Below are 144179 nucleotides of genomic sequence, written 5' to 3'. Positions count from 1 at the left end.
AAATCAACTGATGGAAGTTGAAAACTGAGACTATTTTTACTGACATCATAACTATTTCCTCTATGTTTGGGATTTAATGTTGCAGTCGAGCAAATTGAATTTGAAAGCGACTCCCAACATTCCATCTTAATTAATCCCTCTGACCCCCTCCCTTATGCCTGGAATATTGCCTGGCAGAGTGAGTTAGAACAAAACTCTGGCCTTTGTCAATCTAATTGAGTAAAGCACATGTTTTTTATATAATTAAAGAAATTGCCTGACATATTAATTACAATGTGCTAAGCTGTCTTTCTCAGATAGCTCATTGTTTATTATGATGTTAGATACTGCCCTTCCATTTCTATGTTATCAGAAAGTGCAATGAACAATAGTTATTGTTTTCAGATTCAACGATCCATATTTGACACAAATAGCATGGAACTGCTATGCTTCTCACCTTGTCATATAATTTAATAACTTTAATATCCTTATTGGTGTCAACAGTTGAAGGATATAGTATTAACTTCTCCTGATTCATCACATCTTATGGAGTATCATTAAACTTAAGAGCTGCAGTATATAATGCTGTGCCAGAGCAACTCAATAAGCCCATTCTTCCTGTATAGGACTGTTTTGCTTTTAATACTTAAGCAAGTAGCAAGGAAATGGATGCGAAGAGAGACTAAGTTGGAAAAGTGCAGCATATAAAAGGTATAAAAGTGGCAATTGATACAGGTAGAAATTGATTAACTGTTACTTAAGCAGTAGATATTAGAGGACCAATTTCTGAACTGGAGCATTCCAAGGCTTGCACACAATAGACTCTAATAAGTAATAGTTAGCCTAATTCGTATGAACTGGTCATAGAAGCCATTCAATTATATTTAAAAAAGATAATTAACATTGCAAAACCTGTTAAAAAGCTTCACCAGTTAAGGGAGTCAATAGAACCCAATGACTGGGTGATCTCCTAGAGCTATCCCCTTCAATGCAGAACATTTGAGCATTTTATCCGGGAACAGTTGTTTGGGAGAAAATGCAATCTGTATCGATGAACCTTACAGCTTTCTGTGTAGTCATGTGACCTCTACTGTGAGGCTCTAACTGGGAGCTGTCATTTTGAAGCAAATGTTCAATGAAATCACAGTACAGACCAGACTGTCAGATTTTCATAGAACATTTCATAGAATCCCTACAGTGTGGAAGCAGGCCATTTGGCCCATTTGGTCCATACTGACCATCTGAAGAGCATCTCACCCATTGGTTAATTTTTATGCCAAAATTATAAAATTGCAACAGATCCCCTTATCGAACCAAAGTAGTAATGTGTTACTATATATATTTTCTAATTAAACGGTTCAGAGATACTGTTACACATCTCTGGCGTAGATGGCACTTGAACTCTGACATCCTGGCTCAAAGGTAAGGACACGACCACTAATTTACATAGAACACTTCAGCACAGTACAGGCCGTCCCTCAATGTTCTGCCGGCCTTTTATCCTACTCTTCATTGTACTATCTTCCACGAGATGTCACTTAAATGTTCCTAATATATCTTTACTCCTATTGTTGCTAGGAAGAGTCAGTTTCAAACTGGACTAAATTCTAAATCTCTGAAGAACAGCAAACTAAAACAGACTGTAGAAATATTGCAGGGCTTAAAGACAGGCTTTGAACACTTTAAATGGTATGCATTCAATATCAGGGCCCAAGCTGAGAAAAGAGCCCATTGATCATTAACTCAGCTTGCAGAATCCTGTGAATTTGCATGAATAAATGATGAGATAATTAAGGAACAGATCATATTATCCTTCAGCAATCCTGCAGTAAGAGCATGTCTACTAAGGAGAAATTTACTATCAGGAAAGTGATTGATATGTGCAGAAGTGCTGAGGTCGTAAATCAGCAGCTAGACCATATTCATGGCAGAACTGACGAGGCCTTCCATTATGCTGATGGATACTCCATACCCAAAGATGAGACCAATCATGGAAAAAGGGCAGTATGCAAATACTGTGAAAGACATCATACAAAGCATGACAAGGCATGCCCAGTATTCTCACTGCAAGAAGTGGAATCATTTTGTCCACAAGTATATGGTTAGAAGGCAGCACAATAAGCATGTACTGATGTAATTTTTTTTAAAATGCCAGCAAAAGATTATGACAAATTACCACAAATTATACAACTGTTGAATTAATTCATGTCAAAACATGTTAAATACATGATTGTGACTGCTGAAAGAGAAAATCAAAGCTACTCAGAGAGTCAGGAAGACACTGGTGCATCATACAACATCATGACCTTCACAAATCAGTGTAAAGTGACTCAACATGGCAATCCAAAAATGAAACACTAGGAAGCAAGGTTGAGGCTCTTTGTTAGCCTCATTCTCTGAGTCTAAGAAGACAGATTATTCTGTAAGCTCAATACAATGACAAGAATTAAACTCTGGAGTTCTAATTCATAGATAGAAAATGAGCCAGTAATCTCAGCTGGGAAAAGTATAAAGCTTGGACTGGTAACACTGAACAAGCCAAAAGAGATTTGCAAACTCAACCATTGAGTGTGGAACAGATCAGGGAGGAGTGCAATGATATATTTATAGAGTTAGGAAAACTTCCTGGAAAATATCATCTTCAAAGCAGATGAGAGGTCAAGACCAGTTCAGCATCTGCCTAGGAAAATTCTAACTGCCCTCAAGGCCAAACTTAATGACAGAGAGAAAAGAGCTGATAAAGAAGGACACAGTGAAGAAGGTGACAACTTCTGCAGAATAGAAAAGTAGCCTGGCAGTTGTGAAACAATTTGGAAAGCTTGGAGAATGTATCGACTGGAAAGCTCTGAAGAGATTTCGCTATTCCATGGCAGCCATTGAAAGAACTTTTCACAATTTGTAAAGGCAACAATCTTCACAACCCTAGGTGTGAAAGATGGTTATGGGTCAGTGAAGTTGGATGAAAGCTACAGCTTTTTAGTTACGCCTGGATACCTTTTACACATCACATTGGGCATTTCTGTGGCACCATAGAACTATCAATGCAGACAACATGAAATGGTTAATGATCTCTCCAGAGTAGAAGCCATAGTGTGTGATCTGTTGGTTTAAGGACATAGACACAGTGGAAGAAACTATTGTTGACTATCATCAAATTCTAGTACAATTGCTCAATACAGATGAATCTGAAGCTGAATGAGAAAAAATACAAATAAAGATGCCTGAAGTCAACTACATATACTATATAATGACTGCAAATACCTGATCCCCAAAAAGGTAATAGCTGTAGCAATGAAGTGCTGATCACCAGAAGTAAAAGTAGTGCAATGATCTGTTAGATTCATCAACTATTTAGCAATAGTCTTGCCCATATGGGTCTTTGGAATGTGGACAATCTTGCCATCTCACAGCAAAAGCTGTGCAGTGGTAATGTGTCATGGAAAAACATTCACTAAAATCAAGCAAGTGGTGACTGCAATACCAGCGCGGAAGTACTAAGATGCAAATGTTCAACTTGCCGTACAGTGTGCTGCCAGGACAGTAGTTGGACTTGCAGCACCTGGAGTGCAGCAATGACAACAGTTGCATTTGCATCCATGTGTGAAAATAAATAAAGACTTCATGCTCAAAATGCTTTCTCCTCAAATAAAAAGGGGAACCAAATGATGGCAGGGGAGTTGAATAAATACTTTTTATCACTCTTCAAGGTAGCAACAGAGATAATGGATATGCAATTGGCAAACCTCCAAGAATCCTTAGATTGAGGAACAGTTGTAGAGGATTGGGAAAACTGCTGATGTAACACCTTTACTCAGAGAAGAAAGGAGAAATAAAAATGCAACTTTAGGTCAGTTTGTTTAATATCTGCTGTTAGAAAAATGTTCCAGTAAGCAAAATCTTGGCAGATGCAATATAATGTGGAGGCTTTGCACTTTGGCAGGAATAATAAAGGAACTGAATATTATTTAAATGGAGAAAAACTGCAGCATTTGAGGATTTGGGGGTCCTTGCGTATAACTCACCAAACTCTTCCATTAAAGTTGAAAGGTTAATAAGGAAGATAAATGGAAATTTTGCTCATTTTTAAAGGGAATGGACCAAAAAAAATAGGAAGGCTTGCTAAAATTATACAATGCACCAGACAGACCACACATAGAATTGAGTCCCTTATCTAAGGAAAGAAATATTGGCTTTGGAGACAGCGCAGAGAATGTTCATGATGTTGATCCTGAGTGTGGAAGGATTTTCTTACTATGGGAGACTGGGTCTGTATTTATTTGAGTTTAAAGGAATGAGAGGCGAGCTTATTGAAAGATACAAGAAGTTTAGGGTGTCCAACGGAATAGGTGAGAGGTTGTTTAACCTTGTGAGAATTTCAAGGACCAGAAGAAATAATCTCAAAATCAGAAGTGGCCCATTTATAACAGAGTTGAGAAGGAATTTCTACACCCAGAGGGTCATCAATCTGTGAAATTCTTTAACACTGAGGATTGTTGAGGCTGGACCATTAATTACAATGAAGGCTAGGATGAGCATTTTTAATCAGTAAGAGAATCAAGGGTGATGGGGCATAGGCAGGAAAGTGGAGTTGAGGATTAGCAGATTAACCATGATTTTATTGATTAGCAAATTAGAATCAATGGAGAGAACGTCCTAATTCTTTTCCTACATCATGAGATTTTATTGGTCCCTCTCTGTTTGTATCTCAGAGGAATTGTAGGAATTTGACAGAAGCATATAGAGATTAAAATAACTCATCAGGAGCCAGCATTTCATCACTAATCACCCTTTATTTATATAAAAAAAGCCTTTGACAATAGCACTGCTGATCACTGAGTCGGGCATTCAAGGCGCTCAATATCCCTGACATACATCCTTTTATAGGAGAAAGTGAGGACTGCAGATGCTGGAGATCAGAGTCACGAATGGGGTGCTGTAAAAGCACAACAGGTCAGGCAGCATCCAAAGAGCAGGAGAATCGATCTTTCAGGTAAGGACACCATCAGGAAAGGCTTTTGCCTGAAATGTCGATTCTCCTGATCCTCGGATGCTGCCTGACCTGCTGTGCTTTTCCAGCACCACACTCTCAATTCACCATTTAATGTCAGATTAACTGCCCCAGTCAGGGAACTCATATATAATGATGTCCAGCTGGCTGACCTCTTTACAATCACTTCAAAGTTGAAACTACAAAGCTGATTTTAACTAAATGCTAGGTCACCCAAAAGGAAAACCCAGTAAAACAGGTGAATGAGGTATGCTAGTCTGACTCCTCTGATATATCAAAATGGATGTACCACGACATTCATTTCTCAATAATGCTATTTTTTAAAAATCTGTTTTCCTCTCTGGGCAAGAAATCCTTGACCCACCCAGAAGTATTACTACATACAGTCAAATGGCAATTTTCCCTGCATCAAATGCCATTGATACTTTTAACCTATTATCTACCATCAGCAAATTGCCTGCATTTTCCAATTCATCAAATTATGTGTGGCAAGGACAATGTGAGAGGAAAGGTGAGAGAGAGGTAGGAAGAGAGGGAGGGGGCTACAAGAAAATGGAGTTGGAATAGACACTCTCTCGCTGTCTCTATCTCTATCTCTCTCTCCTTCACTCCCTCTCTGTCCATCTGTCCCTCTCTCTGTCTCTGTCTCTATCTCTCACTCTCTCTCCCTCTTCCATTGTCTGTCCCTCTTTCTCTGTCTCTTTCTGTCTGATGATCTGATTGTTGCGACTGAGATCAGTTGCCTCACAATTAAAATAAATACTTTGCATTTAACCTGCATTACTGGGTTGTTATTTAGCAATTTGATGACAACACTGATATGATCCATGACAGTGTGAATGCAGTAACCAGATGATATGACTGAGCCTTCTGCAGTTGTTCCCTTCTTTCCTCTAAGAAGTAGCAAACACCACGTTCATGAAAACAAGACTGTATCACTGCATGTGTATGAATGACCAGCTAATTTTGTAAATGTCATTTGTGAAATCAGCCAGGAGTACAAACGTACAATGTAATAATATTACAACAGACAGTCTCGGTAATGGATGTTGTTTGAGGTCATGCTATAGCATTCAGCTTATAGTGACTCGTATTTAATGAATCATTAAGAAAAATGTCATATCCTTTCCAAGTAACTCTCAATGCTGATTTGGTCATGACATTTATTTCTTGAAGGGAAGTGCAAGATGACTGCTGGGCTATCTGATTCTTCTGCCTCTGCAAAATTAATTTTCTTTTTTGAACTCCAGCAACAACAACTTGTACTTATATAATACCTTTCACACAGCAAAATGTCTCAATGCAGTGACTCATAGAATAATCAGTTAAAACATTTTTATTCCTGGAGTTACAGTAACAGGTATCAGAACCAATGACTAAAATCTTGGTTGAAGTCATAATTTTTTAAGAGGCAACTTAAACTAGGACAGTGAGGTAGGGAATCAGGGTGGAAAAGGAGGGGAATGCAGAGCTTAAATCCAAGTCAGCTAAAAGTATGGTTGTCAGTGGTGGATCCTCTTTCACATTCCCGAATCTCAAAATCAAAGATGTGCATGAGGCCAGGAGAAACACAGATATCTTGTTGGCTTGTAATGCTTTCAATAACAGGAATAGGGAAAAGTGATGTAGTGGAGAGGGTTTGAAAGAAAGAATAGGAATTTTAAAATTGAAGTTCAATCAAGGACCAGTGTAGGTCACCAAGCACAAGATGAAGTGTGATATGGCAATACTTTTGCAGGGACAGAGGTGAACATAAAGCATGTATCAAAGAAAGATCAAACAGAAAGAAATCAGCAAAGGGAATAAAAATTGTAACAACAAAAATTCAGTTGGTCAAGTTAGAATGTAATTTTCACTGATCAAAGCAACTTAACATCAGAGTCCTTCAATAGCTGATAGCTCTCCCAATTCCTGTTTTACATATGTTCTGAGCTAATCAAGGTCTGTGCTGCAAATCAGCATGAGCAATCTGGATTGGGTACAATTAACTTAATTTGTAAGGGGTAATGAGGTCTGCGCACACATGAAGCTGCATCAATATCTTAAAAATTGGGATTCCTGTGTCAAGGGAACTGAAGCCTGCCTTCCCGATTTATCTTCATGTATGCTGCTGGTAAGGGGTTCCTATCTAAGTAGACTGCTATGAAATCGATCCTGCTGTTACTTTCATAAAGTGTTTTGATATGCATTTTATCCAAAGGCTGACAGTTGTGTTACTAGAAAAATGTGTTAATTTACTCTTCTGTTTTAATGACATATTGATTTTAACAGTTCAGTTCTTGCTGTGTGCTCACAGCAGCTGCCATTACTGCAGACTGAGCAGAGATTCTGAGCTAAGCAATAAATGCCCCTTGTTGAGAGTAATGCAGAGACTTAAAAAAAACAGATATTGAAAGGTCATTTGAGGGCTGTATGCAGTAAATTGACAAATCTCTTTGGTTCAAAATCAGGTAAATAGTCAGCAAATTGGATTTATGCGCAAAAAATGACTTGAACACAATCTCTGTTAAAAGTCTTTTTCTGGAAAGAACTCAGTGACTGAAAAGGATTAAATAGCTTGTCATGGACTACCAGAATGGAAAGGTGAATTCACTCTGCTTATACTCAAACATACTGTCATCGAATCCCTACAGTGTGGAAACAGGTCCTTCAGCCCAACAAGTCCACACCAACCCTCCCAAGGGTAACCCAACCAGACTCATTCCCCCACCCTACATTTACCCCTAATGCACCTAACCTACACATCCCTGAACACCATGGGCAATTTAGCATGGTCAATTCACTGAACTTGCACATCTTTGGACTGTGGGAGGAAACCAGACTACCCAGGGGAAGCCCATGCAGACACAGGGAGAATGTGCAAATTCCACACAGACAGTCTCCCAAGGCTGGAATCAAATCCATGTACCCGGCACAGTGGAGGCAAAGGTGCTAACCACTGAGCCACCATGCTGCCCCTATGGTGGAATGAAAATGAGATTTTAATTTTTTTCTTGGCCCCAGTCAGTTTGGTATACAGGAAGTGAAAAGCATTCATACTTCCTTCATTTCATTCACATCCAAACAATTCTAATAGAAATTAAATCATTTTGAACTCAGGTTCACTGAATTTATTTGGTTAAATAATTTTATGATAACTAATGGACTTATTGATGAAATTGCTGTCTTGGAATTTGCACATTTTGCTTATGAATTCCATGGATGTATTGGACTTCCATTAACTTTGAGTAAACTTGTTGCATTAATTTTCTCAAATAAGAATTTTTGTGGCACCAGATTTTAGAAAGTTATTTTGTATTCCACATGTTGGAAAAATATAAGGATACATTTCAGCCTTTTGATAAGCCTGATAATAAAGTACAAAATGTTATGCCAAGAAAACCATGAGTGAAAAGAAGCCTTAGGTCAAGGACCAAAGCAGGGCTGTAGGCCGATGACAGAGTGACAAACAATCTACACTCCAATTTCATGGCTGGACAAATAGAGACAGCTGTGACAAAGTTGTCATGTGCTGATGCTATGGGTGACCATCTCCAGAAGTCAGCTACACTTGGTGTGACTGGAAATGTGGAGCCTCATCCTACGCATCTCACTTGCTCGACCAGAAGACAGATGCAGGCAACTGGAGATTTGTGAACAGTTTTCAAGAGGTCTGCAAAATTAGCATTTTTCAGGAAATAAAATATTTTTAAAAATCCAATTCTGTGAGCTGTAAAACAGAAATATAAAACTAGACTAGTTACTATCAATGTCAGTAGTGCCTCATTTATTTTTAAGAGGATTTGAACTCCTCATATCTCTCTTTACCCTCATACCAATATAGGGCAGCATGGTGGCTCAGTGGCTAGCACTGCTGCCTCACAGCGCCAGATACGTGGGTTTGATTCCCGCTGCAGACTACTGTCTGTGTGGAGTTTGCACATTCACCTCGTGTCTGCGTGAGTTTCCTCTGGGTACTCCAGTTTCCTCTCACAATCCAAAGATATGCAGGTCAGGTGAACTGGTCATACTAAATTGTCCCGTAATGTTAGGTGCATTAGTCAGGGATAAATATAGTTTAGGAGAATGGGTCTGGGTGGGTTACTCTTCAGAGGGTTGGTTGGACCTGCTGGGCTGAAGGGCCTGGTAATCTAACCTTTAAAAAAACCCAAAATATGTCATAATTCAGTACATCAAAGCAAGTTAGGGCTGCTGTACTTCACCAGCAGCACTGATGTGAAATGACACAACAATTTCTGTTTCCCACACGTCTGTTAGTGCCAACCAGCAGTGGGTCTTATTCCTGTTACGTCCTGTGACACTTGCTATACTGTATCTATGTACATTTTAGGAGTCTCACAAGGGAAAACAATCCAACAGGACAAACCATGCGTTAGATGGACCAAGATTACAATACACAAACTATTGCCTGTTAACCCGTTCCACATTCACTTCTTACCTCTGTCAAACCACACACATATTTCCAAACCTTCAGTTAATTTTATTGATACTTCAGCAGGGCTTAAGTGGTCACTCTTTAAGTAGCATGATATGTCTATTTATCCTAAATGTACAAGATAATTTCAAGTTGTTGTGTTGTAGAATTGAAAGCTACACCAAACTCACACATTGTATGGTGTGTGGATATTTGCAAACATCCAACTTTCAAACAGATGGGCCGTATCTCTCATGGTGCACAGACTCCTTCAAATTCCATCTGTTCAAGAGTACTTTTCAAATAAGAAGCATCCAAACTAAATTATAGAAAATCCTACCAAGGAACTGGAGATGAGATTTATGATTGAACATAAGTTGAGGAGCAGATAATAAGTAAGGTTTGTGCTACTTTACCTGCTTGTAGTTGCAGCGAACAGGATGCATACTGTTATGGTTAGTCACATTGTCTGTTGTTATGACCATGTCAACCTCCCATCTTTTTAATCTCCTCTCAGTTTTTGCTATGAATAACCAGTTCAAAAATGAAGGAAAAGTAATTCCAAGGTTTTCTTGATGAGTAGAGATTTATTATTTATTAATGCTGAGAAGCTAAATGCAACATCAAGCAAAAACAAAAACACAAGATAATAAAACATTAAAAGAAAGGGAATAATAGGGAGAAATTTAGTTTGGACAGGAAGGTGCAGCAATTGCAGTTTTGAGTTACTGTAGGCTTTGAGTTATGAGAGTGATACCGGAGACCCAACTGTTCAACTGTTGTCCTGTTTCCTCCAAGTGGGTAAGTCTGTGTCTAACTTACTGGAATGGCCAATAGCTGTCTAGAGTAACATCTGCTCCCTTCCCTCTTCTCTTTGTTTGGGAATGAGTTTTCCTCAACCTGGTCCACTTTTGCTGGAACACTTGCTTTCCAGTGGTCTTCCGTAAAGAGAGGCAATATCTTTCTTTCCTCAACCCCCCTCGCTTTTTGCTCCTTCCTTTATTGTTATTGACCTAGCTCTGGCACTTCTGGCTTGACTTCAGCTGTTTTTAAATCAAGTCGCTCTTCCTGGGTTATCCTATATTTTATGGGATCATTGCTTCCACTCGGGCTTCTGGACTTCTCTTAGTTCCTGCCTCTTGGTCCCTTCCTTAATTTGGGTGACCTTTCTTGAACTCCTCCAACCCTCATTATTTTTGCAGTTTTCTGGAGTGCTCCTGAATCCTTTTCCTTTCCTGGCTTTCTTACACTTGCTGCTGACTTTAAAATTAACTTCCCCGGGCTGTCCTTTTATGTTGAATGGGTATATTTTGCTACTAGCTGAATCATTTTCAAACAGAGTATTTAGTATCTGGTATCGACAACCTTGGGACTACATCCACTGTTACCAGACCCATAATAAGTTACTCTGAAAGTGAATTTTAACCAGTGGCATATTTCTTTTTCATTGACACATTTTATCAGCACCTTGGAATTTTTTCTGCTTTCTGGTGGATTTTCTTTTAATATGTTCTTCACTAGCAAGGTCTATGAGCACCTGGTACTTCTGAAAATGCTGATTTCTCTCTCTAGCAGTTTGAAGCAGTGGTCACTGTTCCTTTTGACACAAACTGGTGATGGCCAACATAGTCAACAGTGATGACTGAGCAAACACTGACCACCTCTAAAGCTCCAGACACTAGTCTTGCTGTTTGCATTTCTGGAGACATTGAAACCAATAGCAGATCTGTTCAGTACAGTTATTACACCATTGTTTACGTGACAATTTGGAAATTATGCCTCTGTACATCCTGCCCAGAAAAAGCAGGAAATATCCAGTTTGGCCAATTACCACCCCATCAGTTTACTACACAAAATGCTAGAAGCTTATTATTGACAGTGGTCTCCACAAGCACTTGGTCAGCAATGTCATGGCTCACAATTGCTCAGTTTAGCTTTTGCAAGGGTCAGTTCGTACCAGTCAACATTGGTTCAAACATGGACAAAAGAGCTGAACTCAAGGGATGAGGTGAGGCTGAATGCTTATAATGTTAAAGCTACATTTGAACAAGTATAGCAACAAGGAGCCTGAGCAAAACTGAAGGCAATGGTAATAAGGCAGTTTAAAGGCGAGCAGTGAGCCTTCCTCTGACAAGTGAGGGCCATTCAGAAGTGAGTACATGACAGAACCACTAATAATGATGTCACTGCTGCTGTTCATAATAACCAAGGAGATTCTGGGGGCAGGGGCTATTGAGAGATGGCAGCAGGGAGTTGTTGCAAGCAAGACCCAGGAAAGCACTTAAGTGGCCATTAATTCATCACTTAAAGGTCTCTGCACTATGTATGATATGATCTGCCTGCATTGCATGTAAAATAAAACTTTTATTTTCCTAGGTTCATGCGACAATACATCAGATCAAATCAAATCAAATCAGTTGGCTGCAGAGTAGGAAGGTGAACATTGGGCCTTGCCATCATGAGACTAATTTAATAGAGGCAAGAAAGCAGTCGAGTTCTGAGACACTTTCAACCTATAATTAAGTTGTCCTCTGATTTCCAAACCCATTCTCTCCTTGACCGGAAGATTCTAGTCATTGTGCTATTTCAAAGATTTTAAAAGCACTTGGAGCTGTCAATCAAATGTAATGAACCAACTGTCATAATGGAAGGTGGTCACACAATACTAATCCTATAATTATTACAGTCAGGGAGTCAGGGTTATTCAATAAACAGAGATGGAAATGTGTTGCTGGAAAAGCGCAGCATCTAGGGAACAGGAGAATCGACGTTTCGGGCATTAGCCCTTCTTCAGGAATGAGGACAGTTTGTCCAGCAGGCTAAGATAAAAGATAGGGAGGAGGGACTTGGGGGAGGGGCGTCGGAAATGTGATAGGTGGAAAGAGGTCAAGGTGAGGGTGATAGGTCAGACTGGGGTGGGGGCGGAGAGGTCGGGAAGAAGATTGCAGGTTAGGAAGGCGGTGCTGAATTTGATGGATTTGACTGAGACAGGCTGGGGGGAGGGGAAATGAGAAAACTGGTGAAATCCGAGTTCATCCCTTGTGGTTGGAGGGTTCCTAGCCGGAAGATGAGGCGTTCTTCCTCCAACCGTCGTTTTGCTGTGGTCTGACGATGGAGGAGTCCAAAGACCTGCATATCCTTGGGGGAGTGGGAGGGGGAATTGAAATGTTGAGCTACAGGGTGGTTGGGTTGGTTGGTCCGGGTGTCCCAGAGGTGTTCTCTGAAACGCTTCGCAAGTAGGCGGCCTGTCTCCCCAATATAGAGGAGGCCACATCGGGTGCAGAGGATGCAATAGATGATATGTGTGGAGGTACAGGTGAATCTGTGGCGGATATGGAAGTTTCCTTTGGGGCCTTGGAGGGAGGTGAGGGGGGAGGTATGGGCGCAAGTCTTGCACCTCCTGCGGTTGCAGGGGAAGGTGCCGGGAGTGGAGGTTGGGTTGGTGGGGGGTGTGGATCTGACGAGGGAGTCACAGAGGGAGTGGTCTTTACGGAATGCTGATAGGGGAGGGGAGGGAAATATATCCTTGGTGGTGGGGTCCGTTTGGAGGTGGCGGAAATGACGGCGGATGATGCGCTGTACATGGAGACTGGTGGGGTGGTAGGTGAGGACCAGTGGGGTTCTGTCCTGGTGGCGGTTGGAGGGGCGGGGTTCGAGAGCAGAGGAGCGGGAAGTGGAGGAGATGCGGTGGAGGGCATCGTCGACCACGTCGGGGGGGAAATTGCGGTCCTTGAAGAAGGAGGCCATCTGGGTTGTGCGTTTTTGGAACTGGTCCTCCTGGGAGCAGATGCGGCGGAGTCGAAGGAATTGGGGGAATGGGATGGCGTTTTTATAGGGGGCAGGATGGGAGGAGGTGTAGTCCAGGTAGCTGTGGGAGTCGGTCGGTTTGTAGTAGATGTCCGTGTTGATTCGGTCGCCTGAGATAGAAATAGAAAGGTCGAGGAAGGGGAGGGAGGAATCTGAGACTGTCCAGGTGAATTTGAGGTCGGGGTGGAAGGTGTTGGTGAAGTGGATGAACTGTTCAACCTCCTCGTGGGAGCACGAGGCGGCGCCGATACAGTCATCGATGTAGCGGAGGAAAAGGTGGGGGGTGGGGCCAGTGTAGTTGCGGAAGATGGATTGTTCCACATATCCTACGATTCAATAAACACCATGAAATAGCAAGCAATGACTTTTTTTAAGCACTTAAGTTTTTTTTCAAATATTTAAAGCGTAGATTTAAATTCCATGACAACTGCCTGGTCAGCTCCCTTGACATTTCCAATGCTCTGACAGCTTCAATGAATTTATCCACTTTCTTGCTTTTAACAATCCCAAAGGGCACTTTGCCTCTTCCAAAGGCAATTGATCATTCCCAAAGATGTCAGAGAACCAGATCCAAGAATATGCCCTAAAATTCCAAAAGCATACCTTGCCTTTCCAAAACCAAAACTCTGGAAAGTTTAAATCTTCTCCTAACAGGTCAAATGCAAGGTGTGACATGCCACAATGTTCCACAAGCAGAAATTATGGGGTCTACCTATATTCAGGATTTTTAGATGTAAGTGACCAGTATCATTTAAGCTAGGCCAGGGGCCTGCTTTACTTGAGGAAAAAAAATTCATCTTTCAGTGCTGAATTCCAACAGACCTGATTTTCACTGGACCTAGGGCCTTATCCCACATTGTGAGAGTTACGGATGTTTGGAGTGAATGTAAATACCCATAAGGGACCAGATAAAGTGTATGGAGCTGTCAATTTGTCATACTATTTAAATGTCCAGATCTTTAAAGTCAAAAAAAGAAACCTGTCTTTGCTTGTGAGTTGAAAGACACCTGCAATTGCTATTTCCAAAAGTGTTGACAAAAGGTTAAAAGCTGTTGTTATAGCATCTGTAATGCTTGACAGCTTCCACAGCGAATTATTATTAAAGTGGAGGGCGCCAAGTACACAGGTTGACAGTTATGAAGTGATAGCTGTCTTTAGTGTGGGCTTATAATACAAATGGCTTGTTTTTGTTTTAAGGAATTACGTTTTCGAGGTGATTTAAATGTATTGAATGGTCTTCCATGAATGCCCAAGTGTCTTTCTTTATATAATGAAAACTATAATAGATATTTAGAACATTTTTTATTTCATCTCAGCGTGGCTCCTAAGGTCTGGCCATGACAGAGGAGCAGGAGAATCGACGTTTCGAGCATATGCCCTTCATCAAGAATGATGATTCATTCCTGTGCTTATGCTTGAAACATCAATTCTCCTGCTCCTCAGATGCTGTCTGACAGGCTGTGTGTTTCCAGCACCACATTCTTCGACTCTGATCTCCAGCATCTGCAGTTCTCACTCTCTCCATGGTCAATACCAAATGAGTTGGAGTGAGTAAGGGGAATGAGGAAGCATGGAGGGACTATGTTGGAATGAATGTGCATGGGGACTGGGTGGGATTAAGAGAGATGAAGTCTAGAAAGGCTAATTTTTAACAAGATAACTGGATTGATGTCCCAGAGCAATGAGGTGGGGCTTTTAAACATTGCTCATAGGCACTTGGTAACTCTCTATGCTACCTCCAATCTGCATCCAGAGTGCTCAACTTCAATCCATTATGTACCCAGGCACCCTCCACACAATCTCCCCTAGTCCTCCAAAATAAAGATCAACCCATACAGAGCACTTATTCCCTGAAATTAACTGGTTCCGTAGACAGCCGTCAGAAGTAAAATTCCAGGTTTGGATGCTAGTTAATCTTCATACACAAATAATAGCACAACTTTGATCAATGGGTTGAACTAATTTCTAAATTTATATTTTCTTGTACTTCTAATATTTTCATATACCATTGCACTTTTGGTAAATCCATTAGTTCTGAACAGTTTTGTTTTCCTGTATCACTTCTTTTCCTTCAATAGTCACACAAAACATATACAGAAAGATGCTTGTTAAATGTGTGAGATTAGATCTTAACCCTCTGACTCACAATGGAAAGAAATCTAAGCAATTGTTCTCATTTTCAGTTCTGGTTGTCATGGTGATATGTGGTTAGACATAATAGCTCTCCAATCTTGCTTCGCTGGTGAGAATTATGATTTCTTTCAGGTTCACATCTATCACCTTAATTATGTCATCACACAGACTCATATTTGTGATTCTCCTTTCTTAATTCTTCTCATCAAGCAATCCCCTCAGTAACCCTTCTATAAAAATTCCAATCCCACTTTATTCTGTTGTGTCTAACACAGATCTTTTTTGCTTATGATAGGACCAAGATGACCATTACATTTAAGCAGACAACTATACCTGGGAATTATTGAGCTCTGTGTAATCATGTTTAAACCATTAGATATTTTCATAGAATGATACAGTACAGGAGACCATTCAATCCCTAAGGCCTGTACTAGCTCTTTGATAGAGAGATCCAATTTATCCCATTTCACTGCCTCCTCCCCATAGCCCTGTAATTCGTTTTCCTTTCAAGTATTTATCCAATTTTGAAATTACTGTTGAATTTGCTTCCACCACTCTCTCAGTACCAGTGATTTAATTGCCCTGGAATGCACTATCAGAGAGATTCACCTCCTTTAAAGCCTTCCTTAAATCTAATTCTATTCCTTCCGAATCATATCTTTGGCTTGGTATCCATTTTCATCAACCTCCACGGAAGCATTTAAGATGGTTCTTCTATACAAAAGGTGCAACATTAGTTGAATTGCCACGTCAAATAGCAATTTTTACCTCCCATGCTGCAGGCTGTGGGGGGAAGCATCTTGGTGGGTCATTGGAATAGACAGGGCAGGCACAAAGTCCTCTTACCAGAGTGATCATTAGTGTTAGAAATTATTATTAGTCATGGCAGCTGTAATCCTTTCTAAGTCCTTGTGTGTACAGAACATTCATGAAGCAGCTGTTGACCTGAAACTTTGTTTGACTTGAATATTAATGCTGGTATGTGTGTGTCTACCACTTATTGGAGATTGAAAGGATTGGGAGAATTGTCGGGCAAGATTGTTAGTGTGGGGAAGCAGGAGTTGCCCGGCTGAAAGGTTGTACAATGAGCCGCTGCCAAAATGATATGGTGCAGACAAGCAACAATTTCAGTCCTCCTACTTTCTCTACACTTGCTTGTACCAAATCAAAAAACATGTTCATTATCATTCAGAAGGTCTTTCTCCAATGGATATTGTCTTGTCACAGCGCCAGGGACCCGGGTTCAATTCCAGCCTCGGGCAACTGTCTATGTGGAGTTTGCAGATTCTCCCCATGTCTAAGTGCTCCAGGTGCTCCGGTTTCCTCCCACAGTCCAAAGACGTGCAGGTTAGGTGGAATGGCCATGCTAAATTGCCCATAGTGTCCAGGGATGTGCAGGCTAGGTGGATTAGCCATGGGAGAGGCAAGGGTTACAGAGATAGGGTAGACTTGGGTACGATGTTCTTTACTCAAAAAGTGTGGTGCTGGAAAAGATCAGCCAGTCAGACAGCATCCAAGGAGCAGGAGAGTTGACATTTTGAGCATAAGCTCGTCATCAGGAATGCAGAGAGGTGCAAGGGAGGTGAGAGATAAACGGGAGGGGATGGGGCTGGGGGAAAGGTAATTGGGAATGTAATTGGTAGAGGAAGGTGGAGGGGTATGGTGATACATCAGAGTGGAAGGTGGAGCAGATAGGTGGGAAGGAAGATGGACAGGTGGTGCCAAGTTGGAAGGTTGGGTCTAGGATAAGATCAGGGGAGGGGATATGAGGAAACTGCTGAAATCTACAATGATGCTGTGTGGTTGGAGGGTCCCAAGGCAGAAGATGAGTCATTCTTCCTCCAGAAGTCGGGTGGCTAGAATTTAGTGGTGGAGGAGGCCCAGGACCTGCATGTCCTTGGCAGAGTGGGAGGGGGAGTTGAAGTGTTTGGCCACAGAGCAGTGAGGTTGTTTAATGCATGTGTCCCAGAGATATTCTCTGAAAGGTTCCACAAGCTGGCTTTCTGTCTGCCCAGTGTAGAGCAACAGACACAGTAGATGACATATATGGAGGTGCAGGAAAATCTCTGCCGGATGTGAAAGGATCCTTTGGGGCCTTGGATGGAGGTGAGGGGAGAGGTGTGGGCACAGGTTTTACACCTCTTGGGGCACCAAGGGAAGGTGCCGGGAGTGGAGGGTGGGTTGGTGGGGGGTGTTTACCTTACAAGGGAATCGCAGAGGGAATGATCTCTGCAGAACACATTTGGGGTGGGGATGAAAATGTTTCTCTGGTAGTGAGGTTTGTTTGTAGGTGGCGGAAATGGAGGAGGATGATGTGTTGTATCCACAGGTTGGTGAGGTGGAAGGTGAGGCCCAGGTGGGTTCTATCTTTGTTGCGTATGGAGGGATTGGGTTCAAAGATGGAGGTGTAGGAAGTGGAGGAGATGTGCTGGGGGGTATCATTGACCACATGCGGCGGAAATTGTGGTCCTTGAAGAAGAAGGCCATTTGAGATGTTCTGGAGTGCAATTGATCCTTTTGGGAACAGATGTGGCAAAGGGGGAGGAATTAGCAATAAGGGATAGCGTTTTCATAGGAAGCAGAGTGGGAGCAGGTGTAGTCCAGGTAGTTGTGGGAGTCAGATGTCCGTGTTAAGTTGGTCACTGGAAATGGAGATGAAGCGGTCCAGGAAGTGGATGGAGGTGTCCGAGATGGTCCAGGTGAACTTGAAGTCAGGATGGAAGGTGTTCATGAAGTTGATGAACTGTTCAACCTCCTCGTGGGAGCACGAAGTGGGCCCGATACAGTCATCGATGTAGCGGAGGTAAAGATAGGGAATGGTGTTGTGGTTCTGTTCGCCGAGCTGGAAATTTTTGTTGCAAACGTTTCATCCCCTGTCTAGGTGACATCCTCAGTGCTTGGGAGCCTCCTGTGAAGCGCTTCTGTGGTGTTTCCTCCAGCATTTATAGTGGCCTGTCCCTGCCGCTTCCGGTTGTCAGTTTCAGCTGTCCGCTGTAGTGGCCGGTATATTGGGTCCAGGTCGATGTGTTTGTTGATGGAGTTTGTGGATGAGTGCCATGTATCTAGGAATTCCCTGGCTGTTCTTTGTTTGGCTTGCCCTATAATGGTAGTGTTGTCCCAGTCGAATTCATGTTGCAATTCATGGGGCCACTATAAATGCTGGAGGAAACACCACAGAAGCGCTTTACAGGAGGCTCCCAAGCACTGAGGATGTCACCTAGAGGGGATGAAACGTTTGCAACAAAAATTTCCAGCTCGGCGAACAGAACCACAACAACGAGCACCCGAGCTACAAATCTTCACCCAAACTTTGAATAGGGAATGGTGCTGGTGGAGCTGTGGAAGATGGACGGTTCCACGTACCTGAAAAAGAGGCAGGCATAGCTAGGGCCCATGCGGATGTCCCATGCGATGCTCTTTAGAAGGGTGGTATGGGCTCGATGGACAGAATGGCCTGCTTCTGCACTATTAGGATTCTATGATTCTAGAACAACAGTTCTAGATAAACGTCCACAAATGTAATGCACTGATACTACAGGATAATAATTCTTTTAAGCTACAACAGATGATCTGTCAATCAATTTGCTCAAGCAGTGTATTTTTTTTATTTTGACAGCTGCAGCTTTTTATCAAATTTTAATGGTATGGGAAAAGTAAATATCTTCAGTTCATGACACTGAAGCAGACCTTATCTACTCCAAGCACAACATTTAGAATTAGAATTAGGTAATATTGTTTATGCTTTCTCCATAAACTCTTTCCTCTTACATTCTAAGTTAATGGTGTTGGAACAGTGAAAATATTTAAACTCAGCATTAATTCCAAAAGGCTCTCCCGAGTTTGGATTTTGCATCTATGCCAAACGTGACCCACTTCTTTCCACCGTTGGCAAAAATGGAATCACTTGGAAATGGGGTCCAGTGCTTCTGCATTCCAACACCTTTAAAAGATTTATGGTGTTGGCCTAACTCTGCAAAAATCCATTGCAAGGAACTTCACAGGAATATTATAAAATTAGACACCTAGCTATCTTCGATAATGTTAGGGCAGATGATCAAAAGCCTTGCCAAAGAAGTAAGTTTTGAGGAATGTTTTCAAGGAGGAAAGAGGTGGGAGAGGCGGGGAGGATTAAGCCTCAGTTCAGGTAGCCCAATGCGCATTCAGTCATGGTGGAGTACTGAAAATCAGGAGGATGTCAGATCTGGAGAAGAGCCTTGAAATGCATTGAGAACTAAACAATAGGCCGGAGGATTGTTATTCTTGAGGATGTTGCAGAAGAAGGAAGGGATGAAGCTGGAAAGGGATTTGTAAGCAAGAATAAGAGTTCTAACATTGATGGAATATCTGTGGTCAGAGGGATGGTCATCAGAGAAACGCTTCTGTGGTGTTTCCTCCATTTCCTACATTTTAGTATTCAAAAACTTAAAATATAATTAATTCGCTATAACCTAGGCTCAACCATCTTCAACTACATCATCAATTATCTTCCTTCCATTATAAAGTCAGCATTGGGGTTGTTCAGCAACATTCTCAACTCCTCAAATACTGAAGCAGTCCATGTCGAAATGCAGCAAGACCTAGATAATACATAGGCTTGGGTTGACAAGTGGCAAATAACATTTGCACCACACTATAGCCATCTCCTATCAGTCTAAACACCACCCTTTGCCATTCAATGAGCTGCCATCACTGAATTCCCCATTATCAATACCTTGGGAATAACTAGGGACCAAAAACTGCAGTGTGTCCTATCTACAAGATGCACCACAGGAATTCATCAAAGATCCTTCCAAACCCATGACCACTTCCATCTGGAAGGATAAGGGTGGCAGACACATTGGAACACCACCACCGCCACTAGCTCCTTGTCACTCACCCTCCTGATTTGGAAATATCTCTGTTCCTTTAGTGTTGTTGGGTCAAAAACCTGGAGTTCCGTCAAGAACAGCAATGTAACATCTACTTACAGAGCAGGGTCGGCAGCAGTTCAAGAAGGCAGCTCACTACCATCTTCTCCAGGGCACTGGAGACAGGCAATAATGCTGGCTCAGTCAGCGAGACCCACTTGCAATGAGTGAATACATATATAAAACAAGCTATTGACATTTTTGATAAATCAATTTCAAACAATGTCCAAAAAATTTGAAAGTTAGCATTGAGAAATGACATTTAATCTGAAAAATACCTTTCTTTTAATATTTAACACCAGAAATTATATTGTTCTTTTAGGCTGATGTTAGATATAACAGAGATTAGCAAATTAATGTATACTTCTACATGCACACTAACTATAAGGCCAATTTCTTTAATGTGTTATGAATACGTATTGTCTTGCGAAAATGATCAGTTTTAATGAGGTTCAATAATTATCTCTGGAGATGTGTGGAGTTTTGACAATGAGGGGTAGATACAGTTTCATTCTGACAACTTTGTTTGTATTATGAAGCAGAATAAGACACCATAAACTGGCACTGCCAGCTGGCAGATGCTCCTTACCATGTCTGAGCTGGGAAGGCTTGCAAACGGTTGGCTATGTCAGCTTTGTTGCTTGATTTCTAGGATGGGTTCCTTGTTCAAAGGCATCAGAGGCTGGCATTTGCCTCCCTAAACCAATCTTACAACACCCTTCATGCTATCCCCTAATCTGCCTTCGCTCACCTGGAACATGGGTTCCTTTTTGATCCAAAACCAAATCAGAGGTTAGAGTTAAATATGTATAAATGCTAATATAAAACAACTGTACACCTCCAAGAGATTAGTTTGGTTTTTGCACAGCACTGCGACAAAGATGGCTGACACAAAACATTACATAGAGCAAAGCATACATAGATGTTTTATCAAGAGTATCCATGAAAAATGAAATGGAACAGCCAACAAATTCTACCATTTCAAATTCCCTGAAGCTAGGAATCATGCTATTAATTCATACGCTCTCAGAGGCCACTCGGGTAAGCAATCAACCTTTGCTGTTTCAGTTATTTGTTACTTCAACAAATTTATAGACTATCATTGTCAGAGGTGACATGATGGGTGAAATGTTAATCCTGCATGCTTTTGGGTTGGTTAAATGCCTTAGCAGAGAAACTCAATCCTAAATCAATTCAAATAAGTCTTTCTTTGGTCTGGGACTGGTGTTCTGCTGCAGTCTGGAAAGAAAGTGAATGGTGGAAGGGGAGGTAAGGCTGTTAAATTTCGCAGGTAAATCTTGTGTAAAATGTAGGACTGTTTAATTTAGCATTTATTTAAAGTCATTGTTTTATCTCTAAAGATCCCTAGAGGATTGGGGCCAGGGCTAAGCAAGCAAATCAAGGCTGAGTGGGCGAGATCAACCAATTAGGTAACTAGCTCAACTGGTTTTTGTCACTGCCTGCTAGGTGAATGATGGGAGTGGCAAGTCAATAAGAGCAAGGGCTCTTTTGATGCACTGGTAATGTCCTGAACTCTGAACCAGAAGTTTTGGGTTCAAGTCCACCTGCAACAGAAGTATGTAATAACAACTCTGAACAAACTGATTAGAAAATCTCTCCAAATAAGACCAGTTAAATATTCTGTCACAGAGGGGTCTGTTGGAGAGTGGTAACTCTGTGGCCAGAAGCTTCCCAGACCCTAACTGACATTGGCTTTGAGTGATTTGGAAGATTCACAGGAGAAGTCGAGTGAGGCTTTTCTAAACATCAGGGGTTGCATCTTCCAACTAAGTTCTGGACATTGAGGTAAGAAGCCTGTTAATGGAGATTATTGCTTATTATCACTGTGACCAAGTGATCATAGGCCTAGAATTGGACTTTCTAAATTAAACAGTAGCTATCAACTACAGAGAACAATAGAAACCAAAATCAAAGAGGTTCAAAAGATTCAGGGGGAGCCAGTTACAACCGGCCTGAGAGGTGTATATTTAAGAAGTACTGATCAGACTTCCTGGCACCTTGACATCAATCTAGTGCCTGAAGCTGTGCACTTTACACCTCCCTGGCATGACCCATTGAGATGCTTTGAAGCCAACTCACGATGCCATTGGCCAAAGGCCACAGAACATTCAGGAAGGTCCAGGTCGAGGAGGATAAGAACATGCACCTGACTGCCACCAACCCACCCCCCCAGAGAAGATTCACAGTAATCCAAGAAGACCCAGGAGGACATCTACCCTTATCTAGAAGTCCCACCTCCCTGGAAATGAGCCAGCCCTATGTTGGAGAGGAAGAAGATTCCAAGGGCCCAGCTCAAACATGTGTATTGTTGTGGATAACATCCTTTCTCAGAGGTTAAGAGCTAGTTAAAGAGTAAATCTGTGGGAATTTAGGAAATACTCACATGGTGTTTTTTTTAATAAGGAATAGTTTGTTAATAAAATTAAGTTGAACTACAAACCCAATTCTGTGTCCCTTTGTCCACTTCACCAACAAAAGCCTTCGGGTAAAGTGTTTTTAGTGCATTCACTGGTTAAAGGTCCAAAGCATCGACAGTATCACCCTCAGTACAGTCTAATCTTTGCTCATTGATATGGAGGATCACATTTTCCAACCTGCCGGATAGACACTTGACATTGAGCATTCTGAACATGGAACTCAGACTGGGTACCTGGCAACTCCAGCTCACTTCTTGCTCCTCTGCATCTCCTGGAAACTTGGCACCAATGTCCTTGGCAACTGCCACACAACCTCCACGTCCTTGCACACTGGCTCCTGACAATTGTCAGCCTCTCTGACATGGCATGTTTCCCTCTGATTGACTAACAATGTGCTTCTACACTTCTAGGCTGCATTTTCACACACACTTGCACTTTTCATTGAAACGCTGTTTTAAGAACACTTCTTATGTGCAGGAACAGATGTCCAGCTCATGGATTGGACCAGGCGACATCTCAGGGCTGCTCGCTTATTCTCCTAGCATTCACTCACTTTGTGCCCACCTAGATGCCCACAGTATGCCTGCCTTGTCTCACCCTGCCTTTCCTTTTGCCGTTCCACCCCTCAGCCCCACTTTAAAGGTTCACAATTCTTCTGTCTTGCCTTGACATTGAGCATAAATACAAAACCAGGCAGCTTGTTATGCGGGTCAGCAGTATTCCATCAAGAAGGTGGGCACGTTGCTATGTTGGGTATTGTGCTACGTTGACCTCACACCTGCACCAAGTGCCAGCCATCAATGTGCCAAAGGCATTACATGTGATTCAAACAAATGGCCTAGTCTCAGAGTCTAAGGGGAGTAGGTCAGGTCTCGGGCAAACACCCTTCAGTCAGGGTTCTTGGCACAGTATGTCAGGGCCATTTCCAATACCAGCCCAGCAGTTTGGGCATAGTCAGTCAGCTGGTGAAGGTGGTCATAGTTTAATGGTCCATACTTCTACAGCCTGGAAAATCGTCCAATGCAACCACTCTGGGACCTGTACTGATATCAGTCACGGATCTGGTTACGCATGTCCATGCCTATACAGCTAGGTTGCTCAAGGTGGAGTGGGCCACAGTCAGTCATAGTCATAGACATAGCATTATGCAGCATTTAAAAGAAACTTCGGTTCAACCAGTCCATGCTGAACATAATTGCAAATGAAACTAGTCCCACCTGCCTGCTCCTGGCCCATATCCCTCCAAATCTTTCCTATTCATGGATTTATCCAAATGTCTTTTAAATGTTGTAACTGTGCCTACATCTAACACTTCCTCAGGAAGTTCTTTCCACATGTGAACCATTATCTCCTAGGGATCTGTCCAGTAAAAATCAAACAGGGGGTTTATCAGGGGCCACTCTTCCAGGCAGGAGGCTAAAGTGTTAAAATTAAAGTTAGAAAGGTAGCACATAGGGGGATGTAAATACTGAAAGGGGAGTACCTCCATATAAAAGGAGGGGGAAAATGATACAGAATGGGAGGGAAGAGATCATACAGGAGCAATTGTCGTGGCTTGTCTGGCCTGCCTTCCAAGGAGGGTACATTGAACTACTAGATCCCACATGTTTACTTGAAAGGGAAAGTTGTTAGGAGATTCACTAAGATGAGGAGACTGAGCCTCAGAATTGCCTTTTGAGGAGGGACTGTTGTTGTCTTCCAAGTGCGTAATGGAGCGAAAAATAGCTGCAATCATACCTGGAGTATGTGGGGTCAATATTTCATTCTGTGAAACCTGGAATCAATCTGTGCCTGAAATCCAGATAAATTGGAAATACCTGTACATTATAAAATCTTTAGCTTTTGTGCCATCTCTGGGTTTCAACACACTACCCCAGTGAGTCATCACAAACTTTGGGGTGTGTCAGGTATTGGACTGGAAACAAAGGCAATGAGGATTTGGGTGTGGTATTGGTAAATAAAGCAGGTGAAGGAAAACATCAGGTTCTGTATTGTGTTTAAAATGGAAACTACAAAGGATTTTTTTCAGGTGGTGAAATGATCGCTGGCAATCTTAAAGGAAATTTTAAAACCAAGATTGGTTAACTTGTCAGTAACTGGAGGAGCATTGTGCAGCAAAGCTAAAAGGAGAGAAATAATTGAGGTACTGGCAGGGCTCTTGATTTAGAGGAAATTCAAGAGAGGCCGAATCCTCTGGTTAGTGTAGTGCTGGAATCGGGTGATACTCAGCGACAGTAAAAGCAGCTTGAATATGAGGAGAATGACAAAACACTAGAGAAGGAATACCAGAGGATAAGAGAAATGCTTGGCACATCTTCATCAATTGAAGTTCAGGAAGCAGATTCAGAGTTAAGTAATTTAGCACAGGTGGCTCTCACTGAAGCTGAGGCTGAGGTTATTCCTGAGAGTTATTATATTAAAGTCTGAGTTTTGATGAGGAAGTGGAGGCATCTGCACAGACCTGTGGACAAAGAATGGATGATTGTTCACCAATTAATAGTACTACCCAGATGTCATAAGGAGATATTGCAAGAAGCACATGAATTTCCTACCGCAGTCCATACAGGAATATGGAAAACCCAGGCATCAATAAAGAGGTATTTTACATGGCCAGGACTTCATAAACGTGTAGTGCAATTCTGTAGAAAATATCATACATATCAGGTGGCAGGAAAACCTCAGTAGCTAATTAGACCAGCACCTTTTGATGCCTATTCCTGTTTTCCAGTAACCATTCAGTCATGTATTCATGGATTGTGTAAGGAAGTAACCCAAAACAAAAGCAGAACATCTGTATATCCTCACAACTGTAGATATGACAAGCTATAGTCCATGCAGAATGTTGACAGTGGAGGGGAAGGGAGTGGAGGAGTGGAGGGGGAGGGAGTGGAGGAGAGAGAAGGGGAGTGGAGTTGAAGGGAGGGGGAAGGGATGATGTATTTGATTATAGCATCCAGCTGCACATGCAGTGCACCATTTTCACCTAATGGACAGGAATATTTGCAACAGATAGATTAGTGAACATTATGTTAAGTAGGTTTTTGATATGTACTTAAGAGCCAATAATACCTTTCGATGTGTAGTCATTATTGTTTTATAAGGAAACACAGAAATTAATTCACACAAAGAGTCATGAAGTGAATGACAAATTAATTTATTTTGGTGGTGTTTGTCAGAACATCAATAAAATTCATTCTCTTCAAAATGTGCCAAGAGTTTTTTTAAGATTTCACCCTGAAAAATAATCTAGCACTTTCTCAGAACTGCATTGAAATATCAACATAGACTATGTCTTCAATGTTGAATGGGGCCTGAAATCACAATGTACTGACACAGAAGGAAAGTGTCACCAACAAACCAGCTGACCAGGTTCTAAGATGGTCTTGCTCTGATGCGTGCTTCATTTCATCTATTTTCTGCAGCAGTATAAGGCTGCTTCACAGGAAAAGTGAGTCATTATTGGTTGAGTAACCTTTTCCCTTCAGTGAAAATGACAAAAATGAAGGACGATTCCTGATCAACACCGGAGACTCAGGACTGCTGCAAAATGAAGGGACCATATGAACAATATTGATTTGCATCACGATAGCTCACAGTCACAAATTTCTAGCAATTGTTGTAAACCCTGGATTGCTGGGTTTGGGGTTGAGGGGTGGGGAGGTGGATTTGAATTGCGATATACAGTTATGCGTGGCTGAAGGCTTTCCTGTATGTAAGTTGCTGAAGTGTATCTCTGAAGCTTGTCTAAGTACCACTGCTTCAACATCTTCAGGCAACTTTGATGTTGAGGAGAGTAATTTCAGAATGTTTTATTTTCCTAGTCTTCTTAACTGGTGACATTCAAAACCTCCTAATAATAATCAGTGAGGGTACATGACATTATAAATTGTACATGACTATTGGGACGAACAGGTTTGATGGGCTGGCTACATGTTTTTAATTCATAATTTCTTTTGTTCCTGTGTTGTTTCATTTTTAATAGTTTAGTCAAGATCCTAGGCTTGACAGATAGTTCCAATTAGATTGAATTGAATATTCAATCCAAGGTTAGCTTTTTAATTTCCACTTCAAATATTCCCAATATATCAGCAACATTATATTTTCAGAACATTGGTAGACAAGGTCTTTGAACATGGGAATACCTTTGCTTGTCTCAAAATATTAAGGAAGAGACAAATGTTAGAATTGTATTTGGAGTGTGTATTAGAACGCCTTATTCATTGAATCTATGTCAAGACTTTTGAACTGGCATAGATTGTCCACATTTTAGATAAAGTAGAAATCTCTGTTGAAAATAACATTTAGTGTCTAGTGGGAACAAATCACTTTAATTACTAAATGTTTTATGCAAGACAATCCATATACTTGTTAGCAATTATAAGGCAGTATTCCCAATAGTAATTAAGAAAGCTTAGTTTTTAACTAAGTGCATGAAAAAGATAAATGTTATTATGAAACAATTTTCAACCTTATGCTGTGAATTCAATGAGTAGAACATTCCCAGATCCTGAACAACGTGGGTATTGGTGAGAACATTCAGAGAATCATGAGATGGCCAATGAGGAGCTCCCCACCATTGAGAGCAAAACATCTCATTCTCTCACCAAATCTCTCACTTGTGAGTGGTCAGAGGTCTATTAACCCATTAGTCACCAAGGTCCCAGGGACCTCAGGCTGCTCTTTTGTTAGAGAGAGACGACTGGTGATAGTTTAAACTGAGGGTCACCATGCCTCAAGTGAAGGGAGAAGTTGAGGAGCTGAGACCTTACATGTATTAGCATCCTCATCACAATATAATTTCACCTCATTGAGATGTTGTTTCTTACTCTTGACCTACCAGATGGGTAGTAGAGGTAGAGAATTCCAGATAGGAAAGTCAGACTGGTGACCTGGGGAACTGCACTACTCCAGACCTCCATCAGTCATTAAGATTGCCGGGAGTACTCAAATAGACAGCAGCTACACACAGCCATCACCCAGCAACTCTTCCAGATTCCAGTGGGATACCCTCTGTCTGACATGTCTCGGACAAATAAGATGAACTGTGCAGAGCCACCGTGGACTGCCAGAGCTCAATCAAATGTACGGCTGGGGTTTAAAGATGATTTCACAAGAGGTGCCTGCAGTAGCCAATATTTCTACTTGGGTGAATGGGAAAATACAATAAATGGGGCACCAGGGCTGTATGGTTCATACATAATGCAGTGTGTTTGGAAGATATTTGCTACATTTGCCTTGGAAAACATGTGGTCTGACCAGCAGGAACTTCATTTCTGATGCAGATAAAGAATGGAGTCAAGCCAGGAGACTGGAGTAAAACCCACAGGAAATTTCAGTATAATTGACTTTGCGATATGCAACCTTGATTCATCCAAGTCAACATAACAGCCACCTTACGTTCTGATCAATGTAAGACAAACTGTGAGATATCATTGCTACATGACTGCAGTGAGAACTCTGAAAGACATTATAAGGGAGAGGGCTCTCAACAGGTGAAGGAAGAGGAACTGTTGTACTGAAGCAGTCTACTGAGGACCCTGATCGACAATGTCATTAAAGTGAAACAAATGAGCTTCAATCCCTCGCTGAGTTTGCTCGGCTTGGTCCATCATGGGAACAAACCATCAATGATTCATCTTTTGATGCCAATACCGCTGCTAAATCTGGTTTCAAGAATCCAATGCATTCATTTCCAAAAGAAAATCTTCATCTTATAAATGCTTATCCTTCCAATCTTTTAATATTTTTATTTATTTTACTATTAAATTTATCACTTTTAGTTGAATAGCAACAGAAGTTACTTTGCAACAATCTACCACTTTTAAGATTAAAGCTTGCTATTATTTTTCTTAATTGAAATACTCAAACTGAAAGGGAGTTATAAATAATTATACAATTTTGAAATTCACAGACCCCCACTGAGGATATGCATGGTGTAGTTATGACACTTGGGCACGTTGATTTCAGTTCTTTCATATGTAAATCCCAGAACTTTCTTGAAGTTACGTTCTCAAGTGAACTTTAACAATGAGTGCCATGTTGGCCCAGATAATGAATTGAAGGTGTGAGGTGCCCTGTGTGAGGCTGTCTGTGCCCCAATGTTAGGGATTGATTCTAATCTGAAAAGGGATTTACAGAATCTTACATGGATTCATGCAGTTTTTGAGCAAAATAAAATGCAATTCTGCAAGTACAAATTCACCCCACAAATTTACGTGTCTATGTGTGTTCATGTAGGTGCATGTGTGTGGGATGATGTGTGTCTGTGAGAGAGTGTGTATGTTAGGTGTATGAGTGTGAGTGTAAAGGGTTTTAAGTGAGAGGGTGCGCATGTGAGTGTGGGAGTGTTGTGTGAGTGTTTGAGAGAGAACCTGTCTATGAGAGAGGGTCTGGGTCTGTAGGAGTGTGTGTGTGTCTGTGAGTGTGTGTGTGTAAGTGTGTGTGTCTGTCTGTCTGTCTCTGTGGCGCCATTGGTCAGCACATTCGCCTTTTAATCAAAAAGTTGGTGGTTCAAGACTACTCGGGTTGGTTCAAGGGGTGGCACAGTGGCTCAGTGGTTAGTACTGCTGCCTCACAGCACCAGGGTCCTAGGTTCAAATCCAGCCTTGGGCAACTGTCTGTGTGGAGTTTGCACATTCTCCCTGTGTCTGTGTGGATTTCCTGCGGGTGCTCCAGTTTCCTCCCACAGTCCAAAGATGTGCAGGCCAGGTGAATTGGCCATGCTAAATTGCCCATAATGTAGGTGCAATAGTCAGAGGGAAATGGGTCCGGGTCCAGGGGTGTTACTCTTTGGAGGGTTGGTGTGGACTGGTTCGGCCAAAGGGCCTGTTTCTAGACTGTCAGGAATATAATCTAAATATAAAAACACAGGTCTGAAGTAGGTTCATTGGACATGAAACGTTAACTCTGCTTTCTCTCCAAAGATACTGCCAAACCTGCTGAGTTTTTGTTTTTGTTAACTTTAACTTTCATACGCTCTTTAAATTTCTGTTAACACAAAATAAGGTTTGTAATTTATCTCTTGTAATTTATTTTTGGCTATGAGCAGTATTTGTTGTGGGCCATATTTTCCCAAATGTCAGCTTACCATTAGGGAGATAATAATAAAGGAATTAGTGCAAGGCAGATTGCCTATTTAATGTTGGTGAGGCCCAAGTCCAGCCATAAGTATCCATCTGACCTAGGAACCCTTCAACTACAAGGGATGAACTCAGATTGCTCCAGTTTCCTCATTTCCCCTCCCCCCCACCGTGTCTCAGTCCCAACCCTCGAACTCAGCACCACCTTCCTAACCTTCTTCTTCCTGACCTCTCCGCCCCCACTCCCACTCCGGCCTATCACCCTCACCTTAACCTCCTTCCACCTATCGCATTTCCAACGACCCTCCCCCAAGTCCCTCCTCCCTACCTTTTATCTTAGCCTGCTGGACACACTTTCCTCATTCCTGAGGAAGGGCTCATGCCCGAAACGTCGATTCTCCTGTTCCTTGGATGCTGCCTGACCTGCTGTGCTTTTCCAGCAACACATTTTCAGCTCTGATCTCCAGCATCTGCAGTCCTCATTTTCTCCTCGTAGTTATGACACTGTCTAGATAGCGTTAGAGACAAAAAACTACAATGCTGGAATTCAAGGTAGATAAGCAGGAAGCTGGAAGAACGTAGCAAGCCAGGTAGCATCAGGAGGTAGAGAAGTTAATGTTTCAGGTATAACCCTTCTTCAGGACGGGGGATGGGTATAAAGGGACCAGCAGATGAAGAGGTGCGGAGAGGTATGAGGTAGTGAGGTAGGAATAGGTGAACACAGGTAGAGGGTACAACCTGGTTGGTTGATGGGAGGAATTAATTCGGTTGGTAGCTGAAAGGAAGGGTTGATCAGAAGAATGGAAGGGAGCGGAAGGAACAGCAAAGGGAGTCATGGGATTGGAAGAGAGGTTATTTGAAATTGGAGAACACAATATTGAGTCTTTCGGTCTGTAGGCTGTCCAGGAGGAAGCTGAGGTGTCGTTCCTCCAATTTGCAGTCCGACTCGCTGTGGCAATAGAGGAGACCAAGGATCTCATTTCGGATAAGAAGTGGGAAATGGAATTAAAATAGGTGGTGACTGGGAGGTCAGGTCAGCCCCTGTGGGCCCAGCTGAGATGCTTGGTGAAACATGGCCTGGATTTACGTTTGGTCTCCATGATGTAGAGAAGACCACATCGGGAGCACTGGATACTGTAAACTACATTGGAGGAGAGGCAGGCGAAACTCTGTCTCACCTGGAAGGCCTGATTGGGGCCCTGGATGCGGGTGAGGGGGGGGGTGGTGTGCCAACAGGTTTTGCATTCTTTATGGTTGCAGGGACTTCCCAATTAAAACTTTGTTCTCTTAGTATTCCACATTTAGTATTTCCTCTGTAGCATGAGACCTCACTTAGTGTGTAGAAAGTTAAAAATCACACAACACCAGATTATAGTCCAACAGGTTTATTTGGAAGCACTTGCTTTCAGAGTGCAGCTCCTTCATCAGGTAGTTGTAGAGAATGAGATTGTAGGACACAGAATTTTTAGCAAAGGTTTACAGTGTGGTGTAACTGAAAGTATATATTGAAAAAGAATTGGATTGTTTATTAAGTCTCTCATCTTTTAGAATGGGCACGTTGATTTCAGTTCTTTCATATGTAAATCCCAGAACTTTCTTAAAGTTACATTCTCAAGTGAACGTTAACAATGAGTGCCATGTTGGCCCAGATAATGCATTGAAGGTGTGTGAGGCTGTCTGTGCCCCAATGTTAGGGATTGATTCTAATCTGAAAAGGGATTTACAGAATCTTACATGGATTCATGCAGTTTTTGAGCAAAATAAAATGCAATTCTGCAAGTACAAATTCACCCCACAAATTTACACGTGTGTGTGTGTTCATGTAGGTGCATGTGTGTGGGATGATGTGTGTCTGTGAGAGAGTGTGTATGTTATGTGTGTGAGTGTGAGTGTAAAGGGCTTTAAGTCTGTGAGAGGGTGCGCATGTGAGTGTGGGAGTGTTGTGTGAGTGTTTGAGAGAGAACTTGTCTATGAGAGAGGGTCTGGGTCTGTGTGTGTGTGTGTCTGTGGCGCCATTGGTCAGCACATTCAACTATTAATCAAAAGGTTGGTGGTTCAAGACTACTCGGGTTGGTTCAAGGGGTGGCACAGTGGCTCAGTGGTTAGTACTACTGCCTCACAGCACCAGGGTCCCAGGTTCAATTCCAGCCTTGGACAACTGTCTGTGTGGAGTTTGCACATTCTCCCTGTGTCTGTGTGGGTTTCTTGCGGGTACTCCAGTTTCCTCATGCAGGCCAGGTGAATTGGCCATGCCAAATTGCCCATAGTGTAGGTGCATTAGTCAGAGGGAAATGGGTCCGGGGGGGTTACTCTTTGGAGGGTCGGTGTGGACTGGTTGGGCCGAAGGGCCTGTTTCTATACTGTAAGGAATATAATCTGAATATAAAAACACAGGTCTGAAGTAGGTTCACTGGACACGAAACGTTAACTCTGCTTTCTCTCCAAAGATACTGCCATACCTGCTGAGTTTTCCCAGAAATTTATGTTTTTGTTAACTTTAACTTTCCTACGCTCTTTAAATTTCTGTTAACACAAAATAAGGTTTGTAATTTATCTCTTGTAATTTATCTTTGGCTATGAGCAGTATTTGTTTTGGGCCATATTATCCCAAATGTCAGTTTACCATTAGGGAGATAATAATAAAGGAATTAATGCAAGACAGATTGCCTATTTAATGTTGGTGAGGCCCAAGTCCATCCATAAGTATCCATCTGACCTCTCATTGACTTTATTGTGTGAGTGGATTGATAAGTTCATCTACTGCACATATAATTTATGTTGGAGATAAAAAATTTGCCTCTTATTTCATAGGTCTAATTTAAATGCACTGAAGAATTGATCATTGACCAGACTCTAGCATTATTTAATCATTTTTGTGTTGACATTATGATGATAATACTAAACCAATTGCAGATTAAGCAGAAAACAAAGATCCACTTTTCACAATTTCGCAAAAACAAATTTACCTCCAAAGTATCATAGCTAAAACAAGAATTTAACATGATTTGAAATGAATGAGAATGTGATGTACTGTCAGATAACATTTATTTGTAGCTATGCATTGATCTGGATCAGCAGAACACTCAATCATTTAATTGCACAAAGGTATTCTGAGAGGTTTGCTGATTTGCATTTCCATTTTGATATATTATGTACAGATTCCTGTGAAGTATAAAAGTTAAATCACGTCTGAGAAATGAACTTCTGAGAATTGAGTATATATTTTAATGCAGATATAACACAAATGTTAGAAATTGCAAAATAGAATTAGAAAATGAATGCATTAATCTGAATAGAAAATTGCACAATAATATTTAACCAAATACATTACTTACATTTTAAGGCTCATAAATTTTCATATTTCAGTTCAGTTCCATATCCTTTAATCCTTGAAAAGTGATGGGACTGCAGTAAACAATTCATTTCAGATGGGGTGTCTTCATATGGCACACTATTGTTCATGGCCGAAGAGGTCAATCTTCAGAAGGCAGGTTCTGCCACAAGTGCTGCCTGTGATGCTACTAGGTCTCATTGAGGATTTGTTGGCATTGTTGGTGTTGTCATCTGTTGCCAAAGCTACTATGTGCACTGTTAATTATGCTGGTGCATGCCAGCCCACAGGCAGTGTGTCTTTTCCTCTGTCTTCAACTACTGGTTTCCAAATGTGGTCATCAGTTTGAATTGCCTATATGTCTCATTTGCAAACATCCTTGGTATCGTGTTTTGAATCTCCTACATTGTCATCTGGTTCCAACTACTTCACCATATAGAAAGCACTTGGTAATATGGCTGCCATCTGTCCTGCAGATGTGCCCAAGTCAATGCAATCACCATTATTTGTTGAGAATTAATATACTTGGACATTCAAATTTCAAACCTCAAACGGAAATGCAGTGTCCATGTATTGTATTTATTTTGAGATACTGTCAAGGGCAAAAGAGTGAACAAAAGGGAAAAAAGAGAATTATCATTGAAGTACAACATGATTTTGTACTGTACTTTTGAAACAGAACCATAGGTCAAGAAAGTAAACCTGGAAGTGGAATTCTAATGCTGTGACTGAATTAAAGGACAGCCCCAGTGACAATCATGTTTCCCATGCATTACAAGCCCAAGAGACCTGAAAATTCTGCCTCTGATTTTCATGCTACAAGAAAGGATGTTGAAGCTCTGGATGTAGAAAAGATTAATAAGGATGCTACTAGTACTGTATTGAGAAGATGCAATTTTCAAGAAAGTACAATCAGGTTGAATCAAAGAACAATTCTGAAGGAGTTTAATTGTGTCCATAACTGCTGGATACATGTAAGTGATTTCCCTGTGTTAATGTGTCCAGAACATGGGGATGTAAGTGTAAGAAAGATACTAACTAATCAATGAATAATTTAAAAGATATTTCAAACATCACAATCCTACCCCATCTTATCGTTGCTAATACACATTCAGCTATCTTTCACTCAGTCCTGATTCCCTGGCCACTGCTACCTCCAAACCCAAACTCCCTCTCCATCAGAGTAACACCATTACTGATCCCCAGTAATCATTTCTGTTAGTACCGTTGCTGGCTGGATCCTTGGTAATGAAACCCATTGCTCGGAATTTATTTCAAATAGGATGCACCTAAATTTATTGGCTACTATTTTCACAGAATATAGTGTGAGTTACTCACTTGTTGCAAATGGAGCATATTTTATTCATAATTTTGTGATATGCTAATTTGAATTGCTAATAGTAAACCTGTTTACAGAATATTGAATTGCATTTCTATTCATTTTTAATTTTGTTTTGTTGCACAAGGGGATAATTTAGCATGCTATATCTTTGAAGTGATGACATTCTCTACCAGAAAGATTTATGATGGACATCTGATGACATTATCCATTTACACAACAAGAGAGCATAGTATGGAGGCATAACCTAAACCACCCCAGGTGTAATTTCTTTTGATTAACAGATGGTTAGTTCTGCAGACAGAAGATTGTGGCTGAACCAATTTGACAACCACATAATGAAGTTGGGGAGAAGCATTAAAAAAAATGTTTTTCCCTGTTCTATTTTTACAAGATCTATTGGCCAGGAACAAGAATTTGGCCAATAGACAGACTAACAATAACAAGAGTTATTACTCTCTCCTTCTTTTGGAAATCCTACAACTGTTGACTTGTTTATTGCCTGTGATCGGATACTTTGCCTGCTGCAGAAATTCTTACATTTTACCCTGTAGTTCATAAACCTATGTATGGATAATATTGCATTGAAGAATTCAACACATATTTGACAGCTTACTATGATGTGCAACATTATATTTACAGACATATCAATCTAGGCCTGCATTAAGTTATTAGATTACAACTGGATTTTATGATTCTTGTGAAGTGTCATGCTTCAGGAGACCAAGACAGGAGTATGAGACCTCTATACTCTCATGTCACACATGGCGATGCAGTGATGATATCATGAGATATCTTAGTGGTATATTAACATACCGTGAGACATAATATAACAGTGCATAGATAAATTCAACCTTTATATTTCACTCACTTACTATCAGGCAGGTCAGTTGTCTGTTGCATCCAGAAGAAGTCTACTGCATTTTAAAAATTGGGCTTCATTGACGTATATTGAGTGAGCAGCATCACCTAAACTGACATCCTTCTGGTGTAGGACTGGCACAATATGGAGTGGCTCCGAAGATGACCAGCAAGCAGTAAGTAACTATGTCAGTAGTAAGGTGCTGCAAAAACAAAAAGAAAGTATTGTGAGAGCAAGACAGTGTGTCAACCATTTTGCCACTACCCTGTTTTGCTAAGTGGTGTAAGTTAAGGAAGTGCAAAAGACAGGTTCCAATTTCCCCATTGTTTCATTGGGTATTCAGGTGGAGGGGAGCATATAGTTGATATTACAGGCTTAGTGGTTCTCATGTATTTGGTATATGCCAATCTTTTCTGGTCTAGCCTACATGTGACTTCAGACCCACAACAAAATGGTTGAGTCTGAATTACCCTCTGAAATTGCATGGCAAACCACTCAGTCATACCAAACTGATACAAAGTCGAAAGGAAAGCATAAAAGCTGACAGACTACCTGGCATTAATCTAGGCACAGAAAACAACAACAGCAAACACAGCTCTGTTACCCCTGCAGAATCATCATTACTAACATCTGAGACAAGTACCAAAATTGGAAGAGCTGTCCCACAGACTAGACAAATTTTAACCAATTTTGCCAATTATTTTTGAAGAGTACTTTGTTTCATTATAAATGTATTATCTTCAGCTAATTAAAGACATCTAATTGAAACTTCTTTTTATCTGGACAGCAGCACAAAAGGAAAACAATTGGTCATTTTGGTGACTGAAACAAGACATTTATACTGAAGATGTGACTCAAAGAGTAGTAAGGCTTGATTATCAGTGTATTCTTCCTGTCTCAGTTGTGACACAAGGAGCAAGTCAGGAGTGTGATGGAATATGCTTCATTTACCTATTTGGATACAGATGAAGTTTGACACCATCTAGGATAAAACATCCCGTGGGCGACACGGTGGCACAGTGATTAGCACTGCTGCCTCACAGTGCTAGAGACCCGGGTTAAATTCCCGCCTCAGGCGACTGTCTGTGTGGAGTTTGCACATTCTCCCTGTGTCTGCGTGGGTTTCCTCTGGTTTCCTCCCACAATCCAAAAATTGGCCATGCTAAATTGCCCGTAGTGTTAGGTGAAGGGGTAAATGTAGGGAAATAGGTCTGGGTCGGTGTGGACTTGTTGGGCCGAAGGCCCTGTTTCCACACTGTAAGTAATCTAATCTAATCCCAACTGACTGGCATCTTATCCAACAACTTCAACATTCAATCCCACAGAATGGAGTAAGGTACACCTCAGGGCTCTACACTTGCTCTTTTTAATAGAATGCAATTCCTAGGGACTAAAAGAAATAAGAGGTAGACACTTATCTCAATCCCATATGACTCTAATTACTGAGGTGGGATGACAACAGGTGACACTCACCCTAAGCCAATAAGGAGATGTAACTTGGACTGTTTCCTAATAATTAGGGATAAATGGAAAAAGTTCCATTTTCTTTCCACAGTTTCACCAGTGCTTTTTTGCACTAATTCTTCTGTGACACAATTCAACATTTCTTCTGAGAGACAGAGTAAGAAATGCATTGCCAATGCTGGCAGCGTGCAAGGAAACCCTGGGTCTTAAAGGAAAAGAACTTTCCCTGCTGCCTTCTCACTTTTTGTTTAGTAAATATGTAAAATCTCGTTTGACATCTACTTGATTCATAAATACTTGTTCATGTTCATACATTTTAGGTCAGGTGAAACTGAGGACTATTGTTATAAATTAAGAATTCGAAAAATAGATGTTTGAATTAAAAGGGCGATACACGTCAAAATCCCACATATGTTTGATGGAAAGGCAAACATTTCATAAGTACTCCATGAAATGGCATCAAATATTCTGCCATTGAAAAGTGCTATTGGCGCTGGTATTATTTATGAGAGAAAAAAAAATTGCAGGTGCTGGAATCCAAATTAGACAAGCAGTAGGCTGGAAGAACATAGCAAGTCAGGCAGCATCAAGAGGTGGAGAAGTCAACATTTCGGGGTTATATCCAAAAAGTCAACTTCTCCAATGCCTGATGCTACCTGGCTTGCAGTGTTATTTATGAGGCTTATATATGTCATTACTTTCTTCCTGCCCTGGCAGACTTTGTGTAGAAAAGATGCAATGTACAATGTAGTTGTAGATACCCATTTAATAGCCACATTTTATTACAAGCCCAGCCATTGTGAGAACAGTGTACATTAACAGGGAGAAGATGAGAAAAATATAATAAGAAGTGAGAAAATAAATGCAAAAACGAAAAAGTTAAAATCAGGAAAAGGGGAGAAAAAAGACAAGGTGAATAATGAGGAGGAAATACATAATGTATAATGTACTCCCAGGAACATAGAAGGTTAATAGGTGCTTTGATTGAATACTTAGGATTTTGAAAGTGATTAGTAGGATAGAAAGAGAGAAGCTTTTTTTCTGCTCGTAATCAAATTTAGGATAAGGGAACGTAACCTTAAAAGCACAACCATGCCATTCAGAAGAGAAATTGGCAAACAGTTCTTCACACAAAAGGTTGTTAAAGTGAGGAATCCTCTCCAAGAAAAAAGCAATAAATGTTAGCCTGATTAATCATTTTAAATCTGCAATCAATAGATTTGCTAGCCGGGGGGGCATTACAAAGAAGGTACAAAATTGATCAGCAGGGAAAGACCAGCTGATATACCAAGTTGGCCTTGTACTACGATAGTTCAGCAATCAGTTTGGATAGGCATTTCTCCATCCTTTTACCTCTGTTTCGCACCCCTTACTATAGTGGTCACACTGATCCCCATGGTGAAGGACAGGCATAAAAGAGAGAAAAAGAAAAATCAGTGTACAATTCCTCTCCAACACCTTGGATAGTTGAAACCAGTCCAAGTGATCATGTAAGCCAAGTGAAACAATGAAAAGATGTTGCTGCTTCAGTCCAGCTCATTTTTCAAGTGTGCAGAGAATCTGTAAACTTCACACTAGCCAATAATATATTCCAGAGGCTCACTAGTCTCTGGGAAAAGAACCATCAAACATCTATTCCACAATCCTGTTTTCAGTCTAGGCTTGTTGCTTAGCCATCCCCAATTCATTAATGTTGGAACATCTATCACCATCTTTATCAATATTTTAGTTAATTTCACTGTCAAATAAATCAGTAGAGTTGGGATACAGATCAGCATGACCAACAAACTGGGTGATCTAAATTGCTAATGGAAAAGTATGTGATCAGGTGGGTCAATGGTGGGTCCTCTTTGTCCTCTTTCCACTACTTTCCATTAACATCAATGGAGCATAAAACCAGATACAGCATAAAATAGAGTTCTGGACAAAATCACTCCATTTTCACCAGTCAATAATATGGGAATCCCTTTCTATTTAGTCCTTTTACAATTTGTACTGCTGAAATTCCCTAAATGCTTCACTGTGGGTACTATTGTATTTCTAGTTATTTTGTAGACAAGAATAATTTTATATCGATAATGCTATGAATCCACAGTGCTGGCGCATAAATTCAGTCAGCTGGGAAACATTGAAAATTCACTCAGACACATTAAATTTTCTGTTCATTCATTTCACGACTGCCTGTGTAACCTCTATTTACACTTTCATTGGGTTAAGCTCCAAATTCTGGAAATAAAATATGTTAAAAAAAATCCCTTAAAAAAAATTTGATTCTACATAAGCTATTTCCACAATATCTTTTTATAACTACTTCAGAAAGAAATGAAATTGTTAGTAAAAGAACAGGGAACTCAAAAATTCCAATCAAAATAAACATTTTCTCTTTTAAAGCTTCCACAGCACTTGTGAAATTTCATTTAGCCTATTCAAAGTAGGTTTTTCAGGAAAACAACAGAGAACTGATGAAGAAGCCATGAAATATTAACACTTTGTCTCACAAACACAGATGCAGCATAATGCGTAGCATTGATACAAATTGAAGGAGACTGTGTTGGCACACAAAATAGAGATATGTAGAAATTGATTAGAAATCTTGATTTCCACCTCTACTCTCTATCTTACATTTGGAGTAAATGGAGCTTAAAATCAGATGCAGCAGAGAATAGGGTTTTGACAAGGACCATTCTCTACACACCTGTACAGAGTGTGTTTGACTTGACAAACTATTTCTTTCTATTTACTATTAAAACCAAACAGGAGTTTAAACATTGCTAATTTGTGGCTTTGAATCTGAATAATGTGGTCAGATTCACTTGTAGTACAATTACATACCATGCATATTTACATAAACAATGGCCAGAATTTGAGATTGACCTGTAGAACAGTTAATAATTTAGTACTTTATTTCATGTAATAACAACTCATATACCATTGTAAATAGTTTTCATCTATAGAAACAGTGTAATAGTTTGGAAGTGATTTTCTATGATTTATCCAATTGATAGTTACCAGCATTATTATCAGCATGGACAGACTAAAGGTTAGAAAAATGAAAAAGGATACTATCATTTTTTGTGAGTTTTAGTAGTCAAGATGTTTTCCTTTTCTTTTATTAAGCTCCTGATACAACCAGGTGAGGAAAGGTGAATTGGTTTCTTTCTTTTCATCCTCCCTGATTGATTACAATAAAGATTTAAGTTCTTAGTATATAGTACCTTTGCACCTTTCTCCAATTGAAATGCTGTTAATAAATTTTCACTTTTTGGATGTGAACATACGAGATATAGCTAGTAAGTTTGCAGATGAAACCAAAATTGGAGGTGTAGTGGACAGCGAAGAAGGTTACCTCAGTTTACAACAGGATCTTGATCAGATGGGCCAATGAGCTGAAGAGGGACAGATGGAGTTTAATTTAGATAAATGTGAGGCGCTGAATTATGGGAAAGCAAATCTTAGCAGGACTTCTACACTTACTGGTAAGGTCTGAGGGAGTGTTGCTGAACAACGAGACCTTGAGGTGCAGGTTCATAGCTCTTTGAAAGTAGAGTCGCAGGTAGATAGGATAGTGAAGAAGGCGTTTGGTATGCTTTCCTTTATTGATAAGGGTATTGAGCATAGGAGTTGGGAGGTCATGTTGAGGCTGTACAGAACATTGGTTAGGCCATTTCTGGAATATTGTGTGCAACTTTGGTCTTCTTCCTATCAGAAGTATGTTGTGAAACTTGAAAGGGTTCAGAAAAGATTTACAAGGATGTTGCCAGGGTTGGAGGATTTGAGCTGTAAGGAGAGGCTGAATAGGCTGAGGCTGTTTTCTCTGGAGCGTCCGACGCTGAGGGGTACTTTTATGGAGGTTTATAAAATTATGAGGGGCATGGATAGGATAAATAGACAAAGTCTTTTTTCTGGGATGGGCAAGTCCAGAACTAGAGGGCATAGGTTTAGGGTGACAGGGAAAAGATATAAAAGGGACCTAAGAGGCAATGTTTTCACACAGAGGGTGGTGCATGTATAGACTGAGCTGCCAGAAGAAGTGGTGGAGGCTGGTATAATTACAACATTTAAAGGCATCTAGATGGGTATATGAAGGGCGGCAAGGTAGTTCTGTGGTTAGCACTGCTGCTTCACAGCACCAGGAATCTGGGTTAGATCTCTGCCTCAGGTGACTGTTTGTGTGGAGTTTGCACATTCTCCCCACGTCTGCGTGTGTTTCCTCCGGGTGCTCCGGTTTCCTCCCACTGTTCAAAGATGTTCAGTTCAGGTGAATTGGCCATGCTAAACTGCCCATAGTGTTAGGTGCATTAGCCAGGGATAAAGAGAGAGTAGGGGAATGGGTCTGGTTGGGCTACTCTTCGGAGGACCTGTTGGGCCAAAGGGCCTGTTTCCATGCTGTAGGGATTCTAATCAAATCTAATCACAAATAGGAAGGGTTTTGAGGGATATGGGTCAAGTGCTGGCAAATGGGACTAGATCAGGTTGGGATATCTGGTCGGCACAGACAGGTTGGACCAAAGGGTCTGTTTCCGTGCTGTACAACTCTATACTTCAATCACAAAGTTTTCTTGAGTTAAAAGGCACATGGTTTGTTTTTTTACCTGCTAACTCCAAGAAAAAAAAGCTAAGTCAAACATGTTTGAGGCAGTTTTATACACACATTGTTCAGTACAAAAAGAAGATAGCAGAATATACATGTTATAGTTATTTTAGATGTCCTTGAAGCATAAAGGTTTAACCTGAGATTGGTTAGTTGATTAGTTGAGTTCTAAGACTGTCAAATGTTGGGAATATTGCAGCTGTGCTTTGAGTTCTCAGTATTCTGATGTTTGTTTCCAATCAATATTGGCCCCAGGTATTTTTTTCTTCTTGAGAGGCAAAAAGGGAGTAATTTCAGCCTGTTTTCACTATTACATCCTTAGTTTCAGTTCCCTATCTGCGAATAGCATCTTTTTGAAATACCAGCTGTTTTGTGTATTCTGTGTTTGTGGAAAATGGAGTTCCATCTCCAACATTTGATATTTCTGACAAAGGTGTAAATGAAAATAGGAGAGCTTGCTGACTAGTTTCATTGCCTTTGGATAACATGTTAATTTCAGCTCAGCTTTATGTTGTGTAATCTATGTTGGTTTCCTGACACTTGTCTACAAAGGTAGTCAATTGATGTCCATGTGAAGTCAATACTTTTGCCCCTTTTAAAAATAATTTCAATCCAGAGAAGTCCCAGGTATTAAATCGGATGATGGAGTCAATGAACTGTCCATAACATCCTAACAATATCTAATCATTTAGAATGATTTATTAATCAGACAACAGCACCAGTTCAATTGTCACCAAGCCAAAGAAAGTTCCATGTTATTACTACCAGGAATGTGCCAAATTTAGTTGCATCAACATTAGTGGATGTTTTTGTACAGTAAACATTTTTATTCAATATAAACTGAAAGAGTCAAACATCACAGTAATATCCATTGCAATAAAAATAGGGCCAGATTTTGCTTTCAAGCTTACAGAGAACCAAATGGCAATTTGCATTATGTATACAGGAACTTTAAACAATGAGCAAATATCTGGTTAAATATGGATGTTCAAAGATTGCTTGCAAATAGTGTTGTTCTAGCATGACCTTCCAGAATTGATATTTTGTCATCAACCTCACCAATACAAGCCATTATATGCCATTACATTTTTGTATTTGCATAATAATCCAAACTAAATTAACCACAGGTTAACAACTAAACTTGTTTCTATGTTGCATACACATTTAGCAATGTATAATCAAACTCTCTGGCACTTTACATGGAGCATGGCAAATATGAAGGCTCGTTGCTTCAGGTTTTAATTGTTAAATATTGTAAAAGCTTCAACTTTAAGATGCCTTTTTTGTAGCTTTTGATTCCTCTCTGTCTCTAAAATTCTCTCTGTCTCTAGAATTTAAATACTTTGTTATTCATTGTCCCATTTTTTTCCTAAAAACTGTTCCTTGGCTCAAGAATACTCTGTCCTTGATTTTTTTCAGGGGGACGATAAACCAGGCCAGTTTTTTACTCCAATCAGTCTGGTTTGGTACAGAGATGAAAAGGATTTTGAGAGCCCTTTTGTTTATATGTAAACAGATGAGGCTTCAGGCCAAAGTGGTCATGTTTTAGAAGTGACCTGTATTAAGAAAGGGGAGTGGTCAGCTCTCTAACTGAGCTGAGCTGACCAGTTTTAGTTCAGTCTTGAACGGGTTGTAAGTTCAGCAGGGAGCTGTGTGGAAACTCTCTCTCTCTTTTCTTCCCTTCAACTTCAACTTGTAAGCATGTGTTCCATTCATTTTGGGTTTTAAAGGGAGTTTGTTTATTGGGACTATTGTGTATATTCGGAACAGCATAATTAAGTCTAGTTGGATAGGTTCTGTAGGGGTTCTTTATTCTGTTCTTTGTGTTTCATTGTGTAATTTTGTGAATAAATGTTTGTCTGCTTTAAAATCTAGTAGTCAACCTAGCTATCTTACTCCAGGTAATTTTCATTGTACACTAACCAAAACAAATTGCAAAGTTATGGTCTGAGCTGCCTGCTTAAGAATGTTTTAAGTGGTCTGGCTTAGTCCATAATATCATTCAAACAAAACTTCCAAAAATGCATCATGTCACATTATAGATTAAAAGTATTCCCTTAAAATGTGGGTCTAATTTATTTTTTATAAGTGGAATAATTAATTTTATAATAGAAATCCTGGCTAAGAATGCATAATATAAGTTAAATATAAGGTATAAATTATACCTTGTTAATTTAAATATCACCAAATAAAAAGCATTAGATTGTAATATTTATGGGCTTTTTTGTTGAATTACTGGTTAGCAGTTACACTGTCATGTGTGGTTTAATAACCCCACAAATTGACTTTCTCATATGCAGACTGCCAATAGCTAAGGCACAGTGAGCATAAAAAACAGAGCAGTAATTTTGTTACAAGACAAACATTACTATCCTGAGTTACTAACAGCTGTCACTTTTACTGACAACAAGCATTTGTAACTATTTTTATAGATCCACACTTAAAACAAGAAAAATTCCATTACTCTTGCATTTGGAATAATATATCAGTAACTCTCAAAATGATCATTGCTCTTCGAAGTGTGACAGTATTTTCAGTGAAGCGGTAAAGTATTACTTTTGATTTCTGTCTATTGAGTGAAATTGCCCATGACATGCAATTGAAGCAGTCTGTTATGGTCCAATTATACCTGCAGTCCTTAAAAAAATACTACAGGGATCACTGACATTCTTCAACAACTTTACATATTAAAGCCACAAAACTAAAATGTGGAACATTTTTTGTAAATATGTTTCACTATGTTTTCACTTGAAAGTCAAAGGATGAGGGGGGGATCTGATAGAAGTTGACCAAATTAAGAGAGACCCTGGACAAGATGGATAATCAGAATCTTTTTCCCAGGGTAGAAATGTCAATTACTAGGAAACACAGGGTTAAGGTTAAAGGGGGCAAGTTTAAAAGAGATGTGAGAGGGAAGTTTTGTTTTACACAGAGGGTGCTAAGTGCCTGGAATGCACTGCCAGAGGAGGGGGTAGAGAGAATGCAAGAGCAACATTAAAGAGGCATCTTGACAGAAATACGAATAAACGGGGAATAGAGGGATACAGACCCCTTAGACACAATAGGCCTGTTCCTGTGCTATACTGTTCTTTGTTCTTCCAGAGACCTACTCTGAGCAGGTTTCTGATGGTATGGAGAAAGGGTAGAGGACACAGGCAAGTGGCCAGATATTCCAGAGAACAAAAGCATAGATAATGAATGAACATCACCGACAGTATAACAAGAAAAAGAAGAATAACAAGTATTGGGGGAGTAGAGGATGAATGTGGGGTGAAGACGTGGGGGTGGAGGAATCACTAAAGTAGTCTGAAATGACTCATGGACGATATGAAAATGAAAATAAGAATTTTGAACTAAATTCATGAGAAACAGAGTGTCAGCAGGTTTGGGGGAGAAAAGGAATAAGATAATTTAGATTTTGGGATATTTGTGGGAGAGGAAGCTAGGTTACTGAAAATGTTACATGTTTTTGTAGCAGAGATCATATGTTAGCATGGGCATTTTATACTATACATGTTTTGCTTGACCTACAGAAAGCAATGTTTATAATGTACACATTAACCTTACAGAAATTACTACAACCTCCGACTGTTCTATAACACACAGTTCATGAATACTAATGTTTTATCACATTCTATCAAAGCATTTACTGAGCCTAGTCACTGGAGCAAATTATACAAACTTCTGAACAAACGTCTGAATAATGCATTGAGCAGGAAGTTTCAATGTGTTTTGTGAAATCCACTGAAAAAGTGACGTTGCAACATGAATTATAAAATATTTTAAGATGTTCAATAGGCATTTCTCATTTTTGAAACCTTTGATTATATCCTTCATGGCTCACACTGAATACAGAAGCAAAACTCAAAATGGCAATCTATACCTATTTGGCTATTCCATCAATGGAGTTCCAAATAATTGTCACATGGGTTTTTACTAGTTCCTGAACAATGTCTGCAACAATTAGTTGGGAAAGTATGGTGAGATTGAAAAAGAGTATCTTGAAATTAAGAAAATTCCACCTAAAGTTTGAATTGCAAAATTAAAATTTCACTAGTAAGTGGTGAAGGGTTAACCTAGAGTCATAGAGTTATAGAGATGTACAGCACAGAAACAGACCCTTCGGTCCAACTCGTCCATGTTGACCAGATATCCCGACCTAATCTAGTCCCATTTGCCAGCACTTGGCCCGTATTCCACTAAAACCTTCCTATTCATATACCCATCCAGATGTCATTTAAGTGTTGTAATTCTACCAGGCTCCACCACTTCCTCTGGCAGCTCAATCCATACACACACAACCTTCTGCATGAAAAAGTTACCCCTTAGGTCCCTTTTATAACTTTCCCCTCTCACCCTCTAGTTCTGGACTCCCCTAACCCAGGGAAAAGACTTTATCTATTTATCCTATCCACGCCCCTCATGAATTTATAAACCCCTGTGAGGTCACCTCTCAGCCTCTGACGCTCCAGGGAAAACAGCCACAGCCTGTTCAGCCTCTACCTATACCTCAAATCCTCCAATCCTGGCAACATCTTGTAAATATTTTCTGAACCCTTTCAAGTTTCACAACATTCTTCCGATAGGAAGGAGACCAGAATTGCACACAATATTCCAACAGTGGTCTAACCAATGTCCTGGAGAGCCGCATCATGACCAGTACTCTGACTAATAAAGGAAAGCATACCAAATGCCTTCTTCACTATCCTATCGACCTGTGACTCTACTTTCAAGGAGCTATGAACTTGGACTCCAAGGTCTCTTTGTTCAGCAACACTCCCCAGAACCTCACCATTAAGTGTATAAGTCCTGCTAAGATTTGCTTTCCCAAAATGCAGCACCTCGCATTTATCTAAATTAAACTCCATCTGCCACTCCTCAGCCCATTGGCCCATCTGACCAACAGAGTGGTGCTGGAAAAGCAGGTTTGCCAAAACGTTGATTTTTCTGCTCCTCGGATACTGCCTGACCCGCTGTGCTTTTCTCGCACTACTCTAAACTAGACTCTTATCTCCAACATCTGCAGTCCTCACTTTCACCATCTGATCAACAGCCCATTGTAATCTGAGGTAACCTTCTTTGCTGTCCACTACATCTCCAATGTTGGTGTCATCTGCAAACTTACTAACTATACCTCCTATGTTCATATCCAAATCATTTATATAAATGATGAAAAGTAGTGGACCCAGCACCGATCCATGTGACACTCCACTGGTCACAGACCTCCAGTCTGAAAAACAACTCTCCACCACCGCCCTCTGTCTTCTATCTTTGAGCCAGTTCTGTATCCAAATGGCTAGTTCTCCCTGTATTCCATGAGATTTAACCTTGCTAACCAGTCTCCCATGGAGAAGCTTGTTGAAACGCCTTTCTGAAGTCCATATAGATCATGTCCACTGCTCTGCCCTCATCAATCCTCTTTGTTACTTTTTCAAATAACTCAACCAAGTTCATGAAACATGATTTCCCACACACAAAGCCATGTTGACTATCCTTCATCTATCCTTGCCTTTCCAAGTACATGCAAATTCTGTCCCTTAGGATTCTCTCCAACAACTTGCCCAGTACCAAGGTCAGGATCACCGGTCTATATTTCCCTGGCTTGTCCTTAGCACCTTTCTTAAACAGTGGTACTACGTTATCCTACCTCTAGTCTTCTGGAACCTCACCTGTGACTATCGATGATACAAACATCTCAGCAAAAGGCCCAGCAATCACTTCTTTCACATTCTTGCCTCAGTTGCCGTTGCAAGTTGCCGTTTTGCCAGGCAGCAGAGGGAAACTAAATATCGTCAATTCTCAATATGAAATTTTTGGTAGGTACCTGGCAGCTGCAGCTTGCCAGTGTTTTCTCCAGGCTACCATCATGACCACCATTCCCCAACATATCAAGGGACACTCCATGGGCAGTTCCCTTCTGCATCCTTCAGACTTGGAAGTTGGCTTTAGACATACACCAGCCTCACCACATCACGTCATATCTCCAATTCACAATGCTTTACCTCTGTCACCCTCTACCCTGACCAGAATCACAAATAAACACTGAAAATTAAAAGTAGCTTCCACTATATCCAGAATGGGTGGAGTCACTGTTTTTTCTCTGACTAAGGCAGCACTCTCTATCTGTGAGTGTTCTGAGGCCCTTCAAGGAGCAATTACATTAATCAGGCACTTACACAGTACACTTGAAAGACATCTGCAATCTTAGTATTCTACATGTGAATTGTATGCAGTGACCAACTATGTGGAATAGAAATCCTGGTCATAAGCAATCTTACCCAAGTCATTGGTCATTACAAATTGATCATTAGTCGTCTAGTGAAGCAGAAGTAATCATAGATGACCTGAAAAGTGTCACCTTTCAGGCCACATTTAATAAATATATTGCAAGATCTTATTGGCTTTACAAGGCACAGAGAGCCACTTCCCTGAAATACAAGTATTTCACAATGTGCTCTTAAAAGCCATGCTGCCTTTCTGAGCCAATGTGCTGTTTGAGAGATTTCAGTAATTTTACTGCACTTTCAATCTCTGATTGTTAGCATGAAATGACCTGTGCTGCATATATTGAAATAATAATAACTGTGTCAATGATCCATATAGAGGCATTCCATGGTCCTCTTTGTTGGAGTCTTCCATACCTCACAGTATTGAGGAATGTATTTATGTGTGATGTGAATGCTGACCATCCATATTACAAAGAGTTGTTTGTTTGATATTCCTCAAGTAGCTGCATTGGAATCATCACCAATGAATCCAGCCACTGCAGGAATTATCACCACTGTGGTCACAGCACAATGTAGGCACAGAGAAATTGAGGAAAAACAAGTGCAGTAACAAGACCAGGACTAGCAGCAACATTTAGCAGCTGCTGAACAACCTTCTCATCAAAATGGCCCACAACTGATGCCATTTCCTCCAGTTTAGCAAGTTGCATTGTTACAGTTGAATGGGATACCATCATAAAACTGTGCCTTCTGCTGGAGCAGGACTTGTGATCTGAAGGGCAGGTGACCATCCTATCCCAATGGCCATCAAGGTGATTGCTGCACTAAATGTTTGACTGCCTGTTTCAAGTGTCCACTGGAGATCTTGTGGGATCTCTCAATCCTCAGTCCCAAAAAATATTTAGGCTTTTGCCAATGCAATTTATGCCACATCACACCAAGACATCAGTGCTGTCGTTGGCAAAATCTATTGCCTGGACATAGCCAGCTTTCACCCAGTGCAGGACACTTTATACTTTATACACATTGAGAGTACCATATCATATTGTGGTTGATTTATTCAATAGAAAAGGGTTCCATTTGGATAATGTACAAGTCAACTGTGATCATTGGTACTATATCTTAGACGTCTCTGCAAGGCACCCTGGAGGCTGCCCTGGTGCCTATTTTCTTCAATAGCTCTCAGGTTTCTGCTTCATTTCAAGAACTGGATGTCTTATAAGGGTGACTGTTAGAAGACAAAGGGATGTGCTCTGCATCCACGGCTGACAATCTCAGTCATACAACTCCCAAATGAGGCTGAGCATAGATACATTCTTCCACCAATGGTAGGAAGGAGCAAATAATAGGTTTCCTCAGCATAAAATTCCGACGCATGGATTGGTCTGGGGTGGTTTCTTGCAATACACTCCGGTCAGAATGTGTCAAGTAATCCCTATGTCCCGTGCTGTTTCCTGCACAAATGGAGCAGGGAAAGAAGGAATATGACAAATGTTGAAGAGCTGGGACCGTGACAGCAGTTTTTGAAGAGGAAGATGAGGAGATTGAGCAGGCGGAACATTACTTTCACCATTATAAGTAGTGAAGCATCAGGCACAAGAAGCCATACAGGACACCAATTTCCATAGATCTAAGTTAAGAGAAGTCATCATTCATTGACTGTAAATTTGTTTGTTGTTCAAAAGATGAATAGGCTGTTTAGTTCCAGAGCAATTGCAATTTGTTAATTGTGCATTCTTCACTTTTCCCATTGTGTAATAAAAGTTAACATTTACAACATGTCATGCTCCTATGTTCAATAATGACAAGATATTACACTACCCTGGTGTTAAGGAAAGAAGGCACTAATGGTAAACTCTGTAGTAGTTTCTTATTCATTCACAGGATGAAGGCAACATTGACTAAATCAGCATTTATTGCCCATCCCTAATGGCCCAGAGTGCAGTTAAGATTCAATTGCATTGTTGTGGGAATGGAAACATGAGTAAGCCAGACCAGGTAAGGATGGCAGTTTCCTTCCCTAAAGGATATCAGTGAATCAGATGGATTCTTCCAACAATTGGAAATGGATTCATGGTCATCATTAGACTCCTAATTCCAGACTTTTATTGAAATCACATTGCACCATCTATTGTGGCTGGATTTGAACCCTGGTCCCAGAACATTATCTGGGTCTCTGGATTAATAGTCCAACAATAAAACCACTAAGCCGTCACCTCCCCTCCAATTAAAGCTTCATACTTTAAGCTGAGTCTGCAATGACAATTGATCAGACAGAAGTGATGATTTAAAATAAAATATATCAATGAATTTGCTATTCTATTTACAATGAAGTGTCACTAATGTCACTTAAAAAGCGTTTCTGTTTTGATTTCTCAACACTACATCAACACTATAGGGATGGCAGCTTTTGATCTGGGCATACAGCTAGGTTTTAACATTGTGCTGAAGCCATAGAAATCTCAGCAGGTCCCGGCAGTGGCAAGTATTTCTACTAGCAGTGGGTACAAGATAGTGTGAGCTCAATGCCATACAGGTGCGGTTGCATATTTGGTGAGGTGAGCAGCAGAGAATTGTGTAAAATAACTCACTAGAAACCAGGGGAAGAAACTTTAGTCAGTTTTTGGGGAAATCCAACCCATTGTTTTTCTCGCTGTCCCTTCTCACCTAGTTAACATGGAAAGAAAGCTTCTTATATTTTGTTACATTCAAGATTTCAACTGAACAAACCTTGGCAGTGGCAGTTTTGAGTTGTCATTTTGAGTACCTAATCTGTGTTTTACATTATTTTCCATGCAACTGGCCTTGAATAATATCTCTCCAAATAGAGTAGAATTCAAGAGAACTCACCTGCTGTTCTTCAAATTGTGTCATGGAATCATTTATATCTACCAGGAATGGAAGACATTAAGATCGTCTCTGAAAGTCAGCACCTCCAACAGTGCAGAAGTCCCAGAATACTGGACTGAAATGTCAGCCTGGATTATGTGTTAAAATCTCAAGAGTGGAGTTTGAGCCTGCAATTTTCTGACTCAGAGGAAAGAGTACTACCTCTGAGCCACAATTGACATTTAAAATCTGTTTACTAATTTAAAAATTACAAATCCATATAAAGGAATAGAGTCTAAATACAAAGCTTGGGTGTAGTCCACTGTGCTTCATTGGTGAGCAATGCAAGTCGCATCAATAATCTAAAGCACATTTCATTAAGATGCAAACTTTATTTTTACCTGTGCATAAGTCTCTAGTATATAAAGTTTATCAATGAACACAATGGTTTCTGCATAATAACAAATGGAATATTTTTTCATATTCATTTCTATCTCGAAATAACAGTCATGGTAACAATGAAGAAGGGATCTTCTGTCTCAATATTGTACAAAATTATTGAAATAGACAAAAATTCCCTTATCCTACAATAATTATTATTCATACACTGTATACAATATATCCAATTTTATAGTGTATCTTTGCATAAAAAGGGACAGGAGTTCAGTAAAATCAGTAAAACTAGCCATAAATATGATATAGTCATTATTCTTAATTAAATCTTTGACATTTCAAAAAGGGTAAATTAGTACGTGAGTTATGTATCCTTTAAGCTTTTGTTTAATTTGTAATCATATCACCCACTTTTGAATTCTGCCCAGGATTCTTTCAATAGTATAAGTGAGTCCAGGAATTTTGCTCCATTCCCACTTCACAAACAATATCACTTCTATACTTGGACGCCCATTGCAGTTGTTATGTTCACAACTCTTCAGCAGTTGTTCTCAGTTAAAGGATGATGCTTACTTGAGAACTCATCATTCTATTCCATCAATTTATTTGAGCACCCAGATATCAAGAAAAGTTTTGTCTTGTGAGAAACAGTCATAGAATCATACAGCACGGAAAAAGGCCCTTTATGCCAACGAAGTTTCCAAAACTAATCTAGTCCCATTTGCCTGCATTTGACCCATACCCCTCTAAACCTTCCCTGTTCATGTACCTGTTCAAATGTCTTTTAAATGTTGTAACTGTACCTGCATCTATTACTTCCTCTGGTAGTTCATTCCAAATACGCACTACTCTTTGTGTGAAAAAATTGCCCCTCAGATCATTTTTAAATCTTTCTCCTCTCACCTTAAAATTATGCTGCCTAGTTTAGAACTAGGCAGCATAATTCCTGAAGAAGGGCTTATGCCCGAAACGTCGATTCTCCTGTTCCCTGGATGCTGCCTGACCTGCTGCGCTTTTCCAACAACACATTTTCAGCTAGTTTAGAACTCCCCAACCTTAGAGAAAGGATCTTTGCTATTCACCCTTGTGATTTTGTAAACCTCTATAAGGTCATCCCTCAACCTTCTACATTCCAGTGAAAAAAATCCCAGCTACTCCAGCCTCTTGGGAGGTCATGCTGCGGCTGTAACATTGGTTAGGCTACTGTTGAAATATTGCGTGCAATTCTGGTCTCCTTCCTATCGGAAAGATGTTGTGAAACCTGAAAGGGTTCAGAAAAGATTTACAAGGATGTTGCAAGGGTTGGAGGATTTGAGGTATAGGTAGAGGCTGAACAGGCTGGGGCTGTTTTCCCTGGAGTGTCAGAGGCTGAGGAGTGACCTTATAGAGGTTTACAAGATTATGAGGGGCTTGGATAGGATAAATAGACAAAGTCTTTACCCTGGGTGGGGGAGTCCAGAATGAAAGGGCATAGGTTTAGGGTGAGAGGAGAAAGATATAAAAGAGACCTAAGGAGCAACTTTTTCACACAGAGGGTGGTACGTGTATGGAATGAGCTGCCAGAGGAAGTGATGGAGGCTGGTACAATTGCAACATTTAAAAGGCATTTGGATGGGTTTATGAATAGGAAGGGTTTGGTGGGACTAGATTGGGTTGGGATATCTGGCTGGCATGGACGGGCTAGACCGAAGGGTCTGTTTCCATGCTGTACATCTCTAAGACTCTATGACTCTAAGTCACTTATATCAATTATAAACAGTTGAGGTCCTGGGGTCAATCCTGTGCACACCATATGTTACAACTTGCCAATCTGAAAAAGCCCATTTATGTTCACTTTGGTTCCTATTACAAACAAATCTTTTATTCAGTCCTATGTGCGACCACTTAAACTACGGGCTTTTATTTTCTGTAATAATCTTTGAGGCGGCACCTTAACAGACACTATCTCAAAATCAAAGTACAGTACATCACCAGTTCCCCTTTCTCCATAGTATGCGTTACATCTTCCAAGAAATTGAATAGATTGGTAAAGCATAATTTTCCCTTCCACAAAACCATGTTGATTCTGCCTGATTATCTTGAACTTATCTAAGTGCCCCACTGTATTTTCTTTAATAATAGCTTCTCGCATCCTGTGATAGATCCTTAGTCATGTGCTTAAATTTTTGTTTTTTCTATCTCCCTCCTTCCCTTTTTGAATAAGGAGTTATATTCACTATCTTCCAAACTAATTGGACGATCCCAAAATTAATGGAGTTTTGGAAAATTAAAGCCAATGTATCAATGACCTCATCAGGAGCGATTACACTGATAGAGTCGAGAAGTTCATTGACCTTCTTCCCACATTGTTGTAAGAATCTGAGACTTCATTGACCAATGTCACAACCTCCATCCCAGATAGCTAACAGTGTCTAGTTGTTCTGTTATTAGGTATCTACTTATCTATCTTTTAAGCTAATTGCCAATTCATTTAGCTTATAATGACGCTGACTTTTTAAAAAGTGTCAAACTCACTTCTCTTTCTTTCAGGCTGAATGTAAAATTCAATTATAATATACCTGAGAGCACCTTCACATGAGAAGATTAATTAATTCTAAATGTTGAACACTACTAGCTTTCACATAGCCGACTCTCTCTCAGTTCAAGAACATGCTGTTCTAAGAAACCATCCTAAAAACCATCCTATGAAGTCCTTAGCCAGGCATCTTTTGCCCATGTATCTTTTCCAGTTGATATGTAGATGACAATATCTCATAATTATCAGCATGCCTTTTTGCAAGCTATCATTATTTCTTCCTTAATACAAAAAAAAAGAACTGCAGGTAGTTCTGAAGAAGAATTACTGAACTGGATACGTTAACTCTGTTTCTCTCTCCACAGATGGTGCCAAGGCCTGCTGAGAATCACCAGCAATCTCTATTTTTGTTTCATTATGCTAATTATATTCATTATTCATTATGATATTCATCATTTTCTTCCTTTATGCAACACACTACAATGTGGTTAGAGTTAGGGGATCTGTGCACCACTCTCACAAGTGACTTCTTGCTTTGGCTATGCTCCTCTTTAGAATAGAATATCCTTTTTTACAGGAGGTAAAAACAATGACTGCAGATGCTGGAAACCAGATTCTGGATTAGTGGTGCTGGAAGAGCACAGCAGTTCAGGCAGCATCCAAGGAGCAGTGAAATCGACATTTCGGGCAAAAGCCCTTCATCAGGAACCCGAGGTACAGGAGCACAGTGAAAAGATTTTACAATAGCTGCTTCTCATGGCACCATCTTAGGTACAAATCTTGGACATAAAGGAAGAATTACAGAAAAAGTAGCAGCATTACTTACAGTATCAAAAAAATATGTGAGAATTAAGGTAGTTGTAACATAATTAAGGGATTGACATTACAATCTGATAAAGAATTTCAAATAGACATTGTATTGCAGCAGCTCAGCGAGCACATGGTCTGACAGCCTATGCCAGGCCTCAGTCCAACAACTGTACTGTTCCACTCCACACTTCCAATCCACTCTGCACCAGCACTCAGCTGCAACTAGGTAATTTGCAACGCCCTGTGACTCACATCCCCTTGTACCTGCACTGGGGTTCACTTCCCCTTATGCTGCCCCAGGACTTGCTTCCCCTCATACTGCACTGGGACTCACTTCCCCTTGCGCTGCTCCAGGACTCACTTCCCCTCACGCTGCCCCAGGACTCACAGCCCATGACACTGCTCCAGGACTCACTTCCCCTCGCACTTCACTAAGACTCACAACCCTTGTATTGTCCCGGGACTCACTTCCCCTTGCACTGCACTGGGACCCACTTCCCTTCGCACTACTCCATGACTCACTTCCCCTTGCACTGCACTGGGACTCACTTCCCCTTGCACTGCTCCATGACTCGCTTCTCCTCGCGCTGCCCCAAGAGTTACTTCCCCTCTCTCTCTGTTCCGGGAGTCACTTCCCCTCACGCTGTTCCAGGTGTCCCTTCCCCTTGCGCTGCCCCAGGACTCACACCCCCTTGTGCTATTCCGGGTGTCACTTCCCCTCACGCTGCCCGGGACTCACTTTCCCTCACGCTGTTCCGGGTGTCACTTCCCCTCGCGCTGCCCCGGGACTCACACCCCCTTGTGCTGTTCCGGGTGTCACTTCCCCTCGCGCTGCCCCGGGACTCACACCCCCTTGTGCTGTTCCGGGTGTCACTTCCCCTCGCGCTGCCCCGGGACTCACACCCCCTTGTGCTGTTCCGGGTGTCACTTCCCCTCGCGCTGCCCCGGGACTCACACCCCCTTGTGCTGTTCCGGGTGTCACTTCCCCTCACGCTGCCCCGGGACTCACACCCCCTTGTGCTGTTCCGGGTGTCACTTCCCCTCGCGCTGCCCCGGGACTCACACCCCCTTGTGCTGTTCCGGGTGTCACTTCCCCTCACGCTGCCCCGGGATTCACACCCCCTCGTGCTGTTCCGGGTGTCACTTCCCCTCGCGCTGCCCCGGTACTCACTTTCCCTCACACTGCCCCGGAACTCACACCCCCATGTGCTGTACCAGGACTCATTTCCCCTCACGCTGCACTGGGACTCACTTTCCCTCACACTGCCCTGGGACTCATACCCCCTCGCACTGCCTCGGGATGCACTTCTCCTCGTGTTGTCCCGGGACTCACTTCCCCTCGTGCCGCCTCGGGACTCACCTCCTCTCGCACTGCTCTGGGATTGACTTTCTCTCGCACTGCCCTGGGACTCACCTCCTCTCGCACTGTCCCAGGACTCACTTCCCCTCATGCTGCCCCAGGACTAACACCCTTCACATTGCTCCGGGACTCAGTCCCCCTTTTGGATGTAGGTTTGCTCGATGAGCTGGAAGGTTCATTTCCAGATGTTTCATCACCCTACTAGGTAACATCTTCAGTGGGCCTCAGGTGAAGCACTGCTGAAAATTCCTGTTTTCTATTTATATGTTTGGGTTTCTTTGGGTTGGTGATGTAATTTCCTGTGGTGATGTTATTTCCCGTTGTGAAATTCTTGGGTGGAGTGGATGGAGTGGTGTGAGTCTTCTACTAAGTGTTTTAGTCTTAGGTGTAGCTCCTTGGCCAGTCCGTAAGTTGGTGATTCAGGTAGTGAGACTATGGGTGAGGAGGCCTCCTGGTTTGTGAATTTTGGTAATCTGTAGAAGAATTCCTGGAGACCATCAAAGACACTAAGATAGAAGAGGATGAAATAATGGTCTCCTTTGATGTAACAGCCCTGTTTACATCCATCAACATTAACCTGGCCAAGGTCTTGCCTTACAAGTCTTATTGAATTCTTTGAGGAGGTGACCAAGCATGTGGATGAGGGTAGAGCAGTGGATGTAGTGTACATGGATTTTAGTAAGGCTTTTGATAAGGTTCCCCATGGTAGGCTCATGCGGAAATTCAGGAGGCATGGGATAGAGGGAAATTTGGCCAGTTGGATAGAAAACTGGCTAACCGGTCGAAGTCAGAGAGTGGTGATAGATGGTAAATATTCAGCCTGGAGCCCAGTTACAAGTGGAGTTCCGCAGGGATCAGTTCTGGGTCCTCTGCTGTTTGTAATTTTTATTAATGTTGGAAGAGGGAGTCGAAGGGTGGGTCAGTAAATTTGCAGATGATATGAAGATTGTTGGAGTTGTGGATAGTGAGGAGGTCTGTTGTCGGCTGCAAAGGGACTTAGATATGATGCAGAGCTGGGCTGAGGAGTGGCAGATGGAGTTCAACCCTGTCAAGTGTGAGGTTGTCCATTTTGGAAGGACAAATAAGAATGCGGAATACAGGGTTAACGGTAGGGTTCTTAGTAAGATGGAGGAGCATAGGGATCTTGGGGTCTATGTTCATAGATCTTTGAAAGTTGCCACTCAGGTGGATAGAGCTTGTAAAAAGGCCTATGGTGTATCAGCGTTCATTAGCAGAGGGATTGAATTCAAGAGTCGTGAAGTGATGTTGGAGCTGTACAAGACCTTGGTAAGGCCACATTTGGAGTACTGTGTGCAGTTCTGGTTGCCTCACTTTAGGAAAGATGTGGAAGCTTTGGAGAGGGTGCAGAGAAGATTTACCAGGATGTTGCCTGGAATGGAGAATAGGTCATACGAGGATAGGTTGAGAGTGCTAGGCCTTTTCTCATTGGAACGGCGAAGGATGAGGGATGACTTGATAGAGGTTTATAAGATGATCAGAGGAATACATAGAGTAGACAGTCAGAAACGTTTTCCCTGGGTACAACAGAGTGTTACAAGGGGACATAAATTTAAGGTGAAGGGTGGAAGGTATAGGGGGGATGTCAGGGGTAGGTTCTTTACCCAGAGAGTGGTGGGGGGATGGAATGTGCTGCCTGTGGGAGTGGCAGAGTCAGAATCATTGGTGACCTTTAAGCGGCAATTAGATAGGTACATTGATGGGTGCTTAAGCTAGGACAAATGTTCGGCACAACATCGTGCTGTATTGTTCTAAAACACTGACTACACTATTAGAAGGCCCAAAGACACATACAGCAAACACCACTAACAAGGACAGTATCAAAACCTAGTGGACATATGCCTTACCACACACTTCACCTTCAACAACAAAACCTATCGACAAACCAACAGAACACCCATGGGATCTCCGATATCTTTGATATGGCATCTCTCACATCCAATTGCAGCTACATCTTACCTTATATCATTACTGGAACAATGTGTTACTCGGTTGATGTCCACATCAATATCCCCGTGCCCTTTCCTTCTTCAACAGCCTGATGTGCACCTGAATAAGTAAAGGCATTCTAGAGTTGTTCTGCTCATTGATGGACTGAGTCATAACATTACATAATGGGGAAGGGGAAGATGGCACCAGGTCTCTTCAACAGGGACCTAGCACTCTGGGGGTTGAGGTGGTGCAAAGAGGAGGAGAACCTGTAGATGAGGCCACACTCTCGGATTCTACCAACTTAAGTTCACCACCTGGGTCAGTGCCACTGCCAGGGTGCTGCGGAATGGACAGCAATTAGATAGAAAGTCAATTACCTTCTCCACGTTGCCAGGGTAAGTTCCACACTCTTCTTTCTCTGTAGCATCACACTCTATCTCTGCTGCTGCACCCAGCAACCTCCAACACTCATGATCTATCATACTCACTATTGCACGTAAGCCACCCTTTCACTGGCTGTCCCCACCTCTAATCTCTCACACCACTAACCCTGTATAGCCTCTGTGCTGCCTCACCAGTCTTTGGTACATCTCACTACCTCTTCCCACATGCACCAGTCCTAACCACCTATTAGAATCTCACTCATTCACTACCTTTTTCTTATTCAGGAGAAGACAGCCCATAAGAGGGCAGAGAGAGCTCATATGAGTGGAGAGGTGCCCGGCCTTCCTGTCCTCACTCCCTATGAAGAGAGAATCTTGGCCATAACTGAAAAAGACCAGCACTGCTGCTGTAGGGATGCAGAAACATGTATGACCTACCACGGTAAGTCCAACTCTTCACTCCACTGCAGCTGTTATGCTAACCACGCTCTTGCACCAGTGGCTGCAGCACCCTCTCTCTTTTGCCTTGCAGGTTCCATGAGCCTGCATGCAACCTTTGTGGAGAAATGGAGGCAACAGGCTAGTGATATTATGACTGGACTGATAATCCAGAAACTCAATAATGTTCTGTGGACCCGGCTTCAAATCCTGCCATGGCAGATGGTGGAATTTGAATTCAATAGAAATCTGAAATGAAGAGTCTCATTATGACGTGAATCCATTGCCAACTGTCAGGAAAATACATCTGGTTCACTTAAAGGACTTGGGAATGATACCCTCGCATGATTTGCTAGGGCGGCAAGCTTGGGTTTAACTAGCCTGTCAGGGGAATGGGAACCTGAGAGAACCCAAACTGGAAGGGAGTTAAGTAAGTAACAGGAAGTGGGTGTGGCATGTTTATTTACTCATTTCATTTTGTGAAACCTTTAAATGCTTTTATGCCACTCTATGTGCTCATCTGAGTAATTCAACATCCAACTTTTTCTCTTTAGAACTTTTCATTGAACAATGTTAATCGATTTCCAACCTCACGACTATAGACCAATTCAAATGGAGTAACTCCAGTAAATTCATTTGGGGAATGTTTGGTAGCAAACAGTATGAAATCTTATCCTTTGTTCCAATCCTGTGTGTATTCATGACAGAATGCCTGAATCATGGATTTGAGTGCACAATGGTATCTCTCTAAATGTGTGTGTGTTTGTGTGTGTGTGTTTGTGTGGATGATATGGAGTTGACTGAGATAGTTCTATATCTCTGCCTCCATTCCTGATGAAGGGCTTTTGCCCAAAACATCAATTTTCCTGCTCCTCAGATGCTGCCTGACCTGCTGTGCTTTTCCAACCACCACTCTAATCTAAACTCCAGCAACTCCAGTCCTCACTTTTGCCTAGTTTTATATCCAAACTGCTGATTGTGTCCTGGAAAATCTTAAACACAAATTTAGAAACCTGATGAGATTTTATTTTACTTGGTAGTCCATAATAAGTGCAAAAAAAACTGAGTTAATCTTTCCACTATAACATTAGCAGCAATTATCCTTAAAGGAATAGCTTCTGGAAATGGGGTTGTCATATCCATACGTTTAAGGATATACTGGTGTCTTGCCTTTGTGTTTGGTAATGATTGTTTATAACCTACTAACACTAGATTGAATGAGCCTTCAAAAACTGATATGGTTATTAAATGTTTAATTACAAAATTTCTTACTACCTGACATATATGGCATATTTTACAGAACTGCACTTCATCTTTATACAATCTGGGCCATGTAAAATACCTGTTTATCAATTTTTGCATCTAGGTAGTCCTATATGCCCCACAATAGAAATTTCATGTGCTATTGGCAATATCTCCTTACAATATCTAAGTGGTACCACTATTTGACAAACAACTATCAATACTTTATCTGCAGGCCTGTGAGAATGGCTCCACTTACTCTGGTTCAATTTGATCCATGGCATTTTCCTTTTCAGTTCCCCTTTTAGACTCATTCTTATTAACTCCAATAAGTACCAATAACCCCAATGCCCTCACAACTTCCAGCATTCTGAATGCATGTGTCCTATCTTGTTACAATGGAAGCAACTAAGTCTTTGATTTTAATCTCCACCCTCTGTACGTTCCTTTCTGATCTAAGGAGAAAATCTGAGGCAATCCCAGGTATCACCTCTTTTCCTTTCCTTCTCCTTTCAAATTTCTGGTGCTGATGGAAAAAGGGTTTAATTTTATCAATTAATGTTGACTAATACAACATCTGCTTAACTAAAATTGAGGTTTCACTATCTGAAGCACCAGATTTCTCCTGTATTTCTACTGTAGATTATGGCTGCCTTCCTAGCTTCTGCAGGCAGTTCTGTTCCCAACTTACTTGCCAATACAATTAACCAGTCCTTTATTATTTATTTCAATCTGCCAGGAACAATTCTGTGACCTGCAGGAAGTCCGTCACAGTTTCCATTGCCATTTCGTATTTGCAATCCATAACCTTTTACCTTTATATTACATACTAATATCGCACCCACATCCTCATTGTAACAGACAGCCACAATGGGAGCTCCAACCTCTTGCCTCTTGGGAAAGTGCACAGATACTCAAACCACCCTAATCCTGGAACCATTCACAAAAGTTAAAAATTTAATCAAAGTACTCAAACTCTCCAATTTACCTCTCAGATGGTTAATAGAATTGCAGACTAGATTTCTCTACTTAACAACTAATTATTAGTTAAGATGAATAAATAAATTCTAACCACAGGAAAATTAAAATGCAAACTATTAACAGATAACTCTCCAAGCTGAAACTTTAATCACCTTCTAACCCTACATACATATACAGACAGACTCAAAAGAACAAACAAATATGGGTGTTATTAGTGCAGAAAAAAAATTAGGGAAGCATAGTTCATTAGCACCAGGCTACAGGATTTGATGAGGTGTTCCTATTGCTTCTCAATGCCTTCTGTTCTCTGATCTCCTTATTTTCAGATTACTGCATTTCAATTCTTTGCGGAAGACATGGGGCAGATGACACACTAATTGTAAAGGGTTTCAGTGATTGGTTAGAGGCAGTAGCTTACAGCAATTGGTAGGAGAGAATACCTCGCTGTCTTCCAGGATTTGGTTACATCATTACAAAGAGACGTGGGGAAGAGGCCTTCCCACTCTGTAGTCTGGAGTCTTCTCCCCTTGTTTCTTAACTACACCATCATTTGACTGCCAATTAGGAAGCTGACATTATGCTGATAACTTCTGGCATTCACAATTCATCCTGACTGCATAAACCAATCGGTAATCTGTCACTGGGTGAAGCTCACTTTCCACACACATCCTCGATGCTGTCACGTCTTATCTCGCTTTCCTCTCTGTTTGAACAACAGTGTAGCAACAGTGGAAACACAACTCAGATTGAGTTTCACTGTCATGTTTTAAAAAGTGCAGCAATTCCTGCCATAATATTAGGTTTAGAACAGTCCTTTTTCCATTTTGATCCACAATTGAAAATGAAGAGAAAGAGAATTTTGTGGCATTAACAAACGTTTATATCCTTTAGGTTTTATAAACAAGCCCTCGGATTTACTGTACAAATAACTCTCTCATCAACAATAACAGTTTGTAATCATTTATATAAAACATGTCTATTCCCTTAGACACTAAGGCAATTAGGAACATATATTAGTATAGTGTAATGTTAGGAATGAATATCTCCTTAAAATGTCGGCATTCTGACCTTCAGATATCGTAGAATCATGGAATCCCTACAGTGCAGAAGCAGGTCACTCAGCCCATCAAGTCCACACCAACTCTCCAAAGACCATCCCACCCAGACACACCTTCCCATCCCTTTCGTCCTGCATCTCCCACAGCCAATCCACCAAATCTCTCCCCAGACACTATGGAAAATTTAGCATGGCTAATCCACCTAACCAGCACATTTTTTGACTTTGGGAGGAAACCAGAGGACCCCGAGGAAACCCATATAGACAAAGGGAGAATGTGCAAACCCCACACAATCTCATGGAATCAAACCCAGATCTCTGGTGCTGCAAGGCAGCAGTGCTAACTGCTGAGCCAACGTACCACCCATATGGTTACTTGATCAATGCAGTTAGCAAACCCAACTGAATTCATGATAGCTTCAGTTTAAAGGTATGGCGATTCTAACTTCAAACTGTTGAGTTCAAACTTTTTGAAAATTTATTTAAAGCTGACACAGAATCCTTAAATTGCAGAAAAGGTATATAGAAGAAATGTGGGGGCCGTCTGTGGCAGACAGAATCACACTCAGACAGATGCAGTGACTGTTCTCAGTCTGTTTTAACTGTTAATTGTCACACTCAACAAACACAAATTCAAACTGGGTAAATTAAAAAGGTAGCTAAGGCAAAATTCTAAACAGTTAGTTCAAATAGCATCTAAAAATAACATCTAAAAATTAATCATATTATCAAAATCTTACAAAAGGCACTCATAATCCATGACTGAATTCTCTACTATTACATCAGAATGTAAAAGTGTGGGGAGTTTTTTGAAATCATAACAACTGTACCTTTGTTTTCTCAGTTTACATCGAGCTTACTTGCCAAGAAATAGAAATATCAACAGTGCAGAGAAAGCTATATACTGTTACAAAACAAGGAAAAGCAATTCCTCCAACAGGCAGAGTTAGCTCATCAACAATATTCCACTTGTCTCTGCTTATATTCTTTGTGAAGCAGCAACTAACAGATGGACCTCTCACTCCTGAAGCTAAAAATCAACTTATCAATAAAAAAAAGCATTCTAATTATCGAATTGCCAATTCAGAAAGCTTACTTCTGATTGAGCAAGAGGTGGTGAGCATGTTGTTAATTCTTTATCACTGAAAAATTAAGGATATAACATAAATAAAATAAGGACAATTTATTACCAATTCCGAAGAGATCAGTGATATCATCACAAACTTTACAATGAATTAAATCCATATGAGCACAAAGATGTACTTTCAAATTACTTATGTTCCTGCATGAGGCCATCTGTACTAATGGATTCTTTCCTCATTACTCAGCTATACAGTTCCTATTACATGCTTCAATATCCTTTGAAAGTTGTAAGTTAACATTTTGACAACAATGAATCTTTTATGAACAAAGCATCTACAATTGAGGTCCACATAACAAACTCAGTACCATTTACACTTTAAACTGAGCAATGTATGAGAACAAATTAATGATTGAGAATATCATTAGGGAAGTTTTAATGCCTAACACAGGCCCAAACTGAATAGTCAGGCTGGGTACATTGTGGTGGTATCCTGGGGTGAGTGGGTACATTCACCTGGATACCATTCGTGACAATTGCCCTTTCTGACCTGACATTTAATTATCCCAGACTCACTTTCCATACTCAGTGCCCATTGTCTATAACTCTACTCTACACTCCACTATGTTCCCACTAGTTCTGCATTGCAAGATCACCCACAAGGATGATAATGACTACCCTCAACAAAAAGACGCACACTCCCTCCTTCAAAGTCACCACCACTATTGCTCTTCAACAATTTAGAGTCATCACTGAGCAGAACTTTAAATGATCAGTGTGGTTTATAAGAGATTTTATGACTAAGACTCGCATTTTGAGAACAATTAAAAGTAAATCCAAAATCACTGAAATATAGTTTTCATACAGAAGTTCCAAATTTGATCTCCAAAGCACTAAAAAAAACTCCAAGTTTGGTAGGAAAGACAGAATGTCACTTATTCAGTCTGTGTAATGATCTGTAAAAATCAATGATCTAATAATATGGTAAATTACATGGCATAACATGCCTATAATTTTAAACAGCATATTCGTCAATTCACTGTGAATACTGTGCTATTCGTAATACAATAGCACTTCAGGTAGGTAAAATTGCACTTTGGTGGAAATAACAATATGTGTAAAAATTGATGCACATTATGCTCCCTCACTGATTTTATTTTCTATTTTGTAGGTTGCTCTGACCTATTGAAGCAATCATCTACTAAACAATCTTCTCCTGTTCCATACTCACCTATTCTCAGTTTATGTTTGGCTGTTTAAATAACCCTGTCAATATTACATTATTACACTGTCCCAAAAGTTATTAGAGTTACCAATTGGTCCCAATGATTATATGGGGAATGTGTAGTTGATGTTGGTGACAGGCTGTTATTACTTTACAATATACCGAAAGAAATGCAGATGTTGGAAATGAGAAACGAAAGCAGAAATTGCTGAAAAAGCTCAGCAGGTCTGGCAGCAACTGTGGAAAGAAAGCAGAGTTAATGTTTCAGGTCCAGTAACCCTTCTTCAGAATACCTGTTCTAATTCTAATTTCCCTCCACAGATGCTGCCAGACCCGCTGAGCTTTTCCAGCAATTTCTGTTTTAGTTTCTGTTACGTACTTTAGTTGGTGTATATTAATTTGGAACAGTGTCCCTTGAAGATGTGAATCATATCACACTGATGAGTCATCAATTCCAGAGCTTGTTCAGACTTTTGGAGTCACAGAGCCAAAGAGCCAAAGAGCTATACAACATGGAAACAGACTCTTCCTTCAGTCTAGCTCATCCATGCGACCAGACATTGTAAGTTAAACTAGTCCACTTGCCAGCATTGCCCATATCGCTCTAAACTCTTCCTAGTCACATACCCATACAGATGTCTTTTAAATGTTGTAAGTGTCCCAGCCTGTACCACTTTCTCTAGCAGCTCATTCCACAGATGTACCACCCTCTGCGTGAAAAAGCTGCCACTTAGGACCCTTTTAAACGGTCCCCCTCTCGCCTTAAACCTATGCTGTCTTGTTTTGGACTCCACTACCATGGGGAAAAGACCTTGGTGATCCACCCTATGCACCTCATGATTTAATAAACTTCTTCAAGGTCACACCTCAGCCTCCGATGCTCGAGGTAAAATAGCCCCAGCCTATTTAGCCTCTCCCAATAACTCAGACTCTCCAACCCAGAATTGAATGCAGATTTCCAAAAGCGGCCTAAACAATGTTCTGTACAGCTGCAACATGACCTCCCAACTCTGATACTCAATACACTGACCAATTGTTTTACCAGTAATTGAACAATCCCAATTATAGCTCTTGTAAAACATGATAGATTGATCTGAATCTGCGGTGACTTCAAAGTTACTGTTAATTGAGAGCTTTGTGCAAATAAATACTGATTGTCCTTGAGGCAAGATATGGCCAATCAGAGAAGGCTGCCACTTCGCTCTGCCATTGGGTTATCATTCCCTCATGTCCATCTTCAGCCTGTATACTGGGATTCCATCAATGGCAGTGACCTTCAGAAACAGGGCCTACTTCTCTCAGCAATGCTGGTATGGTATCAAATACAAGCAGCTGGAGTGACACACAAAGGCAGATGCATTGTCCAGATAGCTTCAAATGAAGGTCATATCATTAGTGGGTTGACAAATGAACAATGATATCAGAGGTGTGATTTCAGCAGCATGGTGGCTCAGTGGTAAGCAATGCTATCTCATAGCTCCAGGGACCTGGATTTGATTCCACCATCAGGCGACTGGTTGTGTGGAGTTTGCATGTTCTACCCATGTCTGTTGGTTTCATCTTGGTGCTCTGGTTTCCTTCCACAGTCCAAAGATGCACGGGTTAGGTGGAATGGCCACACTAATTAGCCCATCATGTCCAGGGATGTGCAGACTAGGTAGATTAGCCATGGGAAATGCAGGGTTACAGTGTTGGAGGAAGGATTGGAATCTGTGTTGGATGCTTTTGGGAGGGTCAGTGTGGACTTAATGGATAAACGGCCTGCTTCCACACTGTAGGGATTCTATGATACCAGAGGTGACCCTGCATTAAGCCAGGTAATGGGTCTGGTCCTAAGAGCATTGCCTGGCCCAAGCCACCCAGAACTCAGAGAATGAAGGTAAAGTTCTCCCTGATTTATAATACAAGCTACTGGAGCAGTTGCAGCAGGGCCATCCTGTGGTGAGGTTGAAAGAACTTATAAAGTGCTACTTTTGCTCACTGAACTTGGATGCCCAGATCAAAGAAAAAGCCAGCCTGTGTCAGGCTTGTGCCAAAATCAGAAACTCATCACCATTGTCACTGTTGCACCCCTGGGAATAGCTCATGATGCCATGGGAACATATCCACATTGAATTTACTGACCAGTCTGAGGGTCAGATGCTGCTGGTGATGCCCATTCTAAGTGACTGGAGATGGCAATAATGAAGTCCATTTCTACAAACCTGACCAACAACAAACTGGGTGAAACGTTTCAATGTTTGGTTATCCTGAGGAGGTGATCAGCAACAACAGTCATTGCATGAGAAGTTACTGACTACACGAATTGCAGCAGCATGCATACCATATCCTCCATTGACCACTGCAGAAAGATTTGTGCAGTTGTTGAAGTATTCATTGAAACGTGAAAGAGGGAGGGGTCACTAGTTTATCAAGTCAGCAGCTTCTCAGCCATAAACTGAAACACATCTTGTTCCACTGCCCAGAACTTACTTGTATACGTGCTGCGTGAAAGGAAGTTACAAACTGTACATTCAACCTGTTGCTACCTGAAGAAATACACAAGATTGTCCTTGACAATCAGTTAGCCCCCAGAGATGTCCAGAAAGGAAAAGGACTCCCAAGAGGCACTTTTATCATTAGGTAATGACTACAACAGAACTGACAAGTGGGTAACTGCCAAGGTCCTGGCCCAGACAGATCCCATAGCCTCCAGGATCTAGACCTGGGATGGGGTCATGTGGCCAAGGCATGTCTACCTGCTGTAGAGGCACACACCTAAATGTTAGAGTAAGCCATTGCAATGGGGCCTCAAGAAGGGACCCCAATCTCATTTCCTGAAGGCAGCACACCATCCCCAGAGAAGCCCACTGTAGCCAATAACAATACTGCCTCTATGAAAGAGAGTGTTGTACACCCCCTAGAGATGACTCCTCTTTACCTGGGGTTCCCAGTATCTCTAGGGTGAATTTTGAGCCAGAGATAAGGCAGCCAGTGTAAAACAGATGCCCACCAAATAGACTCTGACTAAATTGTTGTTATATCTAATGAAAATGTGTGTTGTGTCTATGTATATAGTATTGTTGCTTTTACATGTGTGTTGTGTTTGGAACTATGTAAATATTGGAGTTGTTTGTTTCCGGAGAAAATAAATAGGGAGGGATGTTATGTTATGTTGGGACCAGTGTCCTTTTAAGAGGTGAGTCACGTGACACTTGAGCCATCAACCAATGTTCCTTGGTTTGTTCAGACTTGTTTTGGGCTATATAGAGTCCACAGCTCTGGAGTAAAACCTACTGTTAAATTAAAGACTATGCTGACTTTTGTGTCTTTTCAAATTCTGTCTAGAATCTAGAAACTGAACAGCATATAATACAAACAAGGAAGATTCCCAACAAGAACCTATGTGGATAGATCTAAGAAATCTCCTGGGTATCTGCCAGAATGGGCTGTGCTATACTGAGCTTGAAATACTTGCTTGAATGCTATTTCTGACTACAAATTCTCAATTTTGTATTTCTCCAGCTTAAGTGATCTAAGCCACTGATCCCACAGCATTTCTTTCTCTATTGCAAATTCCACAAAATATCCAATTTGGTTTATTTGTTACAATGGTACATTTCAATTGATAAGCTACAGTCTCATTTTTTGCAGATTATTCTTCTAAAAAATGATATGTGCTGTCATTGCCTTACCTGTCAACACACTCAGTAGCTTCAGAGGGCCAAATCACTTCTAGGCATTTTATTTGTCTGGCTATCCAATACCTTCTGACTCCATCCTCAGTAAATTTTGGGACTAAATGTAGATTCTTACTTAAATCAAATCCGTCACTGGGATCAGAATCGTTATCCAATCTACTATGTCTTTCTTCCCTCTTTATTCTAAGCTTTTCTTTGACTAACTCAAAGTTGTCTAATTTCCTTCTCTCTTTAGAGCTCAAACCATTTTAATTACAATCTTTTAATTTCGAACTATTAATGCTAATTCCAGCTGTGATAGCCCAATTTCATGTTTCCTTTCTCCCAATTCTAAATGCTATAAAATAATTTGAAGGATCTCATCCATATAATTCCTGGTTTTACTTCAATCTTCAATTTATCTATTTACTCCCTCAGTTTAGGTTTAGACAAAGATTTTTTAAAAATCCACTTCGAGAAAACTCTGGGCAACATTCAAAGTAATCTTCAAATTAGGTGCAATAAACTCCCCGATAACACTACTGCTTTTATGTCTCAGCACCTCTTTCATCGTTGTTAATTCAAAAATCCCAGATGTTGAGCCCGAAATTATTTTGCTTTTAGAGAGTCATAGAATCCCTACAGTGACAAAACAGGCCATTTGGCCCATCAAGTCTACACTAACCCTCTAAACAGCATCCCGCCAAGACCCACCGCATCCCTGTACCCTGCATTTATCATGGCCTATCCACTTAGCCTGTAAACCTCTGAACACTGTGTATTTTAGCATGGCAAATCTACCTAACCTGCACATCTTTGGACTGTGGGAGGAAACCAGAGCACCCGAAGGAAACCCACTCTGACATGGGGAGAACGCACAAAGTACACACAGTCACCTGTGAGGCAGCAATGTTAAGTATTGAGCCATCTCATGTTGCTACTTGTTGTGGGAACATGCCAACTAATGTTAGTACAGGACAAGTTAGGTTCACAAAAGAAACCTGGTACAGCAAGCTTTTTATTAACCATCACCTATGGGATCAGGAGTGTACCGGTTGATCAAGAGCTCCATGTAATCAATGTAAAAACACACACTACATAATAGAAATATAATGCAGATGGTATACACATCACCAGTATACATTACTTACAGGCATAAATCACTTAAATAATAATGCAACTTTACCTTAAATAAATCTTACCAGCAGAGAGCCTTCTCACTCACACTCTCAATTGACTACTTGGAGATCACAATAATACAGGAAACTTCCTGTATTTCAGGTATATGATTTTTGCCAATTTATTAAGACTGCTGGTTCAAACAAAGTTTGCTGTGTGTATATATATATATATATATCTATATAAAAAATAAAATAACAAAGTGATCTTTTACTGAAACATAAACAAACAATGTTGTAGTATTTGTTTAACAAGATAAAGAACATGAGTTTATTAACAACAGAAATGATGATAAACAATGTAAAATTATTCTATTCTTTTACATCACAGATTCAAAGATTTTTAAATAATCAGTAGAACTGATCCATCTGGAATCGGTACACCCTAATACAGCTTCACAAACATTGTAGCAATTCCATGAATATCCAATACTGCACACCCAGGAAGACCCAAACCAGCTCATTTCCAAGACAAATTTGTTCTGTTAGTTTTAAGTCTTAGATGGGGTGCAGTGATTAAAATTTCTTCCTATATGCTGGAAAGGTTCTGAAGAAGGGTCACTGTATCCGAAATGTTAACTCTGATTTCTTTCCACAGACACTGCCAGACCTGCTGAGTTTTTCCAGCAATTTCTGCTTTTAGTTTTGATGTACAGCATCCACAGTTCTTTGGGGCTTTTTAGGTTCCTAGGAATCCTGGGTAACTTCCTATTACTCAGAATTATGGGTCTAGTGTATTTTCCCCTGAAAAGCCAACTGTCAACGCTAAAGACATACACACAGCCAAAACCAAACATCGAATCCAGAACTCCATGAACTTAAAGTTGCAGTGAACAACACCAAAATACATAGATACAGATCTCAGTTTCATCACAGGGCAGACTAGCCTCCAGCAAATGTTATACTACTAGAAGAACGCTAGAATAATTTATTGTGTTAGAAATGACTAAAATCAAATTAGTAAAGCACCAGTCTTTGTTTCCAGTATTGGCCGTATATTGTTCTGCTGAGTTAAATAACAGCTCTAGCTAGCTTATTTTAATCAGTCAGTGGAATCAATTGTGTCACAAGAAAAGTCAGTGTCAACTTATCAAACTGTAGGGTTAATTGTCATTTGGCCACATCCACTGACTGGAGGCCAGTGGAATGATATGCCCTCTACAGGTGGAAGATGGACAAGGCAAACCATTTTCCTATTATCATTTCATCATTTATGTTAATATTTATTGTCATGGAGGCTGTCATAATGTTTTTAATCATGCTGCAATCCACTATATAAATCCCAATGCCTCCAAACCCTGCTTCATGATGGTTGACTGGTGATCAAGGATATCACTGAAGGATGGGCTGATGACTCCAGTATTGCAGACAGATGGGCAGCTCAAGTATAATGAGACCTAAGGGAATACAAGACATGAGAGAGAGCAAACTACTGGCATTCTGAAGTCATGTCATAACTGCCAGGACAAATTTAGTGAAAATGTGCAGTACAGCAAGGCTGTCTTGGATTTCTACTGTACACTGCCTGATATTACAAAGCAGAAAGGCTTCTGATTCCTGAAGCTGAACAGGATAAGAGTGAAGAAGGAGAAAGGGAGTCTCTGTTCTGAGAGGAGGGAAGAGAAATTAGGTGAAAAAGAGATCCATCAACTTTCAGTCAGAGAAGGCAACCTACAGCTTCTTCCTGATGGCTTTCAATCAAAATAATTTCACAGAGATTTAAAATTTTGTGTCTTCAACTACCTCATTAAGATTAATAATTTTGTACCTTCTCTCAGCAATCTCATATTCTATGCATTTTCCACTAAATGGAAAACATGTAGAGTAGTGGACTTTGAAGGTTGGGTAATCAAATCATTTTTACTTTTCTATATAGTATTTTCCAATGAATAATAATACAAACGGGTGAATCTTACTAATATTTCAATTGTTTCATTTTCATTAAATTTCTGGAGAGTTTTTCCACATGTGAGGCCTAGTAAGTTTTCTCATACGCTCATCCAAAACTCACCTCATTAACTACATACCCCTTCCCTTTGGCACCCTTCTCAATGGAGTTATCAACTTGCCATTTGCTGGAAGTACTTGCTAGTGTTGGGATATCCTGGAATATACTAACATTATTGGCACTAGAACCATCTTTAAAAGGCTGTTGTAGATCTGGTCAAGTTCTGTCAGTCCAGAGCTCCTTGCATAGTTCAGGACATTTTCTATGAACTTGGCAGATAAAGGGAATATGGCACCCTGCTCTGTGTACAGGGACCCAGATGGTCTGGGTGGTGCAGAGAAGGAATGTCCTTTCCCCCCAGGACTAGCAGGGAAGGCCATGGCAACAGACCCTACTATCCTGATCAGAGGTTGCCACATGGGTCAGTGCAGTCTCAGACACCTGAAGGAACACCAAGCAACAGAGAAAGAAGGTGAATGACCTCCTCCACTTCTCCAGGGTAAGTGCCACCATCTTCTTCCTGCTACCTCATAGTCACTCAAACTTCACCATTGTACCAATCTGCGTCTCTGCTGTAATCTATCTCTCTCACTAATGCATGCAACATCTCCTCTCTCTCTGTCTCTCTCATCCCACCCCAACTCCCACTTTACTAACTGTGAATGCCCTATCCATTGCCTATTCCCTCAGTCAGTATACCTCACTACCACTCGCACCAAAAATAACAGCTGGGCCACCCATTCTCTTCAGGAGCCCACAATAGGGCAGAAAGAGTTACAGGAGGTTGGCTGCCTGACATTCAGCTCTTCAATCCTTATGAGGAGAGGACCTTGACTTTGCACCCCCCTCCTACCCCCCTACCCCCTTCCCCCCCCCCCCCCCCCCGCCCCAACCAAGTGGCCAATTGACTGTGCCCAAGCTTCTCGATGCTCTTGATATATAGTGCCAGGAAAGAGGCAAAGCAAGGTAGTGATGCTGTGAGAATCCTGCTGGGCTGTAAGTGAGTGAGTGCTACGACAGTGAGCAAGCAGCCTTGAGATGCAGCCTGGTCCAGACTGTGAGTGGGTGTCTGTATTTTGAAAGGTTTGGTGCTGGAAAAGCACAGCAGGTCAGGCAGCAAAGGAGAAGCAGGAGAATCGACGTTTCGGCCATAGGACCTTCATTGAAGGGCTTATGCCCGAAACATTGATTCTCCTGTTGCTCGGATGTTGCCTGATCTGCTGTACTTTTTCAGTGCCACACTTTTTGACTCTGATCGCCAACATCTGCAGTCCTCATTTTCTCCTAGTCTGTGTTCTTACAGCAACACTTCAACAATCGTTGCTGGCATGCTCCAAAATGCAGCCTGGCATTGCAGCAGCATGGTGTAAATGGATCAGAAATATGCCATGAAGACGAGGCTGGTGGTTGTAGGATTCTAGTGTCTGTGAACATGGGCAGTGTGAGGTCAATGCCCTGAAGCCCGCCTTGAGACACTGGTGTCAGGCATCCTTCATGGAGATGCAGAGCAACAAGCAGCATGCTAGAGTCGCCAAATACTTGCATTGACATTTATGTTGGAAGTTCATTTGTCTAGATTCAAAGCATGACAGGTAGGATTGGAAACTGCATATTAATGAGGGTGATAACAAGAAATCATTAATTATAGGCTTCTCTCCACTCCCTAGTGAGAATCTCATCTCAAAATCCAGAATGCTGTAGAAAAATGCAACTAGTTGCTCGCGACATGAAGAATGGTGAGGTCCTGTCCCCCTTAGTCCAAGAACTCCCATCTACGTTCGGGACACCACCCACGCCCTCCACCTCCTCCATGATTTTCGCTTCCCCGGTCCCCAACGCCTTATCTTCACCATGGACATCCAGTCCCTGTACACCTCCATCCCTCATCACAAAGGACTCAAAGCCCTCCACTTCTTCCTTTCCTGCCGTACCAACCAGTACCCTTCCACTGACACCCTCCTTCGACTGATTGAACTGGTCCTCACCCTGAACAACTTCTGTTTCCAATCCTCCCACTTCCTCCAAACCAAAGGAGTAGCCATGGGCACCCGCATGGGCTCCAGCTATGCCTGCCTCTTCGTAGGATATGTGGAACAGTCCATCTTCCGCAGCTACACTGGCACCATCCCCCACCTTTTCCTCCGCTACATCGATGACTGTATCGGCGCTGCCTCGTGCTCCCACGAAGAGGTTGAATAGTTCATCCACTTTACAAACACCTTCCACCCCAACCTCAAATTCACCTAGACCATTTCAGACTCCTCCCTCCCCTTCCTAGATCTTTCCATTTCTAACTCAGGCAACCAAAACAACACGGACATTTACTATAAACCGACCGACTCCTACAGCTACTTAGACTACACCTCCTCCCACCCTGCCCCCTGTAAAAACGCCATCCCATATTCCCAATTCCTTCGTCTCCGCCGCATCTGCTCCCAGGAGGACCAGTTCCAAAACCATACAACCCAGATGGCCTCCTTCTTCAAAGACCGCAATTTCCCCTCAGACGTGGTTGACGATGCTCTCCCCCACATCTCCTCCACTTCCCACTCCTCCGCCCTTGAGCCCCGCCCCTCCAACCGCCACCAGGACAGACCCCACTGGTCCTCACCTACCACCCCACCAACCTCCATATACAGCGTATCATCCACCGTCATTTCCGCCACCTCCAAACGGACCCCACCACCAAGGATATATTTCCCTCCCCTCCCCTATCAGCGTTCCGAAAAGACCACTCCCTCCGTGACTCCCTCGTCAGGTCCACACCCTCCACCAACTCAACCTCCAATCCCGGCACCTTCCCCTGCAACTGCAAGAAATGTAAAACTTGCGCCCACACCTACCCCCTTACTTCCCTCCAAGGCCCCAAGGGATACTTCCATATCCGCCACAAATTCACCTGCACCTCCACACACATCACTTATTGCATCCGCTGCACCCGATGTGGCCTCCTCTATATTGGGGAGACAGGCCGCCTACTTGCGGAACGTTTAAGAGAACACCTCTGGGACACCCGGACAAACCAACCCAACCACCCCGTGGCTCCACACTCCAACTCCCCCTCCCACTCCACCAAGGACATGCAGGTCCTTGGACTCCTCCATCGCCAGACCATAGCAACACGACAGTTGGAGGAAGAGCGCCTCATCTTCTGCCTAGGAACCCTCCAACCACAAGGGATGAACTCAGATTTCTCCAGTTTCCTCATTTCCCCTCCCCCCACCTTGACTCAGTCAAATCCCTCGAACTCAGCACCACCTTCCTAACCTGCAATCTTGTTCCTGACCTCTCCGCCCCCACCCCACTCCGGCCTATCACCCTCACCTTGACCTCTTTCCACCTATCGCATTTCCAATGCCCCTCCCCCAAGTCCCTCCTCCCTACCTTTTATCTTAGCCTGCTGGACACACTTTCCTCATTCCTGAAGAAGGGCTTATGCCCAAAATGTCGATTCTCCTGTTCCTTGGATGCTGCCTGACCTGCTGAGCTTTTCCAGCAACACATTTTCAGCTCTGATCTCCAGCATCTGCAGTCCTCACTTTCTCCCCGTTAAAATCAGATCAGCCATGATCTTGTTGAATGACGGAGTAGGCTGAAAGGGCAAAGTGGCCTACTCTTGTTCCTTGTTTATATGTTCATAGTGGACAAAGAGTGTTCATTCCTTGATTGCCTGGGCTATGGCCTAGTAGTATTACCGATTATAGACTATTCATTGAAAAGCTTAGGTAATGTCTCGGGACCCAGTTCAAATCCTGCCACAGCAGATAGAGTTTGAATTCAATACAAGCATGTTCGGCATTAACCATCTACTGATGGCGATGAAACCATTGTCAAAAATTCCATTTGGTTCAATAGTGCTCTTCAGGGAAGGAAATTTGCCATCCTAACTTGGTCTTGCCTACAAGTGACTCTGGACCCACTGCGATGTGGTTGACTCTCAACTGCCCTATGAAATGGTTTGGCAAGCCACTCCATTACATCATTTGCTACAATGTCTCAATAAAGAAATGAAACAGAACAAAGCACCTGACATTAACCTCGGCACCGCAAATCCACAGTACCGCAGAGATTCATGAAGATAGCTCGTCATCACCTTCTCAAGGGCAACCATGTGGGGCATTAAATGCTGGCCAGCAAGTAAATAAAAAATGTCCTGCCCTATTTATACAACTTTTCTCAAAATCACAATAGCACAATGAAAAACAGTGAAATGTTTCTGCCCAGAATTTGATTCCTGAAACGGCAGGAAGGTAATGGGCATTACCCTGGTGCCAATCCACCCAATTATTTGCCATTCACATTACCTTCCCCCTTACCTCTAAAGTGGCGAATGTCTGGCCCAATTCTGTCAGCTTTTCCTGATTACCAATTCAGTTCTACCTTATCTCAAACTGTGTCGAGCTCAATTCTGTGTGATGCAGGAATAGTAACATTCAGAGTCATATTATTGTATATTTTGTTCTTAGAGATGCCCTCACCAGATCAAAGGAGATAATTAAAATGGCAAAACAAATCTTTGTGTGAAATAGTGTGAGAAGGAAAATACAGGAAAATATAGGAATAGATGCATGATGAAACATGAACCGAATAAATAATTTGGGTTTGTCCTCACCCAATTTAGAACAATATCTCTTGTGTAGGAGCAATCTTAAACTGGTAAAAATGGTGCAATTTCATGTCATAAATTGATTAATGGGTCAATAATCTATGAACAACATACTATTATAAAAAACAAGTCTGTATAAGCATTACCTATATATTGAATCCAAAATCTGGCAAAATGGACTCTTACAGATTATGCATAGAGCTGAGAAATTCATTACCTTAAACGTAACTCTTATAACTTCTAAACACGTATCTTGTTAGAATACCAGAGACACTCTTTTCAGCTTTAATCTGAATCACTGTCATCTTGGCTCAGTTGATATCCTTTCAGTAAGAAAGTTGTAGGTTCAAGTTCCAAGTGAATAGTTAAGCATATAATACAGGTTGGCACTTCAGTGTGACAGTCAAGGAAGACTGAACTATTTGGATCAGAAGCTAAATTCACATAAGCTTTGTTACTGACAGATGTAAAGAAATTGCTGCCTATTGTCTTCTCAGTTTACTAATGCAAAAGTTTAGATATTCTGTTACAACCCAAGAAGAGAATTAATTATTCAAGTGTATTTCAGAAAATTTTAATTTGGTTGTAAGTTTGAATTTAATATTCCCTTGTCAACATAATGCTGTTATCAAACAATACGTGCCAGATTAAATTAATGGAGAACAGCACAATGGGCAGAGAGAAACAATGGCCTGGATCTTCAGAGAAACAGAGATCACACATTGATTTTTACTTTGCTCCTACTGTTGCGTCCCAATGCTGTTGTACTTTGATGGCTGGGTCTTCCAATACTGGCTTCCTCAGAAATTTGGAGCATAACATCTCAAGAAGAGTTTAATCACAGTGGGGTTGAAAGAAAAGCCATGCCCCCTTTTATGTGATTATCTACTGAAAGGTGAGTTCAAGCTTCCAGCGTGAATGTTAGTGAGTGGGTGAATGTGTGAATGGCATGTCTTTAGCATGTGTAGGTGGGTGAGGTTAGCTTGTAAGTAGGTAGGGTGAATGAGGTGGCTGTTGGGCCGAGTGAGTAGATGTTAGACGGTACTTGGATGGGGTCAGAATGGGTTGTCTAGCTGGATAAGAAGATAGCCGTGTAGTGCTGGCTAGTCAGATTGGAGAATACTTACAGTCTATCAGATGATGGATATAAGTTAAATGAGGTCTAGTGGTTAGTCAGATGGAGCGGGCTTAGCCAGATCTTATCGGGGATTAATTGAGTGGGTGGGTAGACAGGGAAGCTGATTGATTCGGGAGCAAAAGTAAGGTCTGGGGGAATTTGGGGAGGGGAGGTGTGATTTAGGAGACAGTTATATAGTTACCGAGGTATTAGACTAGGATTTTTCAGCATTTCCTGGAGAAATATCTACTTGACTACATCAGAACTGTCTGATATCTCCAGGCTAGAGATTCTTTTTGAGGATCCTAAGAAGCAGGAGAATTTTCTGTCGGAAGTTTGAATATTCTGGGCAATTCCCACAGAGTCAGGACTTGTGCAGTGCCCAAACTCCGGCACTTTCAAGACCGGAAGATCTGGGTCATTGATTAATGCTTGGGACCATACAGGTGAGACATACCTCCTCCCATTTGTCATTATTTCATAGAATCTTCTGACAAAATAGCAACAAATTGAAGTGTATAACATCATTAAAGTTTAAAATAATCCAATAATTTGGGTCAATGTGTGTTAAAAATTACCTTAATTTTTTTCATTCACTTACAGGATTTGGGCATCACTGGACAAGCCAGCTTGAAACAAGTTACCCTTGACAAAGAGGCAGCGAGCTGCCATCTTGAACCGCTGCAGCTCATTTTGTGTATGGGTCTTTCCAATGCCAATAAGGAGGGTGGTACCAGGATTTTGACCCAGCAACAGGGAAGGAATAGTGATGTATTTCCTAGTCAGGATGTTAAGTGGCTTGGAGGGGAACTTGCAGGTGGTGGTGTTCCCATATATCTGCTGCCTTTGTCCTTCCAGATGATAGAGATTGTGGCATTTGAAATTGTTAGATAAATTTTGCTAATCTGTAGCTAGCCTCAAATAAAGCTGAGGCTGGCCCTTATTCTCCTGGTGAATGAGTGAGTGCAGCTCCTCCAGCAGGCGAGAAACTTTACACTATCCAGGACAAAGCAGCCCACTTGATTGGCACCACATCCACAAAGACCCAGTCCCTCCACCACTGATGCACAGGAGCAGCAGTGTGTACCTTCAACATCATGCTCTGCAGAAATTCACCAAATCTCCTGAAACAGCACCTTTCAATCACCAGCCATCATCTTTTAGAAGGACAAGAGCAGCAGATACATGGGAACACTATCACCTGCAAGTTCCCCTCCAAGCCCCTCACTGTCTTGACTTGGAAATACAAAATAATTTCTTCAAATGTTGCTGGGTTAAAACCCTGGAACTGCTTCCCTGCACTGTGGGGGTAACCACAACAAATGGAGTGCAGCAGCCCTAGAAGGCAGCTCACCACTCAAGGACAGCTAGGGGTAGATGATAACTGTCAGTGATGCTCAGACTCCATGAATTAAATTAAAAGATTAGCATACCAGATGGATTTTTACAACAAAGGTGTCATGGTAATTATTATTGAACTATCTTTTAATTCCCCATTTATTATTTAAATTTAAACTCCATCAGCTGTTGTGGTGAGATTTCAATCTATATCCTCACAGCTTTACCCTGGATTCCAGATTACTGGTGGCATCACCATTAAACTACAATACCCCCATGTTTAGTTTCATGGTAAGAATGTGTTATCAGTAACAAAATGTTCATTTCAATTGAAATGCATTTTCTAATTTATTAGTGATAGTAGGTTTTTACTGATAAATCTGTATAGAATTGTACTGATTTGTGATGCTTACAGCTGTATATTGCACTATACTCCTATCTGTTGCTTCACATTCAAAATAATATCTCAAAATGCTTTATATTTAAAAACAAAAGTGCATCAAGCAGCAATGTTAATGTTGCGGTTCCTTCTATGTAATTACAATCAAAGATATGTCTCAAGTAACAATTTTGGAACTTATGCTTTAATATGGAAATTTTTTATTTCTGAATGGGAAAGAAGTCTACCGAAGTAGACTTGAGTTTTCTAAAAATGAAGCCAATCTTCATTTTCTGATCCAGCATCCTATTTGTATTCGTACAAGAATGCCCATTCAGATCTAAACAATGGGCTGGAACTCACAGATATTCCTTGCCCTCCTGTCAGAAACGTCAGTTGTCAGTACGTCCAGTCAAAACTTGATATTTTGTTGGAGCAGCTTAATAGTTTCAGCGTGGGAATTTCCCTCCACGTTGAGCTGTTGGTCGATCAGCTGTACTCCCATGGCCAAGTTCAAGGTAATAGAGTCATACAGCACCCAAACAGACCCTTCAGTCCAATTTGTCCATGCTGACCAGGTTTTTCAAACTAAACTAGTTCCTTTTGCCTGCATTTGACCCATATCCCAAGCGGACTAAAAAGATTAGAGCTGGAGATACTGCCAACTTACACGCTTCACTGGAAGTATTCACAACTTTTTAAGAAATTGATATCTGACATCTTATTTACTTATAATGAGGATATACTAAGGAGCGGCCACTTCTAGGACTACAAGCAGTTTCTGAAGAAGAAAAAGATCTAATCAAGCACAAACTTAAAGGTCAGTCTGGATTATCTGTTAGGGCTAGCTGGAAGTTCCCAGTAGAGGGTGGATGGTGTGCTGTGTTTGAGAGGCCACTGAAAAGGGCTACAGAGAATAATGGTGAGGATGTAGTAATCTTCTAATGGGCACAGAGAACACCCCGGTGCTGCCCGACAGCAGCCCAAGCACAGTGAAAATTGCCAGGCTGTTCCCCGAGTCACCACCTCCCCAACACATGCAAAATAGCTATGAAGGCAGAATCAGACCCTTAAGTTGCTAATAATTGACCCCAATAGGCCAAGGATGGGAGGGATTTCTACACCTGACCCACCCCCCCCCCATAAAATGAGTGCTAGATTTGGGTTGGACAGGAAGGTGGTGAGTAGGCCACTCACTTTATTTTACTAGTTGCCTGTGTCTCCAAATACAACAGTAGGGGCGTGTAGTATGTAAGTTGGTAAGGCTGAACTGCCATGTGCTTTCAGACTGGTTAATGAAATAAATAACATTCATGGTTCATGTGAGCAGAGGGATCATCAACAGAGATTTTTGTGGATAAAGCTTGCTGGGACATCTTATTGGTTATCAAAATTGTTTCTGTTACTTATATTAATTACAGCAAACATACCACAACAATGTGTTTCAATGTAAATTAAGTATCAAAAATAAACAAATATTCTTTTGACTATTGAAACAGTGAAGAATTGATATGTGATTTGTGCGGTGCCATATTTTTTCATGTCAAAGAGTAAATCTCTGTCAATTCAATGTTTTTGCCAAAGTATGTATAAATGCTGAAGACAAAGCAGGAATACTTGGAAAGGAATGTACTGGTCACAGTGGACCTCCATTTTATACTGAGCAAGATGAGTTGGACCAGTGTATCTCAGTTGCCAGTTTTATTTTTTTTCAGTTGGAGAACCAACATTCCCTCTAGTCATTGACATTTAATTGCACCAGTGTAGATGCTGGTGGTGTACATCCACAAATATTTAGGCTTAATGTTCAATGACTTCAACATTTAGATTTTTTTGTTAGATATTCAAATAATATTGTTGCATTGCTAGAATGACAGATGTGCCTAGACCACCAAGGGTGTCAATATGCAAACACCCCTGCCCTCAACCTGACAGATATTAAATTTCTGCCCATCAAAAGACTATGACATATGTTGTTTTTTGTTAGGAACTGCATACAAACAAGATGCCTTCTTTAAGATTACTTTGTTGAAGTATTTGTCTGATGATATTGAGACATAGAATTAAGCTTGCACTTAAAGATAATATTTCCACAGATCATATCTGTGCAAATGTAGTCAACGTACAGAGCAGTGTCCATCTGGCTTTTAAATCCATTGAGATTGACAAATTTCATATTTGTCATGAATATTCATTTAGTTTTATTGTACTGATTAGCAAATTACACTCGGGGCCGCATATTATTAGAACATATTTGCATTTTATCAATGAATATTAAATTGTGTTACAATTTATATATTCAAGAAACAAATCACAACAGCAGTTTTGTAAAGAATGCAGACCAAATTATTATCATTATTATCAAATTATATCATTAAGCTGGAGAGGGTTCAGAAGAGATTTACCAGGATGTTGCTGGGAATGGAAGGTTTGAATTATAAGGAGAGGCTGGATAGTTTGGGGCTATTTTTCACTGAAGTGTAGGAGGATGAGAGTGACCTTATGGAGGCTTATAAAATCATGAGGGGTATGGATATGGTGAATGGCAAGGTTTTTTTCCTTAGGGTGGGGGATTTCAAGATGGGGGCATATTTTTAAGATGAGAGGAGAGAGACTTTAAAAAGACATCAGGGGCATTTATTTCTTACACAAAGTGGTTTGTGTGGGATGAACTTCCATTGGTTGTGTTTGAAGTGGGTACAGTTACATAAGTACATGAATAAGGAATGTTTGGGAGATCTGGGCCAAGTACAGTCAGGTAGGATTAGTTTAGTTTGGGAATATGATCAGCATGGACTCAGCTGAAGGGTCTGTCTCCATGCTGTGTGACTCTATGACAAATTGTGGCTTGTTGTCCTAGTTATCAGTTTCCTCAAAATGCTTGTTATAGGATAACTGGTGATATTAAATGCACACTTCTGGTTCCCTGTATTCAAATAGTGTTCATCTTCAACATAGAAACTCTTCTAACAAAGCACATGCCTAACCATTATCAGATACTATTGATCAAACAGGAACTGCATATAATTATTTTCCATTGTTGTCAGAAACATGATAAATCTGAAAAACTTTATCAGAGATATTTATGTATTCCAGAAGTTATTTAGAGAGTAATGGATTGCTGAGTCTGACTTCAAGGTGGTAATAGAATAAAGGAAATTTATTACAAAGAGAAGCTGAAAGTAGCTTAAAACTACTTTCTCAGCCAGTGATCAAACTGTCACTACATAGTATATTAGTACAGTACTTACAAACTCTGATCCAATAATGCTTAAATGCCTTTATTGATACAAAGTGAGTGCATACACCCTCTATCCTATTAAATACATTGTAAAATAGCTGTGGTGACAATGAATTCCTAAAATAGTATTCTTAAATTATTGTCGGTTTTTTTTTCACTACTTTACTTCAATCTAAGTATTGATCACTCTCTGCATGAAGAACCTCGTGCTATCAATCCTAAAATTATTTTCGGTTAGGTGTCAATTGATCACCTTATAACTATAATTTGAAGTATTATTTTTGATTAACCTTTCCTATCTAATTTAAAACAACACAGCCACAAACAGTTTAAAGTTCAAGGTCCCAGTAGTTTTTCCATTTTTCTTTCCAACAATAAGCTGGGGTATTAGGGATAACACCTTTCTGAGGAAGGAGGAAAATGTCTCACTGGCAGAGTTGGCGTTCTTGGTTCATTTTTGCACAGCAATGGACATAATCTGATATGAACTAATCAGCAGATGTTCAGAGTGTTCCAGTTACCAAAAGTTATATATTATATATATGTTAAAATATTAACAAAAATTGCCTTACAATCATATGTGTCCAAATCTTAAATCACTTGTCACTATCTTAACGAAATCCTAGTGCCAGATGTGAGACAAACTTCATAACTAAGTGAAGCATTGTAGCAGAGGAAAAAAAAAATGATATTATTTATGTGGTCTCAGTGAATATGACTCTTTGTTTAGGAATTTTACTGCAGGCTTCTGAACCCCAATGTCAGTCTGAAATTTTGATTTATTGTCACATGCCAGAATACAGTGAAAAGTGTTGTTTTACATGCTATACAGGCAGATTCGTATACACAAAGTGTGTCAATGTAGCAGAACAGAGCACAGAATACAGTGTCAGAGCCACAGAGAAGGTGTTGAGAGAGATCAATATTAACATTTGAGAGATCCGTTCAAAAGTCTGCTAACAGCGGGGAAGAATCTGTTCATGAACCTGTTTGTACACATATTCAAAGTTTTATATCTTCTGGCAATGAAAAGGGTGGAACAGAGCATAACTGGATTGCAAGGGGTCTTTAATTATGATTATTTGTTTTCCTGAGGTAGTGGGAAATGTAGATGGACTCAAAGGTTGGGAAGCTGTTTTTCGTGATGGACTGGGCTTTGTTCAGGACTCTGCAGTTTCTTGCAATCTTGGGAAGAGCAGTTGCTATCTTACATTGTGATGCATCCAGATAGGATGCTTTCTATCGTCCATCTATAAAAACTTATAAGAGTCTTTGTAAACATGCCAAATTTCCTTAGCCTCCTGAGGAAGTAGAGACGTTGTTGTGCTTTCTTGATCAATGTGGTTGGACTGGGACAGGTTGTTGGTGATCATCACTTCCAGAAACTTAACACTCTCAACCATCTCCATCTCAGCACAGGGGCATGCCCTCCTCTCTGTTACCTGAAATTAATGACCAGCTCCTTCTTTTGCTGACATTGATGAAGAGGTTGTTGTCTTTACTCCGTGCGGCTAAGCAGTCAATTTCTGTCCTGTACTCTGTCTCATCATTGGTTGAGATCAAATCTACAATGGTGTATCATCAGCAAACTTGCAAATGGAGTTGGGCAGAATTTGATCACACATACATTTAAGGAGTTATAGGGAGCTGGGTACACAGCCTTGCAGGGACTGGTGTTGAGGATTCTCATGGAAATTGAGCCAGGAGTTTGCATTGTATGGGAAATGACATCCCAGTGTGGTTTTCCTTCGAGCAACAATTAATGATCACATGGTGTACTTCCTGTCTAAGTACAAATGACCAGCAATATCTCAAAACCTGAAAAGCCCATCAAAGGCTTCCAGCTTGAAAGCAGCAACAAGGTACCAAGGCAAGTAAGATTAGTGTGCCCTCCTTCCAAGAGGTTATAAATGGCTTTTGCAGCCAGCCCATCATTGTGGTAGGAAGGGGAGAAAGGGAATATTTCTGTACAGTCTGACCTGCTGCTTCACCCAGGAAAGCAAGAAAGGCCTCTAAACCTGTCTCTGCACCCAGTTCAGAGCAGGTGTGTGCTTTTAGGGCCACACCTGAATGTTTAGCTTCAGGACAAATTGGTCAAAGAGCAGGCAAAGTCAAGAACAAGCGTTAGGCTTCTGTAGACTCTAGTTATTGCTTGTTAACACTATTTACATTCAAACACGGTCATCTGAGATACACAAGATTCAGATCTACTATTACAGTAAGGTCAGGCAGCATCCAAGGAACAGGAGAATCGACGTTTCGGGCATAAGCCCTTCTTCAGGCTTATGCCCGAAACGTCGATTCTCCTGTTCCTTGGATGCTGCCTGACCTGCTGCGCTTTTCCAGCAACACATTTTCAGCTCTGATCTCCAGCATCTGCAGTCCTCACTTTCTCCTATTACAGTAAGGGACTGTTATCTCCATTCTGACTATCTACAATATTTGATCTATATTGCTAACTGCACCCACATTATGCCGTCTAATTCCTGTGGGAAGCCGCTCTGTTACATCAGCATATGGTTGCTCCAGTGTCTTAAAGCCCATACATAACAGAAAATCCCATTTAGCTACATGATGGCAATATACAGGTAACCCTGCCAACGTTCCAACATTCCTGCTTCCAAGAAATTGACTTGGCGGCAGAATGGAGCTGAGAAAGTGGCACACTGGACAATTACATGAATCTTAGCATTCACCCACCTCTGCTCTTGGACCTGGCAGGCACTCAAAGTTCAGTCAGTTGCCTATTGATAAGCACCTATCGTGAAAGCTATGAGAATGTCAAACATTAAAAAGTACTTGAATGAGCACTTGAAGTGTCATAACATTCAAGGCTGTGAGCCTAGTGCTGAAAAATGAGACTAGTGTAGTTTTAGTTTGTTTTTGGCAGTGCAGACTCAATGGGCCAAATGGCCTCTTCTGTACTGTAAGAAATTGCATTTCAATTTAAAAGCACTCCAAATGAAAGATAAAAATCCATATTTTCCCATCCCAATTAACTCCTAACTGTAAGCAATAAAAACAATTTACAGTTGCAATTGTAAACAGGTCTTTTGCTCTCATTCTGCATCTCCTGACCAATACAATTCAACTGGTAAAACCAGTTTCAGAAATAGTATATTCATTAGGTTTTCACAAATGTGGTTTTCCTCTCCATGTGCAGGATTTCCCCTGCTGCTTTTAAGATAAGGGCTAGAAGGTCAGACCCTGTGAGAAACACAGTCAAGAATCTATAGTTTTCCTCAAATTGACCAACTACTGGCCACGCATGTAATTAGATCTCTAAACTAGCAAGTCCAGGTTCAAGTCTCATGACTCCAGAGGTGTGTAACAACATCTCTGAGAGGTTGACCTAAGAAAATATAGACGTGGCCAAATCCAGCTTGGCAGAAACAATAGAATGACTTAGTAGGTAAATGAGGGAATGGGAGCCCCAAAATGGAAGTGCCCTCTCTCCAACATTTTAAAACCTAAAATGAAAGAAGTCCAAGTCAGCTCTGTGGAGGGTAGCCTGCGACTCCTGCTACTGTGGTAGAGTGGGTGTACAAGCCTGCCTGAAGCTCTGGACACCTGGCTTAGTTCTGGGAGGACCCTACCAGGCTGCAGCCTGTCCCCAACCACCTGTGGGGACCTGAAGGCTGATGGGAAAATCCAGTCAGCCTCCATCAACCAGTTTAAGCATGTCATTTTGCTACATGCCACATGAAATTTGGTTGAAGTTTTCAAAATCATGAGCGATCTGGTCAGAGTAGACAGGGAAATATTGTTTCCATTCATAGAAGGACCAAGAACAAGAGGTTTGAAGTGATTTGCAAAAGATAGAAATGCAATGGGAGGAAAAACATTGAGTGGAATGCACTGCCTGGAAATGTAATGGACACAAGTTCAATTGAGACATTCAAGAGGCTATCAGATAATTATTTAAATGGAAATAATATGCAGGGCTATGGGAATGGAAGGGAAAATGTTACTGAGTCATGATGCTCATTGGGAGAGCCAGTGCAGACATGATGGACCAAATGGCCTTCTGTACCATAACAATTCTGCAATTCTATGCAATCAGGAACTAGCACCCTGACAATAGGAATGAAAATCTGGGCAGTTCAGTCACTTTACTCACCTTTATTATCAGCTCCATTTTAAGCCCCAATATTTGGTATACTTCATTGGCAATATTATTATGAGGATATTTTATTCTACATAGCAAATTATAATGATCTGGAACATATATGAAATGATGATGAGATCAGATTCAATAGCAGTGTGCAAAAGGAAATTTGATAGATGTTTGAAGATAAACAAAGAATTGTAGGGCATCGGGTAAACATCAGGCAAGTCTGACTAATTGGATAGAATGCCAAATGGCCAACACAGGCACAAATTTCCCTCTGTTCAGATTGTTTCAGATAGCTGCCCTGTGAAGTTTTAACAGATTTACAATCATTTTGGTAGTGTAAGACACTTTTCTTGAAAATGAAAATAATGACTGAAAATACAGGAAATCCATTTAAAGCATATTTCTGATAGCATACATTATGTGTTGTCAAAGTTTATATGCTCATATTTCTACCTTTGAAAACATGATGTATCCACAGAAGGAAGTTAAAGCCTTTGGGAATAGAATCCCTATGTGTGGAAACAGGCCATTTGGCCATCGAGTCCACACCAACAATCCAAAGAGCATCCCTAACAGACTCACCCTCTTCCCTATTCCTGTAACTCTGCAATTCCGATGACTAATCCACCTAGCCTGCATGTCCCTGGACACTATGCGCAACTTAGCATGGCCAATCCACCTAACTTACACATCTTTGGACTGTGGGAGGAAACCGGAGTATCCAGAATAAACCAAGCAGATGCAGGGAAAATGTGCAAACTCCACACAGACTGTTGCCCAAAGGTGAAATCAAACCCAGTTCCCTGGCACCGAGCCATCATGCACCATAACAGAGTGCAATCAGTGAATCTTAGACATTTTAGCCAAATCATAACTGATTAATCATATTAGATTATGCATGCAGGTATTTTAAATAATGGATTTTACCTTTTGTGCCAAGGGGTGTTTATGGGGATTGTTGCAAGTATTTGGAACAGCATCATTAAGTTGGAATGATCTGTTGAGTTTTCAGAAAGGTTAAGTTATTCAGTATTTTGTTTTCTATTGTTTATTACCTCTGTTGTGCCAACCACGTTCACATTGTTATGGTTAGGAGATCATCATTCAGTTTGCTAAATATTCGAGTCCAGCTTGGGAAAGATGCCTGAAGTTCCCTTATAAATAACCCTTTGCACAGGCAAAAATGTTCTGGTAAAGTGGTAGAGGTAGGCTGGGGTTCTCCAATAGCTTTCTTTCTACATTCATTTGCTCATTGCTGAGTCCTTAGAATATTTGTGGGAATGAGTTGGTGACATGTACCAGGTCGGACCTCTCAAAACATTTCAAGAGGGTAGCCCAGAGCCTAACTTTGCTAGTTGTTTTAAGCAGGTGGATTCCAGGAGAGATTCCAGGAGAGAATCAGCTGGTCAAGCCACTTAGTTTCAAACAAAGCAGAGTTTATTTACAAGATTACTGAATGAAACACAAACAGTAGAAAACAGAATACTGAATAATTTAACCTTTCCGAAAACTCAAAAGATCATTCCAACTTAATGATGCTGTTCCAAATACTTCCAACAATCCCCATAAACACCCCTTGGCACAAAAGGTAAAATCCAACACAGGGTCTTACAGGATAAATAACAGAGAGAGAGTACCAGCTTGGACCTGCTTCTTTGGGTCCAGCAGCTTTTCTTTCACACTACTAAAAAAAACCAAACCGAAGAAAAGCTGAGCTGGGAGAGCTGGCTGCACTGCTTTCATTGTACAAGTGTTTTTTTTCTAAAACGTGAAAGCCTTCTGCCTGAGGCAATATCTGTTAGCTATTATCAAATTGGCCCTAAATCCCTTCATCACCCAGACTTTTTGGAGTCTGTGCCATTTACAACGTCGCTGAAAGAAAAAGCCAAGGACTACATAACCTTGTTAAAGGAGCAGCTTTGTCACATTGGGAAGAATGCTCTGTGTGAATCCTTAGAGCATACTGTTATGACTGGGATGGGAGGAGCATGCTGATAGTCAAGCCCAATACACCATGATTCATATCTTATTAAAGATCCTTTGCTACAATCATTAAAAAGGCCACTGTTTCCCTTGTGTACTGTTATCCAGAATAAAACAGGGTCCTTTAATGAACTCAAAAATAATCATTATATTTTAAAACAAATCTCATTTCTAAAACCAAGTTGCAAAACTGGTTATCACGTAAAGTACAAACATTTTAAAAAATTAAAAATAAATTCCCTATTAATCATAAAACAGACACACTCTCTCAAAATAAAAGATGGTAAAGATGCTGAAGAAATGATATTTTTAAAAGGCAATGAAAAAGACCCTTATTGACCATTATTTCTGAAAACCTAAAGATAGAATTTGACAAACTCTCACAGTTCCCCAGCTTCTTCTGGACAAAATCACATTGCTGATAACTATTGACTGATGGAAGGTCTTCCAAACAAGCTTCAATATAAATGGAAATGATGCTGGTTCCACATCTTTGGAAACTGGTCACAGTTCAGCTTCTTAGGGTTTCCAGATTAGTCAAAATAATGAAATTTGGAAACTCTAGCAGGATCTCAAGTACTTCAATAGGAGAAGGAGCGAGAGAGAAAAACAGCATTGCAGCCTTAATTCGTCTTTTCTTCCTTTAGCCTCACTCGGTTTGTGAGACAGGAGTAACAGAAAGAGAAGTTGGCACCCTGTTTTGAAGAAAGGGATCTGGCAGTCCTGGTGGGCAGAGTGGCAGATAAGAGGGCCCATCCACTTAGCTGTGGACCATCAAAGGAGGCTACAACACCAGGCACAGCCAGTCCAGAGCCAGAAAAGCAGTGTAAATGTGTGCAGTCCTTGACAACTTCATCAACTTTCATGGTCCCCATGTTTCAATCCAACTCATTAATCTAACAGTCATATCCTCAATCAGTTGATAACTGTATGATCATGTCTCCTGTTGATATCAACTCTCCACCAATTGAAGCCAGAATGGAGGTCACTTATGGAAATGCCTCCTCCCCCAGTACTCCATGCACTCCTAAGCTATATCAGATCTCACCATTATATTTGGAATGGTCACTTCATTGTCATTATCTCCTCAATACCACAAAATAATGCGTCCCATTCCCAAATGAGTTCCCTACCTTCCCCAATAGAGGACTGCACCTTGATAATAACCTCTTCAACCCTGCCCCCTTGATGTTTACTGTCCATGGACTGACCATGGCCCGCCACCCTGGAACTGACTTAGGAGGAGCAGGCCCAGCCCTGCACAGTCCTAACCAGGACCACAAGGATATGATCCCAAGACTCAAGCACCTGACTAACCATCACCTGCACTGAGATTGGAAGATGCCCTTGACTGAGTACTGCAGTAACCTTTAAGTGACCCTGGTCTCCTTGAAGGCACTGTGGACTGCCCCCTTTGACTTTGAGACAGAGCTGTTTGGTTGAAGCACATGCAGTGTGCTTGCCATTTAAGCTGCTGGGACATGCTGTAGGTGTGACATTTATACAGCATGGTGCTATACAGTAGCATGCCTGCTGTCTTTACTGCACTGGCAACCATAACAAGCTGCCAATCTTTCTGTTTGCACGAGAAGCAGGATGAGCGATTGTTGCTGTTTATCCAAGGAAACAAGTGAGTGAATGCTAGAAAATCAAGTTAAAAACCTTAAAATTGATTCTATGCAGATGCATGAGATATCTATATGTCCCTGTACACAGAGTGACCTAGAAAGAGAATTGCAGTGTAAAGCGTTTATTAACCCAAAAGTGCAGTCATGAAGTCCTGGACAGTATTACGATCTAATTTGAGATTTCTCATTGTGGTAAAGTTGGTGTTTTGAATTATGGCTGAAGCGTGGAGACAGTTGAAGTTTATGGTGCATGCAGTGAAATGTTGGTGAGTGGATTTGAAGATAGAAGGCTGGAGAAGCAAGATGCGAGCTATGTCCATCAGGTAATTGCCCTGACTTTTAAGTCAGAAATAGGTGCCATACAAATTCTCATCAGTGCATAACAGATTCATGAATTGCACATAAATGAGGTGAGATTAACAAATAATAAGATGCAAATACATGGAAATAAGGTGCTTGTCAATTATCAATATGATTCAGAACTTTCCGTTTAAACTTGTGGGAAATTGGATTTTCTTTTCTTGATGTTGAGACTCTTTTTTTTTCATTATTGCTGTATTTTCCAAAATATTTCACTGCTCAAAACTTGGGTAAATTTTATTAATGCAGTAAGTGTCCAGGCAGTTCAATATTTTCCAGGTTTTCATGTCATCCATAGATATAAATATACATTTACAAGTGTACTTATAGTACTTTTGAGAGGAACAAAGATTTGAAAACAATAAAATTACAACTTTGACAGCTATACCTATCAATTTTTCAACTGTCATTTTCATGAACCTTTGTTCCAAATTCAGTTTATTATTTTTGATCCAAGTTCCAGTTATTAACAATGTAGAGCTTGCCATGGAATTCTCCTAGCCAGGAAATAGCTGGAGTGGCAGTGGGAGAACTAGTGAGGATGCCTGAAAGATGGTTGCATATTCTGTTGTGAGAAACAGCATGCTTGGTTTTGATGGATAATATTGGTGGACTTCCTTCTCCATTAGAAGATGGCTGGGGGCATGTGAATGCCCAATCAAATCTTATATGAATGGCTCTGTAAAAACTTTTTTAATCACAACATGCCATGTTTTACATGCTGCTACATGAATGAAACATGCTAAGGTGAGCATTGCCAAATGATTTTGGACCAACAAAAAACTTAATCCTATAAATTGAGCACAGCAGTATAAACCGATTAGAACATTTGCTGCAGATAAATAATCAGTCCTGGTACATTTTGCAAATTGTGTTGATTTCTTTATAAACGGTTTCATTAACTGTTCAAATTTATAACCTGTTACCTTACATGGTAGCAGTATTATTTTCAAATAACAATCTGATTGAGATATTTCTTTGATAGAAAAGCAAAATTTGCTAAACATGTCCAACATTAATAAATGATGTCCCCTAGAGATCATGCTGAAACATAAGGAAAAATTTAATTAACATAGGGAGTGAAATCATTCAGATAATTTTTGACCTGTTTTTAAAGCAAATCAATAATCTTTCAAAATATATCAATACTGATCTTCTTTGTAAAACATCCATGAATTTTCAAACAGATTAATTATTGAAGAGTATATTGAATCATTTTAATTCCAGAAAGGCATTTTTCACTTTTTGAAACATAAATTGGAATCGGCTGTTAGATACTTGCAGGAGCCTGTCAATGTCATTGCTGATTTGCCCTGAAAGGCAAGTCTGCATCTGCCAGTGAATTGGAAAGGTGGCATGACAATCCTGAAGGGTTGGTCCCTACCAGATGCCAATGTCTGTGGTTAGTGTCCATGGTGCCTTTTTTCTTGCTGAGTGATGTGGATGCTCTTTGCAGCTAGTGGGGCAAGCACTAAGTACCCATTCTGGCTTCCATGATAAGAAATCTTGGCATCTTAGTTTGCTCATGGCGGGTGGTAGAATGGGAAACTGCATAGTAATGAGGCTAGCTCTGCATTTTTAAGGCCATTAATGAGCAATAATCCTCTTCAGTAGCATTGCACCATTGCCTAGTGAGAATCTTGCTTTGATGCCCATGGCTATGCTTAAAAGATGTAGTGAATTGCTCCCAACTTTGCTATGGGTCTCGGCGGACATCTTGCCTGATTCTGCCAAATTTGTTGCCACAGCCCTCATCATTCAGCCCATTCTTACTAAGATTTTTGGAAAATCTGTGTATCTAGGCCTTAACCCTGTACGTTTTTCAACTAAGTCCTTATAACATCATCACATTGTGTGGGCCTCAGTGCAGTCTTCAGCATTAATCCTTTCCAAACCGTGGCCTTATCAACCATAACCACTTCAGTATGTGAATGTGCATAATTTTAAACCGTGTCAAAGAAAATACTAAATTGACTGTCATCTGAACTGAGCTGTGCAAAAATTATTTCTAAACTATAGTTACTCAGATTTCATTTGGTTGGAAAGATATCATATTTTTTTCTAAATAGAAAGGTCATAATAATTTTTTGCCTTGTAAAGCTATTTAGTCGATTAAGTGTCATTATGTTATTCTAAATTAATATTAATGCCTTTGAGCTGTTAAAATATGAACAGTGGATTAGTACATATTGACTACAGTTTGTTCTGATATAACACAGTAGTTCCGTTACCGTGCAATCCCGCATTATAAGAAAATCGAGTAATAGCAGCACCATTTAAACCAATGTGAATCAAGTTATAGCCAATACAGGTGAGGAAAGTTCACGTTCTACAAATAATGATCTAAATTAATCAGTTGCATTATAGCCAATTCGCGTTGAATAAATGTGTGTTATAGCAGAATCGATTACATCTGTTTCTTTTTCATCTTTGAGTTTGAACAAATATATCAGCCAAGATTTATCAGCTTGTGAAGATGTATTTGATAAAAGAATACCCTACGCAACAATGCAGCACATTTTTTCCTCATAGGTGAAAGTTGTGACTTGGAACAATTTGACCCAGATTTTTCCATTTCTGTGTTCCTGAGCCAATTGGGCTAGACCGCAAAGATGTACAAAATTCTGAGCAGTGGCTTGACACAGTTTTGAACAAAGCTGTTAAACCTCAGCTGATATTTGTCTTTATATCATAATTTATCCAAAACAGCAGATATTGCAATCTTACACCCAAAGTATGACGGTAATCACTTCTGTAAAACGTAACAACATTTGAAAATTTACAACATAGTAAGATGAGAAACAAACATCATTATACAACAATATAAATGTTCCAACGGTAGAATAACTAAATACAGATTGATTACTGTACAGGAGCAAATTACTGCAGATGCTGAAATTCATACTGAAAACAAAAATTGCTGGAGATCACAGTGGGTGAGGCAGCATTCATGGAGAAAAAGCAAGCTCAGTGATAGATATAGGACAGATGTCAGAGGTAGTTTCTTTACTCAGAGAGTAATTGGGGCGTGGAACACACTGCCTGCAACAGTAGTAGACTCGCCAAAGTTAAGGGAATTTAAATAGTCATTTGATAGGGATATGGATGAGAATGTAATAGTGTAGGTTAGATGGGTTTCAGATTGATTTCACTGGTCAGTGCAACAGCGAGGACCGAAGGACCTGTATTGCGTTTAATGTTCCATGTTCTAACGTTTCGAGTCTAGATGACTCTTCGCCAGAGCTGATTACAATATACACCAAAAATTAGGGCAAACTATGACAGACTTTAAAGATATGAAGCTGTCTTCAGTCGTTGCGCGAAATGGGTGATAATTAATTGTATCCTGGTTTACAACTCATCTGAATTTACCTTCTTCAATGACTTCAAAGGAAAAGAAGATTAAGACCTGTCAAATTCCAAAAACAGCAAAACAACACACATTGATGTTGTGTCAGCTTGATGCTAGGCCAATGCTCTTGCTTCAGAGTTGAGAGGTCACCAGTTGGAAGCGTCATTGCAGGGCCAGTACAAGTAATCTAGGCAGACATGTGTGCTGCTTTGAGGAGGTTCATCAGTGTCTAATATGTTAACCTTTAGATGACACTTTAAACAGAATCTCTATTTGCTTCTTTCACTAGAACGATCCCATGACAATGTTTCAAAACAGTGACCTCCTGGTATACTAAGAATTATTGCATTTGGTTTTAACAATGTGTAAAGGCAACAAATGAATGATAAAATGTTCCAATATTTGTCTTTGCATGTAAATAATGAATGGCTTTACTTTTGAAGTTTTAATAGTCAGATATCCAAAGTCGAAGAAGTGCCTGTAACTATCTCCCAGGACATAAAAGGCACTGTTCTCCTGAAATCAAAGGGTCTATTGAAAAATCTCAAAGAAGGAATTAATTTATTGAAACTGCTTAAAAAGAGAAATCAATATGAATTTCTTTGAAACAGTTCAGATTAATTAAATTCTCATAGTAAAAATGTGACAAAAGGAACACCATTGCAATATTTAAATACTATCTACAAAGGATTAGCTTAGGTGATAAAAATGGAACATTTCTGTGCTTTGTTCCACATGAGGAAATGAACATTCTGTTGTGAATATATAACTGCTATATGACTGTTAGTTGTGTGCAATTTCATATTTTTGAAAGTGAGTTTGCTAAAATCTAAAACTAAAAATGGAATCTGCTATGATAATAGACGGCATATGAAGACTTGTGTGAAGCCATGGTGGCATGCTTCAATAGTCATACGTGACTATTAGAAAAGGATTAAAGATTGCTTTCCTCATACATTACTGAAAGCTTGCCTAGATGCCAAGGTCTGGGGAAATGTGTCTTGGTCAAGTGTGAGGATTTAAATCCCCTAAAGAGCCATCAGGTTAGGATCCTGCAAACATCCCACCCTCTTCTGGGTTTCATCTGAATGACTTTGCGTCTTTAATGGTAGACATTTTCAATTAAACTGTTCAGATGAGTTGTCACGCACCTCTGGAGCAGATGAGACTTGAACCAAGGCCTCCTGGCTCAGAGATAGGGATATTACCGCTACCTAACAGGACCCCTTCTGAATTATTTTGAAGGTGAGTGGAGAGGGTGTCAGTTGAAGTACTTTAAAAAATCTTATTGGTCATTAATTTGCGTTTTAAGCAAGAATTAACAGGAGACCTGGTTCTCAATGTCTGTAGAAAGTGCTAAGGTGAATATATAGCAGGGAATGATCCTTCAATGAATTTTGCAAGTTGGGAAACCATTGATCAGCAAAAGTGAAGAGCAACGGGTAAGAAAATGGCCAGGTGAGAGGCTGCTGCTCACGGCATTCGTCTAAGAGAGTCATTTAAGTGCTTGCACAGTGATCATCTGCTCCTTGGAAGACACATCACCAATGTGGAATTTCGCCCACCTTAAGACTTCTCAGTTGCCAACCTTCGCTATGGATTGGGATCAGCTTTTGCAGCTCGACTCTGATGAAGACAAGAAGCAGCAGAAGTACTAACACTAGTGGCTGCAGAAGGAGCAATGCCAGTAACAGTAGCAGCTACCTTCTCCTCGGTCACATGCCCTTTCAGACGGTTAAAGGATAAAAGCGGAGATCCAGCTCTAAGACCCTGACTACAGGATGCACCTTACATACAGGGTGAAAATTAGTTCTCTTGACAGATAAGCAACAGTGCTTCAGGAGACACAGCCTTTCAAGGTAGGCCAGTTGACATGTCCAGCCTCCTGAAATGAGAATGCCCCCAGTGGAGTTGATGGTCATGTATTTCCAGTGGCTGAAGAGATGTCAGCCCCTGGACACTACTTGTACAAATCTTCCCAACTCTGGAAAAGTCAGACTGTGGGGCTTGACAACCTGAAATTGTCATCCCACTCATTGTAACCACCCTCCTGAGTTCTTGGATCTCCTTGGGTCCTTGTGTCCGGGTGGGAGGATTATAGTTCTGTTGCTGACTTCAATGGCTCCATCCATTCATGAAACTTGGTTCCTCTTCCTCTCATCCTTGAAAACGTCCAGCTCACTGCAGTTCCTCAGATCCATTAGATGAACCTCCAGCAAAGCAGTAACAAACGGTTCTAACTCTTCATTTGATTTGCTTAATGAGAAATCTCCTCTTGACCGGTCCAGCACCTAATCCAGTTTACCTTCTCTGATAGATCAGGGACCCCAGAAGGAGGATGCTCACACTGCAGCTCAATTAAAGAGCCATAGCATAAAGCAAAGGATTCCTAATCTAATAATGGTACCACAGTTTGCTTTAGATCTATTGGTTTAATATTGCACCAACACTCCCTCCCTCCCCCGCCAAAAGAGTAAAAATGTCCAGTACCCTCCTTAGTTCAGGGGACTGAGGATAGAATTTGGGAAAATACAATAGGTAACACTAATGAATGACCATGTTTCAAACCATTTGAAACATTGTTCAATAGAGTGCAGGAAAAATATGTTCCACAAATGGTAAGAACAAACTGACTAGTAGTGACACTCATGAGTAAATGAAGATACAAGGGATCAATTGGGAATTAGGAAAGGGGCATACGTTAAGAATGTTGATCGTGGAGGACTGCATGATAGGGACACATAAAGAGAAAAACAAGTATGGAGTATGAAATTAAATTGTCAAAGAATATGAAACAAAATAGCATAACACTTTCAGCCACATTAATAAAAAAGCTTGATTTATCAACTGGATCATTTTAGACAGGATAATGTTACAGGTAATGATAGAGAGATGGCAGAAATATGAAATAATTTTGTATAGAACAACTTTTTCATTTTGGCATTTACTGTAGAAATAGATAGGTACATGGATGTAACATTGAATGGTGAGATGAATATGTGAATTGAATAATAATGTATGTGCTTTTAAAATAACAAGTGATATATTGGGCACACTAATCAAATGTACAGAGGATAAAGCTTATAGTCCAGATGGATTATATCTACGCATTTCAAATGAATCTCAGAAAGTGATAGCAAAGGCAATTATTACACACTTTAATCATTGGTTAGAAAAAAAGTGTGGTGCCAGAGGACTTGCAGACAGCTAATATAATTTCTATATTTAAGAAGAACAGAATATGCCCTGTGATAGATTAGTTAGCTTAACATCAGGAAAAATAATGGGATCCCAACTAAATGAGAGATTAGAATGCATCTAGAAAATATATAAATCTATAATAAATAGTCAAATGAATTTGAAAATGTAAAACATATTTGCTTGGTCAATCTTATTGATTGTTTTGGGGAGATAATAGAGAATCGACAATCATAATGCAGTAAATTAATTTAGTTGGATTTTCAAAAGACCATCAATAACATGCCCCATAATAGAATAACAAATAAGGTCACAGAATAAATGCTAGAATGGTTTACTAGATGGCTTCAAGGCAGGATGGGAGTAAAGAGTAATGATTTAAGGCAGGAAAAAGTTGGAATTGGTGTCCCAAAGGTTCAGTGTTTTCATCACTACTGGTCATAATTACATTAACGATTTAGACTTCGGAAATAAAAACAAAACTTTCAAACCTGCAGGTGATATCATGTAGGGAAAGGTGGTTAACACTAAGGAGGATTGCAAAAAATTAAACTCACAGAATGAGCAAATAATTAGCAAGTGAAATTCAACACAGATAACACAGAAGATGTAGTAAACGGCAGCAAACCTTGTTTAAACCACCAGGTGTAATGCATGCAGTTCTGGTTGCCATTTACAACAGGAGTAAAGAGCCATTTGAGAGAGTCCAGGGCAGATAATATCAGAAATGCATTGAGGAAAGGAAGGCTGAGGGTGACTTAATAGATACCTCTAAATTGTGAAAGATTTTGATTGAGTGTATGCAGAGACAATAAGAAGACACCATCTGTATAAACATAAACATAGAGTCATCGGGACCTACACTACAGGCGACCTATCACATCTGTGCCGATCAAAAACAACCCCTAGGAACTATTCCGTTAAAAGGGCAATAAATGTCAAAAAAGAGCCTGAAGGCTCTGTATCTCAATGTGAGGGGCATTTGTAATAAGATGGATGAATTAATGGATATGATGCAATTGGGATCAAAGACACCTGGCTCCAGGGTGACCAAGGATGGGAACACAACAGCCAGGGTTATTCAGTTTTCAGGAAGGATAGACAGAAAGGAAAGGGAGGTGGGGTAGCATTACTGGTTAAGGAGGTATTAACACAACAGTAAGGGACGACATTAGCATGGACAACATGGAACCTGTATCTGTGCAGCTGCAGAACACTAAAGGAAAAAAAAACATTAGTGGGAATTGTGTACAGAACACCAAAAAGTACTTGTGAGGTTGGGGATGGCATCAAACAGGAAATGAGAAATGTGTGCAGTAAAGATACCCCGTTTATTCTGGGTGACTTCAATCTGCATATTGATTGGATTAACCAAACTAGTAGCAATGCGATGGCAGCAGATTTCCTGGAATGTATTAGGGATGGCTTTCGTGACCAATATGTTGAGGAAGCAATGAGAGAGCAGGCTATCCTAGACGGGGTATTGTATAATGAGAAAAGATTAATTAGCAACCTTGTGGTGTGAGATCCTTTCGGGAAAAGTGACCATAATATTGTAGAATTCTTCATGAAAATGGAGATGACATAGTTAAACCTGAGATTATGGTCCTGAATTTAAAGCTAACTCTCACGGTATAAGACATACATTGGCTAGGATAAGCTGCCAAGGATACTTAAGGGTTTGATGGTGGATAGGCAATGGCACATGGATGAACTTTAACAAGTATCTGGTGTAAGAGTAAAACAGGGAAGGTGGCTTAACCATGGCTAACAAGGGAAATCAGGGATAGTGTTAAAGCCAAAGAGGAGGCAAATAAATTGGCCAGAAAATGTAGCAAACCTGAGGACTGGGAGAAATTTAAAATTCAGCAGATGAGGACAAAGGATTTAATTCAGAAGGAGCAATTGAATATGAAAGTAAGCAGAAAACATAAAACAAAACTGACTACAAAAACTTCTATAGATATGTGAAGAATAAAAGACAAATGTAGGTTCCTTACAGTTAAAATAAGATGAACTCATAACAGAAAACAAAGCGATGGCAGACCAGTTGAACAAATAGTTTGGATCTGTCTTCGCCAAGGACAAGACAAATAAATTCCAGAAATGCTGGGGGACATTGAGTCAAGCAAGAAGGAGAAACTGAAGGAAAGCCTTATTAGTCAGGAAACGATACTGGGGAAATTGATAGGATTAAAACCCATGAGTCCCCAGGGCTTGATGCCCTGCATCCCAGAGTACTTAAGGAAGTGGCCCTAGAAATAGTGGATGCATTGATCATTTTCCAGCATGCTATAGTCTTTAAAAAAGGAGGGAGAGACAAAAGGGCGAATTATAGGCCAGTTAACCTGACGTTGGTGGTGGGGAAATGTTGAAGTCAGTAATTAAGGATGTAATAACTGAGCATTTGGAATAGGTTCTAATCAGTTTGGCTTCATGAAAGGGAAATCATGTTTGACAAATCTTCTGGAATTTTTTTGAGGATGTGAGAACTAGAGTGGGCAAGGGTGAATCAGTAGATGTTGTGTTTCTGGATTTTCAAAAGGCTTTTGACAAGGTTCCATACAGGATGAAAAATTAAAGCTCATAGTGTTGGAGGTAATGTACTAATATGGATAGAGAACTAGTTGGCAGGCAGGAAGCAGACAGTTGGTATAAACAAGTCCTTTTCAGAGTGGCAGGCAGTCACAAGTCAGGTGCTGCAGGGTTCAGCTTGTTCACAATATACGTTTATGATTTGGATGAAGGAATTTAATGCAACAACTCCAAATGTGCAGTTACACTAAGCTGGGTGGCAGTGTGTGTGCTGTGAGGAGGATGCTAAGAGGCTGCAGGGTGACTTGGACAGGCTGGCTGAGTGGACAAATGCTTGGCAAATGCAATATAATGTGGATAAATATGAGATTATCCATTTTGGTGGCAAAAACAGGAAGGCAGATTAATATCTGAATGGTGGCAGTTGAGGATAATGTGAGGTGCAACAAGACCTGGGTGTCATGGTGGAACAGTTACTGAAGGTTGGCATGCAGGTACAGTAGGCATTGAGGAAAACTCATGGCATGCTGGCCTTCATACCGACAGGATTTGAGTATAAGAGTAGGGATGCCCTGCTGCAGTTATACAGGGCCTTGGTGAGGATAAACCTTGAGTATTGTCTGAAGTTTTGGTCTCCTAGTCTGTTTGCTCTTGATGGAGCCCAGAAAATGTTCATCAGACTGATTCCCGAGGTGGCAGGACTGACATGGGAAGAAAGCTTAGATCGACTGGGCTTGAACTCAATGGAATTCAGAAAAATGAGGGGAGGGGGGAATCTCATAGAAACACAAAGTCCTGATGGGACTGGACAGGCTAGATGCGGTAAGAATGTTCCTGATGTTGGGGAAGTCCAGAAGTAGGGGTCACAATTTAAGAATAAGGGGTAATCCATTCAGGACTGATATGAAGAAGAATTTCTTCACTCAGTGAGTTGTGATCCTGTGGAATTCTCTCCCACAGAAAGCCGGCGGGCGCAGTTTGTTAGATATACTCAAGAGGGAGCTGGACATGGCCCATGCAGCTAAAGAGATCAAGGGGTAAGGTGAGAGGGTGGGAAAGGGATACTGAGATTGTGTGATCATACATGATCATATTGAATACTGGTGCCGGCTCAACGGGCCAAATGGCCTATTCCTGCACCTATTTTCTACGTTTCCATGTTGCTATTCTAACTCTATTTTCTAGCACATGATCCATAGCTTTGCCTGCCTTTGCCATCAGAAGTGTATAATTTAATACTTCTTAAATGTTATGAAGATGTCTGCCTCTATTATCGCTACAGGCAGTAAGCTCCAGATTCCCACCAACCTGTGGGTGAAAATGTTTTTCCTCACATCTCCTGTACACCTTCTGCCCCTTGCCTTAAGTCAAGGCCCTCTGGTCTTTGATTTCTCTATCAAGTGGAAATGTTTCTTCTTGTCTAAACTATTTATGCACACATGGTTTTATACATCTCAATCATGTCCCCTCTCAATCTCTTCTGCTCTGAAAAAAACAACATCAGTCTATCCAATCTCTCTTCAGAACTGAAACTTTCCAGACCACGCAACATTCTGTTAAATCTCCTCTACACCTTCTCCAATCCTATCACATCTCTCCTATAATGTTTAATCCAGAATTTCACACAATAATCTCAGTGTAGCCTGACTAATGATTTTCTCAGTTCCAGCACAATGACCCTGCTCTTAAACTCTGTGCCTCAACTAACAAAGGAGAAAGTGAGGACTGCAGATGCTGCAGAGCAGAGTTGAAAAATGTGGTGCTGGAAAAACACAGCAGGCCAGGCAGCATCCGAGGAGTAGGAGAATCGACGTTTTGGGCATAAGCCCTTCTTCAGGAATGAGGCTGGTGTGCCAAGTGGGCTGAGATAAAAGGTAGGGGGGAGGGAATTTGGGGGAGGGGCACTGGGAATATGATAGGTGGAATGAGGTGAGGGTGAGGGTGATAGGCTGGAGGGGGGGTGGGGGCGGAGAGGTTGGGAAGAAGATTGCAGGTCAAGAGGGCGGTGCTGAATCCGGGGGCTGGGATTAAGATAAAGTGGGGGGTGGGGAAATGAGGAAGCTGGAGAAATTTACATTCATCCCATGTGGTTGGAGGGTTCCTAGGTGGAAGATGAGGCGCTCTTCCTCCAGGCATCGTGTGGTCAGGGTCTGGCGATGGAGGAGGCCAAGGACCTGCATGTCCTTGGCGGAGTGGGAGGGGGAGTTAAAGTGTTCAGCCACGGGGCGGTTGGGTTGGTTGGTGCGGGTGTCCCAGAGGTGTACTGGTGGCAAAAATGACAGAGGAGCGGGAAGTTGAAGGAAGGGCATGATTATTGGCAACTAAATGTTCCAGGATATAGACAGTTCAGACAGGACAGGGAGGGAAGTAAAAGAGGGGGGTGGAGTTGCATTGCTTGTCAGGGACGATATCACGGCTGTGCTAAAGGAGAACACTATGGCGGTCTTGAGTAGTGAGGCATTATGGGTGGAGCTGAGAAATAAGAAGGGTGCAGTTACATTGTTGGGGCTGTATTACAGACCTCCCAACAGTGAGCATGAGGTAGAAGAACAAATAGGTAAACAGATTATGAATAGATGCAGAGGCAATAGGGTAGTAGTGATGGGAGATTTTAATTTTCCCAACATTGACTGGGATGCACTTAGCGTCAGAGGTCTGGATGGGGTAGAATTTGTACGAAGCGTCCAAGAGAGTTTTCTAGTGCAATATGTCAATAGACCAATGGGGAAGGGGCCATATTGGACCTGGTACTCGGGAACGAGCCAGGACAGGTGGTAGAATTTGTGGTGGAGGATTTCTTTGGGAACAGTGACCACAATTCTGTAAGTTTTAGAATACTCGTAGATAAAGAAGAGAGTGGTCCTAAGGGAAGAGTACTAAACTGGGCCAAGGCCAATTATATTACAATTAGGCAGGAGCTGGGAAATGTGGATTGGACACAGCTATTTGAAGGGAAGTCCACATTTGAGATGTGGGAGGCTTTCAAATATAGGTTAACTGTAGTGCAGGATAGGCATGTCCCGTTGAAGGCAAAGGATAGGAAGGGCAAGATTCATGAACCGTGGATGACAGGAGAGATCATACGACTAGCCAAGAGGAAAAGGGAAGCGTACACAAGGTCTAGGCAACTAAGAACAGAATGGGCCCTGGAGGAATATCGGAAGAGTAGGACAAGTCTTAAACAAGGAATCAAGGGCGCTAAAAGGGGTCATGAAATAGCTTTAGCAAGCAGAATTAAGGAAAATCCCACAGCATTTTACTCTTATATAAGAAGCAAGAAGGTAACTAGAGAAAGGATTGGATCACTAAAAGATAATGAAGGAAGGCTGTGTGTCGAACCTGAGAGAATGGGTGAGATTCTGATTGATTACTTTGCATCAGTGTTCACTGAGGAGAGGAACATGGTGAATCTTGAGATTAGAGATAGAAGTTTGATTAGTCTGGATCATATTGACATAAGGAGGGAAGAGGTGTTGGGTAGGCTAGAGGTTATTAAGGTGGACAAATCCCCAGGACCGGATGGGATCTATCCCAGGTTGCTGAGGGAGGCGAGAGAGGAAATAGCTGGGGCCCTGACAGATATCTTTGTGGCATCCTTAAATAGAGGTGAGGTGCCGGAGGACTGGAAGGTTGCTCATGTTGTCCCCTTGTACAAGAAGGGTAGTCGGGATATTCCGGTTAACTACAGACCAGTGAGCCTGACGTCAGTGGTGGGGAAGTTGCTGGAGAAGGTACTGAGAGATAGGATCTACTTATATTTAGAAAAGAATGAGCTTATCTGTGATAGGCAACATGGTTTTGTGTGGGGGAGATTGTGCCTTACCAACTTAATAGAGTTCTTCGAGGAAGTGACCAAGTTATTAGATGAAGGAAGGGCTGTTGATGTCATATACATGGACTTTAGTAAGGCATTTGATAAGGTTCCCCATGGTAAACTAATAGAGAAAATGAAGTCACATGGTGTGCAGGGTGTTGGTATGATCAGCAAGTTTGCAGATGACACAAAGGTTGGTGGAGGAGCAGAAAGCATAAGGGACTGTCAGAGAATACAGGAGGATATAGATAGACTGGAGAGTTGGGCAGAAAAGTGGCAGATGGCTTTCAATCCAGACAAATGTGAGATGATGCATTTAGGCAAGTCTAATTTTAGAGCAAATTATACAATGAATGGAAGAGCCTTGGGAAAAGTTGATGAGCAGAGAGATCTGGGAGTGCAGGTCCATTGTACCCTGAAGGTTGCTGCACAGGTGGATAGAGTGGTCAAGAAGGCATATAATATGCTTGCCTTCATCGGATGGGATATTGAGTATAAGAGCTGGCAAGTCATGTTAAAATTGTACATGACATTGGTTCAGCTGCATTTAGAATACTGTGTACAGTTCTGGTCGCCACATTACCAAAAGGATGTGGACGCTTTGGAGAGGGTGCAGAGAAGGTTTACGCGGATGTTGCCTGGTACGGAAGGTGCTAGCTGTGAAGAGAGGTTGAGTAGGTTAGGTTTATTTTCATTAGAAAAAAGGAGGCTGAGGGGGGAGCTGATTGAGGTTTACAAAATCATTAAGGGTATAGACAGGGTGGATAGAGACAAGCTTTTTTCCCAGGGTGAAGGATTCAATAACAAGAAGTCACGCTTTCAAGGTGAGAGATGGAAAGTCTAAGGGGGATACATGTGGCAAGTACTTCACACAGAAGGTGGGGGGCGTTTGGAACGTGTTGCCGGCAGAGGTGGTAGAGGCAGGCACGGTAGATTCATTTAAGATGCATTTGGACAGATGCATGAGTAGGTGGGGAGCAGAGGGATACAAATGCTTAGGAATTGACTGACAGGTTTAGACAGTACATTTGGATTGGGTCAGGCTTGAAGGGCCGAAGGGCCTGTTCCTGGGCTGTAAATTTTCTTTGTTGTTTTTGTTTATCACAGTCATTCTTCCTGATTTATATATCTATAACATCTCTCTTAATGGTGAACACCAAGTAGAAGTATTCATGCACAAGAAATCCAATAGGTAATTCAGCAGAAATGTTTTTATGCATAGAGTAGTAAGAACACAAACTCAGTATCACAAAGAGTAGATAAAACAAATAGCATAAATCGATTTTGGGGGGATGCAAGACAAGCAAATGAGGGAGAAAGGGATAGATGGTCATGATTCTATATTTAAATGAGAAAAACTAAGAATAAGCTTAGTGAATCAGAAATACTGACACGGATTGGTTGGATCAAATAGTCTGTTTTTGCGGTATATACTCTGTTAACCTATCTTGAAGTGGGAGGTGAGTTATAACTCACAAAATTTGTTCTCTTAATTCTGTTGGAATTAAGATGAGGCACCAAACATTCAAAAATTACAAAAAGGAAAATCAAGAAAATTAATTCATTCACTCCTTTCACATAAAAAAAGTAGTGATAAATGAAAAAGATTACCAATGTGCATTGTGAGGCAATGAAATAGAAATTGACTGGACTGTACTGGAAGTCTCAAGTTTCATTATAACATAAAATAACTACAGAACACAAAACATAAAACCTAATAGATAGTTCAACAGTTAAAAGCTAAACTGCAAAAATATTATACTATAAAAATTTGAAGTCAACCAGCTGTTACAGTTCAGCTGCTTTAATGAAGTTTTTTAAACATTGGGTAAGATCCTTCACTTTGCCACAAAAGATATTAAGTAAATCATTAATAGTGGTGTTTAATTCTACCCTTGGCTGCACTGCACTATTTGGCAGTATTTTATTCACCTTCCAGTCTTCATTTTCAGCCCCAGTTTTGAATGGGAATATAACTTCCCCCAGAAATACCCTTATCAATAAGGTCACTGGATATTCAATTTCACATTTACCAGCAGGTTACCTTTTGTCATTTACCAATGATTTAGATGTGAATATAGGACGTATGGTTAGTAAGTTTGGAGATGACATTAAAATTGGTGATATAGTGGACAGCCAAGAAGGTTACCTCAGAGTACAATGCGACAGTGATCAGATGGACTGATGGGCTAGGGAGTGGCAGATGGAGTTTAATTTAGCTAAATGTAAGGTGCTGCATTGTGGTAAGGCAAATCAGGGCAGGACTTATACGCTTAATGAAAAGGTCCTGGGAAGTGTTGCCAAACAAAGTGACCTTGAAGTGCAGGTTCGTAGTTCCTTGAAAGTGGAGTCGCAGGTAGACAGGATAGGGAAGAAGGCATTTGGTATGCTTTTCTTTATTGGTCAGTGCATTGAGCATCGGAGTTGAGAGGTCATGTTGCAGCTGTATTTGTTTAGGTCACTTTTGGAATATTGTGTGCAATTCTGGTCTCCATTCTATATGTTGTGGAACTTGAAAGGGTTCAGAAAAGATTTATAAGGGTGTTGCTAGCATTGGAGGGTTAGAGCTATTTTGAGAGGCTGAATAGACTGGGGCTATTTTCGCTGGGGCATCAGAGGCTGAGGGGTGACCTGAGAGAGGTTTATAAAATCATGAGGGCATAGACAGGGTAAGTAGACAAAGTGTTTTCCCCAGGGTGGGAGAATCCAAAACTAAAGGGAATAGGTGTAAGGTAATAGGAGAAAGATTGAAAAGGGACCTAAGGGGCAACTTTTTCATGCAGAGTATGTTAAGGCTCCTTCAGTTTGTAAAAATTCAGGGAGAGATTGTTGTCTTTGCATCTTGGTGCTAAGCTATCTATCTCTTTCCTGTACCAACAATGAGAGGTGTTGGTTTGAGATCTCACCCAATACAGTGGTGTCATCAGCAAATTTATAAATAGAGTTATAATTTGGCCACACATTCATGAGTGTATAGGGAGTACATTAAAGGGCTGTGTAGATAGTCTTGCGGGGCACCAGTGTTGAGGATTATTGTGGGGGAGGTATTGTCATCTATCCTTATTGATTATGGTCTGCGATCAGAAAGTCAAGGATCAGTTGAAGATGGGGGGAAGTAGATTCTTAAGTCTCGGAGTTTGGAGATGAGTTTGGAATTGTGGTGTTGAAGGTAGGTCTAACGTCAATAAGTAGGAGTCCAATGTAGGTGTCAGAGTCACAGGGCATTTGTCATTAAGAAAGTATGTTCATGTGCTTAGTTTGGGATTCTAGTTTAGTCTGATGTTGTCTCTTGGCCTCCCTGACGGCCTTGCGAAGATCATACCTCGATTTCCTGTTTAGGTCAGGGTCACCCAACTTGACAGCCTTGAACTTGGACTTAAGTAGGGAGTAGATCTTATGGTTCATCCATAGTTTCAGTTTGGGGAACAGTCAGATTAACTTCTTTGGCATGCAATCCATTACACTCTTACTGACGAAGTCTGTGACGGTAGTGGCACACTCAGGTTTACTGATACAAAGGGCAACAAGACGCTGTGATGAAAAGAGAGTTGGAAGCTGGAAATGAAAATGGGTTTTGCTTTCAGAAAAACGTAGTTTTCTTGTCATCAGTTCAGGAATGCAAGCAAAAGGCAATAAGAGTAGCCCCGGATATGAAATACTTAAGTCTTAAATTATTTTGGGGAAAACAGGATGCTGATAGGTGTTGACAAATAGAATAAGGAATAAATTAAGTAAATTCAACAAGAAGCATTACAATTAAGAGGCAATAAAAAGGTTGAAGTGCATCAATACGATCCTATTGAGGAAATAGCAGATATGTTTCTGCATTATAAATTAAATAAAAATCCAAATCTTCAACTTAGATTGAAATTTGACTCTGCAAACTTGACCATTAGATTCTAATTTCAATTAAGGTTCAATAAATGCAACACAAATGCATTTTTAGCACATTAATAGAGTATTTTGCTTAAGACATTGCAAAGTTTATCAGCATAATCTTAAAGGTTAGACTGGAATCAAATATACATTTATTACTACCATAATCATTAAATCATTATTTGTTACTTGAAGTGCCTTTCTCCTGTTGTGAATGTTTTTCCATAATGCAGCGTACTTTGATGATATGCCTCATAAAATCATCATACAGATCCCGCACGCAGATCTAAATGATCCCCTTATGAATAGTGCTTACATGCACAAGCAATGCAATGACAATTTATGCAATTAAGTTTGATCTACAGTGTACAAAAGCCTTGATGGTGTTTTTATAGGTCTCCATATAATTACTTTTTGTTTGTTTTCTTAGTTTTATTAATCTGAAGTTCTGTAGTTAATTGTCACTCACAGTAAATATATTTCCAGCTAACTTAAGTAACTTGAATCTCTATATGAACAAAATGATCAAATACCTGGTTGCACTTCCAAGGTGCTGCATATAAATATACTATTTAATATGCTAGAGGTTACTTTACCCTAATGAATTAGAATCTGTTTCTTCAGATCTGAAAACAGCGTTCAGTGCATTTTAACTAGGCTAGATGTATCAACCTGTACTCAATACTGTTAACTGCTAAGTAAAGAATAGACATGAAAGTGATTTTTTAAACAGAATTTAAATTCCCCGTTAATGAATGCGAAATTCATCCATGATGATAGAAATCTCATCCACATTCCGCACCTCCGCTCTCAAACCCCTTCCCTCCAACCATAACAAGGACAGAACCCCCCTGGTCCTCACCTTCCACCCTACCAACCTTCGCATAAACTGCATCATCCGATGACATTTCTGCCACCTCCAAATGGATCCCACCACCAGAGATATTTTTCCCTCCCCACCCCTTTCCTCTTTCCACAAAGACCGTTCCCTCCGTGACTACCTGGTCAGGTCCATGCCCCCCAACAACCCATTCTCCCATCCTGGCACCTTCCCCTGCCACTGCAGGAATTGCAAAACCTGCGCCCACACCTCCTCCCTCACCTCCATTCAAGGCCCCAAAGGAGCCTTCCACATCCATCAAAGTTTTACCTGCACATCCATCAATGTCATTTATTGTATTCGTTGCTCCCGATGCGGTCTCCTCTACATTGGGGAGACTGTACGCCTCCTCGTAGAGCACCTGAGGGAACATCTCCGGGACACCCGCACCATTCAACCCCACCGCCCCATGGCTGAACATTTCAACTCCCCTCCCACTCTGCCGAGGACATGTAGGTCCTGGGCGTCCTCCACCGCTGCTCCCCCACCACCCGACGCCTGGAGGAAGAACACCTCATCTTCCACCTCAGAACACTTTAACCCCAGGTCATCAATGTGGACTTCACCAGTTTCCTCATTTCCACCCCCCCCCACCTTACCTCAGTTCCTCAGCACTGTCCTCATGACCTGACCTTCCTGCTAATCTCCCTTCTCACCTAAACGCTCCACCCTCCCTTCCGACCTATCACCTCCATCCCCACCCCCATTCACCTATTGTACTCTTTGCTACCTTCTCCCCAGCCCCACGCCCCCATTTATATCTCCACCCTAGAGGCTCCCTGCCTCCAATCCTGATGAAGGGCTTCTGCCCAAAACGTCGATTTTCCTGCTCCTCGGATGCTGCTTGACCTGCTGTGCTTTTCCAGTACCACTCTAATGTAAACTCTGGTTTCCAGCATCTGCAGTCCTCATTTGTGCCATAGAAATATCAGTCTGAATCTTACGATTTTTGGCTAAGTGCAAGTGGCGTTGAGGTTGTTGGAGGGGTTCTTGTGATGAGGCCTGAGATTGTATCTTACCAGACTGGCCCCGTTAACTATCGACCCTGTCTCTATGATATCACTCAACTCTAGCCTCATCTTACCGTGTGCCATTCCAGAACAACTTGCAATGTATTGCGCCCTGGAAAGAATCACCTTTGTTGCTAAAAATACCAATCACCTTCCAGGAACCCATGGCCTGTAGGTGGTGCCAGAGCTGTTCACTTCACACCTTAGAGCATAAAATGTCAGGTGGCACTAAGATGCTGTACCTTCATCTTATAGTTGCAGCTAAAATGACATTCGCTCTCACAGCTGTTGCCTTTGCATCTTGCCGCTAAGTTGTCTATCTCTTTCCTGTACTCTGTCTCGTTGTTGTTTGAGATCTGACCCAATACAGTGGTGTCATCAGCAAATTTGTAAATAGAGTTCATGTTGAATTTGGCCACACAGTCGTGGGTGTATAGGGAGTAAATTAAAGGGTTGTGTGTATAGTCTTGCTTATGAAAAATGAAGTTATATTTACAGATGTGACAATGGATTTACAGTGACTTGTCACTGGTGCCATATATGTACTTTCAGAATGTTATTGTTTTCCTTTCCCTCCCACTACATCCCAATGCAGTCCTTGGTTCCTCACCTGGGTGGAGAGAACATGTCCTCGGGGTTTTTTTTCAGATTTTTTTCACAGGATGTGGACATAACTGACAAGGCCAGCATTTATTGCACATTCTTAATTGCCCAGAGGGCAGTTAAGAGTTGACTATGTTGCTTGGGTCTGGAGTCAGACATTGGTCACGCCAGTAATGACAGCAGATTTTCATCCCCCAAGGATATTAGTGAGCCATGTGGTTTTGTTTACACCAAACAGTGGTCACATGGTCACCATTAAAACAGCTCTTTATTCCAGATTTTATTAAATTAATTTGCCACCATTTGTTATGTTAGGATTTGAATCTATGAACCAGAATAATGGCCTGGGTTCTGGATTGCTAGTCCAATGATATTCCTACTATGCTACCACATGGCCTGGGCACCTCTGGAGTGTCCTCTGAGACTTCTAGGGGGTCTCTGTTTGGTTCATAATTGTACTGAATATCTACTGGCATTTCCTTGTCACCTTGTAAGGACAGGGTCACCTGGAAAGAGCTCAAATGTTCCATGTCCCGCTCTCACTTTGTTATTGGTGTGCACCATTAGCATTGTGCACCATTAGCTAGGGTGATAGAATGCAGAACAGTGCACACATTAAACATGCTCTGAGGTGGTAGTGTCCCAACCATGTTGCTGTAATCCTGCAGCCTTTGTGCCAGGGTTGCCCAGTGTCCCAGCCTACTGCTCCTTTGTCTGTCTCTGCATTTATATGAAATCTCTAATTGATACTGAGCAATTCTTCTGCCTGTGGCTGAGCAGGGGCTTCCAGCAGTCCTCACAATTCCAGCAATGTGGGACCTTTTGCCTTCAACCAACAGTCTAGACATGGCTGTGACGGAGTCCCAGTAAGGTCTCCCTTTTCTAATCTCACTAAGATACGCAGCAAAGTGTCAGTATCTGAGCTGGTGGAGGGTGCAGGATATAGCCCTGCTGGTGTTTCTTCCAAAGGACCTGTGGCTTCTTCTCCAAAGGTGCAGAAGAAGATGTCTTACCACTGTCCTTGATTAGATTAGATTCCCTACAGTGTGGAAACAGACCCTTTGGCCCAACAAGTCCACACTGACCCGCCGAAGAGTAACCCACCCAAACACATTTCCCTCTGATGAATGCATTGAACACTATGGGCAATTTAGCATGGCCAATTCACCTGACCTGCACATCTTTGGACTGTGGGAGGAAACCGGAGCACCCGGAGGAAACTCCACACAGACAGTCGCCCGAGGCTGGAATCCAACCTGGGACCCTGGTGCTGTGAGGCAGCAGTGCTAACCACTGAGCCACCATGCTGTCTTGACGGTACAGTTTCGAAGAATGAGTCATGACAAAGAAAATGAAGTCTGAGATTTTAAGAGTACATTCACAGTGGTGATAATGGGAGAGCAGCATAGCAATTGACAATGACTTTTACTTGACTGTTGGGATATGAAGGTTTTGGGATCACCACATGAGTAAACACAGTCCTCACCCAGCTAGGGCAAGGATCCTTCCTTGTAGGTGTTGGGGAGATGAATGTCAAGTGTAAGGAATGTATCTATTTTATTTTTTTTTTGTGTTAAGAAATTGTGGACTGTAATGAGAAATGCATGTTTTTAAAAACAGGGATTTACCAGGGTAGCTGCATAATTTCACAGCAAGGAATTTGGTGCCTACTGTGAACTCTGTCTTTGTGACTGTAATTGCTTGCAATGAAATTACAGGATCCATTACAGGATGATCAGGAACCAAAGAATTGTTTTACAAGTGAAGCTAGTTGAGCAGGTTGGAACTGAAAACAAGTTGCAGAGTGAGAAAGACACAGAAGTGTTTGCTGCTGTCCTCCCCAGTAGAAGCTGCCTGTTCTCTGCAGTTAAAATCTCAATTTCAATTGAAGAAAATGAGTTGCCTTTCCTATAGCGATTGCTGCTATTTGTGTCTTTTGAGTTGATAAATAAAGTACATTTTCCAGGTGAATCAGTGCTCTGTAGTTCTAACAAACCAGGGCAAGCTTCCAGAGAAAGACAACTGAACACCAAGTGTCTGCTCAGCAGAAAAAGGGTCATCTCAATATTGGAATCAGGCAAACCAAAACCACAGAACTAACTTTCCAGTTTTGTTTTAAAAATGTCACCGATAATCTATTTTCTCAATGTGTGTGTGTCTGTGTGTGTGAGAGAGAGAGAGAGATCGGATGTTAAAAGTGGATTAAGGCTTTAATCAGTAATGTTATTTGTCAGTGCTTTATATCTGTTTACCTGTAGTTATAATCCAAGCATTTGTAATAAATAAAAATGATTGTTTAGTCAAGAAACCTCATCCATGCTTTTTATCAACCTTTGACTGAAAGTTTGGTAATTTGGAGTTCTGTGTGGACTTTTGAATAAGGTTTTAACATTACACAACTCTGGGAATAGTTGGGCTCAATTTTGGCATGCTACCCAAGTGGATCATAGCATTAATATTCCTCTTAGTTCTTTCTGCCCCATTTCCTTCTCCTGGAATGAGGCAAAGAGGGATTAAGTGAAATGAAAGTGGTTGGCATACCTGTTGGTGGTAGTGCAGGTTGGGAAAAGGTGGTGAGATGTTCAAAATGAGTGAATAGGCGATGCAGAGGACATGCAGCATTAGTAGACTGTTATTTGGGGGCGATGAGTGGTGAAAATGAGTGAGGGAAGATGTTGCAATAGTGAGAGTGGTAGGACATGAGCTTTAGTGTGAGGAGGGTACAGTATCAGACGTAAGGTGAGCGTGAAGTAACAGAGAGATGTTGGTGGTGTTTACCCTTTTAGTGTATCCTTTAGTTTACCCTTTGAGCTGGTCACATTGCTGGCTGTTACCAAGGACCATGGAAACAGTACTGACTAGGCTGGCAGGCTCTGATAGCATGGCCTCCTCTACATTGGGGAGACAGGCCACCTACTTGCGGAACGTTTCAGAGAACATCTCTGCGACACCTGCACCAACCAACCCAACCGCCCTGTAGCTGAACACTTTAACTCCCCCTCCCACTCCGCCAAGGACATGCAGGTCCTTGGCCTCCTCCATCGCCAGACCATGGCAACACGACGCCTGGAGGAAGAGCACCTCATCTTCTGCCTAGGAACCCTCCAACCACAAGGGATGAGTGCAGATTTCTCCAGCTTCCTCATTTCCCCTCCCCCCACCTTATCTCAGTCCCAACCCTCGGACTTAGCACCGCCTTCTTGACCTGCAATCTTCTTCCCAGCCTCTCCGCCCCCGCCCCCTCTCCTGCCTATCACCGTCACCTTAACCTCCTTCCACCTATCGCATTCCCAACGCCCCTCCCCCAAGTCCCTCCTCCCTACCTTTTATCTTAGCCTGCTTGGCACACCTTCCTCATTCCTGAAGAAGGGCTTATGCCCGAAACGTCGATTTTCCTATTCCTTGGATGCTGCCTGACTTGCTGCACTTTTCCAGCAACACATTTTTCAGCTCTGATCTCCAGCATCTGCAATCCTCATTTTCTCCAAGGTCTTTTCCATGCGTGGGGAGTCCAAAACTAGAGGGCACAGGTTTAGGGTGAGAGAGGAAAGATATAAAAGGGACCGAAGGAGCAACTTTTTCACGCAGAGGATGGTACATGTGTGGAATGAGCTGCCAGAGGAAGTGGTGCAGGCTGGTAGAATTACAACATTTAAAAGGCATCTAGATGGGTATATGAATAAGAAGGGATTAGAGGGATATGGGCCAAATAATTTAGGATATCTGGTCGGCATTGTCAAGTTGGACTGAAGGGTCTGTGTCCGCGCTGTACACCTCTGTAACCCAATGATTCTATAATATCTAATAAGACCTCTAGGTCCCTGCCATCAAATCATGGTGCCAAATTGCCTGTGTGTCATTTCTGGGGCAATTCTTCAAATGGAAGAACCATGCAGTGCAGCTTCAGACTGACAGCATTTGACCTGCACAACGGCATTTAAATACGGTGCAAGCACCAACAATCCCAGGAGGCAGTCATGATTAGTTTTGCCTCTGGCAAGGGGGAAGATGGGATAAGTGAGGCACCACAGAGATGTGGTCCATGGACAATGAGGTGTGTTTCAGAGAACAGCATGAGAAATTTGACTGGGGCTCATAAAGAGAAAACCTTCATAAACTTTAGGGCCAATATGAGACTTAGCTGATTCTGGTGACATCTGGCACTAAATTTTATTTTCACAGTATTACAAATGTTGGCTGCATTGCCATTTCATCACTAAAATGCTCGAGTTGATAAGTGGTAAATAATATTTGCACCATACATATGCCAGCCAATGATCATCTCCAGAAACAAGAGTGTAACCATCTCACCCTTGCCTTGACATTCAATGGTATTCCCATATCTGATTTCCCCACTATCAATAGCCTGAGGGTTACTATTGACCAGAAACGCAACTGGACTAATCACATCGGTACTATAGCTACAACAGGAGGTTAGAAGCTGGGGACGTTCTCCAATGAGTAATTCACCACTTGACTCCTTAAAAGGTGGCCCACCACCTACTAGGCACAAGCCAGGAGTATGATGAACACACTCCACTTGAATGTGTAAAGATCATATATTTTTGTTTTTCTGTTTTTTATTGTGAGCTGAAATGGAAAAAGGACTGTTAAAAAAAAAATAAGAATTACGGAAGGAATCGCTGCTGTATATAGGAAGTTACTGAAACTCATTCTAAGATTTTTTTTTGGCTTCTTTGTTGAATCAGTGGGGAAAAGCTGCTTTTCGACAAGATGGCATCAATTTGTGTGCACAAAGTGCACTTTGGCTGGTAACGGGTTGCTGATTGGTTTGTGGTTTTATGACAATTTGGGGATGCCAAAGGCCATAAGCATAACAACAACAATTTAATGGGGTTCTGGATAGCTGAAGAGCTTGTGAGTGTGAATGATACTGCCAGAAGCCTTTGTATTGCTGAAAGGGTAGATGGTGCATCTCCAGTAAAATCCCTAAAGTCTGAAGAAAGTCAGGTTACTTTCTCTGACCAGTTGCTGTAAGCTATTGCTTCTAACCAATCAGTGACAGAGTTTATAACTTGTTTATTAGTTCCTCTGAACCTTCTGTGAAGAGGTGAGAGACTTGAAGGAAAATATCCAAAAACTGAAAGATTTAGATACAAAGGGAACAGTCCATCATAACCTTTCAAGAAGTATTTATATGTGCACTGGTGATGTCAATACTTACAAGGCTATGGGCTGGAAAGTGGGTTTAGAATAACAAGGAACTTGTTTTGACTGACGCAGATTAGATGGGCCTAAGTCTGAAACTCCCTTTCTCACAGCACGTTTTGTATAAGTTGGACAGATGGACTGCAATGGGTTAGTAAAGATTCAGCAACACCTTCTCAAGCGCAATTCGGGATGAACATTAAATTCTGGTCTTGTCAGCATTTTCATCTCAAGAGTGAGCATTTTGGAATTTCTTATATCAACTTAAGAGACATGTATATTACTAATTGTTATTCCTTACAGCTATGCTCATGCGAGGAATAAAATAAAAGATACTTCTGTAATTGCATCTGCATAATAATCCATTTGTGAAAGCTGCCCATCCAAACTTCTGGTAAGGTGGCTGTGGAATTGGGCTTCTGAGCCTGGGGCTCATCCATTTCATCCACTTTTCTTAGAACATGGAAAAGTACAGCACAGAACAGGCCCTTCGGCCCACGATGTTGTGCCAAGGATTATTCCTAATCTAAAATAAAATAACCTAACCTACGTACCCCTCAACTCGCTGCTGTCTATGTGCATGTCCAGCAGTCACTTAAATGTTCCTAATAACTCTGCTTCCACCACCACCGCTGGCAACGCATTCCATGCATTCATACCTCTGACGTCTCCTCTATGCCTTCCCTCTAATATCTTAAAACTATGACCCCTCGTGCCAGTCTATCCTGCCCTTGGAAAAATTCTCTGGCTATTGACTCTATCCAAGCCTCTCATTACCTTGTATACCTCGATCAGGTCTCCTCTCTTCCTCCTTCTCTCCAGAGAGAAAAGTTTGAGCTTAGTCAACCTCTTTTCGTAAGACAAGCCCTCCAGTCCAGGCAGCATCCTGGTAAAACTTCTTTGCACCCTCTCCAAAGCCTCCATATCTTTCCTATAATAGGGCAACCAGAACTGGACCACAGTATTCCAAGTGTGGTCTCACCAGGGTCTTGTAGAACTGCAGCAAAACTTTGAGGCTCTTAAACTCGATCCCTCTATTAATGAAAGCCAAAACACCATATGCTTTCCTAACAACCCTATCCACTTGGGTGGCAACTTTGAGGGATCTATGCACTTGAACACCAAGATCCCTCTGTTCCTCCACACTGCCAAAAATCCTGTCTTTAATCCGATAGTCAGCATTCAAGTTCGACCTTCCAAAATGAATTATTTCATATTTATCCAGGTTGAACTCCATCTGCCATTTCTCAGCCCAGCTCTGCATCCTGTCTATGTCACGTTGCAGCCTGCAATAGCCCTGGATACTATCAATGACACCCCCAACCTTTGTGTCATCGGTAAATGTATTAACCCACCCCTCAAACTCCTCATCCAAGTCATTTATAAAAACTCCAAAGAGCAGAGGCCCAAGAACAGAGCCCTGCAGGACACCACTCAACACTGACCTCCAGGCAAAATACTTTCCATCTACAACCACTCTCTCCCTTCTGTCAGCCAACCAATTCTGAATCCAGATAGCCAAATCTCCCTGTATCTCATTCCTCCTGACTTTATGAATGAGCCTACCATGAGGAACCTTATCAAATGCCTTGCTGAAGTCCATACACACCGCATCCACTGCTTGACCTTCTTCGACCTGTCTCATCACTCCTCAAAGAACTCAATAAGATTTGTGAGGCATGACTTACCCCTCACAAAGCCATGCTAACTATCTTTAATCATGCTATGCTTTGCCAAATACTCATAAATCCTGTCCCTCAAAATTCTTTCCAAAACCTTGCTGATCACAGACGTAAAACTGACTGGTCTTTATTTGCCAGGGATTCCCCTTCTTGAAAAGAGGAACAACATTCGCCTCCCTCCAATCCTCCGGTACGAATGCCATGGAGAGTGAGGAAGCAAAGTTCTTCACCAGCAGCTTAGCAACCTCCTTTCTCATTTCCCGGAGCAACCTGGGATAAATCTGGTCTGGCCCTGGAGACTTATCAATCTCAATGTTTGCCAAAATTTCCAGCACATCAACTTCATCAATCTTAATCTGTTCAAGCCTGTTTCCCTCAAAGCTCCTCAAAGTTCTCATTCACAACAAGGTCCCTTTCCTTAGTGAAAACTGAAGCAAAAAAATCCATTTAGGGCTTCCCCTATCTGCTCAGACTCCACGCACAAGTTCCCTACGCTATCCCTGATCGGCCCTACCTTCTCCCTGATCATTCTCTTATTCCTCACATATGAGTAAAATGCCTTTGGGTCCTCCCCTATCCTTCCTGCCAAGCCTTTTTCGTGTCCCCTCCTGGTTCTTCTCAGTCCATTTCTGAACTCCTTTCTAGCAAGCCTGTAATCCTCTAAAGCTGTGCTAGACCCTGGCTTCCTCCAGCTTACGTAAGCTGTCTTCTTCCTTTTGACAAGAAACTCCTCTGTTCTCGTCATCCAAGGCTCCTTAATTTTACCCCTTCTTACCTGTCGCAGAGGAACAAATTTGTGCATCACTCGCAACAACTGTTCCTTAACCAGTCTCCACAAGTCTGCTGAGCCCTTTCTGTGTAACAATTGCTCCCAACCTGTACTTCCCAACTCCTGACTGATAGCGTCATCATTTCCTTTTTCCCAATTAAATACCTTCCCTTGGTAACTGCTCCTTTCCCTCTCCAAGGCTATGGTCAATGTGATGCAGTTGTGATCATTGTCACCAAAATGTTCTCCCACCGCAAGATCTGACACCTGACCTGGCTCATTGCTGAGCACCAAATCTGAAATGACCGCTCCATTCGTCGGTCTGTCCATATACTGAGTAAGGAAACACTCCTCAACATAGCTGAGAAAAACAGCTCCATCTAAACCATCTGCACTAAGGAGGTTCCAGTCAACATTGGGAAAGTTGAAGTCACCCATAACAACAACCCTACTACATCTGCATTTTTCCAAAATCTGCCTGCCTATGAGTTCTTCAATCTCCCTATGGCTATTAGGAGGTCTGTAGAAAACTCCCAATGATGTGACTGCTTTCTTGCTGTTCCTAACTTCCACCCATACTGACTCAGTAAACAAACCTTCCTCGACAACCTTCATTTCTGTAGAGGTGATGAACTCTCTGATTAGCAATGCTACACCCCCTCCTCCTTTTCCACCCTCCCTGTTCTTTTTAAACTTTCTAAACCATGGAACATCGAGCAACCATTCCTGCCCCTGTGAAACCCATGTCTCCGTTATGGCCACAACATCATATCCCAAGTACTGATCCATGCTCTAAGTTCATCACTCTCATTTCTGACACTCTTTGCGTTAAAGCAGACACATTTTAACCAATCCCTTTGTTTAATCGCATGAGGAACCTTCTCAATAGATTCACTACATCCTGTCACTGCCCCATCTACAACTAGCCCCCTCTCAGATATGTAGCTCTGGTTCCCACCCTTGTGCCAAACTAGTTTAAACCCTCCCAAACCACACAAACAAATCTCCCAACCAGGGTTTTTGTACCCCTCAGTGCAACCCATTCTTCATGCACAGGTCCCACCTTCCCCAGAAGGCATCCCAATGGTCTAAGTATCTGAAGCCCTCCCTCCTGCACCAGCCTCGCAGCCACGTGTTAAGCTGCACTCACTGACTGTTCCTCATCTCACTATCTCGTGGCACGGTAGCAAACCTGAGATCATTACTCGATTCGTCCTGCTCTTCAGCTTCCAACCTAGCTCTCTGTAGTCACTGTTCAGATCCTCAATCCCTTTCCTGGCTATATCATTGGTGCCAATATGTACCACGATTTTTGGCTGCTCCCCCTCCCCCTTCAGAATCCTGTAAACCCGATTGGCCCGTCCCGGATCCTGGCAGCGGGGAGGCAACATACCTTCCAGGAGGCCCATTCCTGACCACAAAATTTCCTGTCAGTCCATCTAACTATTGAGTCCCCTAACACTAGCGCTTTTCTATTCTCCACCCTTCCCTTCTGAGCCACAGTGCCAGGCTCAGTGCCAGAGACCTGACAACTATAGTTTTCCCCTGGTAGGCAGTCCCCACCAGCAGTATCCAAAATGGTATACTTATTGCTGAGGGGAACTGCCACAGGAGATCCCTGCTCTGACCGTCAGTTCCCTTTCCTCCCCCTGACAGTAACCCAGCGGTCCTTATCCTGTGTCTGAGAAGTGACCACTTCACTGTACATCCTCACAATTTCCCCCTCAGCATCCTGGATGATCCGCAGTTCATCCAGCTCCAGCTTCAATTCCCTAACTCGGTTTCCGAGGATCTGGAGTTGGGTGCACTTCCCGCAGATGTGGTCGGCAGAGAGATGTGTCCTATCTCTCACCTGCCACATTCTGCAGGAGGAACATGCAACTGCCCTATCAGCTATATCCCGCTACTCTGAAAGCCCACACAGGACTAAACAAGGAAGAGAAGAAAGGGAAAAAAATGAGAAAACCTGAAGACTTACCAAGTTTACAGACTCTTAATAAAGTTAGAGGAGGTGGGTGGGAGGTAGGCCCTACGGTGTAGGGTCTCAGGTTTAGATCTCACCCACTTAATAACTTCCCAGCAGCCCTCGCTTCTCTCCGCCCTCTCTCCTTGCCGCTCTGTTCAAAATAGAGGTGTTTTTGGTGCTTTTTCCTCTCTTTTTTTCTCTTTTTGTTTTGGTTTTATTTTAGTTACTTCTTGTTGAAGAGCTTGCAGCAATGGCATTGTCTGCAGCAGGTAGGCAAAAGTGAGGACTGCAGATGCTGGAGATCAGAGTCAAGATTAGATTGGTGCTGGAAAAGGACAGCAGGTCAGGCAGCATCCGAGGAGCAGGAAAATCAACGTTTCGGGGAGGAGCCCTTCGTCAGGAATTAAGCAGCAAGTAGGCCCAGCACAGACTCATGGCAGCGTCATCAGAGAGAGTCTGGGTTCTCAGCAGCTTCTACATCAACGAGGCGGTCCTAGTGCCGACTCGTGGCTGCTGCGGCAGAAGTGAGTTTGGGTTTCCGGCAGTGCCTGAGTTATACACGGATTCATGGAGATGGCGATGGAGTTGGGTTTGGACTGCTGCAGTACCCAGCATTGATGGGGTTCAGCAGGAATCAAAGTGGCGAGGGAGGTGAGATGGCATAGATGAGTGATGACTTTCATTCTAGCTGTGACAGTGCAGTGAAGGGATTCGTGCCTGGCCACAAGCCTCATGGTGGAACATTTAACAAGATGGACTGTAAAGCTGAACACTTTTTCTTTATTTTCTTTATTCTTCTGCCTTTATATCCTATGTTTGGTTTATTTTTAAGATGGCGCCAGAGAGTGATGAAACTTGCACTGTATTTTGTAACAAAATACATGTGACAATAAATAAATCAAATCAAATCATCAATATTTGATGTAATGTGTTCAGCAAACGTATTTCATTTACATATTATCAGAGAAGCTAAAATTCAGCTTTAATGTCCTTGAACAGCAATGCAAATATTGTCAATACTTTGCACCATCTTAGGAAATAAACTTGTGAATTAACATCTTTGAACCATGACATCTCAGTTGCAAAAGTTTTCATAAAACTCGGCATTGGGTTTAGTTTATTTTACAAATCAATTTGCCATATTTAACAGCTCACAAACTAACTGTGTGCCTCCAGAAATGAATATAACGGTTGAAGGAGAACACCATTGTAAATAGTGCTTGATGTCTCTATGAAGAAAGCACTGTTACTTCTGGTAGTTTCACTCATCAAGCCTACAACCATAGAAAAGTGAAAATGGGTCATTCCAAAGAACATAGTAGGGTATCACAAATGAATTTTTTTTACCTGTGCTGTACATAATTTATCAATTCTGGCTGGTGGCATTCCTGGAGGTTTCACCACGGGGACAGTCAATGTCATAAATATTATTGCATTTGTTTTAAAAAGCTTAGTATGCAATTGAATATTTTTACTATGTGAAAAGCTAAAAACAGCTACTATGTGAAAAGTTTCAAGAATAATGAGGTTATCCGTGAGCAAGGGAAGAATAGAAACTGATGAAGAAGAGGTGAAACCAATGATGGAGAGCAATGCAGATGGGAAACTAGAGGAAGAAGGGACTTCGATTCCACTGTTTCTTTTTATTCTCTCATGGGACGTGGGTATCATCGGCTGTCATTTATTGCTAATCCTTAGTTGCCCTTGAAAAGGTGGTGGCAAGATACCTGCTTGAACTGCTGCAGTCCACTTGATGCAGAAAACCCGCAATGCCAATTAAGAATAACTTCTTGAAATTGTGGTGGTAATCTGGAGAACACTCAGATTCCCCTCAGTCAGAAGTAAATAATAGGTCACTTCTAGTCCATATGTTTCAGGTAATAAGTGTCAGAATTGCTTGCACTGCACAAACAGATTTGTCATCTTAGTTGACATCACTTTTAAAAGGTCTCATTTACCTTCATTTCTCCTGACTGCTCTGTATGAAGGTGACAGCTCTAATCTAGGAACTTCAGTTATGTATGTGAATCTACATTTCAAAACCAATCATGCTAGACCAATGTCAACATAAGTATAAACTAAAAAAATGGATAAGTAAACTCAGTGTTTTGAAACACTTCACATTTCAGTGTAAACTCAGTCTAGGCCCAATATTTCAAAACCATTGCCTTGGTTCAGACTTGATACATTTGAGATTTTTTAGGACAGCAAAGGAAGAGGTCATTCAAGCCTCAGAGTCTCAGGTGGTACTAGCAGTCGCTCCCACCCCCAGAACCTTCTATATCTTTCTTCAAGAAATCCCTATCACATTCCCGTTCCAAATAGTTCCAACTAATATCCCACAGTACAAGAAATTCCTCCCTCTTTTACTTTTAATTCCCCAGTAATATTTTCTTGTTCTCTTGTTCACTTAACCATTGTTCACTTTTTAACTATGATAAAGTCCTACATTTCACTTAACCATTTACTGGCTACTCCTAACTTGGAGCCACTTCCGTTCACCTCTGCTGCTACTAATGACAGCACAAAAAATGATGGTCCTTACTCCCACCTGGGTCCCTGTTTACTTCCTGACCTCTTTGAGCTTGAAAAACGTCCGCCTAAAATCCCAGTCTTCCACATTCCCCTGAAAACCATTCTCCTCCGAACCTTAACTATAATCACGACTGCCTTTGGTCACACCACCCTCAAAGCCCTAATTTGTGAGCTCCTCGCTCTCTCAACCCTCTCATAACTCCTGACTATTCCTGGCATTTACCTGGCTCCCCTGTTTGCAGTGGCAGGCGGTATCATCATTGAGGCAAAGGCCCATAATCAACACCCCCAGGTCAACATCTTCCAGACACATTTTACACACTGACATACAAGAAAACATCATGCAATCTTCATTTTGAATAATACGATTTTCATTGCGTATTCCTTACTACATTTCAACTTATTTTAGTTCAATGCACAAATTATGTGTATACAGAATTTTCAGCACATTCACACAGAAGGCTGCTCTGGTGCAAGTAACAAAGGATTATTTACTCAATGGACTTTGGACTGCAAACTCTTGCTTTTTGCCTCAGGCATATCAAGAAATTTGTACAAGGGTTGTTTAAATGTCAGAATTAAGTCTCTTTTGGATGTGAATGGGAAATCAAAAATCAATGCATACTCTGGGGTAATAATTTAATATCTCCTCTCAGAGCTTTAGTTCTGAAAAGTGTTATATATAAAACCTGTGGTCTTGCATTCAAATCTAGGCATCCAGACTCAGATCTACATTTTCCCTTAAGGGATATGGAGATATAAATAATCTCCATCACATTTTAACCTTGTCTCTAATTTTTTTGATATTTATTATTCGATACAATAACAGAATAACGATTATACATAGTTTGAAGGAAAGATAATTCATAAAACATGAAAGTTGACTAGGTATTAGCAATTACAATAACCACTTTAAAAAGATCAGGAAAGTAATACACTGATATTGAATGATATAACAGTCAATTGTTGGCATCAAGCTAACAAAGACACCAATCTCTTAAATAACTTGAATGACAATTACCTCAAGAACAAAGTGGAAATTCCATTTTATTTTCACTCTATGTCTGTTAAAACAACCAATTGGATGAATCTTACTGAACTATTATCTATGCTTGAAACAATATAATACTTTCTATTATAGACTAAAAACTAGAATTTTCAATTGCTTAAATTAATATATTCATGTACATTTACTACAAAATTGTGAAACATTGTGTAAACAAATTGAAACTACGATATTTCCACATAAATGAAGGAATTAGCTATGCCCCTTAGATCTTTTTAGGCAGTTGCTGTGAAAACTGTATGCCTCTGAAAATACATATTCTGTTCCCTTAAACTTTGAATAGTATGCAATTTAAAGTCCCATTGGTTCTGCCATTTTCTACTTTGTTCCTTTTCCCTATATAAAAAAATCTGCAGATTCCAATGTACTGAAGAACTATGGAATGCCAAGTAAACAGTGCTGACTCCAAGAAAAACTGACTGAAATAGCCCATATCTTAAACCAGGAAAACTGGTGGTGTGCAACAACAGGAAATAACCTAGTTGTTTGATGCAGCGAAGGAAACTAGAGCCTGATATTTGTAGGAAGAACAACCAGAGTTAAGCAAAACCCCACATTAAAGATCAAGGAACACTATTGCAGCAGAAATGAACAGTAGGCAACACTACCATGAAGCTAATAGCCTCTTGACATTCCTTTATACCAATCAACATTGCTTCTATTTGTCATTAAAGTCCTTGACAGAAATGCAATTATAACTTATCTCTGTTGCACAATATGATTAGAAATCATACTTTAGAAATAATATTCCTGAAAGATTAAGCGCAGAAAACTGTTTAGATGATGGTGAGAATGTGGAACTTTTCCATTGTGCATCATTGAGGTAAATAGTATCGGTGCATGTATGAGGAATCTCAATGGTTGGTAGACAAGGAGGGCAGGTATAAGGCCTAAGTAAGGCAGAAATGTCAGCAAGAACTCAGTGAGCCAAATGGTCAGTTTCTGCGCTGTATTTCCTATTAATTCAATGCATCTAATTCTAGCAGATGGAGGAAAATTATAACATTATCATATCAGTGGAGGAACATTCCTGATAATACTTTCCTTCTAATCTGATTTGAAAGCATCTTCTTTGAAAGGATAAGAAAAAGAACCTTAAAAAGACCCCCAAAAAATCTTTATTTTTATTTTAAGAAGCTTTTGCTTTAAGGAGAACAATATCAGTTAGTTTGGAAGGTGCAATTTAGCTGCCATGTTTGACAGACAAATCAACAATGTTGAATTAAATAAGTGAGTGAACCAACTTGCATCAATGATCAAATGTAAGAGAACATCATGAAGCAAGCTGCTGGACTCAAAAAGTTCTTTCTAAGCTTACTACTTTCATTATTTAATTACAGCTCAAATGATGGAGGTGTCATTAACAGAACTATCATGCACGCTGAAAATGTGTTGCTCGAAAAGCACAGCAGGTCAGTCAGCATCCAAGGAACAGGAGAATCGACGTTTCGGGCATAAGCCCTTCTTCAGGAATGAGGAAAGTGTGTCCAGCAGGCTAAGATAAAAGGTAGGGAGGAGGGACTTGGGGGAGGGGCTTTGGAAATGCGATAGGTGGAGGTAGGTCAAGGTGAGGGTGATAGGCCGGAGTGGGGTGGGGGCGGAGAGGTCAGGAAGATGATTGCAGGTTAGGAAGGCGGTGCTGAGTTCAAGGGATTTGAATGAGACAAGGTGGGGGGAGGGGAAATGAGGTAACTGGAGAAATCTGAGTTCATCCCTTGTGGTTGGAGGGTTCCCAGGCAGAAGATGAGGTGCTCTTCCTCCAACCGTCGTATTGCCATGGTCTGGCGATGGAGGAGTCCAAGGACCTGCATGTCTTTGGTGGAGTGGGAGGGGGAGTTAAAGTGTTGGGCTACGGGGTGGTGCTCGAAAAGCGCAGCAGGTCAGGCAGCATCCAAGGAACTATCATGCAGTACTTCTACAGCAATAAACACTCACCAATGAGCAGACTGGGTTCCACAAGGGGCACTTGACTCCAAATATCAATACAGCCTTGGTCCAAAAAGGGACAACTATGCTAAATGCTACAGATGAGATGAGATTGCTTATCATTGCCGTCAAGGCAGCATTTGAACAAATATGATACTGAGGGACCTTAGCAAAATTGATGCAAGTAGGAATCAGGGATTCAAATTGCTGAAATCATAGCTAGGTCAGGGGAAGTTAATAATGGCTGTTAGCTGAAGAGTGAATATTGTAGTCAATGTTCAGAGTTGGAGTCCTGTAAAAATTCTAGTAACTCTCCAACTCTCGGAAATTGACTTCTTTCCTAAAATGATGGCCAGAAATGGACACAATTCTGTAATTGGAATGCAATTAGAGCTATATGAATGTTCAGTACTTCTCCCCTGCTTTTATCCTTCAATGTCCTTATTTCTGAATTCCAGGATCGCATGAGCTTTGCTAACCATATTCTCATTATGTCCTGCCACTCTCAAAGGTCATCTCCCCAAAATCCCCTTATATGGCTAGGTGTCAAATTTTGCTTTATAATGATCCTGTGACATGTCAATATAAAGTTACTTTATGAATGCAAGTTGTTATAACCAATAATTTATAAAGATTCCAATCATTCAAGCTCAAAATCCTCATATTCAAATGCTTCCATGTTCACTCCATCCACCTCGTCGAATTTGTCCAGGCCTACATCCATTTGACAGACTTTGTTGCTCCATCTCTCACTTGCTGAACATTCTCTGCTTCCTCACATTGGTTGCAGGACTTTCAGTCAACTTGCCTCCACAATTGTGGAAATCTTTCCTCATTGTATCTCTCTCAACAGTTTCATATGCTCAGCAAATGAAGCAATATGATTCAACTACAATCTTCATTGATTCGAAGAACAAGTTCCATTGCCTTCCACATTTGGGCCTTGGCTACCTTGGTTACTGTTGGAATCCAATTATCTCAGCCACAGAACACTGCTGCAGGAGTTCTTCAGGGTTGTGTCCTGGACCAAATCATGTTTAGCTATTTCATCAATGATTTCTGCTAGTATTTCTAGATTCTGAAACAACCCATTTCTGTCCACAGCGAGATCTAGTCAACAATCAGGCAGGCAAAAGTGAGGACTGCAGATGCTGGAAATCAGAGTCCAGATTAGAGTAGTACTGGAAAAGCACAGCAGGTCAGACAGCATCCTACTCCTCGAATGCTGCCTGACCTGCTGTGCTTTTCCAGCACCATTCTAAACTAGTCAACAATCAGTTTGGGCTGATAAGGAACAAGTAGCATTTGCACCAAACAACTTCCAGCAATGGTGAACTCTAACACAGAGAATTTAATCATTTCCCCTTCATGGCATCACCATCACTCAATCCCCTAGCATTAACATCTGGGTTGATATTTTTGACCAGAAGGTAACTGAACCAGTTATATTACTACTGTGGCTATAAGAGTAAGTCAGAGACTTGGAATCCTGCAGCAAGTACCTCACTTCCTGCGTCACCAAAGGCCATCCACCATCTACAAGCCACAAGTCAGTAGTGTGATGGAGTACTCCCCATTGTCTGGATAACTGCTAGTGCAACAGCCAAGAGTCTTGGCACCATCCAGAAAAAAGCAACCAGTTTGATTCGTATGTCATTTACTACCTTCAACCTTCATTTTCCCCATATCAACACAGAATGACAGCAGAGTGTACCATCTGCAAGATGCTGTGCAAATTTAGAAGGCAACTAGATGAGTAAATGAACAGGAAGAGTTTAGAGGAAAATGGCCCAAATGCTGGCAAATGGGACTAGATTAATTTAGGATATCTGGTCAGCATGGATGAGTTGGACCAAAGGGTCTGGTTCTGTGCTGTACATCTCTATGACTCGCTAACTCTATAATAATTCACCAAGGCTCCTTTAACAATAACTTCCAAACTTACTTCCACCACCGACAAGGTCAAGAGAAGCAGATATATTGGAACTAAGTTCCTGCTTGAGTTTCCCAGTAGCTCCAGATTGGGCATTGTTTATTGTTGGCAGACTCAGAATGAAGGCTCATGGAATTTCATAACATTACTACACTTATACCCAAAGAACCCATGGGAAAAAGTGAGCATTGTGTAAGTGCATGTACATTTATAACTGTATAGGATGCTATAATTTTTGCAAGCAACCTTTCTGGAACTGAAAATTAATGTTCACAAGTATGGAGTTTTATTCCTTCATGTTTTGATCATTATTGGAGATTTAATGCATTTAAATTAACCTTATCTAATCTCTCTCATTATTACAGCTCTCTTTATTTCATTTTCTATACATTGTTAGGCTGTGAATTAAATATTCCTAACTGGTTTAGACTCCTTATTGTTCATTAATGGTTAAGGAGATACTTTACATAGATCCCTGCCCTATTCATGTGGATCATTAATTCCTTATAGAAGATGCTGCGTTGCAATGGCTTTCTAATTTTCTGCACAGAAAGAAAAATGATCCTTTGAATATAATTATGTTCATACGTCTGCGTAATTTCTCAATTAGTTATGCAGCATATATTCTTCATAAGATGTTAATTTTCAAATACTTGGAGGAATAATATATTTTTAGCACACTAGTTAGGACTTTTGCACTTCTAATCCAGTTAGTAACTAGTTATAACCACATTACTTAATAAGCTTGCAAAATCTGACAAATCAAATCAAATATTATTTTATGCAGTATAAGCCCCGACTACTACTGCAGACACCTCAACCTCTACCAGTATATGGCACATGGTAAAGGTTGTTTGAGGTAGTTAACTGGTGTCAATCTTTAAATGCTTAAGCTGTTTATAAGGCCTGTCTAATTATTAGGGAAAGAGGATAGACAACTGTTAAGTCTAAACAGAAGAGACACTTATCTGAGTTAACAAGATCATTTATTGCATGACAGCGTGTAAGTACAGTTTACACTACTCATCAGACAGATTACTTCGGAGTCTTAGGAGCTGTGCACAATATATCTACACTCTATGAGAGCTCATGTAGAATTCCCACCTCCACCCAAAGACTGTGTGCCACATCCTCAAATTAGGTAAAGTTAATGCAACCTCAAAATTAACTCTTTCAGAACCATTACCTTTTAAACATGTTATATATTCTAAAATGCTTTGATCAATCGTGAACGTTTTCCACAGTTTGTAAATGTATATATGCTATGAGATTGGAGGAGTATGCAGTCTCCCTTTAGATCCACTCATCCATCAGTTGCAACATTAATTTAAATGCTTTACCCCATTTACCAACATGGCCAATTATATGCACTATCAATATTAGGTTTAGAAGAAAAAGATTCATGAACCAAGTTTCTTTAATAATTGAATTATTCAGAAAACAGGACATAATTAGCAAACTTGTAAAGGTGACAAATACATAGTTTGAAACAGGAAAGAACATTTTAAATATTTACTCCTCTTTATAATCCAGTACACGTGAAAAAAATGAAAATGTTTCACCTCAGAGATTGATTTTGGTAAAAGTCACTTTGTTTGATAAATGGAAGTTCTTAAAGCGATAAGGATAATGTAGGAAACGTTTAAGATGACTTTCAACTGGCTACACATACAGAGCTGTCACTAAAACAAGGACTGCAGATGCTGGAAACCAGAGTCTAGATTAGAATGGTGCTGGAAAACCACAGCAGGTCAGGCAGCATCTGAGGAGCAGGAAAATTGACATTTTGGGCAAAAGCCCTTCATCAGGAATAGAGGCAGGGTGCCTACAGAGTGGAGAGATAAATGAGAGGGGGGTGGATTGATATTGATAGGGAGAAAGTAGCATAGAGTACAATAGGTGAATGGGGTGGAGATGGAGGTGATAGGTCAGAGAGGAGGGTGGGGGAAGGTAGCAAACAGTACAATGGGTGAATGGAGGTGGGGATGAAGGTGATAGGTCAGAGAGGAGGGTGGAGTGGATAGGTGGAAAGGAAGATAGACAGGTAGGACAGGTCATGAGGGCAGTACTGAGCTGGAAGGTTGGAGCTGGGGTGAGGTGAGAAAATGGGAAATGAGGAAACTGGTGAAGTCCACATTGATGCCTGGAATTGAAGTGTTCCGAGATGGAAGATGAGGCATTCTTCCTCCAGGAGTCAGGTGGTGAGGGAGCGGTGGTGGAGGAGGCCCAGGACCTGCATATCTTTGGCAGAATGGGAGGGGGAGTTGAAATGTTGGGCCACAGGGCAGTGGGGTTGATTGGTGCGAGTGTCCCGGAGATGTTCCCTAAAGCACTCCCCAATGTAGAGGAGACCGCGTCGGGAGCAATGGATACAATAAATGATATTGGTGGATGTGCAGGTAAAACTTTGATGGATGTGGAAGGCTCCTTTGGGGCCTTGGATGGAGGTGAGGGAGGAGGTGTGGGTGCAGGTTTTGCAATGCCTGCGGTGGCAGGGGAGGGTGCCAGGAAGGAAGGGTGGGTTGTTGGGGGGCGTGGACCTGACCAGGTAGTCACGGAGGGAATGGTCTTTGCGGAAAGCGGAAATGGGTGGAGAGGGAAATATATCCCTGGTGGTGGGATCTGTTTGGAGATGGTGGAAATGTCGTCAGATGATGTGGTTATGTGAAGGCTGGTAGGGTGGAAGGTGAGTACCAGGGGGTTCAGTCCTTATTATGGTTGGAGGGGTGGGGTTTGAGGGCGGAGGGGCGGGATGTGGACGAGATGCCTTGGAGGGCATCTTTAACCACGTGGGAAGGGAAATTGTGGTCTCTGAAGGAAGAAGCCATCTGGTGTGTTCTATGGTGGAACTGGTCCTCCTGGGAGCAGATACAGCGGAGGTAGAGGAATTGGGAATATGGGATGGCATTTTTGCAGGAGGTAGGGTGGGAAGAGGTGTAATCCAGGTAGCTGTGGGAGTCGGTGGGTTTGTAAAACATGTCACTGTCAAGTCAGTCGTCATTAATGGAGATGGAGAGGTCCAGGAAGGGGAAGGAGGTGTCAGAGATGGTCCAGGTGAATTTAAGGTCAGGCTGGAATGTGTTGGTGAAGTTGATGAATTGCTCAACCTCCTCGCGGGAGCACAAGGTGGCGCCAATGTAGTCACCAATGTAGTGGAGGAAGAGGTGGGGAGTGGTGCCGGTATAACTACGGAAGATGGACTGTTCTACATAGCCAACAAAGAGACAGGCATAGCTGGGATCCATACGGGTGCCCATGGCTACCCCTTTGGTCTGGAGGAAGTGGGTGGATTCGAAGGAGAAATTGTTAAGGGTGAGGACCGGTTCAGCCAAACAAATGAGATTGTCGGTGGAAGGGTACTGTTGGGGATGTCGGGAGAAGAAGAAACGGAGGGCTTGGAGGCCCTGGTCATGGAGGTGTAGAGGGATTGGATATCCATGGTGAAGATGAGGCGTTGGGGGCCGGGGAAACTGAAGTCTTGGAGGAGGTGGAGGGTGTGGGTGGTGTCTCGAACGTATGTGGGGAGTTCCTGGACTGGGGGGGGACATGACAGTGACAAGGTAGGTAGAGATGAGTTCGGTGGGGCAGGAGCAGGCTGAGACAATGGGTCGGCCAGGGTGGTCAGGCTTGTGGATCTTGGAAAGGAGGTAGAACCGGTGGTGTGGGGTTCCCGGATTATGAGGTTGGAAGCTGTGGGTGGGAGATCTCCTGAGGTGATGAGATTCTGTATGGTCTGGGAGACGATGGTTTGGTGATGGGGGGGTGGCGTCATAGTCAAGGGGGCGGTAGGAAGAGGTGTCTTCGAGTTGGCGTCTGGCTTCAGCGGTGTAGAGGTCAGTGCGCCAAATTACCACTGCACCTCCTTTATCCACTGGTTTGATGGTGAGGTCGGGATTGGAGCGGGGGAGTATAGGGTTGCGCATTGTGAGGGTGAGAGGTTGGAGTGGGGGAGGGGGGTAGACAGGTTGAGACGGTTAATGTTTCGGTGGCAGTTGGAAATGAAGAGATTGAGGGCAGGTAATAGGCCAGCGCGGGGTGTCTAGGTCGAAGGAGTGTGTTGGTGGCGGGCGAAGGGGTCCTTGGAAGGTGGGTGGGAGTCCTGATTGTAAAAGTAAGCTCGGAGGCGGAGGCAGCGGAAGAAGTGTTTGATGTCACGACGTGTATTAAATTAATTAATGCATGGACGGAGGAAGATAAAGGTGAAGCCTTTGTTGAGGACTGATCATTTATTCTCAGTGAGGGGGAGGTCTGGGGGGACAGTGAAAACTCAGCAGGGCTGGGAGCTAGGACCTGGGACCTGGGGTAGGTGTGGAGCTGGGAGTGGGGGCGGAGCCTGTAACATGGTGATAGGGGGAATGGAGGTGGAGTCATGAGCAGGGGTGATGTTCCCCTCAGGGTTCTGGGGGGCAGGGATGGTGACAGTGGGATCTGTGGGGGGGCGTGTCAGCAGAATGCAGGTGAGTGGCATTAGTAGGGACGGACGTGGTGGCGAACACGGCAGTGGGGGGGGTGCGGAAGTCACTGAGTGTGTGACATCAGCGATGATGTGAGAGGTGGAAGTGATGTCACGTGTGGTGCATGAAAATAGTTGTTTCTGGGATGTTTAATGCAGCTTATTTAGGACATGTCAATAATTCAGAAGCTTTTCACAAGAAGCCAGGGACTTCAGTTTTTCTGATTTCACACAGGCTTCTATAAAAGGGTTTTCATGGAAAGACAGAGGATGAGCTCTGTCTCAATGTTTCTGTCTCAAAAGGCTATACCCAAACTAAACTCTAAACAACATTCAAAATAAAGCCATCATATATGATTTCTAACAAACAAGTTCGAGTAATTAGCTTAATAAACAGGACATCCAAAATGTGACTTTAAAGAAAAACTGTCTCAATGACCCTTTTACCCTTTAGTGACTCCTCTTAAAGAAAATCCAGGTATCTCTTCAGTGAACCCATATACCTTTAACCTGAAACCTAAAAAAGAGCATCTTGATTGTATGTATTGATCTATATGTCAATCTATTTGTTTTGATTACAAGTTTTTCATCTGTATAATATTCTAATGGTTTCAATAAAACATCGACAAATTCAGGCTTAAAGGTGGCATTTCCATGTGTTGTTCCGTTAAACTTATCATGTAAATGTTTAGAATACGAATTTCAGAAGATTACGTTTTCAAGGCAACTTTTACAAATTGTCTTGTGAATATGAGTCCCAGGTATTTTTTGTAATATTAATTGTGTGAATGTGAAATATTATTCAGTGAATCATTGCTGTTGATTCTATGCTCCAGAGGCCACTCATTGCTACAAACTAACAAATGCAGGTTTCTTTCCATCATAGAATACCAATACATTAAAGAAGAGAGTGAAGGATAAAACTGGAGCTTCTCCTTTTCATAACTTTATGTGTTTATTGTAGGGGACCACTTATGTTCTCTTTTGGCCTATTAACTGCAATGGAATTCAGAAACTGCTGCATTACTGAAAAACCAGAAGAGTTTTACAACTTGAAAAATCAAAGGGTGCACGTTTTAGCTGCAGATGACAGCCTTACTTTTGGAGCAGAAAAATTGTTGAATCACAGCAATACTCAGAGCTTTGGAGTTAAGGACAAACTGCCAGACAATAGCCCTGAGGTTCTTTGAGCTGCATTTTATGAAAGATGGTTGGGAGCAATGCAAGCTGAACCAATGACAACCAGCAAGCAGAAAACATCTTTCACCCTTCTGTCCGTGTGAGTGTAAAAACAAATTAAAACATGAACTTGAAAAAAAGAATTAGAATACACAATAAGACCTAGGTCCACATGATTAACTATCAAATTGAAGAACAACCATCACTCTACAGACAATTCCATGTCATCATTGCTAAAATCAAACAAATCTGTGAGAGATAAATGAAGCCTTTTTTTTTAATTTGGACATTGATCTTCAGAGTTTCTTTATCCTTGTGTATAGTTTGCCATTCAAAGTATTTGGGTCCAACCATCTGTTATTTGTCTATCTTAAACATGAACAAAAGAGTATGTACTTGGAGTATCAGTTAAGTTGCATAGTATTGATTAGTAACCCTTTCTTTTCTTTAACAAAGGTTAAACAATAAATGTGTTTACAATAAATAGAATTATGTTTCTGTCGATTATGATACCTATTGTGAATTGTTCTTGTCCTGAACAGCAGTCAATCAGACAATTGGTACTGAGTGTTTGTACATTTTTGACTGTATGTAGAACAGTGAGGTTGAATTATTGCTGCACTTTGCTCAGTTAAGTCATAACTTTATCTACAGAGATACCCATTATAAATTATGCCTCCAAACCCCACAAGAACATTTTCAGACCGTGCTTATGCAGCAGGGCTTTCCAAACCCTTGCCCACTATAAAGCAATTTCAAAACTTGAAAATTGCTGTAACCCCTCAGTGATAAATGAGACAGCAAGGTCCAGTTAGAATGGGAGCATAGCTGTTGTAACTTGGTAGACATTACTGTCTTAGATCTCCTGACTGCAAGGCTTTGAGCTCACAACCCACCTTGGAGTCCTGGCTCCATCAAGATTCACTGGGGTGGTGTGCTAGAGATCATTATTACCTGGAGTCATCACAAAAGATAAAGATTTTATAAAAGTATGCAAAATTCCCCAAATTACCTATCTTGTCAAACCCAGTTTAATAGAAGTTATAGACAGGGTTTCGGTACTCATCCAGAATTACTATGTATTACAAATAAATAGATTCCAGCAAGAGGCAAATAATCTGTTGATGTATGACTCCTATAGTTAAAACTCTAACCTTCTTATAAAACTCCCCCCACTTACAAATGGAGACCTTCATTAAAGGGATTTGGTGATGTGTGACTGGAGGGAAAAGCTGTGAAAACACTTCAATGGTCCCTGATCTCTGGACTCACGAGGATGATCCTTTTGGCTTGCCAGAACTTGCTGCTCCTTGATGTCTCTCCTTCAGATACAGTTGGTTACTTGCAGGAGGCACAGGAGTAATTGGTTCACAAATTATGATGCCTCTGACTTATTCAGTCAAAACTTACACCAACTGGTGAAGCAAAATAGACTGACTTTATTCAGGGTTTAGGTGGCAGAGGAAAAGACACTGGCACCCTTTTCAGAGGAAAGAAGGATTATGGCTTTCTGGTTCACACCCACAAGCTGTCGAGTTACATGGGATCCAGTCACATAGTTGTTGGCAGGCAGAAGACCTTTGTCTTCAAAACTTGTCACCATTTACCAGACCAATCAGCTACCTGTTGTTAGCTGAATCCCAGTCTCTGGTGCCAGGTTGTTTGCAACTAAACTTCCCCCAATGGCTGAATAAACAACAGTGTGCACAGCACTTAAATGAATGCTGGCTGTTTGTTTAAAAAAAGTGCAGGAATCCCATCCATTATCCTTGGTTTATAAAACAGCTCTTTCCCTGTTGCAGTCCACAATAAAAAATACAGAAAAATAAAAAGATTCAATTTTTACAACCTGAATTTGAGAATGCTTGCTATTGGAGCACAAATGAATCCCCTGTTAATGACACCACCTGAATATATTCAATTAATTTTTTTCAACTAATATACAACTGGTATGCAAGACTGCTTAAAAATTATAAGCAGAACTCTGACTTTTTTATTGTTATTATGAAATAGTAGGTCATTAGACCCCTCCAGTCAGTTATCTTATTCAATAAAAGATCTGATCATGGCCTCAACTCCACATTCCTGCCTATCAAAAATAATCAGTTTAGCCGTTATAAGTCTACAATCTATCTACATCTGCCTTAAAACTATTCAATGACTCAATATCCATAACTCTCTGGGAAAGAGAATTTAAAAGACTCAATTCTCTGAGGCAAAATAAATTAATCTCTTCTCAAGTTAAATTGCATACACCTTATTTGCAACGGTGTCCCTACTTTTAATATATCTCACAAGGTGAAACATCCTTTCAGCATCTATTCCTATCAAGTTTCCTCAAGATATGACATGTTTCAATAAAATCACCCCTTACCCTTCTAAATGCCAGTGGTAAAGACATGGCCTGTCAAACTTCTCTTCATAAAATAACACCAATGTCCTACACCATATTATTATTGGTGAACTTTATTACATTTTTGTTATCGATTCATAAACATGTAGCTACCCTCTACAATCCTAGAATAAGTCCATTTTTCCAAAATTCCCTAGATACTGACAAAATTGCATTAGATTAGAAAATAGTAGATGTAATGCCTTTGTTCAAAAAGGGAAGGAAAGAGAAAGTAGGAAATTACAAACTAGTCAGCTATTATAGAAAGATATTCAAGCCATTATTAAGGGTACTTAGTAAAATTCAAGGTAATCGAGGAGAGTCAAGGTAGTTTTGTGAAACAGAAATCATGTTTAATCAGTTTGTTGGAGGTTCTTAAGGGAAAAATAGGCACTGTAGATAAAGGGGAACTGGTGGATTTAAATTTCTAGAAAGCATTTGATAAAGTGCCATGCCAAAGCTTATCATGGATTATAAAAGTGAATATAATAGTGGGTATCATGTTGGCATGGACAGAAGACTGGTTAGCCAACAAACATAAATGATTCATGTTCTGATGGTAAGATGTGACCAGTGGTATGCTACAGGGATCAATGGTGGGGCCTCAACATTTTACAATGTACATAATGACTTGGATAAAGGTACCAAAGGTATATGCTAAATTTGCTGATGACACAAAAGTAGGTTGAAAATTAAGTTGCGAGGAAGCCACACCTATTCATACCCCTTTGTAATCTTCTTAAATGAGCTAAGATGCGGCAAATTGAATATATTAAGAGATGTTGTGAAATGGTCTATTTAAGCAGAAAATCTCAAAAGAATATTATCTAAATGGTGAGAAATGGCAGAGGGTTCTCCGTGTCCTAGCACATCAATTGCAAAAGGTTAATGTAAGGCATTGCAAATACTTAAGGAAGCTAATAGAATTTTATTGGTTATTTTGACTGGGATAGAATACAAAAGTAGGGAGGTTATGCTTCAGCTGCACAGAGCATTGGTGAAATGGCACCTGGAGTATCGTGTATGTTATTTGATAAACTGTGTAAATGTATTGAAATAGTTCAGAGAAGGCTTATGAGACTAATACCTGGAGTGGATGTGTTGTTTTGGGGGGGAATGTTTGGACAGACTAGGCTCACATCTGCTAGAGTTTTGAAGAGTAGAAGGCAGATTTATTGAAACATGTAAGATCCTGAGGAGCAGAAATGGAAAGAGTATTTCTCCTTGTGAGAGAGTCCCGTGCTGGTTAACTACTATTTCACAATACGGTTTTGTCATTTAAAACAGAGATGAGTGTTTTTTTACTCACACAGGGTCATGAGTCTTTGGAACTCTTCCTCAAAATGCCATGGAAGCAGAATCTTTGAATATTTTTATGGCAGAAATGACCAGATCGATTATTAATAAGCGGGGTGTGAAAGGTCATTGGGAGGAAGAGGGAATACAGAGTAATCAGATTACCCATGGTCTTATTGAATAGCAGAGCAGACTTGAGTGGTCAAGTGGGCTACTCATGCTCCTAATTTTTACATTTGATACGTTTAAATGTAAACTCTTTTCATTTGTACTGTAATCTGCAGTTTGTTTCATCTTCTTTAAAATGAATAATGCCTCATGTCATTTGATCTTCTCAAAAGCACAGAGTCACAGAGCGCTACAGCATAGAAACAGGCCCTTTGGCCTAACTTGCCCATGCCACCCAATTTTCACAAAAAAACAAGTCCTATTTGCCAGCATTTGATCCATATCCCTCCACACCTATCCCATCCATGTACCTGTCTAAAGGTTTCTTAAATGACAAAATTGAACTCACTTATATCACTATCTCTGGCAGCCCTTTCCAGAGACTTGCCACCCTCTGGACCCTTTTGTATCGCTCCCCTCTCACCTTAAACCTATGACCTCTAGTTTTAGACTCCCCTACCATGGGGAAAAGCTGTTGGCTATCTACTTTATCTATGCCTCTTATCTACTTTATCTATGCCTCTCCAAGGTCACCCCTCAGTTTCCCATGCTCAAAGTAGGTCCCAGCCTATCCAACCTTTGCCCATAAGGCTAACCTTACAGTCCAGGTAGCATCCTAGTAAATCTTTTCTGCACTCTTTCTAGTTCATCCGTTCTATAGAAGGGACTAAATTAGAGATAAACTACAGAGGTAATTAGGGAAAAATAACAATATTGGTCTTATTAGTCATACATATGTTCGTTAAATGAATTTTAACATTTTCAACTTCAATCCCTCTAAACTTGTGTTCTAATCACTGAGCAATAACAGTAACAAATAACAGCAACAGAATTGAAACCTGTTTTCCATTTCCAACCTCACTGAAACATTCTTACTTCCTAAGATGTTTTCTATTATCTGGCCATTTTGTAATCCAATTTGTTATCCTCCCCCAGATTTCAAAGTGCTTCTTCTTATTATTCTCTCACGTAATATTTTGCAGAAGACTTTCAGTAAGATCATAAGAAATAGGAGCAGAATTTGGCCACTCAGCCCCTTGAGTCTGCCAATGAGATCATGGGCAATTGGATAATACTCAACTCCACTTTCTTGCCTTTTCCCATATACCCGGATTCCCTTAGTGATTAAAATTCTGTCTATCTCAGCCTTGAACATAATTAATAACCCAGCCTCAACAACCCTCTGCAGTAAAGAATTCCACAGATTGACTATCATAGGGTCATAGAGTCATAGAGATGTATAGCATGGGAACAGACCTTCTGGTCCAACCTGTCCACACGGACCTGATATCCCAACCCAATCGAGTCCCACCTGCAAGCACCCGGCCCATATTCCTCCAAACCCTTCCTATTCATATACCCATCCAAATGCCTCTTAAATGTTGCAATTATACCAGCCTCCACCACTTCCTCTGGCAGCTCATTCCATACACGTACCACCCTCTGTGTGAAAAAGTTGCCCCTTAAGTCTCTTTTATATCTTTCCCCTCTCACCCTAAAACTGTGCCTTCTAGTTCCCCGACCCCAGGGAAAAGACTTTGTCTGTTTATCCTATTCATGACCCTCATAATTTTGTAAACCTCTATAAGGTCGCCTCTCAGCCTCCGAAGGTCCAGGGAAAACAGCCCCAGCCTGTTCAGCGTCTCCCTATATCTCAAATCCTCCAACCCTGGCAACATCCTTGTAAATCTTTTCTGAACCCTTTCAAGTTTCACAACATCTTTCCGATAGGAAGGAGACCAGAATTGCATGCAATATTCCAACAGTGGCCTAACCAATGACCTGTACAGCCACAACATGACTCCCCAACTCCTGTACTCAATACTCTGACCAATAAAGGAAAGCATACCAAACGCCTTCTTCACTATCCTATCTTCACGTGACTCAACTTTCAAGGATCTATGAACCAGCACTCTAAGGTCCCTTTGTTCAGCAATACTCCTGAGGACCTTACCATTAAGTGTTTAATTCATGCTAAGATTTGCTTTCCCAAAATGTAACACCTTGCATTTATCTGAATTAAACTCCATCTGCCACTTCTCTGCCCATTGGCCCATCTGATCAAGATCCTGTTGTGATCTGAAGAACCTTCTTTGCTGTCCACCACACCTCCAATTTTGGTGTCATCTGCAAACTTACTAACTATGCCTCTTATGCTCGCATCCAAATCATTTATATAAATGACAAAAAGTAGAGAACCCAGCACCGATCCTTGTGGCACTCCACTGGTCACAGGCCTCCAGTCTGAAAATCAACCCTCCACCACTACTCTCTGTCTTCTACCTTTGAGCCAGTCTGTATCCAAATGGCTAGTTCTCCCTGTATTCCGTGAGATCTAACCTTGCTAACCAGTCTCCCATGTGGAACCTTGTTGAATGCCTTACTCAAGTCCATATAGAACACATCTACCGCTCTGCCCTCATCAATCCTCTTTGTTACTTCTTCAAAAAACTCAATCAAGTTTGTAAGACATGATTTCCCATGCGCCAAGCCATTTTGACCATCCCTAATCAGCTATGCCCGAAACGACGATTCTCCTGCTCCTGAAGAAGGGCTTATGCCTGAAACGTCGATTCTCCTGCTCCTTGGATGCTGCCTGACCTGCTGCGCTTTTCCAGCAACACATTTTTCAGCTCTGATCTCCAGCATCTGCAGTCCTCACTTTCTCCTATCCCCAATCAGGCCTTGCCTAACCAAATACATCCTCTGAGAAAAAAAGCTCCTCCTCTTTGTTTTAAATGGACAACCCCTTTCTCTGATGTGAAGCTGTCTGGTCCTAGACTTTCCCATAATGGGAGACAATCTCTCTGTATCCTGTCAGGACATAACACACAAGACATTCCTATTGAAGAGCTTATGCTTGAAATGTTGACTCTCCTGCTCCTTGGATGCTGTCTGACCTGCTGTGCTTGTAAAACTCCACACTTTTCAACTCCTGTCAAGAACGTTGTACGATTCAATAAGGTTGCCTTTCATTATTCTAAACTCCAATGAATAAATGTGTAGCCTTCTGAATCTCTCTTCAAAAGAAAATTCCTCCATACCTGGAATCAAGTCAGTAAACTTTCTCTATACTGCCTCCAATGCCAGTATACCTATCCTTAGATAAGAGACTAATCCATAAAAACATTCAAAAAAGAAGGTAGGAGCAGGATTAGGCCATTTGCCCCTTTGAGCCTAATCTATCAATTATTGTGATCATGGTCAATCATCCAACTCAGGACCCAGTTCCCACTTATTCCACATACCTTTTGATCCCTTTAGCTCTAAGAACCATATCTGAATCCTTCATGAAAGCATTCAGTGTTTTATCCTCAACCACTTTCAGTGACACAGAATTACACAGGCTCACCACTCTCTGATGGACCACAGGTAACAATGTATAGGTCACCTGTGATTACTTATACTTCATAGAGATGACTAGGAATCATCTGTAATGATCAATATCATGGTCAACATTGCTTGTAGCCAGGGTTTATAATCTACATAGTTGGTCACTGCATGAGTCAACTTGTTCAGAAATACAATTACACATCTCTGGAGTAGGTGAGACTTGAACCTGAGTCTCCGGTGTCAGAGATAGGGACACTATCACTGTATCACAACATTGCATGGGGTACACATATGAAATTTGATGGATGCAAAATATGTAAGCATTTTTAAGACAGGTGTAGATAGATTCTTGATGTCAAAATAATGAAAGGTTATCGGAGGTATGCAGGAATGTAGAGTTGAAGTTAAAATCAGTTAGTGATGATCTTATCAAAGGGCTGAGTTGTCTGTTCTTGTTCCTTGTCCAGATGTTTGTAAGTTTTAAGATAATTGGCAAAAACACTGGAGGGGTTGGCAGTAATATGTGGTCAATCAGAAGGAAAATATTTTGATTTCCTCAAAAGAAATAGAATGTGGATATCAGTGGCAAGGTCAGCAGTATTTGTTCATTTGTCTTCATTGCCTCCAACTCCAGCTGTGCTAATGCCATCAAAAATATTAAAACCATTGCTGACAGGAGTAAGGGATTACCCAATACGGCACCTGGTTTGGAGGCATTATTGAGCACAACAGCATGAAGGAAAATCACACAATCACTTGGTTAATAACTGCATCTCTTCTGCTGATAATCAGCATGGTCACACTATCAAACTTGATGATGTAATCAGCACTTTCTGCGTAAATAAGATTCTGGATAATAAACCAATGTGAATAGATGGTAAATATTAGGCTTGTAAGGTTAAATTTCCAAAACTCCATGATGAATCTTTAAAATGGAGAATATTGTGCCATGTTTATAGCTCCTGCTTGTGCAGTGATTCAAGCGACATGGGAGATTATCGTTTGCCTCTTATCACTGCATTAATTAATAATATAAAACAATGTTGTAGATGTTTGCCATTGGGAAAACTGCACAGAATATTTCTGAAAGTAAAACAAGAGATCCATAACTTTATTTTTGCAGTAGAAATAATCCAGAAATTTTGCATAATTTTAAAATTACACAATTATGTTTAAATCATTAGATATTACAATATTTAACATAGCCCAGGGTCTGCACAATTTAGCAAAGCTCTTGAGGCTGTACAAAAACAATTTATCTGTTCCTTTTTTTTAATCTGTTTCATCTGTGATGAACTCGCTTTAGGCACCAGACATATTGCACATTTAACAATATTGTTTTATATTTTCAATCAAAAACAAAACGCCCTTTATACAAAGTTGACAAATTCAAACATGTGGCTTTACAGTAGCTACTCAAAGAAATACATCAACACGCCAGAGAGTTTGTCATGTTAAGTAAGTAAACAAAACAAAGAATTAAAACACAGGCAATATCACTTGCATATTGTTGTATATTTATGTGAGTTTGAATTGCCTGCATTTACTGTGCTGCTGATTTATATATACATTTCCTTTCTCATCAAAGACAGTTTTTACTGAAGGAGTAAGATGAATGATTGTGAAGAACTACAGTCATCAAAAACTACAATGGAAACTTGATTACTTGTTACAGTCACAGAGATGTTCCTTTACTGTTGCTGTGTCAAAATTCTGGAACCCCCTTCCTAACAGTATTATAGGCATCCCTCCACCCCAAGGACCAGAGCATCTCAAGAAGGCAGCTCACCACCACCTTCTCTCCGACAATTAGGAACAGGTAACAAATGCTGACCTGGCCAACAATACCACATCCAATGGACAAATTTTAAAAATCCTCAAATATTCTTGTGCCAGTCAGAGTGCACTTAAATGGCAGGTATTGACTTTATAGTAAGCAGTTCCAATGGAATGCCTGCTATGGAAATTGCTAAGGAAATGACAGTAGAAGAACATGTAGAACTGTTAGTAAATAAATGTATCTGGAGATGCTTGTACAATATTTGGGTTGGGCGAGGGGAGTTGGAGAATATAAAAAAGTAAGAAGGTATTTGTGATTCATTTTTAGCAGCTAAGTTACAAGAGATTTGTGCGAGATGCTAAAAGCCAGCAGTTCAATTGTAGAGTCTATTTATTTGATTTGATTTGATTTGATTTATTTATTGTCATGTGTACCTAAGTACAGTGAAAAGCTTTCTTTATGAGCAGTGCAGGCAGATCATAGTAAGTAAGGACATACAGATCATAGGGTGAGAAAAAATTATGCAGAGACATACAGATTATGTTGCACAGGCAAGATCAACATTCGCAAGATCAGCATTGTTTGAAGTTAGAGAGTCCATTCATCAGTCTATTAACGGCCAGGAAGAAGCTGTTCCTGAACATGTTGGTGTAAGTGTTCAAGCTTCTGTATCTTCTGCCTGATAGAAAAGGTTGTAGGAGTGCAATGGGTCTTTGATAATGTTGGCAGCCTTTCCACATCAACAAGCCATATTAATGGAGTCCATGGATGGGAGGGTGGCTTCCATGATGGTCTGGCTGTGCACACAGCATTCTATAGTTTCATACAATCCTGGGCAGAGCAGTTACCATTATGCACTCTGACAGTATGCTTTCAATGGTGCTTCTGTAAAATTTGGTGAGGGTCCTTATGGACAGGTCAAATTTCCAGAGCCACCTGAGGAAGGAGAGGTGTTATTGTGCCACCTTGACCATCGTATCTACATGGGAAGTCCAGGACAGGTTGTTGATTTTCGTCACTCCAAGGAACTTGACATTCTCCACCCTTTCACCATCAGCTCCATTGATGTAGATGGAGGCATATTCTCCTTTTTTCTGAAGTCAATGATCAGTTCTTTAGTTTTGCCGACGTTGAAAGAGGTTGTTTTCATTGCACCACATCACCAAGCCCTCTATCTCTTCTGTGTTCTGACCCAGCATTGTTAGATATCCGTCCTACCATGTCTTGAGCATCAGCAAACGTGAAGATGGCATTCATTCACAATTTGGCAACACACTTGTGTGTACAGGGAGTACAGTAGAAGGCAGAGGACGCATGCTTGGCGGGATGCAGTGTTGAGAACGATAATGGAGGAGGTGCTGATGTCTATCTTCACTGATTGCTGTCTGTGGGTCAGGAAGTTGAGGAACCAGTTGCAGAGGGCAGAGACGAGACCAAAATCTTAGAGTCTTGAGATCAGTCTGAAGGGGTTAATGGTGTTGAAGGCAGAGCAGTAGTCCATGAGCAGGAGTCTGACGTATATGTCCTTGTTATCCAAATGGTTCAGGGATGAGGGCAGGGTTAGGGAAATTGCACCTGTTGTATTGGTAGGCAAATTGCAGGGAATCAAAGCCAGCTGGGAGACTAGAGTTGATGTGGGCCATGAAACAATGCAGAAATTTGCCCAGGTAACTCCCAATTTAACCACCTACTGTCCCATCAGCTTCCTCTTGCACATCAGCAAAGTGATGGCAAGTGTAATTGACAGTGCTATCAAGAGGCACTTATACAGCAATATCTTGGTCACTGATGCTCATTTTGTTTACACCAGTAACACTCAGCTCTTGACCTCATCACACCCTTGGTCCAAGTATGGAAAAATCGTTGAACACCAAAAGGAGAGGTGAGAGTAGCTATTGTCAACACCATGGCAACATTTAATGAAGTGTGGTATTAAAGTTTTCATCAATTCTTGCATCATAAGGTCAGAACTGACAATGTTCAACAATGTTCATGACTTCTTCAATATTGAAGGGGTCTATTCCAATGTGAATCAAGATGTGGACAATATTCAGGCTAGGGCTGATAAGTGAAAATTAACATTCACACCTCACAAATGCTGAACAATGATCATTTCCAACAAGAGAGGATCTAGCTGCCACTGTTTGACTTTGAAAACCTCCAATATCAAGATTCTAGGGTTTACCATTGAGCAACAAATGGATTGAAATAGCAATAAAAATACTGTGTCGACAAGAGCAGCTCAGTGACTGGGAATTCTCGGGTGAGTAATTCACCTCATAACTCCCAAAGGTCTGTCCACCCTTATAGAAAACATAAGTCAGAAGTGTGACAAGATATTCTCCACTGGATGAGTACTGAGAGGAATGTGTGAGAGGAGAATCTTATGACAGGAAGTCAACAACTCCCAATGAACTGGGAGAGTTGAGGACCCTGAGACAGACTGTCAGAGACAGAGCTGAAGTCATTGAGGCTGACTGATGAATAAGTTTACGTCCCGCTTTCTCATCTCCAGTTTAAATTAAGTAGTCTGAAAGTCGGTTTTATTCATGACAATACAGCTTGGCTGTGTTGAAAGCCCATCTTGTGTCATATGGGGAGCTGTGATGGCTTCATGTGACTTAGACATTCACACGTCCGTAAGGTGTTCTGAAAAAGCTTGAGCTCCAGGTTTTATCATTCAAGCAACAGCTGCAGTCACTATCTTGCACCTGAGAAGCTGAGAACTCTGTTGATAGCATGTTTGGCATTGTGGTTGCTGCCAAGATTAGACTGACAGGGTACAGATAACTATTAGGCAGACTAGAAATACCAGGCAGGACATGCAGGACGCTGAGTCAACTAGCTTGTCAAGGGTTAGGAGCTTAAGAGGGAACTCAGACAGTTCTGGGAAGTAGAAAATCTGTATTAAATGAAAGTGGAAAGCACTACAAACAAATTCTAGAATTAACCCAAGTTAAATTATAGTATAGTGTTAATAGTTCAATGTGAAAATATTAAATGTTAATACTAAATATTAAAAACAAAAACCTAAAGAACTGCAGATGCTGTAAATCAGAAACAAAAATAGGAATTGCTGAAAAACATTTAGCAGGTCAGGCAGCATGTGGGGAGACAAAACGAAGCTAACATTTCAGGTCCAGTGACCCTTGTTTCTAACTGCCTTTTATCAGATTTGGTATGTATATTCATGCACATCAGCAGGGCAGATTGTAAACTCTGACTACAAGCAATGTTGACCATGATATTGATCATGACAGTTAAGTAATCACAGGTGACGTATAAAGTGTCATCTGCAGTCCATCATTCACAGACACATTGCAAGGGTCTCATATGCCTCATAACAGCCTGGAGCTGCTTTCTTCACACACGTAACAGTAATTACTTCACTACACTCTTTACGGAAAAATTCCATCTCATCATGTCATGAATATGTGACCCTTATCCTGCAATATTCCCTCTGCTCCCAGCTTCATGCATAAAGGGAAACAACGTTTCCAGATCTACATGTTGCCTCTCATTCTTCTAAATATAGCCACAACCTACTCAACCTTTCCCTATAAGACAATCTCTCCATACATGGTATTAACTTATTGATTCCTTCTCAGGACTGCCTCCAATGACATTATATCTTTCCTTAGATAATAAGTCTAAAACTGTTCACAGAATTCTAGCTATGATCTGACTAGTGGTTTGTGTAGTTTTAGTAAAACCTCCCTATATTTATATTTCCTTCCCTTTGAAATAAAGGTGATTAGCTTTTCTTTTTATCTGCTGGACTTGGATGCCAGCTTTTTGTGATTCATGGATGAGGACTTCTAAATTCCTCTGCTCTGTAGCTTTCTTCAATTAAATAATATTCCCCTC

The sequence above is a fragment of the Chiloscyllium plagiosum genome, unplaced genomic scaffold, assembly GCF_037043375.1.
Source record: "Chiloscyllium plagiosum isolate Xiang-an unplaced genomic scaffold, Cpla_swu_hap1 HiC_scaffold_16, whole genome shotgun sequence".
Classification (NCBI taxonomy): Eukaryota; Metazoa; Chordata; class Chondrichthyes; order Orectolobiformes; family Hemiscylliidae; genus Chiloscyllium; species Chiloscyllium plagiosum.
The sequence above is the reverse complement of the archived record's forward strand: the minus strand, read 5'-3'. Positions refer to the sequence as shown.